We start from the raw sequence: 144,179 nt of genomic DNA, 5'->3' as shown, positions 1-144,179 counted from the left end.
TACCGTATTATTGTAATTCAACAAAAAGAAAACAACAACAAAAAAAAAGTCAATTCAATTTTGATTTTTTTTCTTAAGAAAAAAAAAACATTTCAGTCATTTTTGGAGTTTTTTATCTAAATAATCAATTGTCACTTTTGTAGTGTTTATATGAACTCTTTAAATTAATTTATAAATACTTGAACTTATTAAAAGCTTTACTTTTGTAACTGAATTAGATCATATCAACTTGTTGAATTGAAATTTGATTATAATGTCACTCTAAAAATGTATTAAACCGATTTATCCGAAAATAGATTGAACTCATTGAATTGAATAATCAAATCAATTAAACTAATTAAATTGATCAAATTAGAAATCGTTAATTTGATCGGTTTAGTCACCAACCAAGTTTTAAAAACCTTATGTAAAAGGTAATATCTTGCAACTAATAAGTTGAAAGTTGGAACCTTATATTCATTGCGAAGTTATTAAGCTATTAATTTAGATGCTCCAACAGGCCTTAACTACAGCGACTAGCTAGTTTAAGGGTTGTCCAATTGAGTCAGATATTGGAAATTGAATAACTTTTAGCCCAAAGTATACTCACAAAGGAAGATAAATAGGTTCATGTGGTGTAGTTATGATATTATATACTGTAAAATTTCTTTTAATTGACATAATAATGTTTAAAGTGCAACTATTGGCAAAGACTGAAGTTTTGGGACTTCAGATTAATTTAAGGTTAAGTTTTACTATATTTAAAGGGACCAATTTGTTTAATATCAAAATTGAAAGGGACTAGAAAAATGTTTTTACCAAATTATTCAGAGTTTTGGGCTTTACGCATAATAGGATTGATATTAGTCGATAAGAAATTTTGGGGCTTCAGGTGTGTAAAATTACACTTCAATGACTTGAAAACAATGAGGAGAGCAGGGCTGGCCCAAAACATAAGTCCACACTTATAATGAATTTGATAATTTTAAACCCAAATAGAAACATCTGACATAATATATTTTGATTGAATCACAAGTGAAGCCACAAATAACTTTATTCAAGTATTCGTTTATCGTTAAATCTAAATTTAATTTTTGAACAACTATCAAAAAAAAAAAATCATCATCATCCTCAAGCATGTGCTCACTATCATCACTTATACAACAAGTCAAAATTCAAAAAACAAGCACCAACATACCAGTTGTCGATTGAATTACAGGTAAAATGCTTAACTCTTTAGTTGACATTAATCTTGAATTGAGTCCTTACGTGTATCGATAACCAATTAGAAAACATTTTTTTTATGCAATAAAATTCTAATAGTTACTAACTTATTCTAATTCCTTTTTACATATTTACTCCATCAACTTTTAAGTATAAAATATTGGATAAATTACACATAAGGTCACTAAATTATTAGTAAGCTTATGTTTTGGTCATTCAACTTCAAAAAATTACAAAATGGTCATTGAACTATTTGAAGATTTCATTTAAGTTACTGAACTGTTCAAAAGTTTTTATTTAAGTCACTCTGTTTTTAAGCTTTTTTTTTCTTTTCCTAAAGTCCGGCTAGTAAGCTTCAAGAGACGATTTGACAATTAATACACTGGATCAATACTGGTCGACAAGTAGAAGAACATACCTTAGATCCAAGTCAACTTGACTATCAATGTCGAAGATCAGATGAAAAAAACTATTTGGATCTTAGTTCGCAGGTTCGTGATGTTCAAAGTTGTTTCATAAAAAAAAATTAAATTATAAAATAGAAGGAGAAAGAGAGCTTTCGACTGGTGTAGGCAGTGCAGACAAAGAAGGCCATACAACAACGATTTTAATAGTCTAATGTTCAAATCGTTCAATGACTATTTTATAATTTTTTAAGTTGAGTGACTAAAATATAAATTTACTAATAATTTAATGACGTTGAGTGTAATTGACCCTGAAATATTTAAACAAATGTGGAGATAAAAACACCTCAATAAATAATAATGATTAGGAATTAGTGTTACATGTGTATCATAACCAATCATTGATCTATAACACAAACCAATTACTTGGCAAAATGAACAATCCTAGTAATAGCAAAAGTGACCCAACTAATTTATTTTCTCCAACCACACCAACTCCCACATAGTAAAGACAAAATAGGTGGTTGGGTTGGTTGATGGTTTCAACTTCAAACACAACAAATTTAGCTGTGCATCACATGTAAAAAGCCCATCACTTTTGTTTTGTTTCCTTTGCAGGACATCATTCCACAGATCATTTCCATGGTCCTTTTTTTTTTTTTTTTTGCTTTTTGGGTATCATGTAATGTTTGGTCTCTCTTCACTTTAGATACTTGTGGAATTTTGATAAAAGCATTCATTACAATCCATGGTGTTAAAAAAACTAGCCCCACTTTTCTTAATTGGTTTGAGTATTCTTTAGAGGTATTTTGATGGGGAATGTTTGATTACTTTTATTTAGATTAATTAATATATTTATGTTATTCTGGTTTATTGGATTAAAATATAATATTTTAATATTTGATTAACGGAATATAAGATTATTTAAATATACGTTTTATTAAATTATTTTTAATTATAAACAAAGATTAGAAAAAGAAAATTATTAAATTATGATGAGAGTGAAACTTAGCTTTGGAAATAAAGGAAATTTTTAAAAATAATAATAATATGTAAAATGTTAAATTTTTAAACTAATGTATAATTAAATAATGAAAAAGCAATTATAGTAATATGAATTTATTAACATAGGAAAAAAAAGAGAGAAAAGATTTTCCTTTCCTTCCTTTTTTTCCTTTCACTCCCAATCTAAACATAGTCCAACAGTAATTATTTGATACAAAGATGGTGGAAAGTTTCTATTCTATAAGCAGGGTTGATATTTTGCCACAATGTCTTTAGGGTAGTGCTAGAGAAGGGTTGGCAACGGCCTCGATTCCCCTTAAAATGGAAAATTAGTTTTTGCTTTATAAATTTTGTAAAATTTTAAATTAGTACATAGTGAAATTGTATTTTGACCCCCTAAAAAAGATAAAATTTTGATTTAGTTCTTTAAAAATTATAAAAATATAAACCATTAAAATTGTGAAATTGCAATTTTAGCTCTCATAAAATATACAACTAAAATCCGTCCAAAAACTATTTATTAATTTAATTTAAAAATTTTAAATATAATTTAAAGACACATTACAAAATCTTAACCCACTTATGGAGTTAAAACTCTCCATTGCTAATGTAACAAATAAATATTTATTCATTAATACTAATTAATTAAAAAGATAACGTAATCTATAAAATATAATATAATAAAATAAACGTTGAGTTTCTTCAAACTAATAATAATAATAAACAAAACTTATTTACAATAAGTAAATAAATATGATTGAATTGTTACTTGAAAAATATATTGAAAAATAGAGAAATTAATTCATTAAATTATATTAATTTCTTGAATTTTTGTATTGATTTTACAGAAAATAGATCGAAGTCATTAAGAATAGTCACATTACCAACAAACATGTGGTGTTGAGGTCATCCCCACATTACTGAATCTCAGCATCGATAATAATATCATATAATTAAATCAAACGTAATTATATTTTAAGATTCTCATCGATAATTTTACATCCTAATAAAGTCATATGAAATTATAAACTTAACTTATCATAAAGTTGTTAAAGAATCCTTTAAAATCGCGTGGCTTAAAACCTTTAGAGGTGGGGAAATGAAACATTAATTAAACTTTGGCTATAATAGAACTTTTTCTTCATCATCTTAAGGAATTGTTGAATAACTTTGGGAGGATGCAACTTCCATTCCATTCACACTACTTTTTTTGCCCATCTTATATAAGATGCTTTAGATAGAATCTAAGGGAAAGTTATGAACTATTTCAAAAGCAAAAGATATCATTCATATATTTATATACCATTTTTATTGTGAAAAAGATAATAAAAAAAAAAGGTAGGGTTTGGGGTTTGGGAAGGTATTGTTCATAAAGCTTTATAAAGGGAATCCAAATGGTTGGAGAAGAGCATTTGAAAGTGAGTTTCTTTCTAATAATTCCATTTGTTTTGTTGTAGTGTGAACTTTGTTCTTGTATTCCTTAGAACAAAGAATAAGAATATTAGGAAGACTGATATTTTTTATAGGGTGGTGGCATTGAGATTCCTATCTTTAGACTGTTCTCTCTTACCTAAGTTCAACCTGAGTTTATTAGCTCAAGCTAATCCAATGACTTAAACTATTAAATAGTAATTTAAGTCAAGATGAATCAACTCAAATCTATAACATCTTTGTTCAAAATCTGATCTTCAGACCCAAGTATCTAAAGATTATATCATAAGTATGCTAATTTTGAATCCAAAATATGAAAATAATATCATACTATCGTATGTTTAATATATGACTACACTATTGATGAAAAGAAAAGAAAAAAAATCATAAGCAGGATTAAGATGATTACATGTGTCTATTTATTTTTATTTAGATTTTTAAATATAAATTTAAGGAAACTTGACTTCATTATTTTAGTTTAGATTACGCTTGTAATTTTGTTTAGAAATTAAAATTGGCGATGTTAACAATTTTTAAATTTATGTCAACATTTTAATCATAATAAATTATTTACACTAACTAATGGTATTGTAAACGCTGATATACCAAATTATGTAAAAATTAAAGTATAAAGATCAAATCTCAATTTTGAGCATAATATAGGGATCGGATTGAAATTTAACCATTTTCATATAATTAAAAAGTGAATGGACCAGAATTGAAATTAACCCGTTATTAATGATGGAAAAATGGTAGCAAATTAAGACGGGTTTATATATAATAATATAAATTTCCTCTAGTAATATTTTAATAATTCAATTGTTATATTCCATAATCCATTCATACATATTAAATTTGACATAAATTTAAACTTTTAACTATTTATTTTATGTCGAAAACTTTCAACCATTTAATGAATATTAATATATACAATATTTTAAATCGATATGATAAATATATCGATCGGTTTGGAAATTTATATGTATGAAAAATACAATTATATTAATAAATTCAATGGTTAAATCTGTAAAATATTATTCATGCAAAAATATATGAAAGGATACTAGTGTAAGTAGATCCCTCCCTTAACATCAAGCATTTTGCTATATATATTTTTTTAAATTAAGGCCCATTTAATCTTTTTAAGGTTTATAACTGTCCCTCCCAACAATATTATCTCAAAGATTCAAACCCGAATTCCTCCATCATCATTTCACTGCACACATGTTAGTATTTTATTGCAATTACCTAAATCTAAAATGATTAGCTTAGGTAAGTGATTAAAAATTTGAAAATTTATTCATGAGTTGTATTATGGTGGATTAAGGTGTTAATCAATAGATTAATATTTCAATTATTGAGTATTTATTCAATTCAATTAGACATTTGAAAAGAACATGGAGGCATGCAATTCAATTAGTGAAAAGGCATCACGCAAATTTCAACGTTGATGTAGATTACATAATTGAAACTTCTTCACATAAAAAAAATTAAATTAGAAACCTTCAATTATTTGCATCCCATTGGTCAACTCTTGAATTTTAATTTAATTGAAATCCCAATATTTTTTTATATTTTTATATATATAAAAAAAAAAGTTGGACATTGTTTTCAGTCGATTCATTGTGAGAATGGAAATATTGAAAAGCCAGAAATTATTGGTAGTGCAGTCAAAGGCAGTATAATCCTACATTTTGGTTTCACTATGAATTTCCTATTATCCTTTTTCAGTGTTGAATTTTGGTGCAGTTCCACCAATTGTGAGTTCTAAATTATCCCCAAAGATTGTGAGACTTTTATTTCACGTTTTTGTAAATAATTTACAAGTAGAACCGGAAATAATTTATTCTTATTATAAAATCTATTATAGAGTTGATATTACGGGTTAATTATGTATCAAGTTAATAAAGAAAAGATAAAAATACATTCACTTTATAAAGAAAAGTTTATTATTTTGAGGGTGTTTTTGTCATTTTATATCTTTTATATAGAAAAACATAATGATAAATCTAGCTCTCAACATTTACATCTTTTGTCAATTTGCCTCTTATTAATTTTTAGCAAAATTTGATCATTAACCTTTCAAAAAAAAGAAAAAGTAAATTGTATTTTTCACGAAAATGTTGACTAAAATATTAATTTTTAATGATGTTAGTGTGACAACCTATATGGTAATTCACTTATACTTTATCTTGACATGACATTATTATTATATGTCATGTCAATAAATAATTTAAAATTATAAATTATAATTATAAAAAGTTCATATAAATTCAAAAAATAACATGAAATATATGTGAATTGCCATATGGATTGTCATGTAGAAAAATTTAATATTTTAGTCAACATTTTTGCTAAAAAACTATAATTTGACTTTTGTAAAATGTTGAGGGTCAAATTTAGCTAAAAATAAAAAGAATAAGGGTCAAATTAACAAAAAGTATATAAGAGTTAGATTTTTCATTATGTCAATAGAAATATATATATATATATATATATATATATATATATATATATATATATATATATATACCTATTAAGAATCAAACCTCCGTCTATTTAGTTTTTTACATTTATATTTTATCATTCAACCAAAACCTCATTTATTTTTACAAATTTATTTGTTTAGATAATTTTATTTTTCACACACATTGTGGTTGTACCATAATCTAGTATATATTTGAATAATTATCATAATAATTAATTATTACAAAGCATGACCAGATTGATAATCGAATATATCCAAACCTAAGCATGTATAAATTTACCTAAATAAATTTAAAGTAGACTTGTCCAAGGGTTGGGTAGCCCACCCAACCTAACTTATACCGTGCTTAGGCAAGGATCTTTGCACTTTGGGTCGGGTAATAATAAAAAAATATTTTATAATTAAAATTTAATTATAAAATACATAAAATAACAACTAAATATATATTTTATTAATTTTAAATAGTAAAATGAACTTTTGGGTAGACGTGTCGGCCCAAAAACAAGCCTAAACTTGAAAAATATTTTGAAATTAGGCCTTGACTCGACTCGATCCATAAACACCTTTAATTTAAGATGAGAGTTAAATCAAAATAAAATCAAAATTAAAAAAATTACACATAATTTACCTAAAATAAAACTCCAACTTATAAATTAAAATATCAGTGATAGTAATTTTCTAATGATTTGATTTATAGCTTAATTCAAGTCTAATTAACCCGCATTTCAAGTTGTCTCAAATCCAAACTTGTTGATCCTTGCTTTGAGAAAATTAAAATAAAAAGTAGTGTAAACTTAAAATTAATGTCTTAATCACACTTTCAGAAAATCACAAAAATTATATAATTTCTACAATGACAGATGATGTAAAATATTTCTTTTTAACTAGCTTGATCCCTTCTGGCGTACTTAATCTTACATCAAAACCTGAGACAAGAACAAACATTTGTAAGTTCACACAAACTTAGTGAGTTTTAACCCAATTTACCTTAAAACCTTTCCAGTTGAACTTCTCATATTGAAGACTTTGGATTTTATCTTTGTCCTTGACGGATACTTTCCTATTTGACATACACATATTCATCAACTTCCTTACTTGACTAATCTATTCACGAATCATCCTTAGGATTAATTCCAGATTCCATTAATCAATACGGAACTCATTTCCTTCCCGACAAACGTATCTCTCCAAAAGAATATACATACAGAATCTATCATCAATAAGATATCCTTCAAATAGATATAGAATAATTTTCCCACAAGATGGTTACTCACTGACACTAATTTTGGTGGATAATTAAACTAATTGATCTTTCAAGAAGAACTCCATACTTACCTCAACTTTGGCGAATTCTCATACTAGTTCTAGTAATTATCAGAATACTAATCAGACTATATCTCAAATCAACCCAAAATCACAACTTATATTGATAATGAAACGTTCTAAATCATTTAAAAAAATTTCAGACAACTATGTTACAAATCACGAGAACACCCAATTTCACTAAACAACTTAGATTCTAGATGGCCTCTGTACATGACGTGAAAATCATTCAAATTTGGCAGTTACCAAATAACTTATATTACTTCCTTGAATAGCGCAGACAAACTCAGGCCCAACGAACACTTAAACCTTTCATAACTATGAATATACCAATTTCCTATACTGACAAACTAATATGACGGATTCACCCTTCAAATAACACTAGTAGAAACTCTTCCAGAAGTTTTACTTAGATCATATTCAAATTCTGCTATAAGACTAACCATGCAAATATATCATTAAACTTACTAATTCTCTATCATCACATTAGTTAACAGAGAAGTCTTGAAGTTTACCCAGATCACGACATCAAAATGTTCGACCAAACTTCGCCACAAAGGCATTACATATTATAAAATCTAAACAACACATAATAAGCTGCAGAGACTTTATCAAATACGCTATAAAGGCCTTATAGAACACGCCACAAAGGCGTCACAGAAAATTACGTGTTTACTGTCCCATCAGACTATCTTAAAGGTTGTCATGAGGTTTCTTTCACATGGTATGACAATTGTAACACTCCAAACTCAGCCCAGACGTTAGGCCTGAATTCATAATATTACATTGGTCACCGAAATGGCCCAATAGGCTATCGAAGTTTATAAAACAGTCATTTTAAAACATTTTTTTATTTTAGAAGAAAACTTAACCTATTTTCAGAAAACTCACGAGTAACAAAATTGATTAAGTAAAACTTTTTCCTTGTAACAGTAATTAATTTTGAAAACTTAGTTAATTTTCAATTTATTTATTCTTCCACAATTTATTTATAATCTAGCAGAGGAAAAGTGATATTCAACTTTAATTTTAATTAAGAAAAGTCAAAATTATTTTGAGCATAATTACTTCTAAGTCCATGTTCAATATTTTAACTTCAAATTAAATATAATGCATGCTAAATAAACCTTAATCTTAAGTTTCATGCCACAGTTTAAATAAAACATTTTCCAAAAGAACATAATTATAAAAAAAATATGTCTAAAATACTTTTAGCAAAAATGATTTCGGGCCTTCTGAATGTCACACCCTCGTTCTAATCTGGTATGTTATTTGTAAAGATGAAAAATAAGAAGGTGAGCTTAAGAAGCTCAATGTGCATCCAATCACAAGGAAATCAGTATGAAACAATAACCATAGTATACAATATAACAATTTTTAAAATAAACACATTTGTAGAGCAATTCACAATTCACAGTATCGGTTTATCAGAATAACACATCACTATAATATTTAATAATTCACAGTTGTATGCACATGATTATGATTGGCAATGCATATTCAGTTGATCAGGAAAGGTCCTACCCTACCGCTACACACCACGGTATGAGTTCCCCAGAACTCATTCAGCCTTTTAATTTCAAGTTGTGGATAAACCACCGTTAATTTGCAAATAAACTACCACTTGTTGTGGATACACTATCCACAACATAATTGCAAATTAAAATTGTCACTGGGTTTCTACAAATTGTGAGTAAGCCACTAGTATTTTTAGGTGAAAACATTTACAGACAAGTTGCCACTTGGTGTAACACCTTAAACTCGGCCTAGACGAAAATACTAAGTTCAAGACATTAAATGAACTAACCAAAAATAGATGCACTTAAAACCGATTTAATAGACACATAGATAAGTTCTTAAAATCATTAACCATTCTACACAATTCAATCTTAAATCTTAAAGTCGGAATACAATAACAACTTAAAGACATTTACATATATATATATATATATATAAAGATAATAACTATTAGGTGACCGAGTCCAACGTTTGTCAGCCGATCAGTTCTGGGAGGTTCCTGAAATTCATTCAGTCTAATTAGTACGTTACAACCAAATGTATAATATTAGTACTCAATGTGCATAAATTATCTCAAGTATTCTTGAGATTCAGGCAATAGATCATTTACAGAAACAAATTCATATACAAATACAAATAGAGATGTAGTTATCCTACCCCCCATCCGCTATATACCATCTCCGCCCAACTAACACACTAGTATGTATATAATATCTGTCCAGCCCTACACACCTCACGGTGTCGGTACGACACGTTGCAGTGTTCACAATCTCACTACTAGATCAGATATAATGACAGGTGATTTGACCACCAAATCAGTACAGAATACTTCCTTTAATTCATAACCCCTGCCTTATACAGATGCAGAGTAAAAATGACCAATTTGCACGTATAACTTCTTATGCAGATACAAACATACAATCCAGTATAACAGAGGGTAATTAAAGCCAATTTATAATATCAGTAAAGCAAAGCATACAGCTCAATTTGGTGATACCTAACTTACTGATAGTTTACACTCGCCTCATACAACAATTATGGCGTTAACAGAAATTGGCGACTTAGGCTCACATGCCCATGTAGCTGCTCATGTGACTCTATACGGTCGTATGGTTACTTGTGTGCCCATATTCATCAAGTCAATGAGTCACACGGCTTGGACACACACTCACATACTAGCCCGTGTCCCTCACATTGTCCAGCACATGCCAGTTTCTCCTGTATATGCCTCCCTATTTATCAATCAGTGAGTTACACAGTCTAAGCACACGCTCGTGTGTCAACACGTGTGACGACGGGTAATTAAAGCCAATTTATAATCTCAGTAAAGCAAATCATACAGCTCAATTTGGTGATACCTAGCTTACTGATAGTTTACACTCGCCTCATACAACAATTATGGCGTTAACAAAAATTGGCGACTCAGGCTCACATGCCCATGTGGCTGCTCATGTGACTCTATACGGTCGTATAGTTACTTGTGTGCCCATATTCATCAAGTCAATGAGTCACACGACTTGGGCACACGCTCACATACTAGCCCGTGTCCCTCACATTGTCCAGCACATGCCAGTTTCTCCTGTGTATGCCTCCCTATTTATCAATCAGTGAGTTACACAGTCTAAGCACACGCTCGTGTGTCAATACGTGTGACGACGGGTAATTAAAGCCAATTTATAATCTCAGTAAAGTAAATCATACAGCTCAATTTGGTGATACCTAACTTACTGATAGTTTACACTCGCCTCATACAACAATTATGGAGTTAACAGAAATTGGCGACTCAGGCTTACATGCCCAAGTGGCTGCTCATGTGACTCTATACAGTCGTATGGTTACTTGTTTGCCCATATTCATCAAGTCAATGAGTCACACGGCTTGGGCACACGCTCACGTACTAGCCCGTGTCCCTCACATTGTCCAGCACATGCCAGTTTCTCCTGTATATGCCTCCCTATTTATCAATCAGTGAGTTACACAGTCTAAGCACACGCTCGTGTGTCAACACGTGTGACAACTTCACCTTCATGTTTCACACACGGTTGGCCACACATCTGTATAGCTCGTCCATGTGTTTCAAATTCGAAATCAGTCAGTTACACGGTCTATCACATGGTCATGTGTCACACATGGCCTGCACATACGCCCGTATGATAGCTTGTGTGCCTTCAACTGTCTCGTTTTCAATGATAAAAACACAGAGAAAAAGGGGTTTCAATACCCTACTTGTAAGTAATGACGACCCTGAAGCAAAAATTGAGACTCCTAAAGCTTAAAAACCAAAATCCAACTACTCAATTAACAAAATTCAAAGAGACACGCCAAATCGCAACAACAATCAATGTCGGAACCTTCAACGTAAAAACTCAAAATGAACAAAACTTACTTACCAGAAGTTCAACAGCGTATACTCGAATTCAACAGCGTATACTCGAATTCTAGACAATGAGAGAAGCGTTAGGCATCTCTTGACCTTCCCCTACGCTTCCATAGCCACGAACAAACAAAGCAAAACAACAATCAACATTCTCACTTTGAAATTTCAAGAAACTTGCAATTCATACATAACGACTAGAGTTACTGCGATTAAATCTTAGCTTTAAGCACCAAAACAACTAACAGAGTGATACAATTTAATGATTAACTCAACAAAACATTATACGAAGCAAAATTCAAGAACAATGCCAAAAAGAAAAAGGAAGGAGAAAAGAAAAAGAAGAAAGTAAATAAAATAAAGAAGGAAAAAATGAGTTAACATAAGAAATTCATTTAAATTCCTAAAATCAGTATTATGGAGAAGTGAAAAAATAATATTCCTCAATGCACACGTAGATATTCAAACACAAGACTACTGACACACAAACAGATGTTTAACCATTGAATCAACAAGTTCATTCTTGAAACTTCAACGCACAGAATTTAACTTAAACGGTACATGCAAGTCTAAAAGTTCAATTAAAGAATACATAAAACCTCAAACGATGCGACTCAAACATCAAACCTTCGGTGAGCAACCAGAGCACATTATCATAGAAACACTCACATTTTTATTGACACAACCTAAAGAGAAATTTTAACATTTTAGGGTGTTACACTTGGTTTCTGATTGAGCCACATATTTGCAATTATTGTCACTTTTTGTGGGTACACAACATATTTGCTGGTAAAAAAAACTATCACCACACTATTTGCATATTATTAAATTTTCACTCTTCCTCCGTACATATCATCCCACCTCCATGCAATGCAGTATGACATGCTTTGTAATGGAATAAATCAACATTAGCAATAATCATGCTTAACATTTATTCAACTCATCACTAGCAATTAACATCCTTAATGTGTATCCAGTTCAACACAAGTAGTAAACATGCTTTAACAGGTATTCAATAGGGTGATGACAGTATTAACATAATAATTTATCTGTTTCACAATGACAGTAGCATGTAATGTACACTTCACATATGATATAATCATAACACTTCAATCACTAAAGCACAAATTCTAAAATAGCATAATATTAGGGACTTAATTGATAAAAAAAACTCTAAAAATAATTCAGGGCATATACAAGGACTAAACTGAACATTTATAAATTTCTGGGAAAAACTATAAAATAGGGGCACACAGTTGTATGGTCAGGCCGTGTAGGAGGCTATAGGCCTTGTGGAAAGGTTACACAATCGTGTGGAAGAGTTTTGGTCATGTGGTTCGTGAACAAGCCTAGGGTTTCCAGGGCACATAGCCGTATAGGAGACTATGTGACCCTAATCCTACACACGATCACCACTGAGTCGTTTACAAAAGAATACACACCTTTCACCGAGGGTCCAATTGATGCTCCTTACTCTCGATTCTGGTCTGGCGTACCTAAATCCAGTCCTGCAATGAAAAATTAGCATGAATTAACATTAGGTATTAAGATTTAACAAGACCGTAAGAGATTGTTTAATCAATCACAAAATTAGTGTTGGATAGTAATATTATGAAAATTTAGGATCTAAACTTTGGAAACGAGATGTACTTACAGATTCTTGGCAAGAATAGGGATGCTATCAACGAAAATTTCAAACTCGATAGAAAGAACGATTGAATGGGGGATGATTTGATTCGGGAAAGCAAAATAATTATCAACAATTAAGATAAAAATGTGGTGTAAAGAAAAGGGAAATAAAATAAAAAAAGAATAAATAGAAAGATGGAGAGCAAGTTCTATTAGGACTTGAAAAGGGTAATATGAAAATCTAATTAGGAAAAAAAGAGAAAAAGATGGTGGAATTCTAATTCTATTGGAATTTTGAGAAGGGCAATATATAAATTCTAATTAGGAAAGAATTCGTTGAATTCTTAAAGTTTGTAAACGCTAGGGGCTGCAAATGCAATTTTCCTACATTTTGCAAAAACTTGAAATTAAAATGAAGGGAGGAGGGAGATGGACGGCTCAAACTCGAGTCAATGGGGGAAAATACTAACACTTAACCTTTGGGCCTTACACCCATTTCTTGCTTAATTACGGTATTGAATTGTATATACGTTTAGAAGTGTGGTAATTAGATTGCTAAAAATAAGAAAATATAATAGGAAGGAGACTCAGACCTATAGGTTGGAGTACTAACGCTAAACCATTGAGCTTGTTGCTCATTTCTAGTTTATTTTAGACACTTAATCGTATATATGTGTTAAGGCATTTTTACCGAATATTTATGAAATTAAAAGGAGAAGGGCTCTAACTTAGGTTAAATGAAGGGGGAAGCTAGTTCTTAACCATTAGGCCAAAGCTTATTTCTTACTTAAGTTTTACTCCTAACCGTATATATTTTATTGTGGCTTTTATGCTAGATTGCTAAAATTAAAAGGACAAAAATGGGAAAAAGGTAGCTTGAACCTAGAACTTCTAGGATAATGCCCTAAACACTTAATCATTCAATCATATACATTTTCTTGGTTAATTATTTCAGCTAACCCCCTATTTTTTCGAGGTGTGACAAACATAATATATGAAAATAATATAATATTTTATATGATTAGGAAAAAGACCAAATCAAGTTCAAGCTTTAAATGTTGGAGTCCAAGCTGAACTTATATTTTAAATAGAATTAAATTTTTTTGTCTAAACTCATTTTTTTCGATATAATATTTCACTTTAAAAACTCCTAAATATCAAGTCAGATTTCAAAATTTAACAAATAATCTGACTTTTAAGCAGATCTAGTTCGAATTCTAACATTTGTAATATGTTCGAAACCCAAGAATTTTCTTAATTATACATTTGAAAATTTGTGCAAGAAATAATATAAAACTCATACCTTCCAACAAAACTAGACATGTTTTAAACAAAAAATAGAGATTCAATGCCAAGCACAAAAGTCTATAGAGGTTTAACATGAAAAATTGCCCCCATTTAGAACCCACAATGAGAGGGAATCAAATTGGATTGATTTGTTATGCTTTAATAAAACATGAAATTTCATAGATTACATCAAAATTTTGTTTAATGAACACTGTTCAAGAGACAAGGAGTGATGTTTTAACAGAAAATATTAAAAAGCCGTATAAAGGGCCAAATGGAAAATTAACATGTGAAGAACCGTACCGAATCAAACATCTACACATGCAAACCATATAAGTAGATTTTCTTTAAAATTGATTAAAAATTATATTTGGTTTGAAGAGAAATATTAATAATAATAATATACTGGTATTTTCTTTAATAATTACTGTTATTTTTATCTATTTCTATAAATACTAAGTTGATGATATTAACATGTGATTATAAATTTAAACAAAATATAGATAATAACAAATATTAATATAATATATATTAAAAATTATAATTCAATCTTTTTTATAAATAATGAAATTAAACTTTAATCTTTAAAATTAAAAGAATAATTATTTAATTATTTAAAATTATGAAATCTCTCACTAATTTATAACTCATGTCACGCGATATAAAACTAATTTTTATGCAAATAATTAAAATTTTATTAAGTTTTATGACATAAATTTTTTCTTTGTTATCTATTTTATATACAAGTTTTATGCAAATAATTCAAAACTTTTTTAATTTTAATTTTGTTTTGTTTTTACAGATTTTTTTTCTGAAACAACTTTCTGTCACATTTCTTTTTATATTTATTTAATAAATTTGATTTATTAAAATTAAATTAAAATATATTCAAATAAATTGTAGGAATATTTACTAGTTTTTTTTAACAATAATGGAACCAAACATAAACAGTTGAAGCACTCCAACGGCCATTGCTAGGATAATTAAAAAACAGTACCAGCAAGACCAGTGTCTTTAGAAAGGAGATACCTCTTGCGCTTACAAGATATATATTTTTTAACATGATACAAATTCTAAACTGATACCCCTAATTTAAAAACCTCCATTGATCTTCCACAAATGTCAAAAATCCCATTGTAGACAGACCACTAGAGACACTAAGGAAAAAAAAAAAAAAAGGCCTACATGACAAAGGTAAAAGATGCTTAGACCTAAGAAAATACAAGAAATTACATGATAGTTGTGTTTTTAGGGACTCAAATGGCTTCCCAATCGATTTCCAGTGATGGGAACTTATCTAAACTGAAGTTTTCAATTTCATTGTCTTCCCATTTGGAATCAGAGAAATCAAAGAAAGTGATATCAGATTCTGGTGAAGATAATGATCCTGCTAATGATGATTCATCAACTGATGATGATGATGATGATGATGAGTTGTCTTGTTTATGATCAAACTCCTCGGTTTTGATGGGGTAATGAAACTCAGCGGCCTTGGGGAGGGTCTTCGTCTTCACTGGATTGCCTTGTGCTTGTAAGCTTTGACAGATAGCCTGAAGCTTAGCATCAACCGAGGCATGGAGGGGTTTGTAGTCACCAAACTCGCCAAAAACATGAGCTCCTTGGTGCTTAAGGTGGGGAAAATTCAGCCTAGCGAACTCTCCTCTAAGCTTATAAGCAGCCTTGTCGTAAGCCAAGGCTGCTTCTTCAGCTGTGTCGAAAGTGCCAAGCCAAAGTCGTGTTCGGTTCTTAGGGAGTCTAATTTCAGCCACCCATTTGCCCCAATGCCTCTGTCTCACACCCCTATAAAGCTTCGCAGCTTTTGGTGGGGTGGAAGAGACATGTTTCATAGGAACAGGCTTTGGTGAAAGAAAGCCCACCCTTGGGTTCTCAAAGGTTGTTGTTGGTGGTGTTGCAACAGCCGCCATGGAAGCAACCTGTTGCTGCTGTTGTTGATGTAATATTTGGGATTGAATTTGAAGGATTTGAGAAGGGGTGAGTTCGTTAAGCCCAAGTGAACTACCTGTTTGCTCAAAACCCAACATGTTCTTGTCATAGTTAGAGAACCCATGGTTTGAAAACAAGTGGGTACTACCGTTCAATGGGGAGCAATATTCAGGGTACAAATTGGGCTGTGAGGGAGAAGAAGAAGAAGAAGAAGAAGAAGAAGAAGAAGAAGAAGCACTTTTCATAAAAGGTTCAAGTGCTTTCATTAACTCTTCTCTTAAAGGATCATAAAAAACTGAGTTTCTGCTACTATTATACATATCTATAACAGCTGCCATATCCAAAAAAACAGACCTGTTTCTTAATCAAAACCAAAGAACAGGCAAAACCCAACTTTGAGGGACCAAAAATAAACCCTCTTAGCTGATCAAAGTAAAGATTAAAACTTTATAATTTAAAAGAAAAACCCAAACCTGGATCTCTAATCTGAATCACCTGGCTTTCAAAAAGAACAGATTTTTTCCTTTTTTTTCAGCTTGAAAGACAGAAAGGGATTCAGAGAAGCTGGGAATTAAAGAAAAAAAGGGGGAATTAAGGAAAAAAAAAACTGAATGATTGGACACTGCAACAAGATCTGAATAATCTCTCTCTCTCTCCTTTTTTTTTTTTTTTTTGTGGCCTCACCTTGCTGTTTTACACTCTTGGATTTCAAGCGGTAAAGCTTATCACTACTTATATAACCTTCTAGCCCCCCATGTGCTTCTCTATTAATTTTCTTTACATTAAATTATTATTTTTGTTAATTATTAGTTTAATTATAAGATAATTTAAATTTAAATTTATCACCTTTCGTTCTTGTCAACTTCAAAGATGCTTTTTTTATTCGATTGGAAGGGGGTGACGATGGAGGGTACCTCATCGCCAATTTTGCTGCCATTTTTACTTTGAAGGGTTAACCGAGAAGTGTCGGTTTCTTAATGGTGCTTTACATGTGTGAAGTTTTGATTGGGAAAAAGATTTTGTTGACCTGGCATTCCTTTCCTTGCCACGTTGCCACTTCAATCAGTGTTATCATGAATACTTTGGCTGTGATTTTATGTTTCTTTGTAACCATCTTCGATCAAGATAATTAGTAAGCAACAACAGTCTAAAAATATTAAGGATTAGATTATATTTTATTAATTTTATTTAGAAAGGATGTAAAATAATTTTATATTATTTTTATTAAAAGTTTTATCAATTTTTATAATTAAATAATTATACATGGCGTAAATGAGATAAAATATAATTAACATAAAAATAATTTATTAATTTCATAAGTAAATGAGACAAAATATAATTTATCTCTTACTATAAAAATCGGCTCAAATGTCAGGGTTATGCTAATTAGATTTTTGTAAGTTATATGTGAATTTTAGTTTAAATTTTATTTGATTTAAATCTTTATTATGTATAGTTCTTGTATAGGTCATACTTTATAATTGTTTATTTTAGTAATAGTTACTCATATGTATATTATTTGTACTTATTGTACTCATAATTTTTTATTAAAAAATCAAAAAAGTTCTGGGTTTTAATTTTCTCTGTCTATTTTGTAAAAATAAAAATAAATTTTATAATTTTTTTAATTTTGATACTTGAGTAAATTGGTTCTTATTTTTTTAAAAAAATAGAGCAATTTAATCTTTATCAAATTTAAAAGTGAATAATTAAAACAATTAATCGCAACATTAAATTTTCATCAATTGTATAATTTTTATTGGTATAATAATAAACTTAACTCTCAAGTTTAAACATTATGTCAATTTGGTATTGATTTAATAAATTTGTTATTATACCAATAAAAATATGTTTAATTGATAGAAAATATTAATATTGTGATTAATTATACTTAATTTCTCATTTTCTAAATTAAAAAATTAATTTACTTCAATATTTTTAGAAATTAACCAATTTATTTAATATTAAAATGGAGAGAAATTAGAAAATTATATTTACCTCGATTTTGTATATAGAACTTTAATTGGAAAATCAATGTAACAAAACTTGAATATGTTTAAATAAATGATTTATATGTTAGAGCAAAAATATAACAAACAAAAAACTACAAATCCCAGAAATTAAAGTTGAAATATGAACAAGAAAAGAAAGAAACTAAGTGGAAATAATTATTAATAAAAACAAAATATTGAAATAAAACCAATGTGGATACAATGATGAAAAAGTTGAATTTTTTATTAATGATTCAAGGGATAATCTAACTTTTAACCCTTAAAATTTATAACTACCTCTATATTGGTTCCTAAATTTTTTATTATCTATTTTAGTTCTTGAATTTGAAAATTATTATTCATTTAAGTTCATTTTTAATGACCTTGAAAAAATGGGGAATAATATAACTTTTAGCCCATAAACTTTGTAAGTAAGTCTACATAGACTCTTGAATTTTTTTTTATCCATTTTTACCCCTGAACTTGAAAATTGTTATTCATTTAAGCTTATTTTGTTAATGACCGCAAAAAAAAAGGGGATAATGTAACTTTTGGCCTTTGAACTTGACAACTAGGTTCATTTTGATTCCTGAACTTAAAAATTTTAAAAGTGTGGTGATGTGGCACTTTGAGATTATGCCACATCAACACTTGAAAAAGAATATGATGATGTAGTACAATTTCAGAGTGTCATACTTAATATTTTAATAATTGAATCGATGGTTGAACATGTTAAACCACTGGTTCAATCGTCGGATCAACAATAATTAAATAAATAATTAAATTTTCATAAAAATCTAAAAAGCCAAGTAAAACCAATTTTTATTTATTTAACTTTTTTTTAGATTTTTATTATTTATTTAATTATTTTTGGTCCGACCATGGAACCGATCAAAATGATTAAATCTAAAACTAGTGGGCTAACTTGTTCAACCGTTGGTTCAATTATTAAAACATCAAATATGACATTCTAAGATTGTACCACATCATCTTTTTTCTTCTTTTTTTTAAAACTCAGAATGCCACATCATCAAAATTTTAGAAATTTCAAGGTCATGGATCAAAATAAATCTAATTGTCAAGTTCAGGTGCCAAAGTCAACTAAAAAAAATATAGGTACTAAAGTGAACCTAGTTATCAAATTCAAGTGCCAAAAATTCAAAAGCAAATGCAAACTATGATTAAGGTAATAACAGTAATATTAATATTATTAATTATATCAGATTAAATTTAATCAAGTAGCCACAGATGACAAAACCCAAGAGCTAATGAGAGGTCGACAATTTTCTTTTCATTAAATTCTCAAACGATAAAATTTAGATAATTATCGATTATAATATTATATGTGTTGAATGTAATTTTATGTATTTATAGTTTATAATTTAATAAATAATAAAATTATATTTTATATAATAAATATAAAATTATATTATTTAAAATAATAATTAAAAATATAATTAAAAATATAATTATTTTGATGTTTCAAATATAATAAAAATAAAAAATGAATATAATCATTTTTTCTTAATAGTAACTTCATTGATTATAATAGTTAATACTTAACAAATAGTTAATATAAACATATTATATTATATAAATATATTATTTAATACACCATAAATGGAATTATTTGACTGCACTTGTAGAATTAAAATAACTCTATTGTCTGTATATAAAACAATGTTAAAATTTTGATTAATTTAACCTATGCTAATGTAAAATAGGTAATTTTATTCTTGTTTTTTCACGTAACGCATTGATGGCTCCTCCTCCAAACAATGTTATCTCTAATGTTTAAAGTTGTATTTTCTCATTGAAAATGTAATATATTTTATACCAAATACTTATTGTTGTTTTTTTTGTTTACTTTAAGGGTGAATTTGAATAGACGATACATTTAACTGTGATTAGTATAAAAATAATAATAAAATTAAATTAAATACTATAATAATACTGTAACATTAAAAAAACAAACTAAACATATTGCAGCGCATCCAATCATCCATCAATACTCACAATAAATCTAAAATATATTCTAAATTTCATTCCCATTGAATATAAAGCCAGTAACCATGGTTAAATGGAAAAACAAAGTCAGAACTATGAGAAATGGAAGAAAAAGAAAGGGTGGGGTCAAATCAAAGATTGCGTAGGATAGAAGCGAGAAGGATCCCAAATTCCCCAATATTCCAATTCCAAACCATTAAATTTATATTAGATTCTACCATATACTAATTTAAAGATTACTTGCATAAACATCCATTTTTCTAAAATGGTGTTATTAATAAAAGTTTTTTACAAAACACTAAAAAAAATATTATTTAAAATCTGATAATTTGAGTACTTTTCGAAAATATTTAATTTTTTTTTAAAATTTAACCCTTAAGTGAGCAATTCTAAAAAGTTGAGCCCAATTTAAAAATTTACCCTAAAAAATTTTGATGGTGCTATAGATGGTCGTGGATATGCGTAAGGAGTTAGTGGCATGGGACCTACTTTGACGCGCATACACGTCGGTTCCTACGTGGACATCACTTTCAAGCCACGCAAAGTATCTTCATTTTCAAATCACTCCTTCCATTATTTTTCCTAAAGCTCAAATTAAACGTGTCATGTTCCATTCATTTCCTCTGGGTTTTGAGATTTAATCATGAATTTGAAATCCCAATTGCTTCACTTATTTTACAGTAATACTACCAAATCTTAATCATCAAGGTTTTTTTTTTTCTTCCTTTTTTACCAAATCTTTAATATTTGGTTGAATTTGAGTTTAGATAAATTCAATTTGACTAAATTCAAATTCAAGCTAAAAAGAACCCTAAATTGTAACTTTGATCGGAATGACTTGCGGACAAGTCTAATCTCAAGTTTAAATATTCACATTCATATTTTATTTATTTATTATTAATTACTTATTTTCTGAAAATTTTGATAATATATATATTCTTTTTAAATATTAATAATGTATTTTATCAATTAAATATTAATTTAATTGATATTAATATTATTATTAATATAAAAAGATATGAGTTAAAGTATGCCGAGGAGTCTCCTCATATTTAAGAGTTTTTATAAAAATGTGTTTCACAAATCAAGCATTTTCCATTTTTGTTTTCACCTTTAAACCAAACCTTCTTTCTTACTAGACACTCAAGTACTCAACCACATCAGCTAACATTAACTTCTTCTGATACACTTGCTTTATTTAAATTAAAAAAAGAAAAAAAAAAAACCTTCTTCCCAAATAAAATATATTTAATATGTATTTTCTTTCCTAGCTATTTGGAAGTTAGTGAAATGGATTTATTTACTAGAATGTTAATAAACCTTTCTTTCTTTTTCCTTTTTTTTTATGACAATGAATCTTATACGAGGTAATCTAGGTTTTTTAAAAATAATTTAGTATATTTTATTTGGAAAGAAGGTTCTCTTTTATTATTAAATTATTGGATAGTAAATCCCTAAGTAAATATATTAATAGTAAGGAAACTCGATATTTATAGGTGTTAATTTGTTTTTAAAGAAAATTATTTAAAAATTAAAATTTAGAGTAAATTATATTATTAATTATTCAATTATTAGTAATTTTTTAATTGTTTAATTATAAAAGTTGTAAAATAATTACTCAATTATTCTTTTTTTTCTTTTGGGTATCCAACCGCTAAATTATTAACGGAAAATTAACTTGGAAGTCGTTAAAATTGGCATAGTAGCAACTTTTAATATCGTGTCGATTTAATATTGATTCTAAAAAATTTAACCCTCAACATTTATATATTGTATAATTTAATATTTTTGTAGTTTTGCCAAAGAAGATTAAATTTAAAACAATGAGAAAAGATGAAAATTATTACATTGGATTTTTGGGTGTTTCTATTTTTGGTATTTTTATAAATTTAGATTATAATTTTTTCAGCTTTTTAGGTGAAAAAGGTCACGAAGAAAAGTAAAATTACAAAATAGACCAAATTATATAATGTGTAAATGTTGAGGGTTAATTTTTTAGAATCAATACATTGAGATAATGTATAAATTTTGAGGGTCAAAATTACTATTATGTCAATTTTAAAAGCTTTCAAGTTAATTTTATGTAATTTGACTGTTGATTACCCAAAAAGAAAAAAAAAAGAAAAAAGAGAACAGTTGAGTAACCATTTTGTGACTTTTCTTAATTAGATGATAAAAAAAATTTATCAATACTTGAGTGACTACTAGTGAATTTACCCTAAATTTTATTAGAAGTTATTGTACTAAATATATTTTCACAATATTATAATTTAAAAAACCCCATATATTTATATTGGGCAAAAGAAAAGTTGGCTTATTGGCTTTTGAGGGGACATAGTAATGTGCCCTTTGCAGTTCATAGCCTCGTTTGCCTTTGGGGCTAATAATTTTTTCAAAAATTATTATTTTATGTTTCTTTTTGGGGAATTTTTTTATGCATGATAATTTGAATTCCATGACCACCCACGTTCACTTGTTTGGGTCTATGCAACCACATTTTTGCTGTTTTTTTTTTAATTTACACAAGAAATCTGTTTGAACATCATTTATACTTTAATTTTATAAATAATTAATAAATATAGAATTGGAATAACATCCTATTTTTATTTTTATTTGAATATAAAAATCAGGTATTAATAAAAAAAAAAGAATGCAGTATGAGACTGGATTACCATTGAAGTAGTAAAGGTGAGTCTAATTATAAAATGACATACAATGGTGCTTTCTATTATGTTTTCAAATGTCATAAATTTGTACTTTAAAAGTTACAATTAATTGATGTTAGGCAATTTTTGAGTAGTTTCAAGAAGCTGTGCTCATTAGTATTTGACATTGCTCAGCTAAAAAAATTGTTATATTTTGTGTTAGCAAATTTTGAAAATAAAATCATTGAGCTTTGATTTTTACTAACATTAGGGACATGCGCAATCCTATTTGTGATATTCAAACATTTTATAGCAACATATCTTGAAGATCGGTGTAACAACCTGCCTGGCGAAGACTATATCAAGTTATCGTTTGTTGTGTAAGTCGATTAAGTTAAGGGTAGAAAATGAGTAAGCTAGTGAAGTATTTGTGTTTGACTAGGTAATTTTTATTCTATGGTATTCGTCATTTGGCAAACTCTAGGGTTTGGCAAACTCTTCTCTTAAGCTATCCGCCAACCTCAGATGTTTGGGCAAACTAGTTAGTTCGCAGCTTGATAGTTTTGTTTATGTGTTTAGTATATATTACAATGGCTCGGTTAGTAATGTTGGAGTTTAGTTGATTTCTAGTTAGAACTAAACTAGGGTACTGTAGATGACTAGATTCTTAATTAATTTCTTCTCAAAATTCTAGAGTGATCGTGGAATCCTTTCACATTCCACTAAGTTTTGTTCCTGGATGTCTCTATTATATAAGGATATCTAGCTAGTATGTTTTTACGTTTTTGCTTATGCATCTTCTTCTTCCTTGCGTTTTCGCTAAACATTTAGAAATTTCTAAGTTGGAATCATTAGCTAGGAGTTTCCAGTATCTAACTGACGTCATTTTTAGTACCAATTTATTGATAATTTCTGGTAAACCCTTAGGTTTTTATCGAAGGAATTTACATGTTTACTGTAATGCATGCATAGAATTTAGAACTGTTAGTGAGAAAGGAAACTACCTGATTCTAAGTTGCATACCATCGATTCATGCATGCATGTTAAATTCTAGTAGTTTAATGATCTAATAGATATAATTGTCTCTCTTTTTAGCTTAAGAAGCTAACGAAGGTCCAAGCAACAAAGGCAAAGGACCTGTTGAATAGATTAATATAGTAAACTTTTTGGTGAGTTCCTTCTTACTTTATTATGTTATAAAATCATTTTCCTATATAAATTATGTAAGGTAAGCGTTCCCTCTCAATGATGAAATGTGTGGTATCTGGTTATGGTGGCGTTAAACCAACGTTGTTAGCGTGAGTATGGTCAATTCATGTTTCAAGATAAAATTCCCTCATTTTCGTGCGAGCCAGTATCATTTATATGTGAAACGTGATATGTAATAAAAGGAGAATGAGATATGTTTGTGATGCCTCCGGTAAGGCAACTATATTGAAAACTGAACTTGCATATCATGAGAAAACGTGCTCAGCTACATAGAAATAATATGAGGAGTTACGGGGTGGAGCATATGTATATGAATACTACTGATTGATATGATTCCGATTTTAAACCTTGGGTCTAAATCTGGCACAAATATAAGTCATATGTTAAACGTTTGCATTGTATTAAGTTATGGATAAACGAGCAGATAGTGTCCGCCCATGAGTCTTGTTAAGTTGACAGATAGAGTTTGTCCTGTAAACGCCATTGGACGTAATATGTTTAGTATGCCTAAACCTCTCCTAGTTTGCTTCTCTAGTAAGGTCTTCCACTGCATAAAGATCCCAAAAACTTTATTCTTGTGCTTCATATAATAGAACCAGACCTACTTAAAATAATCATCAATAAGGTAAAGAGGTATCTACTGCCTCTTTTTGAGGTGACAAGAGCTGAACCTTATAAATCGGAGTGAATGTACTCAAGAGTGTTATTTGTCTTGTGCTTAACAGAATTAAAGCTAACGTGTGTTAGTTTTCCATAAGCACAATGTTCACAAAAATCTAATTTGCCAACCCTTGCTCCTAAAACAAAACCTCTTTTATCCAAAACAATCATACCTTTCTCGCTCATATGCCCAAGTCACATATGCCATAACCGAGTTGACTCCAACTCTGTAAAGGATGAAATTCGTTGCGACATCACAAGACTCCTCATGGCGACTATTTTAGTCACTGTTGAGCTCTGTAGGATATATAGATTGTTGATTTTCTGACATTTCATCAAAATGAGAGCTCTACGAGATACCTCAATGCCGCTTGACTCGATGACAGTCCTACAAATTTTCAAGTCTAAAATACATAAAGAGATGAGATCTTTCTTTAAATCAGACACATGTTTGACATTTGATAGTGTCCTGATGATCCTATTGTGCATCTTAATCTGAACGGTACTAATACTAATTATCTTACAGGGTGAATTTTCCCCATATGGTATGAATGGAGAACAAGTTTAGACCTTTCTGTCGTAGACACCAACAATAAATTATCACCATTGTCCTCGGCCACACTAGCATCGACTACCTCGATTTTTTGCTTTCCTTTCTTATTACTCTCAGCAGCCATCTTATATTTTTCAGTTTATAACACTGTCTTAAAGTGACCTAACTTCGTGCAGTAACCACAAGTCTTTTCTCGATTCCTCGACTTTGATTTTGACTTAGACCTACTTTGACTTGAATCCTTAGACTGTTGTTTGCCTCTTGCAACTAAAACCGAGGCATGTCCATTTGACTTGCTATTCGAACCTAATTCGCTGTCGAGTTTATCTTTGCACACCAAGTTTCCCTTTACATCCTCGAACGAAAGTTTATCTCTTTCATAAATCAGGGTCTCCCTAAAAGTTTTATACGAAAAGGGCAAAGAGCACACAATAGCATAATCTAATATTCAGCATCTATATTAGCCTCGACATTCTTCAGGTCATTCAAGAGAGTAATAAACTCACTAATGTGAGCCTTAATGGACGCACCTTTAGCCATACGGAGGATGTACATGCGATTTTTCAACACCAATCGATTTGCCAGAGACTTTTTCATGTAAAGGGCTTCTAACTTCTTCCATAAGACGGATGTCGTTTTCTCCATAAGCACCTCTTGCAACACATTGTTCATGAGGCACAACTAAATTGCAGATAAAGCCTTCTCATCAAGCTCATCTCATTCCGACTGATTCGAATTTGCGGGCTTTTGCCCTATAACAGTTTTCTTCAGATTGTTCTGAACCAAAATTATCGTCATCCGAACTTGCCATAAACTGAAATCTCTGATCCCATCGAACTTATTGATATCGAATCTCATTGTCGTCATCTTTGAATGGGTTGATTTTGAAAACCTAACTAAGCTCTGATATCATTTTATTGGGCATCGACCCGTATAAATAATGAGAAAGAAGGAATAGAGAAAATTGGGCACACAAATTTACGTGGAAAAACTTCTTCGATATAAAGGATAAAAAATCACTGGCAAAAGAAAACTTCACTAATAAACAAATAGTCAAAGAGCACAAGATGGAGAAATTCTAAAACAAGCCCTAACCTCAAAAAACAAAGCTCTCCAGCTAAAACAAAAAAAATTCCCTCAAAGCTCTCTAAAACTTTCTCTTAATGTTGTTCAAAGTTATGTTTTTTCTAAGGTTACTAAAGGCACTTTTTGTAGGCTAAAATTAGAGACCTAATCATATTAAAATATCTCTGGCATAATCAGAGTTTAATTGTGAAATGTAACCCTGCTGAAAGTCTAACAACAGCTGCTTTTATTGGGAAACCGTCGCGTCGTCACAACGTCAAGAGTCTTCTCATCGTGACGTCGCCTCTACTTTGTGTTTCTGATGGCTTCGTGTTGTTGCAACGTCGCATGAATCCTTGTCGCTACGTCACCCCTACTTTAACTCTATTTTGACCTGAAAATACGAGACACACTCCACATGGAAGAATAATAATTTAGTACAATAATAAAACTACACTTTGATATCAAAAATTTAAAATTAAATTATAACTCTAAAAATATTTTTGACTTCGTGTATAGATCAATGTGTTAAACAAAATAAAAATAACATTACATTACATATATACTTAATTTATTCGTAACTTTCTAACCCTAAAGCAAAAGATATTTTACAATTAAACGCGCTTTGAATTTATATTTTTAAATTATTACAAAAAATATATATATCAATTAAACTAAGACTTAAATGATAAATATTTGATTTTATTTTTAGATAAGAATAAAATTAAAGGAGCCCAAGAATTGACTTTGGTTGCTTGTAATAATTGTATGTTGTAAGCAAATATTAATCAAAATTAAATAATGAAATATATGAGATAACATCTAGCTTTATTTTTCCAAACAATTTTGTTGGAAAATTTTGCTAACAAGTATCACTTAAATAATTTAAAATATGAAATTAATCTTAAATAATATATTAATTAATTTTTAATATTAAAGAAATATTTTATAATACATCAAACCATTTCATGGGCACTAGTCCAGAAATGTGTTTAATTGGATGACTACTGTAATTTCTTTTAAAAGAAATAGTTGACTTTAAGAAATTGTCAACTCTCTTATGTGTTAAAAATAATGGGTGAGATGATGAAGCAACTATGCTTGGCTGGAAAAGCAATGTGGCACATAATTTATAATTTTATAATAACAAGATAAACTTGATAAGATTTTAAATTAGTTTATTGCTTCTAAAATTTGTTCACCTTTAGGGATTAAGTTTTGTTGAAAGCAATAGCAAAATTATTGTGAATTTGTCTATTTCAAGCTGATGCTAACTCATAAATCCATAATTAAATTGATGTGACATTTAAATAATATATTTAATTGAAATGCAAATGTTTAATATTTAATATTTAATATTTTAAATTTATATTAAATATGTATGTGTATTTGGGTTAATGTCTTAATGGTCTTAATAGGAGGTCAATTGTTAAAAAAATATTAATATATTATTTAGTACTCGAGTTTGATAGTTTTTCTAATGTGATATATGTTTTATTTTTTAGTGTAATGTAATACTTGTATTTGACAAATGTTATATATTTTAGTAATCGAAAGTAACAGTTTTTGTGTTTAATTGGATAAAAATTAACACAAGTACCACGTTAGAAAAAGTGTCACACTTATGTACTAAATTATGTATTAAGCCTTTTCAAATTATTGTTTTAGATAATTAGATTATAGCATAATCGCGATGTAAGTGAAAAATAGATTTATGTAATAAACATATTTATAAAAAACTATATAAATAATAAATGAGGTTTTGGTTAAAATAATAAAGTACTAATTTTGAATACTACAGAGGCTTGGGTTTAAATCTTTTATTTGTATATATTTTACATATAAAAGATATAAAATGATAAAAATACCCTCAAAATAGTACAATTTACTTCATAAAGCAAATGTATTTTAATCATTACGCAACTGAGTTGCTGCCCAATTGACTCGTGACACCAACTCAATCAAGTGATTAATAATAGCTAGAAATCTTATCACAAGCGTATGCGTGTCGAAACAATAAGTTTAGAACACAAATGCCTATTTAAACATAACATACATAAATAATGAAATATATGGTTTGAAACTAATTAATAATAACACTTAAAATATGTACGATGTTAAAAAGAAAAAATAAGTTTAAATTTATTTATCATGGTGTTGTCATCAATCTTAAGTTGATGTCAAATTAACTTATGACAACAACTCAATCAATTTATATATATATATATATATATATATATATTTATATATATATATATATATAGAGAGAGAGAGAGAGAGAAACACAATTGATGAAGGTATAAAATATGTATAATAAAATTGAAATGTATAAAAATATTAAAATAAATCTTTAGTTGAGTGGTAAATTAAATGTTTCATCAACGCAAATGGATTTAAATCTTATCATATATATATATATATTTATTGGTTTTTTAAATAAAAAATTAAATTACCATCAAAGAATATAACTTATTTTAATTACAAAAGATATTTTAGTAATTTTCTAACTGAGGTGGTGACCGGCTGAGGGTGACACCACTTAGCAAAACACTTAATAATAATAATTAATTAATAGGAATTATTTGGCTCTTCAACTTTACAAAAAAATTATTTTAGGCATCAATTTAATTTTTTGTCTCTTTTAGCCCTTAAACTTGCTTTATTTGTTAAATCACCTCAAAATGGATGAGTGACATACACTTGAATGCTACATCAATAATTAATTAATTTTTAAAATTTAAAATTGAAAAAATAAATTATTAAAATTTATAAAAATATTTTTAATTTTTTAAAATTAATTAATTCCTAACATGTCCTACACGTGAGTGCCATATTGACAAAGTTAGTCGACATTAACTTTTTCATTAATTGTGAGGTGATTTGACAAATAATACAAGTTGAAGGGATAAAAAAGATGAAAAATCAAATAAAAAACTAAAATGAGTTTTTGTAAAGTCGAAAATTATTAAAATAAATTCATGATTTATTTTATTAATATTTTAGATTTTTAATCCAATATGATATAAACATATTTTGGGGATAAAATTGTTCCAAGTGGCTCATCCCTTGTGTGAACAATACCAATTTCTTGCTACTTTGAACTTTGATTAAACTACAAATATTTTGATTATGGACAAATTTTGATTTAATTGATGTTACTTAACAATAATTTCAAGAGACTTCAACAATATTTTTTTGTCTTTTCTTTTAATTTTGGACCTTAAAATTCAATAATATATTGCCGACTCTATTCTTGAAATGATTTTTGATGACATAAACAATGATGTTTTATGCATTTATTTTATTTATTATTATTATTGTTAATAAAAATTATGATAAAAATTTATTAAAAACTATTGGCATAGAAATGTTACGAAAAAGAAAAGCTAATATTAAATAGGAAAACTTGTAGTTTAGACATGATCTTGGTTGAATGCAGTTTGATTTTAAAGTGTTGTCAAGACTTAATCTTGAAATTAGTTTGGAAAGATCTTGGTTGAATGTAATTTTATTGAACGGCTTATATGGGGTATGCTGAATGTATGGATGATATCTAGTTTATTATGAAAGATTATTGGAGATTGGATTGGATTAAATCAGATTTGGTCTGCCAAAAGTCTTTATTTGTATTTATCTTATTATATCTTTGTATTAGTTGATTGATATAGATCTTAATATTTAAGCAGGTCTTGAAATAAATTTATATAATTGAGATATTTGTATAAATTAATGTACTGAGAGAATTAAGCACTTAATCTATTTTTGTAAGGAATTATATTGTATGAATGCATTTTGACAGTAAAACCTTTATATTATGATTTTACTTATTGAATTCACAATAGATGAATTCACAATATATTAAGTCTTCAAGTTATAAAAGTGAGGAAAACTGTCACGGGATGTGATAAATTAAGATCACTTATTGTTATTGTTAAAAACAATGAATATTTCTGATTAAACTAGACTCTACAAACATAAAAAAATCGAATTACATAAACAATAGTGTATTTACTGCTTTTCATAGTGAAAGAGTGCCCACTTTTTTAGCACCACTTCACTGTGTAGTGTAATTCTAAACAAACTGTTTTGTTTCATCGAAAAGCAATCACAAATATCGAAAAATTTTCATATTCAAAGTTTAAGTCCTTATGGAATCTGGACCAGCCTCTACGTAGGGCAAAACCACCGCAATTAAAGCAGTCGTGTGCTACAAGAAAAGAAAAGGCTAAACCTCAACAGGCAATCCAGCATGCAATCTACAATTCGATGGCTGTACCGAGCTTTTAAGCCATAAGCAACTAAGACATTTTTTCTTTTATTCAATGCTAAAATTTGACAAACTACTCCAACTGATTGTTTCTTATCAACTACCGACAAGTGTTGGATAAAATAATACAGGGATAAAGTTAAATTTTTTCTTAAGAGATGGATTATGTTATATATTTATATGAAAGTTAAAATACAATTTAATCATTATATAGACTTATATTCTTTTACGGTTTTTGGTATTCAAATAAAATTTTATTATTTTTAGGGTCAAATTATAATTTTAACATATATATTAAAAATTTCAATTTTAGGGGATTAGGCCCCTACTTACCCCTCCCTTTGTCCCTGAGGACACGTTACGCTCCCAAAAGAAAACTTGGTTCAAACTTTAGAAATGAGGTTGTTGAGAGTTGCAGCTCTAAAGTATGAATCGTGAAAAGATTAATTTGTATATGCCATAAAATGGATATGTAAAATAAAGCTTAATTTTACAGAGGATAGCCTCATTTCAATTAGGATTGCTAGGGCATGCACGACTAGAAGTTATGTTATTTAGACTTAGGATAAGAGTTGCATAAACATAATGGCAGAGTAGCAAGAAATCCAGCAATACAAGTCATAGGCATTGTAGAGTTGACAATCAGGTAGCTCATGCCTCCGCAAATTTTAAAATTTCAGTCATCAAGTTTCTATCCATCAGAAGAGGTACAGCCTGCAGAACAAGTGGCTTAACAAATAAATCATAGGTAACAAGGCATGGAAACATGATAATAATGTCAAATGAGGCACCTCCAATGGTAAACGGAGAAGAAACAAAGGAAAAAATTGGTTTTGAACTAATAATGCAGATTATTGAGTCCTGCATGGTTTACTTGCAACTCCAATTTACAACCATCTATTTCCGAAACCTGAATATTAATAATGCTTATATTTTCATCATTACATGGCTTTACATTGAATCTAGTTGGCCTGCAATTTGAGGTATGCAATTCGAGCTGCATCACTTTTTTGTCTCACATCCTCGTACATTTTCACCGAGGCCTCAGAAAATTTGTTTAGTTTATCGAGAACCCGAGTCAAGCTTGCCTGTATGCAGCACAAGTTTGAAGATACGTCAGCAGTTGTGTCGCCGTTAGTTAACAAGTTAAGACCATCTTTGCTCTCTGATTCTCCGTTGTTTGCATCAACTGATTTGTCTTTCTTATGTTGTTGTTCTAGTTGTTGGTCCATTAAGTGACAAATATCGGATAAGAAGGCTTTGATGGCAGCACTAAGTTCCTCGGCTGGTAAGGCTTTTATTCCAGCTGACCATTCACGACACAGAACGAATATCGGTGGTCCAAATCCCAGATATCGATGAGGTGAGAATGGATACCGGTTCTTAGAACGTTCCTGAGGTTCTATGATGCAGTTTTGCAGCCAACCATTCAGAGCTTCTAAATAAGATGCATGGCTATTAACCCAGTCTGTAAAGCTTATGCCAAAGCACTCAATCTCTTGCTGAAGCTGCACCATAATCTGCCTGCGTGCATCTCCTTGTGGCGCATCCGTCGAGTCCCTTGCATGGTATGCCAGCGAGATGGTGATGTACTGTGAATGATGGCATTCAAGCATGGCCTTCCACATCCTAAGAAACCTACAAACACGAGCATAATTGTAGTCAAGATATGGATATCAATGATTCAGAAACCTCAGAGATTTTCAAGTACTTATGATTTAAAGGAGCTTACCCTTGAGTTAACTCTACAAGTTGTGGCTGCAACTCTTCATCTCTCATTTTTTCGATCCTCTTTGATATGGTATTAACAGAATGAAGTGCTACTCTAATTCGGGAATGTAGATCCTTAACGACTGCCCGCGTTTTATCAATCACTTGGGTGCTAATATCCTTAGCAAACTGGTGTCTGAGCTGATCACATCTTCGATCATACTCCTTCCTGATAGATTCGCTAGCCTAACGGGTGGAAAGAAGCAAGTCAAAAGCTTGAAGGGCAATCTACATATTAGATCGGTTAAAAGCAAAGCTACTAATACTAACATATACCGATTAAACTTAATTAATACTCCTAAACTTTGCTAATTTCTATTGAGGCATGAGCTAATGTGTTTGCTCACATGCACTTGTTTAAAAATTACCTAGAAGCATGTTTCTTACCGTGACATGAAAACGCCCCTTTCTACTTCTCGAGGAAAGAAAATGTTGAAATATAAAGCATATAACAAACAATTTGAACCTGATATTCTCAGAAATTAAATGAAAGAAGCATCAAGGAGTAATAGCACTTGCAGATAGAAGAAAATGAAACTAATATACACATTCAAAGATAGAAGCTAATCATATTAGCCACACACTATTTCGGAAATTAACAAACATTTCCTTCATTAGTTGCCAATAAGGCAATTAACTTATGGCAATGAAAACCGTCAATAAACTTAAAAGTTAAATTCACGAAACCAACATTGCCTCCAAATTTCAAGCATATGCACAATATTATATCAAGAAGATATTCAAAATTAAATATGTCAAAGTGATTTGAATAAGAAGTACCTTCACTTCATCATAGAGTTTTCTTTCCCATGCATAAAGTCTGTCCAAGGTGGATGAATGACTACCGGAAATCATGCAGAACTCTTCAACGAAATCACTTCCACTGTCATCAGCATCGTCTTTAGAGGCCGTGGCTAGTGGATTCCTTGATGAAGAAGACCTTGAAGATGCTGACCTCTTCCAATGTATGACTTTGGTTACATGTTGCACCGGCTCTACAAGATCATGGCATGAGAAAAGAATGATACATTTCCATGGCACAAGTTAATGCCATAATCAGTAAAATGAAAAAAACAAGTAAAAGTTCCACAAGTTGAATAAGAAAGACCTTCAATTGACTGTACGTAATAAAGAGCCATGTAAAGCGAGAGCTTACCATGAGAAACCAGACCAGTCTTTCCACGGCAGCAAACAGGTTGCAAAGCTGCCAGCAATGCCGAGGATCCCCCTACAATAGTTGATTTTGACATAAGATGTTCGCAGATGAGGACTCAGTAGTGTATGCGGCACAAGCATTGAATAGACAATAAAAGAAATCGAATCCAAATTTGAAAGTTAAATGAGGATTACCTTCGGCTTCAGAATATCCAACCCTGATTTTGTTAGACTCAAGCATCCGGGAGACTTCCCTACCTGCTTCTGATGCTCGGAAGAATCGATGTTCGATATCCTTTATGCTTGAAAGAAAATCCTTGGCTCTATGGGTTATAAACTCAGAGGGATCTTCCCTTTCAGTAGATAAATCTTTATCTGCCATTGCTTTTCCTTTCTTCGAACTCGATTGTTCGAGCCCACTTTTGCCCATCAAAGTTTCACTTGGACCACTGACATTATGATCCACCTCCTTGTCATTTATCTGCCTAGTACCACCATTTTCTCCCCCTAATCCAAACAAAAATGTATCATCCTCCATTGATCTACCACGGCTATACTTCCGAGTTGCGGAACCATTCGACATTTCAACAGCTTTTCTCTCTGATTCCGGCCCTTCATTCAACTCATTGTTTTCGTCCAAACCACCATGATCAAACCCTTTATTCCTAAACTCTCCCCACCCCCTCAAATCCTCAAAATCCAAATCAACCCCATTATTCCCCATAAATCTAAAGCTCTCACTATCATCAACAGGATCAAAAAAATCCCAAGAACCAGACTCAAAAGGAGGAGGTGGGGGCGGTGGCATTGCCATTGCCATTGCCATTGCCAATGACTCATCCTCTAAACAACCACCACCATTATTAGGATTAACCTTAACAGTCAAAGCAGCACTATTCCCTGCTCTCATGTAACTCAAATTCGTGGTTACCGGAGAAATGGGACTTTCATTCTCCAATGGTGAATCAGAAACATCAGCTCCTAAATGAGAAGGAGACGGTGAAGGGTATGAAGAATGTGAAGGGGTTTTATCAAGCTCGGTAGCCGAGGTTAATAAAGAAGACTCTATCAAAACCTCAGCTTCAGCAAATCTTCTTAAAGCTATACCAATATTTCTAAGAGATTGAACATAAGAAACATGAGCAGCCGCAAGTGCATACCTTGAATCAATAGCTTGCTTTATGAATCTCCTCCTCTCTTTACATAAACGCAAGGCTTCATTTTTATCAGCTTTTGAGCTTCCACTACCCATTTTTTCCCCTTTTCACCAACAACAAAACGATCTAGTTCATGAAATTAATATCTACTTGGAGCAAGAACAAAAAAGAACCCAACTTCGGGTTAAGCTTGATGAAACCATTTTAGTAAAGAAAACCCATTTCTTGGAGCAAGTGGAAGATATAGCCAATGAGAAAGTTTGCAGAGATTGCTGCTAACCCAGTGATGAAATTGAAAACTTTTTTTTGTTGTTGCAGAGATTTGTGAAGAAGGGAAATGAGAGATGAATGAAATGACAGAAACAAATGAAAGAAAAAAACACTAAAACAGTGAAAAAAAAAGGAATCTAAATATTTAGTGGATACAGAGAGAAGGGGAGCTTTTGCCTCGTTTTGTGTGTTTTAATTTCTTGTTTCATTGCTGCTAATACTAATTCTGTTCATCCATGTGAATTAGAGAGGTATGGATGGTAAAACTACTACTGAGTTCCTTGTATAATGAATTAAATTATATTTTATCTTTTTATTTAAAAAATAGATTATTAAAGAGTAAATTTAATTAAAAATTTTATTTATTTTTATAGTTAAAAATTAGTATTATTGATAGAATAATTAGATAGTTACACCTCATGTGCTAGGTGTACCTTATGTCAACAATGGAAAGACCAATTTATAATTTGATCTAACATAGATGACTCATAGTACAAGGACCTTCATGATACTTTTATCATTTATATAAGTCGAGTTAAAGGCTAGTTTTAATATTTTAATCAAAATTTATTTTGTTTACATCAATTGAAATAGTTTATTTTATTGTTTAGAAAATATTTAAATTTAATCATAAAAATAAATAAATATTAAAATAAAATAATTTTATTATTTTTAAATAGTAAAACGAATTAAACCCAATCAATTCAAGTTAAAAATATAAATTTAAACTCAACCCTCTAATATGAAATTAAGGGTTTCATTAGGAAATATAGTAAAGATAAGGATTTAGTTAGGGAATAGTAAATTTCTTCTTCATTTAATTTTTAAAAAAATAAATTAAATAAATTTAACTATTTAATTTTTTAAAATAAACTGAAATTGAATTAAATAGTTCATCTCATATTTAAAATGTAAGTAGTATGGAATGTAATTATTTTAATTGATGAAACTAAATATATATATTTTTATTTTATTTCTTATATTTATATTATTTAGATAATTCTTTATAATGGCTAAATATGGTAGTAGGATAAAAGTTATAGTTAATTAAATAATCCAACATTTTATTTATAACGATAAGCTCATTAAGGTGTTTAATTTTAATTTTAATAAATAAATTTTGAATAAAAATGTCGTTATCTACAACTTTTATTACTGTTAAATTTCCTGTATTATAGTGTTTAAGATAAAATTAGCATTTTATTAAAAATAATTAGAGAAAAATATTAGTATTATTTGGTGTAGTGTTGTAATAAATGTGTCAATCAGAAGAATTCCTGTGCTTTTTACATTGAGAAATGTGCAGGTTGACAGATTTGCCCTTTTATGTTTCCCGAGGGACCCGTCTAACGGCTCCTTAAAATCCGGGTTTTTTGGGGAACTGCCTTCACCTTTTTTCCTCTTCAGCTCTACATAAATGAAAATGTATAGGTTTATTATACTAGGGTTTCGTATTCATTTTTTTAATTAACTAATAAAAGATTAATTCATTTATCCGTGGAATTTTAAATTTGATTTTTATATTTTTAAAATTTTTGCTACCTTAAGTAACGTATATCTCATACTTTAAACTATGGTATAAAATTTTTAGATAAGATCGAAGTTAAATTAATTCAATAAAATTAATTAAAAATAAGATCGATAGATTGTTATTAAAGGTTAAAATTAAATTAATTATATATGAAAAATCAATCAAACCAATCATTTGTCCATACTTGTCCTTTAGAAAAACATTACCTTTTATTAAACATTGGTTAATCCTTTTCATAACAATATTAATATATTAACTTATTGCGTTATAATAGTTGATTAAGTCTTATCTCGATTAGTATGAGTATTATTGTCAATGCATGAAGACGTGAGTTCGAGTACATTGAAGCGTATTATCCTCCTATTTATAGATTATGAACCTCGAAAATGAATCATGAAACGGATATAAAGAATACCGAAAAATAATTAATTTAATTATATTTAATAAAATAATATCTCAAAACTTATATTTTAAAAGTGTTTTTTTATTGTTTAACAAAATTATATTTAAAAATTATAATTCTATTTGAAGAAATATTTTGTTTGAAGTTAAATTATAAATTAAAAACAAATTTTATATTTTCTCAACAACAAACGTTAATTTTATTTCATGATAATATTTAATTTTCTATTTAATATTATAAAAGTTAAACTGATCCAATCCTTATAACAAATCAACTTCGTAAATATTTTTACGTAAACAAAACAGTCATAATTAAAAATAATAAAAATAAAAATAAAAGAAAATGATTGAGTATGGGTTTTGGATTTGTATAGAAAAGAGTAATTATGGTGGTGGAAATGGGCCACTGTCAGAATTTTATTAATAATTAATTAATTATTGTAATGATTGTCTTAAATCACATATTAATTCTATCTTAATAGTCACTGAGGGACTTCTTTTGGGGGAGGGATGGGTCAATAAAGAGGGATATTGAATACCAACTTTAAACATTTGCCAAAAGGGCCGAAAGGAGGGAAATTAAAAATAATAAAAAAAAAACATAACTTTAATAAAAGAGACAAAAATAGATTAAATAATTTTAGAAATTTTTGTTAAAAGTGGAAAGGAAACAGTGGAACACATGTTCTGCCGTGCACCATCTGGTGTACAAATTTAAGGCCATTCATCTATTTTATCTTATAGAAATTTGAGAAATTTGTTTAGTTTTAGGTTTTGCATAATGTCAAAAATAGTCCCTAACATTTGGTTGTTTGGTCACTTTAGTCTTTTTTTTTAAGCACTTTAACACCTAACGTTTTTTTTTTTGTCAAATTGGTTTGTTTGTTTAGCAATACATGTACGGGAATCCATACAAAAGATAGCGAAAACTCTATACGGTTGATCTTTTGAGCATGCTTCAAGCTAGATTGACTAATCAATCCATCTTGGGGTAAAGACTTATTCCACTTACGTTTTCTTCCACTATATATATACAGTCACATTGAAATAAAAAGAAGAAAACTAAACACCACCGTTGAAATCAAGAATTCTTAGCCCTTATTCAAAACATTTCATATCATATAGTATTCAAGTCAAAATCAATCAAACTCATATATATTGTCCCTTATTAGAGTCCTCGAGGCCCAAAATACGTGTTAGAAACAAATTGGGACTAATTCAGAAACTCAGAGAATTTTTCAGAAAATATTAAAAATTTTCAAAGCCACAGGGTTCACACGGTCAGGAGACACACCTGTGTCTCAGGCCATGTGGGTATTCAAAATAGGGACACACGGTTGTGTCTTAGCCCATGTCTATACCCGTGTAACTCTCTGACTTGGGTCACACGGCCAAGCCACACGCTCGTGTGCCAGACCGTGTGTCCTTTCAAAATGGCCTCGCACGCCCGTGTGTCTGGCCGTGTGGACTCAAAATGAACCTTAAACATAAACACATATTTATATGTATATAACCAACCAATATTAACTTATAATCTTATTTACAATCAATCCACAAAACAATTAATAGTTAGACACCCTAGGTATGTGCCGACCCAAAAGAATAAACATCACCACGTTTGAGATCGGGATTGTTGTTGGAAGCTGAATCGGAAATCAAAATTAAGTACCTAACCTGCGCACGGAAAACAAAACTGTACGCTGAGTAAAGCTCAGCGGTATTTCTATAATCCGAATATCAAAAGATATGAAATCACAAATATACAATCTAAATATTACAACAACCATATCACATTTCATTTGTTTCACAATATCTCAATTCTCACATTTGCTATATAAATAGCTTTTCATAATATAATATACATATCATTTAAACAATAATTTTGTTCATTTCATATCCAATTCATGAATACACAATTCATGTGTCTCAATCCATATTTCAATTTACTGTCCCATTTTCATTTCACATACAATATCATCTAACATCAATCATAATACAATTTCAATTAATTACCCCTATTAACACGACTCGGACTCGGACAGATACACGGATCCAACCAAACACACCAATTTGGCACCTAGCGCCTTATCGGATAATTCGAAGTAATAATTTGACACCCAATGTCTCATCGGCTAAACTGGAGTAAATTGGCACCCAGTGCCTCATTGAATATATCCGAAGTAATAATTTGACACCCAATGTCTCATCAACTTGAAGTCAAAGAAATCCCCAAATTCTTCCTATCCTATGGCATGCCATCTATATCCGACTCAACCTGATACAGTTAATAGGGTTCCAATTCACTTTTCAAATACAACCAATATTCATTTCAATTCAAATAATCAATATATTCAATATATATATACCAATTCAATCCATTTAATTAACTTTAATTCAATTCAATGGCAAAGTGTCAAATACTCACCTCAACGCTTACCTTATGCATTAAATAAAAAAACACAACAATTAATAACTAAGTTCGGATTAGAAATACAAACCATAAATTCTGAGCTATTTCTCGTTGACTTTATTTTTTCCCTTTTTAGTCGAAGGTTCCGGTACGACATTAGCTACGGAATTAAAACAATTAAAAATCATCAATACAACACAATTCAATTTCATATTGAATATTTCAATTTTTTACTCAAATATTTCCTAATTTCCAATTTAGTCCCTAAACCGAGACTAACTTTTATTCTTCACATTTAATTCTTTATTTTCATGCAAGTTCCACTTTAGACTAAATTTAAAATTTTAAATTTTTCACGATTTAGTCCCTATTACACAAAATTTACTATTTGTTCTACAATTTAATTTTTTTCATTTCTAATTTAAAATCTATCAATTTAATCCCTAATACTAAAATTATTCAACATTAACAACATTTAAAAACTCAATAATTTTTAAAATTTTGACAAGGTCGGGTAGTATTTAATATCGGGATTCTAAAAACATAAAAAATTACAAGAAAAAAGATTAAATTGACTAACCAATTGAACTTGGAACTTTGAAACCCTAATTTTCTCCTTTCTTTCTTTTTTCTTCCTGCTTCGTTTGTTCTTTGTTTCTTTTTCTATTTCTATTTCTTTTATTTCTTTATTTTATATTATAATATAATATATAATATATATACTTAAACATTAAGTTTTAATAGTATATAATATTATAATATATATTTACTTTAAATTTTATAATAATATACTTATGCCGCCTCATTTATGAGCAATGACATAATTGCGTCTTTAGTCCTTTTAGTTTTTCTTTAATCTATAATTCAGCTTTCACCCTTTATACAATTTAGTCTTTTTACCTAATTACTCTTAATTTATGTAAATTCGCCTAACCAAAATCTAATTAACCATACAAATAACTTCCTAAATATTTTTAATAAATATTTACGAGTCTAATTTACGGAAACAGAGTCTCGAAAATACATTTTTCGACACCCGTGACTATCGGGTCGTTACACGACAACACATCACACATGGTCGTGTGGTAAGTCGTGTGGTGGACCTTGTAACTAACTGATTCCGAATTTTAGACACATGGGCAGGAGACATGAGCGTGTGGTCGACCGTGTGTGAGACATAAAGATGCAATGGTCACACAGGCTGGCACACGGGCATGTGCCCAAATCGTGTAACTTACAGATTTGAAAAATAAGGGGCATGGGCAACCACAAGGTGGTGTGCCAAGCCGTGTGGAACCACAAGGGTGTGTGAGCCTAAATCGCCAATTTCTGTTAACGTCATATTTGTTGTACGATGCAAGTGTAAGCTATCAGTAAGATAGGTATCACCAAATTGAGTTGTATGATCTACTTTATTGTGATTATGAATTAGCTCTATTTACTCTCTATTATATTGGACTATATGATTGTATCTGCATAAGAAGTTATACATACAAATTGGTCATCTATATTTTGCATCTGCATAGGGCAAGGGTTATGAATTGAAGAAAGTGTTCTGTACTAAATTGGTGGTCAAATCACCTATCATTATATTTGATCCGATAGTGAGACTGTAAACACTGTAACATGTCGTACTGATACCGTGAGGTGTGTAGTGTTGGACAGGTATTATATACTTACTGGTATGTTGGGTTGGACAGAGATAGTGTGTAGCTAATGGGGGTAGGATAATTTAGTCCTTGTATTTGGCAGGAGTTATAGATTTAGTCTCTATACTATAATTTAATCACTTTTAGTTTATATATTTTGACCTAAAACGAAAACAATCAAATTCGTTAGATCAAATTCTATTATTAGTCCTATATTATGTATAAGTTGTAGATTTTATTATTCTCTAATTGATCATTTTAGCCTTTATATTTTTTGAATTTTAAAATTTCAGTCATGACTCAAACAATAGTTGTTAAATCAAATAACTAAAATAACATGACTTTTTTTGTATATATTTTACGTAGATAGAAAGCGCATTACACATGCGATAATACATTTACATCATAATATTTTAGAAATATCATAATCTAACTTAACAACTTTAACAACAGTCATTTTAGATCAAACCTAAAATATTAAAATTTGAACAATATTTACATATAATACATGAACTAATAGTAGAAATCGACCTAAACCAAGTTGTACAGTATACTACAAAAATAGCCTATGTAACGACCCCAAATTCTCGAGTTAACATTCGAGTGCTGACCTAAGTTGGCGATGGATAAATTTATTTTGGAATTGGGTTTTGTTGGAATTAATTTGGGTGAATTTTGGACCTTTTTATAATAAATTAAGGATGTTGGGAAGCTTGTGTGAAGTAGGGGGAAGATGGATGGCTAATATGGTGATTTTATAATAAATCACGTATTCAGAGTATAGTACCTTATCTATTAGTGGCCATTATATTCTTAAGGCATTGTATTTTTTTTGTAGGTCTGTAACTCATTTATCATTTTTGTTATTTTGACTATTTTAATATACGATGATATTGAAGCTCCACATATTTTGTATAACTATTTTTATTACTATTTTCAGTATAATTATGTATGATATTTTTTCTTATATAAATTTTACTGAGTTACTTTGATGACCTAATGTAGTGGTTTAATAATCAAGTAATTCGTATTCGGAATTAGGACGATACAGGCTAAGATTTTTGAAGATACGAAAAGATAGAGATCGTCAACTTTATTAACAAAGTGGGCAAAATTGGATTCATCAGCTTTAAAAGGATAATGTTTGGATATAAGTTTTAACTTCATAAATTCACATGATACCCTGCTCTGTCATGTAGGTATTATTAAGGTACTTTTATTTTATTTTATAAAGGACAAAGAACTATGGGAACTTTCAACTTTCTTTTTAGTCCTCATCTACCTTTTTTTTTTTTTTTTTTTTTTAAGGGAAATGAAGTATATCCATCACACTTTGCAAGGCTGGATAATGTTTGTGTTTTTCATCTTATTTTTCTTAGCATTATATATATCCATCAACCAAGTTTGATGAATAAAACAACTAATGGTGGTAAAAACCAGCAAGAATCAAAGTAAAAATGATCACCGAAGCCACTTTATTTATTTTCTTCACCAAATTCTTTTTCTTTATCACATCTTTAAATCTGTATAATGATTACTTTTGGAACTTCCACTTCTGCATTTGCATCTTAGGACAACCCTTTTTTCTTTTTCTTTTGCAAACTTCAACGATTTTAATTTTTCATTAAATATTTCTATGTGTTTTATTAACCATTTTATTAAATTGGTATAATTTAATTCGATATTTTATTTTATAAATTAAATTATATTAATTTAAAATTGTTTTAATAAATTTATTTTTATATAGAAAATTAAAAAAAATGTTAAAATAAAGAATGTTGAAATATATTATATCTAATAATTTAAAATGTTAGCAAATAAAAAGGGGATTGGCAAACATGTAAACTGTTGGGCCGGATCAATCTTCATCCACACATATGAAGGTATAGGCCAGCAAGTTCTTAATGTTCAGCAAAATCTTTTTCGGGTTACAGCCCGACCCGTTTACAACGAAAGGAATTTGAACTGTTTTTGGCCCGACCCGGACATAATATCAATTATAAGTATTGGGTGCAGTGATGCTTTAATAATGTACAAGTTAATCATACATACAAATTAACCATGCGCATATGTTACATTATTGGGTATAAATTATATCCAAATTATATATATTTAGTTTATGTAAAAATTAAAAAGGATGAAAGGAACTTTGATATGTTATTTTGAGATTACCCTATATAGAAATAATGTAAAAGTTAAAAATATCATTGATTTATTTAAAATTTTTATTTAAGTCATTAAATTATTTAAAATTTTTGCTTGAGTCATTGGACTATTCGAAAGTTTTTTATTTAAGTCACTCTGTTGTTAATTTGTTTTTTAGAAAAAATATCATTTTCTTTTATAATTCGAAAGTTTTTATTTAAGTCACTCGGTTGTTAAATTGATCTCCCGTATCTATTGTTGAACCTAAAGTACTTTTTTTTGAAAAACAAATTAACAATCAAGTGACTTAAGTAAAAACTTTCGAATAGTCCAATAACTCAAACAAATAAAAACTTAAATATACGGGAGATCAATTTGTTTTTCGAATTATAAAAACTTAAATAAAAACTTTCAAATTTACTAGCTGTCAAAATTTTTGTTTAAGTCATTGGACTAGTAAATTCTAAGCAATGATTCAACAACAGATACGGGAGATCAATACCCATCGATGAGTAGAAGAATATACTTTAGGTTCAAGTCATTTTGACAGCTAGTGTCAGAGATCGAAGAAAAAAACTGTTTGGATTTTGGTTTATAGATTCATGTCGTTTAAAGTATTTCATGAAAAAATTAAATTATAAAAGAAAATGAAAATAAGAGTTTTTGATTATTAAAGGTAATATTATTTAAAAATTACATTTAAGGTGCTAACGAATATTTAATTTAATGAAAATGTCGTCTAATGTAAATCCTATTCTATACGATTATAGATTGTAATATTGATTTGGGTGGTAATTTTTTTGAAACATGTATGGATCCAAAAACCACAATTTCCAAGAAACTAAAACCCATAGTTTCTTAGGGTAGCAATGGTGTTGCATCTAAAAGAGTGAAAATGGTAGCATGTCGGCATAGATTCAAGTCTATCTCGCAATAATTGATGGAGTTTGTTGTGCCTACAATTTCCCGATTCACAAAATCCAGCCGCAAGGAACAGAGAATAATTTGGCCCACACCGTCACAAACTGGCTTATTGCCGGTGCCGCTACTATATGTACTTATACCTACCATGGACCTGCCTCAATCCCCCACTAAATTTTCAATTCAAGGTTCACAATCCTGGGCTTTAAAATATCTTTCCCACAATTAGGCCTACTAGAATTTTCCAAGTTTTTATTGTTGTGTTAAAATTTGTTTTAACGTGAATTTGGATGAACGGTGCGATACGTTTAATTTATTTTAGGTATTTGTATTCTTTTTATGTTTAAAATTTATTTTTTTAAATTTTCAAATTTCAGTATTTATGTTAAAATATATAAATAAAAAAACTCAAGCAGTAACTATATAATAAATAATTGTAAATTGTTAATGAACTCGCTTCGATTTGCTCGAACTTGCAATCTCTAAGAGTCTAGAATATCATCTGTGTCAATTGAGTTAATAAGGGTTTTTATTGGTGTGGGGTGATTAGACATTGTTAATGAACTTGAATTTAATAAAAGAATTTCAATAGTGCTAACATTTGGATTTGCTTTTTAAACCCAAAAGATGAAAATATTAAATTCCTAACAATAAAAGTTGAATATGTAAAGAGTACAATGATTTAAAGTATATTTCAACCTTTTAAATATATTTCCCCAAATTTATAGTTTTTTTATATGTTTCAATTTACTTCAACTTTCAACCTCTAAAAGTCTAGAATTATTGGTGTAAATTAAATTAATGGAGAATTATTAGGGATTAAAATGTTAATTGTATTCAATTAGCCTAAAATTATTATACCAAAACAATTAATGGGTTTAGTTCTAAACTCTAATAATAGAGGAGAGGGAATTGAGTGTAAACTAGGCTAGGTGACTAGTTTTAGCATACTCTCTTTAGATTTGCATATATAATTTTTTCCCAATATCATCCTTTCTATTTGTGTATACAAACAAACATCAATTGTTTGGCTGAATTTGGTTGTTTTATTATTATTATTTTATTATTTTAAACCAAAAAAAGATGAAACAAATGGATTAAACCTTAAATTCAATTGTTTTATATATAAATAAATGTATTAACTTATGAAATTTGAATCTCATATGATGACTTGGTAATTAAGATGACTTAATAATTAAAAATATTTATTATTTTAAGTGTAGCTTAGATTCAAGTTGTGTTAGTCTGTGTTTATTGTTTAGACCTGTAATTTACCAAAAAAAAAAGTTATGAAATTTAATTTGATAGGTTCCCCCTTAAAAACCAAAGTGCTAATGAAGTTGACTTGTTTGTTTAACTTTTTTATTTTTATGGAATTCCTTTTTCATAGTGCTATTGAAATCTTATCCTTTTGTCCTTTTCCTATTATACTACCCATTAATGCATTATTCAATGTTTTTAACAATTTTGAGATATTAAAATGTGGGATTTTCATTTTTAGATTTTTATGATATTGTACCAAAACTTGAATGGATTCAACATGAGTTAGTTTTTATTGAGCTCATGCATTGATCTTGTAGACCAAACTCAAAAAAATTAAGTATTTATATTTTCATTCGAAATCACGCAAGAGACTACATAAATACGTATTAAGTTTAAGGTAAGATACGCGTTGATGTACATGAAACTTACCTAACATGTCAAATCAATGAACATTACTCATATCATATAAATAGATAAATACCACCATCTAAGAGAGATAAGGAAAACACTCAACAAGATTAAAATGATATAAATTAAGAAATTATAGATTTATAAAGAAAATTAATTGTATTTTATTTATGTAAAATAAATATATAAATTTGAGATTAAAGATGAACAAAAAGAAAATGTATATGAAAGAAATTAAGCACAAATTTGGTTTGGTGAAGTGGAATATAAATTGGGTGACATAAGAAGGAAATAGAATACCTTTACCTTACTAAGAAGTCATGTTGTTGTGGAATTGGATTTCCACCATGGAAACGAATTTCCAGCTGTAGGAATGGGATGCGTTTAATTCTCTGCCTTTGGAAGGTACCTTTTTTTGAGTGTTCAATCAAAGCAAAGTATTCAATATTTACTCGTACCATTAGGGATAGCAATGTAGGGTGTTGGATTTATTTTTTCTTAATCCATTTTATTTAAAATATTTATTTCGATTTTAATTTTAAATTGATTTCTTCGATTTTACCTTAGTTTAATACAGTTGGAGTATTTTATTTATTATTGAAAATATTAAAATTAAAATAAATCATCAAAATCTTGAAAATGAAAACCACCAACTTTCCTAAAAAAAAATTATTTTTACCTCGATTTTATTAATGGATTCTGTCATCTAAAACGACAAAACATTCATTTCCTTTCACTAAAGCATAACTTTTATTTATGCTTCGAAACCCAATTAAAAAGATATCTTATCACCCTAATTGCTTCAATTTATCCTATAAATGGTACCTTTTATATATAAAGAGAGAAATTTATGCTTAAAACCTAAAATATGGAACCATCTAAATTTTAATAAATTCCTAAATTTGTTACTGTATTTTTTAAAATTACTTTTTGACATATGAAAATAAAAAATTTTGTTCCTACAAAAATATAATCTTTTATTTTTAAATGTTTAAAATATAAAATTTTAATAATATGAGTTAATTGTATACTTAACTCAATTCTATTTTATAATTAAAAATGTCATGATTTTGATAGGATAAGAAAGGTAATAAATAAAGGTTCCATTTTGAAAGCATGATAAAAGAATATATATATAAAAATAATATTATTTTATAATTATAATGTTTAAAATATGCTTTTATATATATATATATATAATAGTATGAGTTTGAATTTATTTTATTTGAATTAATGAGAATATTTTTATTTCTTTCATATTATTAAATTAATATTTAAAAATAATTATAATTCAATTACATTTATTATTAAAATATTTTATTTAAAATAATTATAATTAAAGTAAAAGTTGCAATTACAATCATTTTAAAAAGTTTTTAAAAATATTTTGCGTATTAATAATTTATTAAAATATGCTATTAAAACTAATATTCCTAAATGAATTAGTTAATAGAGAAAGGGAATGAATCTGGCACTTTTATCAACAAAGTTTTTCTTTTTAATTATTAATCATAATTTTAAAAAATATAAAAATATTAATTAAAAAAAGCTCCATATTTATGAGTTATGACCATTAAACCCCACCCCACCCCCCCCCCCCCAAAAAAAAAAAACAGATATCCTTACATCAAGCTGTAATGAAAAAGTTGGACTAAATTTCACCCTATTTGGAACCTTAAATTAATGACCTTTTTCCTTGGATTTTAGAAGATCAAATTATATTATTAGACCCTGTATTTTGTGTAGATTATGAATTTAGTACCTATATATTAATCTGACTATTTTGGTCATTATACTTTAGATTTTGAAATTGGTCAATTATAATTTTTATACATTTTAGATTTTGAAATTTTAGTCCTGATCAAATAATAGTAGTTAAATATGTTTGATTAAATTTTACTATTAGTCTTGTATTATGTGTAAAGTTGTAGATTTAGTCTACATTCTTAGGGGTGAAGCCAAAAATCTTTTGAGGGGCTAAATTTAAGTTACATATTTTATAAGAGCTAAAATGTATTTTTACCATTTTATTAGCTTATAGCTAAAAGGATTAAATTAAAAAAAACTGTCATTCTTTGAAGGGCTAAAGTACAATTTTATCATACACTACCTTATAATTTTATAAAACTTAAAGGCTAAACATGTTTAGCTCATCAGCCCATATATGTTCTCCAACTAGATCATTTTAGTTGATATATTTTTAAATTTCAAATTTAAATCTTAAAATCTATAAACTTTTTTTGTAACATGAGAAAATAATAAACCGCATGACATTATACACACAATAATATATTTATCGCATTAAATTTTAAAAATAACAGAATTTAGATTATTGACTTTGATAGCTACCATTTAGTTCAGACCAAAATTTTAATCTCTAAAAACATAGGTATTAAAGTTGACTAAATTAAAGTATAAGGACTAAAACGACAATTTACACATAGTTCATAGACTAATAGACGGATTTAACCATTTTAGACAAAACTAAAAAATATATATATATATTAAGAAACATTGGGGTGCTCATTTCATGATATCACAGCTCCCATCCATAATCATACATAAACTTTAAAGGCTTCAACAGTTTCAAATTTCAGTGTCGGTGGTCTAATTTTTATAATCACAGGTTTAAATAAAAAAAAAGATGAAAACTTTAATCTAAAAACTTTAACAAAAAAAGCCCATCATCTTACCTTACTGTTTAATTTTTTTTCACAACCCTTTAAACCAAAAAAAATTATGAAAAAAATGGTTTTAAAGATTCTAAATTTATCATTAGTCATGTCCAAAAAATAAATTTACCTTCTTTTTTTTCATGCACAAGCATAAAAAGCTTTAAGCTTTTCTTTTTTTTAATCTATTGTTTGTTTTTTCTGAAAGGGACCCTTTATAAAAGACACAGTTTTCCATAATCAAAGCTATACAGGTGTCCAGAAAATGAAAGAAAGTTAAGAGAGAAAAAGAAAAAAAGAACAGAAAAAGAAGAGGGAATTCATGTGATGTTGGGGGTGCTTTGATTTGAGCTTTTTATTGGTTGTTGATTAGATTTTGTTTGTGTTGCTTGTTTTAGTGGTGTTATCACTATCAAGCAAGCTATATCAACATAGAATAAATCCAAAAAAAAAAACTGAGGGAAAGTGATCATCTTGGAGATCTGGGTTTTTTTTTTTCAGCTTTTAATGGAAAAAATGATGAGGTTTCAGTATAAGCCTGTTAGAAGACAAGAAGCCATTGTTGGGTTGTTTGTGTTGCTTTTCCCAGTTCTTTTGCCTTGTTTTTTTGCTTCATTCAGCCATGCTTCCCCTTCAACATTCTTGGTACGTTCCTCTATACATATATATATATATGTGTGTGTGTGTGTGTGTGTGTGTGTGTGTGTGTATAGCTTACTAGAATTTCTTTTTTTGTATGGAAAAGTGGGTTCCTGGTTCTCAGTTTCTTCGTGGAAAATTTCATGGAAATGAGAAATAAAAAGTTTGCAGTTCATTAAAAATGTAAAGTTAAGGGTTTGTTTTGAGTTTCTTTTGCCGACAATGGTTTAAGTGTGTCTGGAAATTATATTGCTTTAATGAAAATTATGCCAAAACTAGATTTTTTTTTTTGTCTTGGTAGGTAATATATTAGTTAATTTGCTTGAACTGGAAAAAAAATTGAAAAATAATGGCCACCAATTCAGCTTTTCTTCATTTCTTGTAAATTTTTCTTTAGCCTTTGCAAGTTTTTTTCAGTTAAATTAAGCATCTTCTCCCACAAAATTCACAAATTTAATCTATATATGTGTGTATGTGTGTATATATAAAAGTTAATAGTTTTACCAGCTCTTTATGCAGAGTTCTCCCATTAGTTTATTGATAATATAGTGATAGTGTTCGTAATTTTCTCTTTGGGGAGGAAATGGAACTTTAAATTTATCTGGTTTGTTGAATTATTGCTTTGGCTATGAAAGGAAATTAATCGATTGTGCTGCCCTTTGATGTTTGTTGCAGGAGTGGAATGTTCCGAAACCTCGACATTTACGGTTACTCACGAGTGCCTTACAACGTGAAAGTGTGAGTATGTTCGCGTGCCTGCGTACCTGCATATGTTGTGATTTTCCTTTTATGACTGTATGTTGACTGGTGATTTTGACGTTTGATTTACTTTTGTGTTTGTATTCAGTCTAATGGAGAACCGACTGATCTTTGGGCTCCTTTGGCTGACCAAGGTTGGAGACCATGTCTTGGTGGATCTGTAAACGCCCCACGTGAGTGGCAAACGATGAGATTTTTGAGTTTTGGTTTGTTTTTTATTGTTGGTATTCTGTGTTACGAGACTTGAGTTTGCGGTGTTAATGATACTTACATTTTCTTGGATTTTTGGTCTTTGATTACTTTGAGCAGCGTTGCCCCAGAAATCTGAAGGATATCTTCAGGTCTTTCTTGATGGAGGACTTAACCAGCAAAGAATGGGGGTAGGTCCTCATTTCAGGTACTTTACAATTATGAAACATTCGATGATTCTAGTTTTACTAAACATTTCCTTTTTGTTTCTAGATATGTGATGCGGTTGCCGTTGCTAAAATATTGAATGCAACACTTGTGATCCCGTATCTCGAAGTAAATCCGGTTTGGCAAGATTCAAGGTGCTTTTATATGGAAGGGAATCATCCTTTCAAGTTCTTATTCTAAGTGGAAATTTTCTAGTCTTCTCCCCGGTTTAAGTAAAATATTTTCCCTGCAGCTCATTCATGGATATATTTGATGTGGATCACTTTATTAATGTAATGAAGGATGACATATCGATTGTCAAAGAACTACCTGATGATTTCTCTTGGAGCACAAGAGAGTATTATGCCACCGCTATTCGACCAACCCGAATTAAACGAGCACCTGTTCATGCATCTGCAAACTGGTACCTCGAGAATGTCTTGCCTGTACTTCAGAGGTTAGTTAGCAACTCGAACCATTTGATTCGAACAGATATTTTAGTCGCTTTCAACAGTTTCCGGACATATCATAGTTCTCCCTCATGTTCTGATTTTTTAACAGCAATGGGATTGCTGCAATTTCTCCGTTTTCTCACCGTTTGTCTTTTGACAACTTGCCGAGTGAAATCCAGAAGCTACGTTGTAAAGTCAACTTTAAAGCACTTGTTTTTGTTCCGCACATTCGAGCACTTGGAGATGCCCTTGTCCATCGCCTAAGGTATCCTCCTACTGAAAGTCAACCACTTATTACCGATGATCTCACTGGGACCACTGATCGAAATGTCAAACAAATGCCACAGAAATTTGTAGTGGTACACCTTCGGTTTGATAAGGTATATATCCTGCTTATACCATAGATTAAGGTCCTTGTATTTTAACTATGACATTGTTCATATATATAGGATTTAGTTTGAATGATCATCGTTTTAATGCAGGATATGGCGGCTCATTCAGCCTGTGATTTCGGTGGGGGTAAAGCTGAAAAGTTGGCTTTGGCCAAGTACCGACAAAGGATTTGGGGAGGGAGGGTTCTCAATTCTCAGTTTACCGATGAAGAGTTGAGGAGTCAAGGTCGTTGTCCATTGACTCCTGAAGAAATTGGATTGTTGCTAGCAGCTTTGGGTTTTGATAATAGTACCCGTCTTTATCTTGCTTCCCACAAGGTCCTTTGTCTTAAGAATTTTGGTTTTGCAAACTTTTCCAAATATATTGTTTCTCGACGATGTATTCATTGTCGAATATTTCAGGTATATGGCGGGGAAGCTAGGATTTCCACCTTACGCGAGCTATTCCCGAAGATGGAAAACAAAAAGAGCCTTGCCTCTTCAGAGGAAAGGGTCCTTATAAAAGGAAAAGCTTCATTGTTAGCAGCAGTTGATTACTATGTTGGTATGCATAGTGATATCTTTGTCTCGGCCTCTCCTGGGAATATGCACAATGCGTTGGTGAGTATTACCGGTTTTAGTGCAGTCTACATGATAGTGTACCTAAACCCGGACATACTTATAATATACAGTTCCAATGATACAAACAGGTTGGACACCGAACTTTCGAGAACATGAAGACCATAAGACCAAACATGCCATTATTAGGGCAACTCTTCCTTAACAAAAACATTACTTGGTCGGAATTCCGTCAAGCAGTGGTGGAAGGTCATCAAAACAGACAAGGTCAACTCCGGTTAAGGAAACCGAAACAATCCATATATACATATCCGGCTCCGGATTGTATGTGCCAAGCTTAAATCCCTAAACCTCATTTTATAGGTATGCCAAGTTTACGCTTACTATATTTTATTGATTTCATTACTGCAACTATTAATTGTGGCTTGTATTATTGGTATAATAAATAAGAAGCAATCCCATTTCTCTCATCAATAAAAAGTATAACATCCTACTGTTCTTAGTCGGTATCGTGTAGCGTATCGAGTCGGCTGTGGTATCGAGAATGGTGTTGTTTAACGTTAAACTTTTGTGGATTGTATGGAGTATGGACCGCAGAGTGGGGGTATGCAACGTATAAATCATCTCGGTTTTGTTAGTTGCATAGGTCAGCCGGTGAAGCCGTCTGTACAACTCATTTTCGTGTTGATTATTAGGAGAAACATTGATGTGTTGTGGAAGAGATTTTGAGTGTTTACTTTGTAGTTTGCGACATTATATTTGATTTTCTTTTTTTGAAATAATATATTTGGTTTCGGTATAGAAGTAATTGAGTGTAAATCTAAAGATGGTCTTGTTGTCATACAATGGAAAAAAGCGTTCATGCTGAAGAAAGGAAGTTTGCTGGGTGTAAATGAAGTACTTGTACTTGCAGGTTACTTGAATTCAATGCTAAAAAACATCATCATCCATCCAAGCTTTTATTGAATCCAATTCAGAATTATTGGGTATCAAGCGATTCGTTTCGAAGTAGATCATTATCTGGATTTATTTGATTTATCTAATTTTGGATTCCTATACTTATCTATAAGTTTAAATATGTTTAATCAAGATTGAATTATTTATTATTATCAGTTGGATATTTAAAATTTCTAATCATTTTTCGAATATCAAAATAAAAAATTAAAATTATAAGATGGATTTGATATCTGAATTCGAAATGAAAAATAATCTTAAAATATAATTCTAAATATTTGCACCCCGCAGAAAATAGATTGAATACCTACGTATATTCAAATTTGCAATCTTGACTGCAGTGAATCAGTTGGACCCTAAAATTTAAGTGAAAATCGTAAATTTTGAGTTTGATTTAAAAAAATTAATTCAATAAATACGGAATCAAGCCCAAATAGCTTGACTTATAGTTCGAACTAGTTCAAGCTTAATAATGCTCAACTTGAACGATTTGCAAGCCTTACTAAATTTTTCAAACTTAATTATCGAACCTAGCTTAAACTTGAACTGGAATACACCTTAAGCCGAACCCGAATTTTGGATTCCTATACTTATCTATAAGTTTGAATATGTTTAATCAAGACTGAATTATTTATTATTATCAGTTGAATATTTAAAATTTCTAATCATTTTTCGAATATCAAAATAAAAATTAAAATTATAAGATGGATTTGATATCTGAATTCGAAATGAAAAATAATCTTAAAATATAATTCTAAATATTTGCACCCCGCAGAAAATAGATTGAATACCTACGTATATTCAAATTTGCAATCTTGACTGCCGTGAATCAGTTGGAACCTAAAATTTAAGTGAAAATCGTAAATTTTGAGTTTGATTTAAAAAAATTAATTCAATAAATACGAAATCAAGCCCAAATAGCTTGACCTATAGTTCGAACTAGTTCAAGCTTAATAATGCTCAACTTGAACGATTTGCAAGCCTTACTAAATTTTTCAAATTTAATTATCGAACCTAGCTTAAACTTGAACTGGAATACACCTTAAGCCGAACCCGAATTTAAATATAAATAATCAATCAAACTTGAATTAAATATTGACTTTTTCAAGCTCGGCTCGAGTTGATTACACCTCCCAATTTAACAATTCTAATCATATTATATGCATTAAGTTACATAATTTTTTACATAAATAACTTGGAGCAAATGACATATTTAACCATAACTTTCAAGATAAAACATGCTACATTTTAATACATTTTAAGAGTAATAATAAAAGAGTGAAGATATACATGTATGGGGGCAGCTTAATGAAAGAAAGCCTCAGTGGAAGTGTCAAGTGTCCATCAAATGCAAGTTGTGAGCTCTGGGGATTAGTAGTTAGCTTTCAATATATCACTGATCATCGGGGTTACCAGATGTGGGCCAGATCTGACCGCCTTTCTTGTCTTCAGCACTTGATCCGGTTCCATTTCGGCTTGTGGAAGCCAACTCTTTTGCTTCTGATGTGCGCGGAGTCATCTCATCATCGATAGGTAGTGTTCTCTTCGAGCCCTCTAATGCAACACCGAGAACTATGTTTTCCTCTAAGGCAGAGACTGGCAACTTCTCGCCTTCCGGTTTTGATTGAAACGGTTCTCGTAATCCACCTGCTTTGTCAATCCCACTTTCCGTTGTGGAAACAGAAGGCCTAGCAACTTTCTGTTGCTTGTCGGAAACTCTTTTGTTATCCAGAACCTTTTGGTCGGGACTAGATGTTTCTGCAGCATTAGAACTCGTCTTCTGGGTTGATTTTGATGGTGGTTTAACTTTATCATCTGTCTTGGGATGTGATGTTGGTTCAAAAGAAGCATTAGAGGCTTTGGTTTCAGAATTTGGGCTTTCTCCAACCTTGGCATCTGCTTTGGATTTGGAATCAGGCTTTGGTGTTGCTCCGGCCTTGTTGTCTGCAGCAGGCCGTACTGTGGTTTTACTGTCTTGTTCTCCGGTTGGTTGTGCAGACCGGCCTTTTGTTCTATCCTCACCATTGATCTTGTAAGCAGGTTCGATCAGTAACAGAGGCCTGTTAGATGACACTCCACCATGGTTATAGATTGAGTCTGCGAATGGTACATTTTCCAACTCAGAATCACCAACTACTTTCTGCACAGTTCGAATTGGTGTGGCAAGTCGGGCACGGTGATGGCTGATGACTCTAAGGAGATCTAAAAGTATAGCTTCCTGCATCATCGACCATAAAATCTAGTTACATATCCAGTATCAAACTTAATGGAAACCACTTTCACAAACAGGGAATATAAATTGAACATAATTGAAAGGCTTCATTTTCATAAGACAACAACATAAGTTCATTCTACCAAGTTACAAGTAACTTTTCTTAGCATGCTTTACTACAGTTTGTCGCTTCATTTTCATAAGATAAGTTCATGTGAACGGTGAATATGGTATAGATTCATTTCACTTCTACCAAGTTACAAGCAACTTTTCTTAGCACGCTTTACTACAGTTTGTCATTTATGCACTAAAACACCCTAAAATCGACTTGCAGAGGTCACATTCATCATTGAAAGGCATAAATCTTAATAGAGATATGCTCTTACCTTGACACATAGGTATTCTTCAAGGTGGGAAGTCTTCACAAAACAGGACACCAATATCTGTCAAACGAGAAAGGAGGAAAAATAAATTGGCAAATATTAGATAACAAACAACATACACGCGCAAAAAAAATAGGATGAGGCAAATTCTTTTACTGTTCCTTTTTGTTATTGCTTATAGAAAATCTATCAAAGATATGACTGAAAAACAACGCAAGTAGTAATACGAAGAAGAATGATTTCATAAGGTTAGACGTTGAACACAAACCAAAAGAGCCTGATTTTCGGGGCTGACATTCTCCAGAAATACTCTTCTGTGTAATCTCTGCTGCTCAACCTGAGGATTCTTAGCCAATACCTTGCGCATGTCGGCAACAATATTCTGCACAAACAAAAGGGATCCAAAAGGAATTTTAAAAATTTGAAAATGACAATTTAATTATGCAAATCTGAAATAGAGCTTTTGACAGTTCTGGAGAACTCCTTACATTAATCTTATGGACATCCAAGTGACTGATGGCCAGGTGAGTTTTAATGCGCCAATGAGTTTTCTGACTGAGATTTCTCACAACATTTACTGTAAATTTGTGGTTTGGAATGTGAACTGCTTCACGATCCTCCCCTCTTATTATTGTTGGTGACCACCAACCAACATGCTGTATATGTAAAAAAATCAAGACCCATATAAGAAAACCCGCAGATGAAGAAAGTTGTTGTCCCAGTTTACTAAGGGAACCACATCATTAGAAACCATTTGAAGTCTAATACAAACACAGCTTCGCCTTTTACTCTGAAACAGAGACGGGGCTCAAATACAAACCTCAACAGTACCAGAAACTTCATATCCCTCTATCTTTGTTTGAATCCATTCATTCACGACAAAAGGTCGAGTCGCATGAATCATTGCACTTGAGAGAAAATTTGTGAATATCTACAACAAATAACAAACTGTCAAACTCTGAGAAAGTGCATACGCGGGTTCAGATAAAAAATGGTTCAAGAAAAGTCCTGATAGAACAAGAAAAGTTTAGGATTTGATTTAGGAGAAATAAGCATCAACTTTACGTTCCCTTAGGGTTTCTTCTAGGGTTCCCTTCTTATTAAGAGATAAAAATTTCCAGTGTCCCAACTCATTCAAGGATGTTATTGATGCATGATCAGCTTATATTACCTTTTGATTGCATGAAGCAATTGTTAACTGTAGTTGTGAACTGTCATTTTATCTTCTTCCTCTACCTGTTTCTAGCATTTTCAGATTTACAGCCAGCTCTAGATCAGTCTCTCAAATCTATCAAACCTTAACCAAAGTCAACACCAAAGAAACCTCCAAGCTTCAATTGCAACCATAAATCATTGCTCCCTTTTATTAGTTTTTCCCCTCAAAGCTGAGTTCCTTTCTAAACAAACCTGTAGGCCTAACCATTTTCTTTCATTCAATTAAATCCTATAATCACATGTTCTAGCCTATAACATAACAAAATTTTCAAAAATTCATAGAACCCTATATATATGTCCTATATCATCGATATATTCTTGATGAACTGCAACTTTTTTTTTTTTTTTTTGGCCAGAGATAACTGCAGTTAACATGAAGTATTTTTACTTAGAGAAAGCATCGTCCACTGCCACCAAGTAATGCAACAGAGAATGTGCATCATAGGAAAGCTATAAATTGAAATGAACCAGTATGAAAATGATCTTTAGGTGTACCTCACGGCCAGCAAGAGTCAGCAAAACTGTCCCTAGACCTCCAGCAGTGAGCCACCTCTGAGTAGAGAAGCCCAACAACTCCATGAACAATGACACAGCAGCAACCCAAACTGCAGAATATAGTGCTTTCCCTGCAAACTGGAAACCCATCTGCCAGAAACACAAGTTTAAGAATTAGTAAAAAGGATCACAACTGCAAATCTGACTGTTTGAATAACAACAAGAAAATCATGTAAATGAAATTTAATGAAAGAGAACCAATCACTGATTTGTGTTACAGGTCTCTCAGCCTCTTTCATTAGAGTGACAATTCATATGCACTTCTGGCTTTAGTAATAAACAATAGCAATCACATGACTATTAGTAATTAATATCATTGCTTTATGATAGAGCAACCAAACCAACATTTCTCGTATCGCTGATCTCACTTGTCTCCATGAAGAATTTCTGCGTTTGCTGAATCGTGCTGCATAGAAGTATTTTAACCATGTTTAGTACCATGGAAACAACAGTCATGGAGCATAACAATGAGGAAAAATTATTAACATAAAAAAAATCAGTTTCAGAAGAAAAATGTTCTGAAATATTATAAATACAATACATTTCCTGTTCATACTAGCCATAGATATGTGCTACATGTCTTCTAGCTTCTAAGAGATTATTTCGTTTTTCATTAGATTATTTTGGATACCACATTTAAAGTGAACAAGCTGGGACCAGATTTCAGTAATAAAATTGCTGATGAGCTCACCAGCAACAATGCAATGCTAGCCTGTTTATATTACATCATATTATAAGCCAGTGAACATACTCATCAAGCATTTTATTTAGGAAATAAAAAGGAGAATGTATGCTTACCTCGATAAGCAATATGCAAAGGCCAGCACAGTCGACAATGATTGTACAAAATTCAAAAGCCGTTGCTTAACCAATTGGCTGGCTTCTGTAGGGAGAACCAATGGATCCAATGTTCTGCAAGAATTTCAGCAATAACATGCATGCAAATTGAACAGTTGGAGACTAGATTTTGCATTTTATAACAGAAAAATATAGAGATCCTTTTGCACTTAAACGAGACATGATTTTGACACCTGCATATGAGGATTGCACCAGTCCACAGCAGCAAAGGTTGAATATAAGAAGTTGTAACGTAATGGGTTCTGCTCTTCTTCCAGCTATTATCACTCCTCTGCAGGTACTCATAAAGCATTAGTTAATGCATTGATCCAACTCACATGTATTGAACCATGGTAAATAACAGAATAGAGAGGAACCTAGAGATGTGAACTTACATGAAGAAGTAAGCTTCTACCATGTTGCATAAGTGGCACAACACCACATACGGCAAAAATAATAATGCCAACTGCTGGAGCCAACTTAAATACAAGAGGACTATCTTGTAAAATATTATATGACCTGCATAATACAAAGGGCTTAATCTTAAATGCATAAAAATCATACAGTTAATAAAAATAGAGACAACACCCAAAAGCAGCAGCACTGTTTTAAGGACAATATGTTCCTAATATGAACATGAGGCCCCAGGAAAAATAAATAAAATAGCTAAAGAAGGAAAACATAAAGTACTCTTAGCTAATAGTTTGAGACACATGTCAGAACTTAAACCCAAATAAAAATTAATACTATGTTTGCTGAACTAATAAGAGAACAAATTTATCTGTACGGAAAAGATAACCACTCTAACAATCCTGAAGTTCAGTATAACAAATATGGCAAGCAGATCACCAAAGAAGGGAAAAAAGAACCTTTTCAATGCAATAGAGGCAGCTTTTACCACAGGAAGTTCAAATACTTTGCCTGGTACTTGAAAAGCATGACTCTTAAAGGCATTGTTTCTGTATGGAACTGAATGTATTGGCCTGTACAAACTGTTGGAGAGCCGAATTCTCCAAGAATCCTGCTGCTGGAACTATGGCAAGAAAGATAAGACGAATAATAAAGATTACTTGAACATCATAAAGAAATTTAAATTGTTGCTCATGCTATTAAATTGAAAGAATTAACTCCAGGCCACCTTCTGAAAGGCCACAAAGCAGTTCATAACAACACTTCGTTATTAAGTTCAGGGTATTCTGGTGACATGGTACAATACTGCAACAATAAATGTTTGAGTGATTGGGAGATTGAAAATCGATCTATTATCTGTTAGTATGGATGAAAAATAGCATACAAACAACACTTCGTGAGACAGTTTCTTTGCAGTTTAAGACAATGATATTGACAAGAAAAAGCTATCATATGATGTCCATGTGCAAAAGTAATGCATTCATAATAAACTTGGCTTAATCAAATTCCAGACAAACCAAAATAGGAAGACAATAATGCTAAGAAAATTAAAGCAAAAAACCCTGGCATGATATTGTAAATAAGCATGCACTTATCAAGGTGATCCATACATAATCACAGTTAAGTAATAGCAGAGAAAGGTTAAAATATAATCCAAATCCCTGCACTCTTCACAAAATTGAAATTTAATCCCTCTACTTTTATTTCCAAGAATTTAGTCTCTATACTTTCATATTTCAAAATTTAGGTCCAATTGTTAATTACATTAAAATTTTTCTGTTAAATTCGCTGGTGTAACATTTTGAAATTAAAAAAAATACTCAATAGCCATGTAAAAAAAGATGACGGGTAACAAACCTGGGCTAAATTCATTGAAATAAAAGTAGGAGACTAAATTCTAAATATATGAAGAGTAAAAGGACTTGAAGCATATTTTAACAGTAGAGAAATACTATCCTAAACAAAGAAGATGTCTTAGAACTTGAAGTTATACCGAAGTGCTAGATGAGAGGGTGTCGCTCAATAAATTCAACCGCTGCCTTCCCAATACACCCTGGAAAAAGAAAAAGTGAGAAAGACACCAATATATAGAACAAAATCTTCTCTTAGAAGTGAAGGAACAAATCGTGTACCTTAAACTTTTTATTACATCCCTGGTTCCTGCAAAGTCCCAAATCATGGGACAATTGCAAAGAACCAGAAAGATACATTGTGGGAGTGAAGTCAATAGCTTGCAGGGCGTCACTAGTAGCATAAGATCATACTTTATTCCAACAACAGCTAATCTTAAAACTCAAAATTGGATATTAATAAAGCGAAACACTTATCCAAAATCCCAAAACTAAAGAAACCTGCCAGAGAAAAAAGAATTAAAAATTTTGATGCCGCAACAGAAAAGATAAGAACATAACTAATAACAACAACAAAATTTGGCCTGAAAGGCTGAAACCTAGAAAGAGTTTTATTTCGAAATTTTCAAGTTTCCAAAATTATAAGAATCCGATATTACATACAATCAATCAAAAAAGTTTCAACAGTAAAACTTATTCCGATGAAAATAAACCAATAAATAATTAAGAAAAACCAAATTTCTACTCACAGGCAAAGTATCGTAGCCGCCGAATTAACACGATTTTCTTTTTGAGAAAAAATTTCAAAAAAAAAAAGATTCCAAGTGGAGAATTGAAACGAACATAAATCGAAAGGCTATGGAAATTGAAATGACACTTACCTTGAAGAGAAAGAAACTACGACGGAACGGAGAATTTCAGGCCTCGAAAAAACAGAAAAACAAAAAAGCTGTTCACAGAAATTTCGAGACTGGAAAATAATTTGCACGCGCGGAATTTTATTATTATATTATTATATTGTTATTTTTATTAAAGTGGTTAATATTTATCCACGTGGATTGCCACGCGGGCTTCTGTGGCGGCTCGTTAGTTTTCCAACCCTTTTGGAGAAGAGATAAAATCAATCAATCAACCATTGTATTTTTTTAGTTTTAAAAAATTACGCAACGTTTGGGTATCAAAACGGCGGTGGAAGGTTGCGTTTTGGTAATTTCTAGCGATCGAGAAGGACTAATTCTGCCCTAAGTCTCTATATTCTTAAGACATTTGAACTTTAATCCTTCTACTTTTGGCTTCAAGAATTTGATATTTCTACTTGTTTGATTTAAAAATTAATATCTAGTTATTTTTTAAATTTAAATATGTGACATTTTAATGATTTAAAATTGCTGAGGATAATTTATTAATTATTTTAAAATAATTCAGTTGGTTTATTAATGATATGTATTAATATGATTTATTGATAGTATGTATGTACATTAAATACAAATTTTAACTTAATGATTATATATTTAAAATGTTATTAACATGGCTCTAATTCTTAAATAAGATAAGTGGAAGACAAAATTTCTGAAGTTAAAAGTAGAGGAACAGAACTTTAAAAATTCGAAGAGTGTAGGGATTCAAGACACTATTAAACCAATGGAGGAACATGCGAATATTTATTCCAAGATTCTTAAAATGCCGGAGTTTTAGGGGTAAAGCAATTTTAGTCCCTAAATTTGATAAATTTTCCCAATTTGATACTTGGAATGTTTTTGTCTACATTAATTTTGGAATGTGACTACTTTTTCTAATTTCCTATTTGATCTTGAGTTTGCATTTTGTTAAGGTGTGATTATGTGACTTTTTGAAAATAAATTTTAAATAAATTTATAGGTGATGACAAGGCATAAACTGAGTCTTACATTCGCACACCTTAATGAAATCCAAGCTTAGAGGTCAAATTGAAAAATTTTGCCAAGTTTCGGAAGGACCAAGGTGGGCAAAACCATCAAGTATCGGAGGAATTTCAGAATTATCGCTAAAAACCTGAATCATATGTGGTAAATTGTTAGTCTTGTACAAATGCTATAATAATTCATGCATGAATCTGTCACAAGTGGATTGTTCCAGAAAACATAGCGAATAGGAAGAAATGGAAAAGAAAACCAATACCTTCTTACTTAAGCTGCAGTTAGTTGAGCTGTGTTAATGGTGATCTTTCTTCAATAACCAAATGTTGTTTATTGGTTGCTGGAGAAAAAAGAAGACTATTCTTGTTCTCTTTTAGAGAATCAAAGAGTTCGTCACTGTCAAGTGAATGCACTATCCTTCCCAAGAGTCTCACCATCTCTGCATCTTCAGCGGAGAACTTGCTGATCCTATCGCATAGACCCTCAATGTAAAATTTCCCTATCCGTTGTCAACTTCATGATGTCTTCAAGCATATTTATCTTTTCACTCTTAAACTCATCAATCAAAGCAATCAAGTTCTTCATTTCCAGTTGCTTTGCTTCCATTTCATCTTCAACAATCAATGCTAGATGTTTTGAATCAGACAGGAACTTTTCTTGTGATAGCAGTTTCTCCTGTATATTCTGATTTGCACAGCTAACTGCTTCTACTTCTCTTGTTTTGTGCTCTTCTTCTTCTAATGAAAGAAGAAGACTAGTCTTGTTCGCTTTTAGTGAGTCAAAGAGTTCATCACTGCCTTTAAAATCTGAATGGTTATTGTCAAAAGCCTGCACTATCCTTTCCAAGAATCCCATTAGCTGTGCTTCTCCCCTGAATAACTCAGTGATCCTGTCACCTATGCCCCCAACGAATCTAATCAAAATTTCCCTATCCATTGACAACTTCATGATATCTTCAAGCAAATTCGTCTTTTCACTCTTGAGATCATTAACCAAATCCTCTGATTTTCTCAGCCTCGCCTCCATCTGATCAATTAAATTCTTCATTTCTATATTCTTTGCTTTAAGTTCAGCTTCAACAGTCAATACTAGCTTGTTACAACCAGAGAGGGACTTTTCTTGCAATAACAGTTTCTCCTGGATACTAGGAATGTCATCCTCCAACTCCTCAATCATTAATTTTTTTCTCTTCAATTTCTAGCTCTGAGGAAAAGGAATTCAATGAGCTATTAAAATTTTCTTCCATTAACGATTCCTTGGTTCCCAATAAATGTCTCTGAGTCGCAACTTCGTTTTCCCTTTGCAAATTCAAGCAGTCTAATCGTGACTTTGCGTCCTGGAATTCAGAAAAAATATTTCCAAACCGCATTTTGAGCTCTGAAATTTCAGCTTCCAGGTACTTTCTTCGAGTTTCTTCATGAGCCAAAACTTGGTTGCACATTTTCAAACGGTTTTCAAGATCTTCCGTAAGCCAGATCTGAGAATCCAATCTTGTTTTCAGCAAAGAAACCTCATCAAGCAATGCAGATTTTTCTTGCTCCCACTCAAGCTTACTCACCTTGAACTGGTCTAAAAGCTTTTCATGAGCTTCTTCTAGGTATTTGAACTGTTCCTTCTTCCATTTTAACTCATCTTCAACCTTCCTCCTGCCTTTTTCTACCTCATCCAACAAATCATCTCTTTCTCTCATCTCCTTCGTGTTTTCGGCCTTTTTCATTGCTTCCAAACACTTATTCTGTGACACCGAGAGGTGAGCTTTTATACCTTTAATCTCTGCCCTTAGCACATTAATTGTCTTCTCTAGATCTACATTCTTCTCATTTGCTTCATCTAAAGCTAATACCATCAGTCCATTTTCCTGCTCCCATTTCTGATTCTTCTCATCGCGCTCAACTCTTAGCTTATTATTTGCACCATTCAAATGCTTGACAATCATTTCTTTGTCATACAGACTGTGTTTAAGATCTTCAATCGCTCGCTTCGCCACCGAGATTTCTTCTTCTTTTTCGAGAATTCGTTCCGCCTGCTTCCCAATTTTTGAACTCGCTTCTTGGATATTTGTTAACAGCTCATTCTGGATTTTCTTCAAATGTTCACATAACTCGGATTTGCTTTTCAAATCTGCCTTTAGCTTCTCGTTCTCAACTTTTACTTCATCTAACTCTTCGTAGACCGTCTCCATTGCCATATTTTTTTCTGAAAATATGGTCCAAATCACATCCGTTTTGTAAAAAAACACAAATATTTTAGCATTAAATAACTAAATTCTAAAAGGCACATAATACAAAATTAAGAAAAATTTTCTTAAATTTGCAATGCAAAAATTAGTGATTAACCGCAAACAGCCAAAAAAAACATGACTAAATATCAGTTTTCTCAGAAAACAAACAGTAAAATAACGAGAAGGAGAAGAAAGATCCAGAAAAGTACCTGATTTTGTGCTTATAGATTCACCATCAGAAGATTATGAAAGGGAGAGAGCAAAAATAGAAAAACGAGAGAGTTCGCCAAAAAAAAAAAAAGGCCGTTAAGAGAGAGCAGAGCGGGGTAGTGGGAATTTTCAAAAAATTATGCAGGAGATTTGACGGCGTTAGCATGGACTCATTTTCCGTTTTAGCTCTTTCCTTTGGGATGGGGTCCCAATGGAAAATTTCTAATGAGAGTTGCCGTAAGTAATGGAAATCAAGCCCAATTGGGCTGGAAGCATTTTAACTGTTTTCTTTTGGGCCAAAACCATTTAGTTGTTTTATACCATCACTTTCAAAAATAATTAAAAATAATCAATAGATTTAAAATTAAAATAATTTTATTTAAAAATAAAAAATTTGCTCTTACTTCACAATAGCTCCTGAGCTAGGCTTCATCGTGCTTATACATGATATCAATATCATATATAGTTCACTAAATTCGACTTTAAATTTTATTAATCTCATTCGTATTTATAAATGACTAATCCAAATTTATTTAAATTTGTCTATATTATTTTGTTTAATATTTACTAATTATATATATTTAGTACCATTATATGTATATATATTCTTTTTATCAAATTTTAACATAAAAATTTTACAGTTACTATAATATATTTAATTTTCATATAATATAAATTACATGATATATAAAATAAATAAATAAACATGTTACAAACTTAAAAATGGGTCAAATCTGATCAAACAAGGACTTTGATATTGGAGTCTTGATCAAATTTGTATTTTAAATGTACTTAATTTTTACCTAAACTCATTTTTGAACCTAATATTTTATCCAATTTCTCTTCAATTTTAAACAATTATTTAAGCCTGGATAAATAACTCAACCTTTAAATTGAAACAAAATTACTATGTGTGCGTAAATAATATATAGAAGTCTACATTGCATGTTAAGTGAATTATATATCGTGTTACCCTTATTCCCCACATTTAATATTGTGTAAAAAATGAATTTTGGTTGAGGGAGAAATGTAAGTGTAATAAGTTAAAAAGGCATGAAAGTCTTATTATGTGTATATATATAATTTTAAAATAATATAATTTATTATGTAAAATAAAAATATTTTATTTTTTTAACTAAATTAATCCTTAATTAATAAGTGATATTAACTTAATCAAATAATTTATAAAAACAATTCAAAATAAATAATTTATTTATTTTATGATTTGACGTGATTAAATTAAGTGTATGAAATGTAAAGTCACCACTTGAATTGTTGGGCTGAATCTCCCATCAATAATGAGAGCACAGCTAAGAAGCGCAAGCTTCTGAAATTCCCATATGGTACATCTTATGTTGATGAAGACAAGAAGTGGAAGGGGAGACCGCAAGTTTTGGCGAGGGACCCCTCCAGGGTTCAACCATATAATAAAGACAAGTTTAGATGACTCAACCCCCAGCCTTGTACGTTTAAATCAGACCTCAACAACACCCAAGTCAAGTAAAAATTATTAGGTACAATCCAAACCAAAATTTATCCTTACTTTGATATGTATATGTTGCTTCAAGTGATAAAATTTCGAGTTTAATATATATTTATTAAATTTTGTTATTAATTTTTATATTTTATAAAAATTGTGGATTTAATTTTTGTACTTTAATTTAGTTAGTTTAGTTTCTATGTTGTATGAATTTTAAAATTTCGGTTCTCACCAAACGATAACTGTTAAGTTCATTAACTGAAGTTTTGTTATCTTCAAAATCTGATATGGCAAACTTATCATTATACGTGTAATACCATGTTAGTTTACTAATTTCACATATTATTAACTAAAAAAATAAGTTAATGGATTAATAATTTTCATTTACGTTCAAGATTCTAAATTCAAAAAATATAAGGACTTAGAATGATTCAATTAGAGAACATGGATTAAATTTACAATTGAGCACACGACATAGGCTAGTAATTAATCTAACTAAACTAATTTAATAACTACTATTTGAGTTTGAACTAAATTTCAAATTTTAAAAAGTAAAAGGACTAAAATTGATCAAATTAAAGTAAATGAACCAAATCCACAATTTTTGCAAACTGTAGGAACTAGTAACGGAATTTATTTTTTTATAAAAGCCAAGGTAATCACCATCGACAACGATGACTAATTCTTTTCGTTGTGTTTATTCTCCAAAAAAAGATATCTAATCACGAAATATGTTTCATTTTTATAAATAATGATTATCGAGATACTATGTAGTCGCATCAAATCATTTGGATAAGAAGACCATTGGGGGGGGGGGCTACGGCTGGATTTTGTCCATGTGCCTACACATGATGTAGGAATAGTGTTAAACCACATGCTTTGGTGTTTGAAAATGAAATGGTTTGCTTGTTGCTTGTTTGGTTGATTTTTATGCGATCATTTCATCAAACATATGATGGACAATGTATCTAGTTATAGATTACCACATGTGTATGTACATGTTTGTCTTTTGTCTATATGCCGTTTAACTTAGGTGGTTTCATGTGCTAATGCTTCGTCCATGTGGGAAATGGAAATGGCCCGCCCGGTTAGTCTCTTTACTTGTCACATTAACTCATAACAATGGAATTAAATTGACCGGTTGAAATAATATCGAGTGGTGTAAAAATTTAATTATATAAGTTGAAATGCAGAATTAGAGAATTGATTACAATTGAAAACTCAAATTGATACTGCCACACTAATTTTAATTAAGAATAGATTTTCAAAAATTAATAAACATTAATAAAATGATGGTATTTTTAATTATCTTTTATATAAAATTTTAAAACAAAACAATTAAAAACTCTAATTAAAATGACTAAGAATTCACTAATCAAATTTGAGATTATAAAATTGATCAATAACATTCATACCACTTAATCCCTCTTATTAATAGTATAAATTACATAAAAAAATTAAAAATCCCACTTATTATGAAAGATCTTTTCAATTTAGTATAATTAAAGAGTTAATATTTACATATAATAGAGAATTGTCTTTAAATTAAATTTTTAATCGCCTTAGAAGACTAAAACTCGAGTGAACTATATAAGATGAATATTTTTATCACCTGATCATTAATGAGATTTTAGATTTAACTTCTACATTGTAATTAATGTTCATGGACAAGACAAAAGGACTAAAATTGGTAAAATAACATAAATTATGTGGGATTTGAACATGATAATTTTTGTTATATTTATATAAAATAACAAAAGGGACATTAAATAAATAATAATGATGGGTGAGAATACAAGGAAAATCCCCTCACAAAAGAGCCAATGGCACTAAATTAAAGAACACAATAAAGCCTTATCATCAATTTCATCACTTTAAACTTTAGGGGTCTCTTTCACATCAATTTTATAAAATAAAAAACTAAAAGACAAATATCTTATGGCAAAACTATGGGTTCAAACATAAGAGATAATGGTCATATAATTACATTAAAAAACATTATAATAAGACAAATGTCTTTCCTTTTTCAAAGAATTCATGTTCTTAGCATTTTCATATATATAATTTTAATTTTCAAAAAGCTAACAACAAAATATGAAATTAAACCTTAAATAATTATTATTGCAAAGGAAAATTCTTGGCCAAGATTGTTGTGTGTAGTGACAACTTTTCCTAGTAAAAAGCTTATTCGAAGATGAAGATAAAGTTATTTTTTTATATTATTTTTAAATAGGAAATTGGTAAGAATATTAAGGAAATTTAAAAGAGGAAAAAACGAAAGCAGATTCCTTGCTCAATGACTTTTTTTTACACCTTCAAATATTTTCTGCATAAATTTCAACTCGTCCATTTTTCTATTCCCCTCATTTCTCTCCACTTTCTCTTACTTTTTTTTTTCCCCTTTTTCACCTAAATCAATGATCCTATTGAAATATATAAAAAAAAGTAAAGTAAAGAAAGTAATAATAATAGCTGATTGAGTCTTAACTCGATTGGTCTGAATATTATTATCAATGTAGGAGGACGAAAGTTTGAATGTGTTGAAATGTATTATCCTTCTATTTATGGGTTGAGGAGGGGCTATGAATAATTCTAGACATTGTGTTAAAAAAGAGCAGATATGATCAAAAATTATAATGAGATTATTTAAAAAAACTTGTGGAATTGAATTATAGTGATAGGTAGAAGGATCGAATTATTTGTTTGGTTTGATAAATTTATATTATACTAATGGAGTTTTGGGTAAGATGTTTTAAGTAGTAGTATTTTCATTTAAAAGTATCCAATACGTTTTAAGGTAAACATATATGGTTTATTTTATTAGGTAGCCTACAATATGTTTTTTTATATGTAAGCTTATCATCTTTTTATGTTATTTGTTTAGGCACTCAAGCTTTCAATAAAGATGAGATATAAAATCCCCCACCAAATATAATACTTAATGTGTTGAGGGTTCGACCCTATCCGATTTTAAACACAAAAAGAGCTAGGTGGTAGCATTTCCACTTGCCTTAATATTTTAGGCATGAGGTGAGTACAACCATATGCAATGCGAATGGTTTGCCTTATTTAAGCGCTTTTACGAGCAATGGTGAAGCAAAAAATTTGGTAATAGAGGGACCAAAATAAAATTATAGTAGTTTTAAGGGAAAAGTTAAAATTTTCATTTTAAAAGGATTCAAATTAAATCATTTTCAATTAAGAGGATAAGGGCGCCAAGGCATTTACTTGTCGCCTCTAACTACACCTCTATCGATGAAGTATTTTCACTCTTTGAACTTGTAATTTCATCAAGCTACCTTTTTACGTACTCAAGCGATTTCAATAAAGATAGGAGACAGAATCTCCACTATAGATAATACCTAATGTGTTGCGAGTTAAGGCACGCGTTTGATTCTAACATGTGTAGCATGGATGGTTCACCTTTTACTCAATGAAAATGTCACCTTTTCAAACACCCAAGTTCTCAATAGAGATAAGAAAAAAATCCCTCACTGTGACAATACTTCACATGTCAAGAATTTGACCCGTTTGGTCCTCAATAAATTCACTATTTTAAAATACAATATATTATGTTATTAAAAAATAATTAACGCGTTTTTGAAAAATCATATGAATAATATAATCAAAATTTTCTTAATAAAAGTAGATGGTAGTAAAACAAAATTTAAAAAAAACTTTTAAAAACAAAAAGAGTGTAAATCAATAGTTAATATATATATCAAGGTACCTGAATTTGGTAAATAGTATTTAAATTTTTTTACTTAACTAGTATCTAAATTTGAAATTGTTAATCAATTTAATAGTTTCTTAGGTACTTAGGGTTAGTTTAGCGTTGTTTTTAAAAAGTACTTTTAAAAAGTACAATGAAAAATACTTTTAAAAAGTACTTTTGAAAAATTTTGTTTAAAATTTAAGTGTTTAGCATAGCTGTTAAAAAGTACATTTAAGAAAGAAAATATTCATTTTAGGCATGATATTACAAAATAACAAAAATACATTTAAATAATGTTCAAATTAGTTAATATTATGATATTTTAGCAAGAATATAAAAATAATTTATTATAACTTATTGATAATATTTTAATATAAGAAATATTAATTTTAAATATTTCTAAGTAATTAATATTGATTATTTATAAAATGTAATTAGAATATATAAATTATATTTTAAATATTTAAATATTATCATTAAATGAAAGATATTGAAGAAAATGGAAGGAAATTAAAAAAGAACCAGAGAGAAGAACTGAAGAAGAAATGAAGAAGAAATTGTTACCGTGAAAAATGATGAGGACAAAAAGGTAATTAACTAGCCAAAAGCATTTTTGGCCTAGAGAAAGTTAAAAATTTCAACTTTTTCAACAGAAGAAAAATGATTTTTTAAACGGACTTTTTAAGTTGAACAGAAATTTATTCAGTAAATAATTTAAAAGAAAATTTTTTGAATGAAAAGTATTTTTGAAGACATTGATAAACAAGCCCTTAATCAATATCGTTAAAATATACTGATATTATACTAGCATGAAAAAATTATCATTTTCATAAATTTGTAATGTGCACAAGTTGACATAGCACTAACAAGACAAAGAGGAAAAGAAATTGATGAAATGACAATTATTTTCTTTACATTTTGTGATATATTTCTTTACATTTTGTGATATATAATATCAAGAATTGGTGTTGCTTCACTTGTTTAAAGGCAACAACCAGGATTTTTTTCCTTTGAATCTACAATATGAAAATGATTGAAAAAAAACACTTATTTTTATTTTTTGTTGAAAAGTAGTATAAACTATAAAGTTCAAACTTTTATTTTAACTAAATAAGATAAAAGTATTATTCTTGATAAAAATTGTACTTTTGCATGTGTTTTTTTTTCCTTTTTGCTTTAATATTTTGAGCTATTTTAGGTAAGATTATTTATTAGAATGTAAATTTATTACATTCAATTCAATTTTAGTTAAAATATTTTTTTAAGAATTTAATTTTATCATTTTACCTAAATATAGTTGTTGTTTTTTATATAAAGAAAATAATTAAATCATAACTTAAACCATTCGTGATCAAATCACTCTAAAATAATCATCATGTAATGGTAATAGGACTTTATCCAATAATTATATAAAAAATACCTACTTACCGATCTTAAAAATATCATTAATGCTAACCCATCAACTACCCTTTAAAAAAGTACTTACACAAAATTAGTTTGTTATACTATTCATAATTTGAAACCCCAAAATAGTAATATCAATTCATATTTATTAATTGTTAATTGACTTACAAAAGAACTTATCTTTTGGCCTAATACTGTTTTTAGTCCCTGTACTCTTATTATATATAAAATTTATCCTCATACTTTGATTCCAACAGTTTAGTCTTTAATAATTAAAGTTTGACTGATAATTTCCATTAAATCGGATTAAGGGCCTTTTAAAATTAAAAAATAATTGTTCATGTAAGCAAATAGAAATATGGAATCTGTAAGGTTTTCAATTATAAATCTAGACTTGTAATGTAAGGTTTTTAAGCTCTATTTTATAAAAGTAGAGTGAACGTTGATAATATTATTTATTTACATTGTTTCCATGTGAATTTAAATTGATCATATGAGGAAAAATCATTTTAAAAATGCAACATGATCCTACTGGACTTCAATTATTAAATAAAAACTAGAGATACTATCAATTCTTGTCATTAAAATAAAGATATTAAATTTTAAATCTTCAATGAATAAAGGGACTAAATACAAAATTAAACCTTCGCTTAGTATTAAATAAACCCCAAGGCTGAGCTGTTTACACGTGTTAGAAGCTTAAATACTCTGTGTTCGCTAGCACGCAATGATTGGATCTTATCATACCACGTAAGCAAATATGGACGGTATATGATCCTCCACTTTTCGTTATATCAACGGTTAAAAACATAGTTTTACCCAATTACTAAAATATATATTTAGAAAAAAAACTGTTTAATCCACTAACTTACGCCGTTGCATCTAGACCGTCGGATTTATTTTACATTAAAAGAATTGGCTCTATAAATTTTAGAAGAAGACGAAGGTATCAGTTCATCATCGTCACAGTTGAAAGAGAAAATCTTGAGAGAGAAAGTAAAGCAAAAATCATAAAAAGAAAAAAAATGGAGATGAGTGAGAGATCGTAAAATTTTAGGGTTTTCGATTTTCCCTTTTGAAGTTTTTTTTCATTGGTTAAAAGACTTTCTCTCTTCGTCTCCGATTTGTTGAATTTTACCCCTTTTTATCAGTGAATTCAACGTGCTTCTTTTTTTAAAAGCTTCGATTTTTTTTTCCGGTGAATTTCTTTTCTCCGACCGCTTGTTTTGTCGGTAATAGCGGCTGAAAATCAACGGTTGGTCCTTTTCCGATCATGGGTTATCCCAATTTTTACCAGAAGGTCATTTTTTGAATCAAAATCGGATTTTTTCCGATTATAAAATTTTTTGAGCTTTTTAGCTGTTTATTTAATTTAAAAAATGGGTTTTCTTTTTTGAAGTAGAAAATTTTGCAATTTTTGAGCTAAGAGAAAAAGGGTCATAAACAGTGGACTTTAAGGGGGGAAAGAACAGTGATATTAGAAAAAGGCTTGTTTGATTGGATAAATTTCTCTCTTTTTTTTCCCCTTTTTTCAAAAAAGGAAGAATCTGAAGAGAAAGACAATTTGTTTGAGCTTAATTTACAAGCTTTTGACTTTAATTATGATTGAAAAAATTGTTGGATTCATTTAATATCTTTCCAAAATTTTGTTCTAATTTTTGAAACTCAATTGACCATTTCCTAATTGAGTGTCTAACTGCAAAACAATGGCGTTCTAAGTTGCTCAACATGGCAGTTTCCTTCCCTGGTTTTCCATGGTGGTTTTGGGGTAATAGTGGAAATAAGGAGAAACAGCTTGTTTCAAATGGATCTTCCTTAAATTCTTCTGATTGGGGTTTAGGTTTACGAGAGCATGAAACTGTTAAATTCCCAACAAAAATAGCCTCAACTAAAGGAAAACCAAATTGGCAAGGTAATGAAGAAAGGAGAGTGGTTGATAAAGAATATGACCTTGTGATGGTTCCATCAGATGGTGTGCATTTATCTGGATATGAATCAGATGGTCCAGAATGGTCCATTGGGTGGGAAGAACCACATGGTCCTGGTTTTCATGGTGAAGATGATGATGATGGGTTTGCTGTGTTGGTTCCATGTTATAGACCTGGTTGCAAAGAACTTGTTGAAAGCCCTAATAACCAGCTCTTGAGTGCCATCAAGAACCTCCCAACTGGGTTCTCTTCTGGTAAAAGCTTTGTTTTTCCTATATGGATCTTTTTCATTTCTGATATTTAGTTTGTTTGAATGTGGATTGACACTTAGAATCACCTTAGTGGTGGAACTAATAAAAATTTATCTTATTTTTGTGGCATCTTTATCTGCACCATAGACTTTGAAGCCTACATGTCAAAACCCATTTTACTAGGGAACATAATGGAACAAGTGTTTATGGAGCTTGTATAGCTGCTTGAATGGTCACTGCACATAATTTGTTGCAGCACAAGTGTTTCGATAAAAGTACCATGGAGGAGGTATATTGCATTTTGCCTTTTCTACTCAAAAATGAAAATTGGACCTTCTAAATTGGAAAAAAGAAAAGTAATCCTTTTTATAAAGAAAAAATTATTCATTTCTGTCATCAAAAACTGTCATGACTAATGAAATACCTAGATAGTTACACGAGCTGTGTCACTTGTGTCTTGTGTCTCGTGCTAAACTATAAGGATCAATTTTCTCTTTGATCTAATATATAGGGATTAATTTGTTCATTTTCTTTAGTAGATGGGAAAAAATACAATCCGGCTCATAGTACAAGGGCCTTACACGTGCACTTGTTGACAATGTTGCTTTGAACTTGGCTGAAAACGGTAGAGATCAACCTCTAGGGTTAAAGTACCTTTAAATATATGAAAAGTATTTCGCAGAAACTGTTATATCCTTTTTCCCTTCTTATTTCATGGTGGATATTGTCCTCTTTGTTTGCATATGTTAAGGTGAGATTTCCAGTCACATGTAATGCCATTCCAAGATAATTTGGTTGGTAAATCATCGATGAACATGTCCAAATGTCTCGGTGAACTTTACAGGATCAGTTTTGTTGCCATTATGTATTGGGTGCTAGCTTCTTCTACCTTAGTGAACTTTTATAGTTTTAGGTATCAATTAATGTCGAGACCTTAGTCTTATATGTATTCGCTGCTTCGTACATTATCAATCTATGTCATTGATTGAGGCTTTGAGTTAACTCTCATGGATTCCATCATATCGGAGTTCTTGTGGGTGCTTCCGAGCTTTTAAACGATGTTAATACATGTACTTTTTGCTGCCCTTTGACATGGAACTAAGGTTTTTAATTTTATACAAACTTTTTCTCTGCAATTTGGCTTAAAACATGCAGAGGGAAGCAACTCGGTGCAGCAATGGTTATCTTCCTTCCCGAACTACTGAACTGACCAAGTCACACTAGTCCGTAGGCGAAGTTTCCTATTATAGTATCGGTGAATAATGTGTATATATATAAAAGAAGTGGCCGGTTTGAGTAGAGATGAGGATCTGTATTGGCTTCTGGTTCATCATCCTCCCTTCTTGCTTACGTGCAGTCTCGAAATGATCTCCGCGGAATTGCAAAAACACGGCGGAGAACTTTTGTTGTTCTTTTTTCTGTAAATAATATTAATGTGAATATGCAAGAAATGAAGAATCCTTGCTTCCAGCACACTGCTACTCTGTATAATTTTGATCTTTACCACGCCCCCCCCCCCCAACAAAGTATATCTATCATCATATCAATTTTGTAAATACTATGTTCTATGAGAGTGAGGACCAAAATTCTTAGTTCTTACATTGTTGATTTCTTAAGTCTCAAACAGTTAAAATTACCCAAGTACTCGCCATATACGATTGCCATCTCCATCTAAGCCTGTCGTCATTTTACAATGTCGTATCAAAACAGTGAAATCTCAATCTAAGTTAATAGATTAGTACTCATTAATAAGATCATATTTCAAATTTAAGTCAACTTGACGTTTAGTATCGAATATCAAATGAGAAAGTTGTTTGTATTTTAGTTCTCGGATTCATGATATGCAAAGTTATTTCATTAAAAAGATAGAACTGTAAAAGAGAAGAGAAATGTGAGCTCTCGATTCATGTAGGTGGTGTGAACAAAGAAGGCCATATAATATCGATTTAATAGTTCGGCGACTTGAATGAAAATTTTAAGTAGTTCAGTGACTATTTTGTAATTTTTTTAAATTGAGTGACCAAAGCATAAATTTACTAATAATTTAATGACATTTGGTGTAATTTATTCTAATAATTAAATAAAAAATATTCAAGAATTGTAATAATGTTAAAAAATTATAAACTAAATGGTCATATTAAACTACTAATTTTATCTTCACCCACCAAACCAATCAAATCACTCCCAATTTAAAATAAAAACAATTTGATAGATTTCTTCTATAAAAAATGTAAAAATAATAAGTAGATAAGAGATATTTATTATTTAATTATGATTTATTTATCTTAATATTATATAAAACCTTATATAATAAGATGAAATCTTTAAGATTTAAAGATAAAACCTTACATTTAAAAGTTGATTTTATTTATAATAAGATGAAATCTTTAAGATTTAAAGATAAAATATAGATTTTTTATAATTTAAAATCTATATTTATCAAATAATTTAATTATATTCCATAATTAATTTTAAATAATATATCAAGTAATTTTATAATTTAAATTCATTTTCAACACTTATTTTTTTATCACGCAATTTTTTAGTTTATCATTAAAATTTCAAAGCAAATACAATTTCCAACATGTTTTACATAAAAAAAAATCAGATAAAGCATAACAAAAATATTAGGGTAAGTAAAACTCGATTTAATTTTAAAAAATAAAAAAATTGAATTTGGAGTTAATTGAATTGAGTTATTCGAGTTCGAATCGAGTTGAATTTTATAATTTGAATAACTTAAATCATTCGAATAACATATTTGTATAAATACTCTTTTGATCTTTGTCAATTTTGAAAATAAGCAAATTGATCTCTCTCAACAAAAAATTCAAAAAAATTTAAATTCAAATATTTACAAAACTTCAAATTTTATATTTAAAAAATTATAATAACTTTAAAAGTTCTAAAGAATATATAAAGAAAGTTAAAATTTTAAAAATTTTCTAAAATAATAATTTGAGAGCTAAATATGTTAATTAATATTTAAACATCTTTTTTTTTTTTTGCTTTGAAAAGTTTTTCAAATGTCTATGGTTTCAAATTTATATGTTCTAACATGAAATTAGTTATACTATAACAAAATTTTAATTTGATATATTTAATTCTTTAATTTAACAAAAATTATTTCACTCGACTCAATTCGAAAAAAATTTAAATCGAATGAGGATAATAAAATAAGGCTCATCAACTCGATTAACTCAAAATTTTTTAAACTCGATTTGATTCAATGCTGAGTCGTAGTAAACATTGTTACCCATTGTGATTATCAACTGAACTTTTTAGTAGATGCAATGAACCGAATTTTTAATATAATTCTAAAATATCTTCATACTGCTTTTTATTTGAAGTGGTTAATCTAACTTAAATATTTGGTTAAAATCCAACCATCCCAGTTAACTACAAATGCTGAATTTTTTTTTTCTAAAAATAACATTTAAATACCTGACTTTGCTTCATAACTTAGATTTATTTCTTAGCTTTATGTGCAAGTATTTGGTAGGCCTGAAATTGATTTTAAAAAGAAAAAACTAAATCAGTTCAAATTATTATTTTAATAAAAAATATGAAAAATACTGAAAATCAATTAATCAAATTGAATTAGTTCAATTTTAAGTAAAACAATATTTTTATAACTAGACCCGTAAATAGGTCTAGTTAGCTTAAACAACTTATGCTTGTAATAAAATTTATTGTTTTTCCACACTTTTTGATAAGTGTATATTATAAATCAAATAATTCAATGCAAAATAGAAATAAGATAAAATAAAAAGCAAGTGTTTTATATGTTACAAAGATGTTGCAGAGAGCTGCTAGCAATGCATATTCATGGTGGTGGGCTAGCCATATCAGAACAAAGCAGTCAAAATGGTTGGAACATAATCTTGAAGGTATTTTATATGTTTTTATATTCAATTTCATGCTTAATGCATAATAATTTCTGGGTTTTTTTTTAAAAAATGAAATTTGGGTATGAACATATGTATGTATGTATGTATGTATGTATGTATGCTGTAAAAACTGTAAGAAAATACAATGGAATTTGCAGATATGGAGGAGAAGGTGACATCAGTGCTTAAACTCATAGAAGAAGATGGAGATTCATTTGCCAAAAGAGCTGAAATGTACTACAAAAAGAGGCCAGAATTGATTCATTTTGTCGAAGAATCGTACAGGGCTTACCGTGCCTTAGCTGAACGATACGATCACATATCGACTGAGCTGCAAAATGCCAACAACACCATCGCTTCCGTTTTTCCGGATCGAGTCCAGTTTGCTATGGACGATGAAGACGAATATGACTCCCTGAGTTTCTTGAACAAGGCTACGGAGAACTCGAAAGGCAGTAGCCCTATGGTTCCGAAGCTACCTGTTAAAGAGTTGAAGAGCTTAATAACATCAGCTACTAAGGATATGCAGCGTAAGAAATCAACGAAGGCTATTACCAATGCAGTTGCTAAATCCGGGTTGACGAAGACCGAGGGGATCGAAGAGATCGATAGGCTCTGTAAACGAATCCTGGCAATGCAAACCGAAAAAGAGTTTGCAAAGAGTAGTTACGAAAGTGGATTGGCCAAGTACTGGGAAATAGATAATGAGATCAAACAAATGCAAGAAAAAATTTGTAGCTTGGAAGACGAATTCGGTGTAGGTAGGGTCATCGAAGACGATGAGGCTCGAAATGTGATGGCTGCAACGGCTTTAAAATCGTGCGAAGAAACGTTGGTTCAACTGCAGGAGAAACAAGAGAGATCAGTCGTGGAAGCCGGAGTGGAGCAGAAAAGGATCAAGGATGCCAGGGAGAAGTTGATCGCTTTAAAGAACAAGTTCCGCTCGGAAAAGCCATCGGCCAGGGAAGATAAAGCGTGCGACAGTACCAAAAAGAGAGAGGACATGGAGTCCTTAATGGAGACGCTGAAGGAGAAGTTTGAAGTTGGCATCGGTGAATCATTGAGTGTGCCAGACATGGAGGACAAGATTGATGAACTTGTGAACAAGGTGATAAACTTAGAAACGGCAGTCTCCTCGCAATCGGCTCTTATCGAGAGACTTAGTGCAGAGACCGATGAGCTTCAAGCCCAGATTCGAGCTTTGGAAGTTGATAAATGCACATTGATTGATGGAAGAAATTATTTGATGAACAAGGTAAAGGAAATGGAGGAGAAGTTGCATCGGATTCAGGACTTGAACTGGACTGTTGAAGATCGAAACAATGATCTCCGAACTCATTTTATCGAAGCACATTGTAATATCAATCACCTTTCAGGGAGACTGTGTAATGTGAAGCCAGATGAGATCGAATCGTCAAAAGTGAATGCAGGCAAGGAGATTGAGGTTGCTGATGCATCAGCCGATGTGAAATCCGAATTAGGGTCTGAAGAAAAGGAGAGCCGGAATCTGTATGCAAGTGATGGCTGCGGAATTCGGAGTGCGAAAACAGAGATGGTTGCTGTTGGTTCAGTACAAAAAGAAGACTCCCTTGCTTTTACAAATGAAGGTGGTGTTAGCCGGGGAATAACAGAGAACAAAGTTGATTCGAAGAAATCCGAAGACCGAATAACAGAGAGCAAAGTTGATTCGCGAGCTTCTTCGATGTTAGTAGACACTCATTCCGTAGCTAAATCGAAAGGACACAAGAGAGTACCCGAAGGCGAACCGGATTGGAAGCAGTTGTTCATGAAAGGTATGGAAAACAGAGAGAAGAACTTATTGATGGAAAACAGTACAATGCTTAGTAACCACAAGGATACCAAGCAGCAGCTCGTGGAAGTAGAGACGAATAACCAGAATAGCCTGTTCGAGATAACGTTGCAGCTAAAGGAGCTGAAAAGCAGCAATGCCACAAAAGATGAAGAGATCCAATCCTTACGTCGGGAACTAAACCTTTGTCGAACAGGTCCCAATGACAACAACAATACCGATCAATATGCGGGACCTAGACCAAGTTCTGATATGCCGATAGTGACTGAAACCTCATTGAACTCGCCATCCAGAAAGGAACAAAATGAAGACATTGGGGTGATGCTGAGCGATCAGCCTCAACCTATTTCAGAAATTGAAGAAAATTTCCGAATAAACATCGATGAACTGCTGAATGAGAACTTGGAGTTCTGGTACAGATTCAGCACTGTATTCCAAGAGTTACCTAAGTTCAATACCGGAGTGAAAGATTTACAGGCTGAGATATCGAAACTCGATGAACGACTAAAGCAAGATGGAAATAGCACTGGGAAATCTCTGCTAATATCAGATGTGCGACCCTTGTACAAACACCTAGGAGAAGTTCAGACAGAACTGAACAGTTGGGTCGAGAGAAGCTTATTACTGAAAGATGAACTGAAGAGCCGGTTTTCGTCTTTGTGTGACATTGAAGAAGAGATTACACAGGCATTAAAAGCAAGTGCAGCAGACGATGAGATCAGGTTCACGAGTTACCAAGCAGCAAAGTTCCAAGGCGAGATTTTGAACATGAAACAAGAGAATAACAAAGTTGGTAAGGAACTGGAAGCCGGTTTAGATAATGCAAGAACCCTGCAGCTCGAAATCGAGAGGACCCTGGAAATTTTGATAGATGACTGGGAACTTTCAAGATCCAAGGCCAATCGAAGCGGCCAACTACCCCACTCAGATAGTCGTAGTAGAATTCCTTTGAGATCATTTATCTTCGGTGTCAAACCAAAGAAGCAAAAGACATCCATATTTTCTTGTGTACACCCTGCAATGTATTGGAAGTATAAATTCGGGATGTAGTAGCAGTAGGTAAAACATTTCATTGTCTGTGTTACCTTCAAAGTTGCTCTTCTTTGCTTCCATTGACACTCTCACAGAGGTCAACACTTTTTCCTTTTTCTCGTTTTCATTAGGAATTGGAAGAGGCATGTTTTCTGTTGGCTTATAACCTGTAATTATAATCACCATGAATGGAATAGTTGTTTCTTTCTATTCTTATTTTTTGCTGCATTTCCCTCTTATCATAAGGACCTATCAAGTACAAAACAGCTCGTGCTTGTTTTTTGCAGTGTAATGGCCTACGTGACGAGCCCTAAAACAGCTCGTATATGAGTTAAAATTCACATATAATACACAATTCTGGCAATCTTACATGCCATATGAACATGGGGTCTTATAAAGTAGCTACTGAGACCTCAGATACAATCCTTGCTCCCCTACCTTTGGCCATGTATAGACCAATGTGATCCATCAGATCCTGCCAAAGAACAAAATTCTCGAAGAGTTTCTATCGATAAACAAACAAGCAGACCGAGTTTTCTTTTACGTTTCATTCAGAAGTTTAAATGAGAAAAATCATTGTGGTTGATGAAAGACCTCCGAGCAAATCATTTGAATTCATTTTAGACTAGGAACTTTAAAACATCTTCATAGTAATACGACGTCACGGTTATCGTGTCTCCATCTAGGCATCGCCTCTGCATTTTTAAGGTTCTTACGGAACTCTATCTGTTTGCGCTACATTATAATTCTCTACCTTACTCTACTTAAAAATGCTGAAGGTGACAGTTAACGACTACGAGGCATATCTATGTATATGTAAGTGAATCTGAAATGCATGTAAGTTGCTTTAACTTTTCCCCCACTATATGTTTTCTTCAATATCAGGTTTTCATACTTCTTTGCATAAGTATGTGCATCTATGATTTGAAGTACATGGGGATGAACCAAAGCACCACTGATATTTCTGGCCACATGAACCGGAAGATCGAAAGTTGCACAAGCACCAGAGTACGCATTAACATCCTCAAGTGGGGTCAGAATCCTACGATTCAAAGCAGAAGATACGAAATCCCGTACACATATCGGTCCAGAAAAGGTAAGTAAGAGTGAACCGAAAATCCAATCAAGAATTATGTGTAGTCTTTCCATATATAACAATACAAAGAACAATAGGAAACTGAACTCTGTTTGTGATCATTGGAAAAAATATTTACAGTTTTGATCTGATTTTTCTTAACCCAATCTACAAACAAATTGGAATCATCTTCCTGAATTGAACCAATGAAACCATCAATGCAATCTTTGCATCTAAGTCTAGCATTAGGCTCATTTTCCAGCCATTGGAGAGCTAGAATACACAAACATACATGTCATTGACTTCATATAATGGAAAGGAACAAATGAATAAATAAGAATCATAAGTATAGTCATATCAAGTACAAGGAACCAATCTGGTTTCATCAGTTCCAGCAATGCAATGGGGAGGAAACGAAGGCTCAGGAATATCGGGAAGATGGGAATCAAGGAAAGCAAAAACAGGCCATTTTCTCTCACATAATAGCCTCGCTAGCCTTGCAGATTCTTCAACCATATCAGATATCTGTTTATCAGGTTTCATTGAAGCCTGCATAAGCAAGAAAAAAAGAACAGAATAACCCAGATTGCCATTTGTCCAAAATAATTAATACAGTTCCTTAAAAAAACATGCAAAATCTAAAAATTTTAGTTTTTCCAGATTTCCAGCTCCAACGGTGCAGAATCCATTAACAACATCAACAAGAATAAGATCAGTCTTAATATCTTGAGAAAGAACCAGAGTCTTCTTCCAAAGGAAGCTCTTTCTTCATGAGATCATTGGCTGTTGGCACCACTTCTTCTGTATTGTTCTTTGCTTAACGAACCCAAAAGAGACAGAATTGGAACAGAGAAGAGACAATGTAAAAGGCAATAACGATTATTGGTAAAATGAACGTGTTCACCACTGATTCGATGAGTGCCATTCGATCAGACATGAACCTGTTTCTAGATTTTTTATTATACAAGTACCCTTACGATAAAATTTGGATTCCTTGGAGTTGGAGTTACCAGTGGTGGTTGGTGATTACAGAATCTCAAATGCTTGGTGCGGGTCCATGTTTTGAAAGAATAAAACATAGAGATGAGCGCAAAATATTATTAATCATGCAAATGAAAAGACTCCCAGGTCTCCTTATAATCCTCACTTTAGAAAGCAGTAACACAAAATCCCAGATTCATGTAATATGCAGAGCATTGGAACTTTTGTCAAATTATAAGACAAGATATGAAGACAGTAATTGTAAGACCTGTAATCATGGTACTCGGTGTCATTCCTGTGCCACCCATACCGATCGAAACGTTCCATGTATATTCCGTTCAATACTGGTCGTACCAGTTGAATTCCGATCCATACCAATCATACTAGTGGCATAAGTATTTTTTTGTATTTTAAAATTTACATATGACAAAATTTGAATCTATATCAGCAACATTTTTAAAATATTTTTTTTCATCAAAATTTTATTTTTTATGACTATTTTATATTTGAGATTTATTTAATTTCATTATTTGATATTTGTAATACTTTTATATACATATCTCACATGTATAATGATACCGTCCACAGTACGGTGATGACTACTTTGACGGAAATACAACTTGTAGTTTTCTATTGATTCTAGATAGTATTAAATTGATTCTCAAAGCAATTTGCTACCTTAAGTTACAAGAAGGATGCAGCAGCTACACGTAAATTACAATGAATTCCTATTATTTCCCTGGTACAAACTCATTTGCCCTTATTGTCATCCTTAGGAAGATTAACACCCATCAGCCCAAGCAAATTGGAAGTTGGACCAGGAAGTCCTTGTTGACAAGCAAAGGAGTCAAGAAGGTTTTTAACAAGGTTGACATCCACATCCACTGGACTAAACTCTTCATCCATATCCTCTGTTGCATTCGATGTTCCCTGCAAAGCTATCTCCACGCATTAACGACCATTGGTAAAATCACATAAACAAAGACCGAAATACATTGGTAGCTAACTTAGGACATGAGCTAGTCTAGATTTACAATGTTCTACATGTTTTCATGCCCTATCTAAAGCAAGGCAGGATAGCAAATGCCAGAAATTCAATTAGATTCTCGACCAGCAGAATGCATGGCAGGGATTATAAAATATTGGCATATCACGTTTAAGTCCACTAGAGTATCCCAATGCAAAAGACAAAAACATACCTCATTTTTAACGGAGGTCTGCTCGTTTGCATGAACGAAGCTCTTCTTGAGGGTAGTACTCTTCAGTTCATTGTTCATAACATCCGAATAAGAATGCATGAACGAATCCTCTCCATCCTCATGATCAGACATGTCACTTCCATCCTCAGACTCATCTGCAGCTTTCAGTAATAAATTTGAATCAGCCCCTACATTAATTAGATAGGGACATTTCATTCCCTGATCATATGCTAATGCACCTGCTTAGTATTGTTACGTATATGCAATAGGGAAAGGGGCAGTTTTGTTGCGCTACCGACAAATAAAAAAGGCAACTTCCTTTTTGACAATTGTGTTTTAAAGGAAGAGGTGAAACGGTCGAATGAGAGGGCATTAAATTTGCAGAAAAAATGCCTTAAACTATGAACTACAAAAGATAAACCGTCAGCAAAATTTCACTCATTCCCAAAAATAATATCCTAGAAACACGTAGAGAAATATGTCTCTCAGGTGTTAAATCATATAGATTTAGACATATATTGAGATATTAAGGTGTTTTGGTAGACATGAAATTTACCATATCTAAATTACAAATAATCCATGAAGTTTCAGGCCAAAAAATAAAGTATACCATACATATATGTTCCACAAAGATCATGAAGAAAGCAATCATGTATGTATCCTGTTTGCACTAGAGATATAATGGCTTTTCTGTGTGAGATATCTAGTTAGCTCGTATACGTTTCTATGACTAGCTAACATTGTCTGCTCAAAAAATTGCAATTAGGCAAATCCTATAAAAATATGAACTGTAACTTGAAAGTGATAAAAGGTTCATACCAAAATCCATGTCCGAAGAACCTCCATCGTCATCCATATCACGAGTCACATTTTCATCACCTTGGTATTTCATCACCGACTCCACATCTTTCATAAAGCGCTCCACATCAAGTTCCACCTCTTTAGGATCCCTGCATAAGGAGGTAAAATGTTATTTTAACTTGACAGAATTAGCAGTGGATCATAACATATCCCTACATTTAAAAATCAAATTAGGAACAAATCATAGCAGAATTAGCTTTGATTAAAAGCTCCACCAACCTGTCATTATGAACCTCAGCTCCCTCATAGCTTGACATCTTATGCATGAAGCCTTGCATGGTTTTCACAAGCTCACTAAGATCAAAATCTTCGCCTTTCAAGCTTGATGACGCACCAGTATCCTTTTGCTCCTTCGACTTCTTCTTTTCACGTTTAAGCTCGTAAAGTTCCATCTCCTTTTGTCTATCCTGTAGAGCAGAGTTCAACTCATCTTCTCCACTGTAAAGCCAAGAATCGTCATCTGAAGGTGGAGCATCCTCGTTCTTGAATTCATCAGCTGAATATGGTAATGAAAGAATCTCATCTATTTGTCTCACAGGAGCATTCAACATTTCACTGCAAGAATAACCACAAGCTCAGGCTCAATAAAAGAACTAATAAACATCAAATTCAATTTGATTAAGGTAAGAAACTAAATGACATACCGGGTCTTGGAAAACAAAGAACTGTTCTTGTAATACTCTTCAGCATTCTCCATTAACCTTGTATACTCATTAGACCCAGGAACCAAGCCCTTGAAATACCCACTCTTCTCCAAACTCTCTTTGTACTTTTTCCAGCCACTCCCTTTCCCTTCTTCCCCTTCTTTCTTCTTTTCTTGATACATCATCTCAAGCCCACAAGCTATCTTCATCCCCAGCTCCGCCTCCAAGTCACCCTTCTTCGCCGGCATAGGATAACACTTCGGCGCCTGAAACCTCTGCTGCATCAGCTGCGCGTACATTGCCCTCGACATCTTAACTGTCACTGTAACCATCTCCTCTTCTCCTCCTTTCCGTCCCTTCAAAAACCGTTCCATCTTCGCCGCATGTTTCATCGAATCCATGTCCCGGTCGTAGAACCCTTCCACCGCTAACGAAATCAAAGACGGAGCGTGTTTAAACACGCGTGCTACCGAAACCGGGACCCGAACTCTCACGGAATGGGTATTCAGTTTCGCCTTCTCCGGATAACCAGCGATTCGATTCTGGATGACATATTGCACGGAATCCGGCGCCACCGCTGCTTGTTCATTTTCTATTAAGAAATTTAGGGATTCGGTTAGAGTCGGGTTAGGGAGGGCGCTTTGGGGGATGATATGGAGCTTCCCGCGTCGGATAAACGCGCGATTTTGAGAGTTCTCGGGGTTTAGCCAACGGGGGAGATGGTAAGCCGCTTCAATCAAAAGAAACTCGCCATCAGAATCGTGAACTTGGATGGAAACAGAAGGGAAAGCGACGGAGACTCGAAAGAGGAGGAAAACAGTGAACCATTCGTCGTTTAAATTGTCACCGAAACGGAGGTGACCTTTGAGGTGAGGGAAAGGGTGTAAGGCAATGGAGAGGGTGAAAGGCTCGTGCTGCCAAATGTAAGAGGTAGTGAAAGGGGAAACGGCGTTGAGGATTTGGAGGTGGAGCGATTGAAGGGCGTCCTGGGAAAGGGGATTGTCTGGGTATATGGAGTAGATCACGGTGTCCTCCGGAAGGCGTGAGGAGGCTTGAGTTAAGGGATTGGGGTTGTTTGAGTTCAAGAATGGTGGCGGAGTCGCCATGGACGGCGGTGTATGCGGTGGTTGAAACGGCCGAGTTGTTTTGGTTATTACACTTCGAGAACCCGCTGAATGTTCTTGAAGAGTGCTTGTGAAGTAGGGAGTTCGAGTTAGCAATATATTTATACTACGCGGGCTAAAGCCCATTTTTCAGGTTTTCTGAATAAAAATAGGTTAAATTATAAAAATAATCACTTTTGTTTGTTTCAAATTATATTTTAGTCACTTATGTTGAAATGTTACGTTTTAGTCACTTACGTTATCATTTTGTTACGAGTGTGTCACTCTATCGTTAATCTCCATTACCTCCCTAATAGCGATCTTACGTGGCAGTCTAAATGGGTTTTAAATGTCAACTTGGATGTCCTATATGGTAGTTAAATTAAATTTATTTAATTAAAAACCTAATTTCATCCTAGTAACTGAATATTCAAGTTGGCAATTAAAACTCATTTGAACTGTCACATAGGATTGCCATTAGGGAGATAACAGATTTTAAAGGTAGAGTGACCACTTCGTAACAAAATGATAACGTAAGTGACTAAAACGTAACATTTCAAACATAAGTGATTAAAATGTAATCTAAGACAAACAAAATGATTATTTTATAATTTACCCATAAAAATATTATTAAATAATTAAAATTATTTTTTACCTAAATAATAAAAATTAATTATGAAAATAAGATATATTATAAATAATATAGAAAATGATATATTTTTAAGATAAAATTAAATATCAGGCACAAATCGAAAGCCATCCCATTCTTATCAAATAATTTAGTAATAAAATTTTCCAAATAATCATCGTAATATTAATATAGTTACATAGAAGGTGTAATACGAAGTATAAAATAATGTTAAATTGCAAATACATTAAGCATTTCTCATGGTGAAATACGTATAATAGTAAGTGTAGATTTAGATGTGTATAAATAGAAATAGAAATATTATTTTATTTGTTCAAAGATATTAATATTAAAATAAATAAAAACACTTCATATATAATAAACAGAAATAGATAATTGGTAAATAATAAAGACATTAATTGCTTTAAAAATAACATAAAATTTTAAATAAAAAAATCTATTCTATTTAATGGAAAGAAATTACAAATACTTAATATGTATTAAGTAAACTCCTTAAAGCTAACTTAATTGTATTGTTCTCCATGGCTTGCTCTTTCCATCTGCTTGTTGCTTTTATGCATTTTTGTATGCATTACACTTGATTATGGTACAAATCCTTAATTAATGGAAAAATAATATATTATATATTGGAAGAATTTTAGAAAAATATATTTTGATTTTCTTCCGAGTTCCAACAATAATTATACTTTCATTTATTTAAATAGGTTGTCCTCTGGGACTTTAAAACATTAGCTAATACGTAATACTTTGGTTATTCTTATCGTGTCAATGAATGCATTTGGTAATTAATTTGTAATGAAGTGAATCATCAAGTTAATATTATTTTCTACGATGATATAGATAATGATAATTCATTCTAAGTAATTATTTCATCCACCTAGTATTATTTCTCCCTTTGATGTTAAGAAAACATGTCAAATCAAAATAGTAATAAATTCATGTCATAATTGAACTTTAATTTGTTTAAAACATCCAATAATACAAGGAAAATCATAATTAATATACATTCTCAATTTTCTTTAAATACCCATTTTGTGCATTGTGGTGAAGTGACTTAAATATATACTGTACATTCACAAAATTCTAAAATGGGTTGTATTTGGCTATTGGCTAAATCCAATTATAATGAAGAGTATTTGTTATAACTCATTAACATGATGTGTGCAAATGTATATTCATATAAAATATCGTATCCTTATACAAAAAGTTTTGTCTCAACAGTAATGGTCTAACTATTAACTGGAGGCATTGAATTATTAATTTTAAACCATTTTATATACATAAACATCAAGCTTTGTGATATTTACTTGCGTTGACAATCTAACATACAATTATCATTAAAAACTTGATAAATAAATTTACCAACATTAGTAATAATTGTCTCGATTGCATAATCTAAGGTTTTTTTCTTAAACACATTAGTAAACAAGTAATCTTACAAACTACAGGTTATGATTTGATAACTCACATATAATTATCTTGTAGATGCATCTACTAAAATCATATCAAAATATCCACTTGTTGGATAAATAAGCTCATATTTCTTTCAAAAATGCAAGAGATTCGATCTCAACTTTTGCTAGTAGGTTTAATAAATCTTCATTGAGAATAAGCAACACTTGATAAATGAAGAATCTTTTTGTTCTTTAATAAATATACATATAAATTTTTATATTGTCGCATCATATTGATCGGGATGGTTAACCAGTCATTTCAACTATTTTGTATATGTGGACTAGTAAACTTCTTGTTTATTATGCATGTTATTCAACATTACTAATGTAAACTTTTGGTCTACCATCTCGTGTGATTTAACCATGCTAATATATACACAATTCAAACTAGAGCAAATACGATAATTTTCAATACAAAATTCTTACCCAATGTAATAGATTTAATATATGGAAATTAATCACCTCCTCATCCATAGTCTCAATATTGTATCCGTTACAACGTATGCCCTTTTAAAAGATAATAATTTCTTTGAGACTGACTAAGACATTATACATTAATTATCGTTTTGTTTCTTCAGATAACAATGTAGTAGCTCTTCTGAAGCCTTAAATTAATTTTGTACTATGAAATATTAACATGTTTCATTACCACATTGAATATAAGTTAATAATATATCAGCTCTTTTGGAGCCTTAAATTAATGTATCACCAAAGGTTAGTTTGTTTCTTTACCAAACAAGAAAAATGCCTTTTATCCCTAATGATAGTATGCACTATTGTATTATCTATTGGATACAAGTGTAAGATAGGAGTGGTACATAACCAACAACTTTCCATAAATTGTCTCTCTTCTTTGAAAGGTTATATTGAGAATTTTTGTTGTTATCTTATTTATCTTTATATTTTCACTTCTTGTGGTAAGAAGAATTATTACTAATAAAATATTCAAGAACCAAATAATAAGTTTTACAATTCATAAAAATGATGCAACTCACGCTTTTAGAAATTTTGTTTTTACAAAAAAACATACAACCCTAAGTAATATAGCAGTAAGATTTTATATAAATATTAAAATAAAATAATATACTTAAGCTAGTAATGAATAGCAAATAGATTACAACAAGAAATTCCTCAATATAGATTATAGAAATCCTAAAATTAACAAGCTAACATCTAAAATGATCTCCATCATAAAGACAGTGCCAATATCCCTTTATTATTTAATTTTATCACGATCATCAATCTAGCATGCTAAATTTGATTTAATATCATTTTTATTATTCGTTTCTGCATTGTCTCCCTTCCGTTTGATGGAATCTTGATAGAATTTAACTAAATATTTAGGCGTACAATAGGTACATAACCAATGACCTTCAATAACATAAGTTATCTTAATTGCTGCAGAGTTATACTCACTTACGATTTTAAAATCTTACAACTTCATGTGCATTTGATCACAATGAGTTTTAGATAGGTGATCTTGCAACTTTAGGTGCATAAAATTATCATATTCTAATGGTCATATCTTTCAAAGTTAAACATCTGCATGAATAAAACTCACATATCTTAAACATGAATGAATTTCAATTCAAAATCTATCCGTTCATATTATTGTCATGGTTAGTCTCCAATTATAATACATATGCTACAATAAAAAATCATATTAAAATATACATGAAATTTATTAACATCATGGTTATCACCACGGTTATTATCCTAAGCACTATTACAAGTACTAAAACAATTTTGCTTTCACAATAACATCTATAAATTAATAGTAAAACTATTTATAAAACAATCTTTTTTTCATACGATGCTTAAAAGTTATCCGATATACATTGTACCAAATTTCAATACTAAATATATGTTGTGGAATAGTATAACAATAAATTAGTTAAAATTTGTAATTCAAAACATATAATCCAAGCGTTCAACAATAATAAGTTAATAAGACTCGATAATCAGCAACAATAAATTAATAACACTTTCTATCACTATTTTAATCAAATTTCAAACATATTAAATAACACTAATCTTTAATCATTTAAATATCATTCATAACAAAAACCCATTTCAAAAGAAAAGAATAATAAATAATAATTTTACTTTCATAAAGAAACATAAAGAATGGAGGAGAAACATACAATACGGATGTTTATTTGTGTAGGGATGTTGGTTCAAGCCCAAAGTTAATTGCACTATAGTTCCCCCAAACTACAACCTCATTCTAAATTGGTCCATAAATTTGAAAACATTCTATCTACATCATAAACTATCGAGATTATATCAATTACATCATTTTGTTATTAAAACTATTAATTTTAATTATTAAGTAACATGACAGCTCTTATATGACATAATTTTAAATGATTTTCTTTAAGAAAAATAAAATATTTTAATAAAAAGATAAATGAATGATTAAAAAAATTAAAAACATTCTAGCATAACTTTTTCCTTCTTTTAATTTTCATTTTAAAATTTCCATCTTTTCCATTTGGTATTTTTCTTTAAATTTTTATAAAATTTATTGTTTCATTTAATAGTTAAATAAATGATTTTAATAGCGAAAAATTTTATTAATATAACCTCAATAATTTGAAAATATAATCAAAATATTTTAAAGTCTCGAGACTAGCTTAAAATGGAAATATTAATTTAGACACATATATAGTAATTAACTCATATTTATATCATACTACTAAATAACCTATAACATATCTTAAAGTAGAATACATCAAGAGCTTGACCTTCAAAAATTGACAGCGGCCTTTCTTTTTATTTTCGCGTTATTTTTACATATTTAAAGTATTATTATAAATTTATTATTACAAATTTATATGAATTTTTGTAACTTAATAATTTGTTTTATGTTTATTTTGATATATTTATTTCTACTTAGTGCATTTTTTGTATATTTATTTTCTTATATTGTGTTCTTGTAATGGATCAATTCATTTAATATTTAATATTTAGCATAATTTATGTACATTTAAATTCAAAAAGTAAAATTTACATTTATTATATACCTCACAATTCGATTAATGATAGTTACACTATTAAATATTAAATTATAGTTAAGTTTTGATTTTGGTCATTTAATTAAAAAAGTTAAAATTTAATTATTAATTTTTGAAAGTTTTCATTTAAGTCATTATACTATTCAAAAAATTTTATCTAAATCACTATACTGTTAAATTTTTTTTTAAATAAAAAGTTCCACCAGTGAACTCAAAATGACAATTTGGTGATCGATATAATAGATCAGTAACCATCGACAAGTAAAAAAACATACTTTAAATCCAAGTCAATTTAATAGTCAGTGTCGGAGATCGAAGAAAAAAGTTGTTTGAATTTTGGTTCACAGATTCATGACGTCCAAAGTTGTTTCATGAAAAATAATTGGACTGTACAAGAGAAAGGGAAAAATAGCTTTTGATTAGTGCAGATAGTGTAAATAGAGTAAGTCATATAGCATCAATTTTAATAATTTAATGACTTAAATAAAAACTTTTAAATAGTTCAGTGACTAAATTGTAATTTGTTTTAGTTAAATGAGATAAACGAAAACTTATCATAGATTAGTCTGTAGTTTACCCTTTTAAAAACTACATTTACGATTATTCTAAGATTTGATCGGCCCACCACATATGCTTTCTTCAAGCCGTTCGATTCAATCAATCCAACATTGTTCCGGTCAACCCGACCCATCAAAAGACGACACCAATTCCAGTAATCTCAGCCAACGGTCCAGATCAAACGATGAGCACATCCATCATTGATCTCAAACGTGCTGTAACCAAACCTCTTTCGCTCGCAATAACTCTGCAACCAAAACTTTCTTTTCCTTCATTCTTCCATCCTTCGAAACGACAAACGTTTCAATCTCCACACACAAAAAAAATTCTCTGAAGAGAAAATGTGTTACGGTCATCACCGACGATCTCTCTCACCGGACCGTCCGCCGCGGAACAACAACAACAACGCATTGGTGGTGGATACGCTCCGAGTCCGGTTAGCCGAGACGGAGGCTCGACTCGAACGAGCCAGGGCTCGAGAAGCCGAACTCACTCGCCGACTCGAGGAAATGAAGCGTTTCGTTTCCGTCATGGAGATCCTCGAATCTTACCTCAAACAACGGTTCCGCGAGCAGCAAGAATACGTGGCGCGCTTCTTCTCTTCGCTTCCTGCTAAATGAAAAACAAAAGAAACAGCTTTTCCTTCGGCGATTTTAACAAAAATACCTTTTTGTTAATATTTCCTTTTAGAATATTTTGTTGTTGGTGGTGATGATGTTGTTTTGTGAGTGTTGATCATGTTTGATAGATAGAAGGAATTACATTTTAACTGATTTGAAATTGTAAAAGGTTTCTGTTTCTAGCTCTTAGGGTTTGGGGAGCTCAAAAATTTGTTGGTATTTTACGGAAAATAGTTATATTACTCCTTTCTTGTGTTAAATTGTTTAAGTAGGTGTTAATTATGTTTGTTTGTGGTTAAATTGAAGGCTTAAAATTAAACTCTCTTTGGAGCTGCTTAGTTGATTGAGTTTTACAAATTGCTCTTTTTTCATCGCGATTAATCCTTTTTAATCTCAATTAATTTCTTAATTGATATTGATTTGAGAATCCTCATATTAGGTGGAAGTTTCTGGCATTAGAGGGCTAAATTATGTTTTTCTGATTATGTGTTTAAGTTGTGCAAATTTAGGCATTAGCTAAGTGAGAAGAAAACAGAGAAAGGGAAAGTGGATAGGGCGGCAAGGTGTTTGTTGCATTTCAGTTTCAGGTTGTATCAAGTTGAACGGAGTCTTTGAAGGCTTAAGAGGCGGAGATCTAAGTATAATACTCTTTGGAGTTGCTTAGTTGAATGAGTTCTAGAAATTGATGTTTTGTCTTTGTGATTCCTTTTTAATCTCATTTATATTGATTTGAGAAGCCTCATATCAAGTGGAAGTTTTCTGTCATTGGAGGGCTATATCATATTCTTTGATTACTACTTAATTTGTGATCATTTAGGCCTTTTAGCAGAGCTAGAATGGAAAAAGAGCAAGCGTGGCAATATTTTTTCTGCATTCTAGTTTTCGGGTTGTATTGAGTTGAATGGGGTCATTGTTGAATGGGTTCATTGAAGGCATAAGAGTTGCATGCTAAAAGATCCCAGTATAATTGCAGTATTTGTTGTGTTCTAGTTTCAGGTTGTATTGAGTTGAATGGAATTGTTGAAGGCGTCACAGTAACACGGCAAAGTTCTCCAAATAATTGCAAGAAGATACCCAGGTGTTCTCTAAGAGGTAATGGTCGTATTTTCATGAGCAAATATGATGAAATTATTTGTTTTCCTTTGCTGTCTTGTGCTGAAACGTCGAATAATTACTTCCTATATTATGTACTGATTGGGATGAACATGATTGTACTGTATGCTAGCAAAATGGTAAAAATGAAAAGCATGCGTATTTGTTATATCAATAGCAATGACTGATCCAAAGAGCTGCACAAGAGAAACATATCAAACAGCTTGAACTCTATATATATATTTGATATTGTTTACATTGATTTATTATACAAAGGAGTTCGCCGCTCGGGATTGCGAGATTCAAACATCAAACTTATTGGATAACGAGGCTAGGCTATGTGATGATTTCACTGGTATGCTTTGGGTAGCACTGTTATTGGGTCATAGACAAAAGCAATAAATAACCTATGAAGAAACTCAAATGCCAAATCCTTAAATCTTCACAAGGAAATATCTTTAATTCAACAAGGCAAATTTGCTCCTTTGTTCTGCCATTCATGGATGAGGGAACGAAGGGTGTGATTTGGGGTCAGGAATTTGTGCTTAAGACACAAATTTGTCATGGGAGAAGTATCATGCCCCATCTTCAGCCATTCTTCTATGGCTTCCAATTCATATGAAAACCCATCAGCTGCCACATGTGGATTTTTCATCACTTCCTGCACCCACAAATACCATTCAAACATGTCAAAACAATAACCAAAATCTCATTGTAATTGGACTTGTCGATTGGATGTGGGTTGGGTGAATCTAGGTTGAGTCAATTTGTGTTTTAAAATTTCCATTCAATTTTTGTTTGGGTGAATTTCAGGTTTGTATCGTTTTGGGTTTGGTCAATTTCGAGTTCGGTTATTTTAGGTATGCATCATTTTAAATTACTTTCGAATTGTTTTTGGGTTTGGATTGGTTTTAAGTTCAAGTTAACTTGGTCGAATTGTTTTTAGGTTCGAATTGGTTTTAAGTTCAAGTCAACTTGGGTATGGGTTGAATGTACTTGGGTTAGCTTTTCTATGGTCAAATTGTGTTGGGTAGGATTGAAATGTCTAATTGCAATGAATAGAGTTTTTTTTTTTTTTAGGGATTTGCCATTAAAATCAAACCTGGAATATGGGGCAGAGGAAAACACTTGGTGCCTCATTTGAGTCTTCACTGTTTACGTTCTCATTGCTTACCACTTCAAATCCCCCTCTAGCCCTCAGTTCATCAGCTTTCTTTTTCAGCTCATGTAGTTCTTCCATTACTGTTGCAATCTGCAAATCTGGGTTCGCCCTTCGGCACACCGACATGCATTTCATAGATATTTTTGCAAGTTCTACTGCCAAGTCCGAAGGCCATTTCCCTGCTTTCTCATCCAAGACCTTAATGAGTGCTGCCTGGTCCTCCACTGTCGCATCTTCGATCAGGCCCGCCCAATTCCTCCCAGTTATCATATGCATCAATAAAACCCCAAAAGCTCGAATATCCAATCTTATATCATAGTGATCATGGTGCTGTCTCAAGCCAAAGCCGCTAATCTTTGCAACTAGGTCACGGTCTAGGAGAATGTTGGATGTGGTTAGATGACCGTGAACTATGGGCCTTGGCTTTGCCGAGTGCAAGTAGCTCAAGCCCGAGCAAACCTCGCAAGCTATTCTGATCCGATCATACCAACAAAGGACTCGGTTTCTATTTATTTTCCTACAGCTCCTTTGGGGGGTAAATAAAATGTCTCTCAAGCTACCATTGTGCATGTATTCATAGATTATGCATGTCAGCTCCGAGCAGAATCCCATTAGAGCAACCAAATGTGGATGTCTTAAGTCATTAAGAAGCCTCACCTACAAATATTCACGTTCGACATTTATTCAGATATATGTGACTATCTGTCTGATTAGATACAACTAATTTAACTAAAACAAGTAGTCATTTCTCGTTCATACCTTAGCTTGAAAGTCTTCTTGAGACATTCCATTAACAGAATTGAGCATCTTGATCGCAACCGTTGAATGATTGATTCGTCCTCGATAAACATTCGACCAATCTCCACTCACTTTTAATCGCAAACGCTCCGAAAAATCATCAGTCGCCAATCTAATATCCTCGGCCATATACTCTCTGTAACCACATCTTAACTCGTTTGATCGTGCAACCATTCTGAGTGCATCTTTCTCTCTACAAAACTCAATCCTGCGTTGAAAAACATCCCTTTGTCGCCTCAGTTCCTCGATTTCCATTACCATCTTAGCTCTTGTAACTGCAGCCATTTCCAACTGAGCCACAGCATTTGCTCTTGCTTGACTTGATTTCTGAAGTTTATTTGATAGTTCAACTTGAAGATCCTTAAATGAATTAAGCCTATTTTTGCTCTCTTCAACTTCTCTTTTAACTTCAAATAGTTTCTCTTTTTCAATGTCCAATACGTTCTTAATTTCTAACCGTTGGGTGACCTCTTCTTTTATCTGAGTTTCGAGATCCTCAGCCTAAAAGAAAATGAATGAATTTATGGCTCCAAACACACACGAAACAAAATCAAAAGAGCTTGAAAAAATACCTTGGCATTGCATAAATCTATAGCCGATTTAGCTTTTGCATGTCTTTCAACATCAGCCTTAGTTTCTTTCTTCTTCAAAATAATAGCCTCATGTGCTTCATCTATCTTACATTGCACAGCTTCCATTTTTTCTTCATCATTCTGTCAATAAGACAATGCTTTGTCCAATTACTCATCAACATAATTGTCAGAAAATCACTGTCTTAAATGCATGTTTAGTTCAGTTGATTCATGCAGACATTTAGCAGCTTTGGGTTGGAATCCTACCACATGCAACCATTTTCCTTATGGCATGGAAATGGAATGATGGATGCTCAATAATTATAGAATTAGGTAAAAGACAAGACATTCAAATCTAGACAAGGGACCAAACATAATTAAACATCCTGTCCCTGTCATGTGCCTCTAGAGTCAAGAAATGAACATAGATAATTGTTGGCAAAACAGGATTTAGTTAGGCATAAACAACAAAAATTTTCTACCTGCTGCAAACATTGAAAAATGGTTCTTATCTCACCATGTTAGAATTGATGCTTTCTGGTGTATCTGACTCCATGGGATTAGCTTGTAACATATCAATCTCTTCATCCAAATTCAAGGACAACAATTGCTGGAAATAGTTTTCAAGCTCTTCCACATTATTGTCCCACCGATCCTTCACCGAATCTTGGTTTGTTGACGGAAGGGACGAACATTTTCGGCGTTCACAGAAAATTCTTCCTAACAAGCTTTTAATGCTTGGTTTTTCTTTTATTTTTGCAACCATGATCCCTCCTCCATCATCTTCCGTCAACCCTTCATTGATGTTCCCATTGAGGACCACCAGTTTTCCCCCACATATAATGTATAGCTCACTAAAATCAGGTTTATATTGATGAACATAGAATGCTCCACTAATTGCACTCTTTGATCTCCTATGAAAGGAATAAATTAATTCGAAACATCAGAATTCTTAAATTTAATCGTAGAAAGATTCAACTTGAATATAAGATCTATATAATTGCATACCATGATGAGGATTTCATGAATGTGATTCCCATTACAAGTTTGCCAATTTCAAGACCTGACATCAAATCTACTATGAGCTTGTGGATAGGTTGATCATATTTCTCAACTTTTAATATCTCAGCTTTTACCTATGAAAAAAAAACTATTATAATCATCAATGGCAACAAAGTAAAAAAAAAAAAAAAAAACTAATCTCATCAACCACCATAGCCATTAAAAAAAAAGAAAAAAGAAAAAAACCTTTCCACAAAAAGCTATGTACTTGGACAGTAACTTTTCAGTCTTTTCTTGCTCATATTTCTTCAATATTTCCAGCTTCTCTTCACTCACTGCACTTGCTGGAAGCTTTCCAACTATATAGAAGGTGAAAAAAAAATGTTAGGGTCGAGTCAGACCATGAACAAGCTCTTAGGTTTATCATGGTTCTGCATGTTCAAGCACTCCGAGATGCTTTCATGCTGTGAATCCGTTAAAGTTCTCGGTAGAGAGATAAAACCGAAAATATATACATGAACCCTAAGTTTGATGATTGAACTTACATGGGGTATAAACAAAATCAGTGGAAATGTTGTAAGTAACATGAAGGAGGACTATGGTGAATGGTTGAAAACTCCATCTTCTTAGCGTCCAAGCCAACGTTTTATATCCATCTCTTACATCGTTCCCAACTGCAACATAGACCTTCTCCACTTGTGTTTCCATTGGTGATCTTAGCTTTCAAACAGTAGTTTTTTTTTTTTTTAATACTCAGTGAACATCCATGGAGATATAAAGCTATAAAGGGGTGTCAAAGGATTAATTTGAAAAAAATAAATAAAATGATTGGAAATGGAATTGAAGGAAATTGGATTAAGTTGAATTTTGTGAAAAACACTGAAAGGGGTTGTTGTCAAGTTATAGATGTTTTCAAAGAAGAAAAGAAAATTAGGCTCGTTGAATGAGAATGTAGGACGGCTAGTTTGGAGCTTGTTGTATGGATTTATTGAAAATTTTAATTGCTGTCTAATTAAGCACCAATTCTATGCAAACAATTTATAAAATATATTTTTTAAATAATATTTTAATTATACTTCAATCAATATTAAACACGAAATCTATATAATAATCAAACATTTATTCATCAATTTAAAACAACACGAAATGAGATTGGAAATTTGTTGGAACAACTTATCCCCAGTAAGTGCTCATGTGCTGGGATTTTATTTTTATTTTTATTTTTTATTCTGGATTCGTCTTTGTTCGAAAATAGTTTATTCTTTTATCCAAATTTAGTATGATTTGAAAAAGTAAACTTGAATCCAACTTAATTTATCTATATTTGATTTTTTATATTACTTTTATTAAAAATTATTTTAAAAATATAATACATTAAATGCACTAAAATAAAAGTTTTCTAACATATTAAAAATATTTATATTAAAAACACTATTATAAATATAACGAATGTTTTATTATATTAAAAACACAAATAAATATAATAAATGTTTTATTGTATTAAATATAATTTTTAAAATTTTATATTTTGGGTTGGGTTATTTAGTTGGGTAAGTTTTTATTAGGTCTTGGCCGATGAGTTTAATTGTTATTGGATTAGTGATTTAATATAAATATAAATATAAATTATTATTATTATTATTTAACATATATAATTAATATGATATTATTTTATAACATATTATTCATGCTGGGCTGGGTTCGGGTCAAAAATATTTTCCCAAGACTCGGCCCATGTAGAAAATGGACCTTAAATTTTACTTAAGCCCATTTTTTGGATTTCGTATTTTGTCCAAACCCTCCCATTTTTCATGTAGGCCTTTGGGCCTGGACAAGTGGCTTAACCCATGAGCAGGTTTAATCTCATATCACTTAGCTAAATTAATATTTATTATTTAGGCATAATGATTTATTTGGACTTCCAACTTTATAAAAAAAAATCATTTTAGCCCTCCGTTTATTTTTTTGCTTTTTTTAACCCTTAAACATGTTTTTTTTATCAAATTACCTCAAAATGGATGAAAAATTTGTAACGTCCCCTAACCCTATACCGTCACTAGAACAGGGTTACGAGACATTACCAGTCAGTACAGTCCAATTTCGGTCATTAATTAAAATAAATATTCACACACATCCTAGTTTTAAGATGTCGTCCCTTTAATGGGCCCTCGCGGTCCAATATGAACAGTAATTTCAATTCGGGACTAATTTAGAATCACTATGAATTTTTAGTAAATTTCAAAATTCATATTACATACCGTTGCCAACCATAATTTACTCATTTCATCAATACTTTTACAACCTAAATGACTCTCATTAAACATCCTGGTACATGCCATTATCAATACTCAACATACTTTACCTTAATGAATTCGGGATCGTCACGGGATCTTGATTCAATGTACTATCTTTACTTAACTGCATGACGAAACAAACCGTGCAGCTGAGTATGGTATACTCAATGGTATTTCTATAATCCGAACATTTAATAATATAACAAATACTTAAGATCATAATAACAATTATCGTTATGCAATTATTTATTCATAGATAAATTTCAACTACTTACCATATAAATTTTATACAGTTCATATAATAAACACAATAACATAATTGTTCAATTCTTAAATAAATCCATTACTATTTACTCCGTTCTTTCACTTACTATTCGGTATAGCTTTCCTCAATTTATTCACAATTCAATATCATTAAACTATATTCAACTATACACTTATTAATCATATTCCATTTTAATTCATTTCAATAACAGTCAATTTCATTTATATTGTGACATTAAAATTGACCCTAGTCGAATGTGGTTTGGGACCACAAAACCGAGGCATAAAAATAATTAAAATTTATTTTGATGCCTATGATATGTGTTAATTTGTGTGTGACATTTTGATGTTTCGATTTAGTGTTATAAATGCGAATTTCACTAGAAAGGACCTAGTAGTGAACTTTGAAAGTATGATGGGAAATGTGTGATGACTAGTTGCTCATGCATGCAAAAATAAGGATTTGCATGTCAAATTTCCCCCAACATGAAGTGGCCGCCATGGCAAGAGAGGATGGGCAAAACATGTCATGAAACATGTTTTGTTGGTGCATTAGGAGAACTAATAAACTGTACCAATTGGCCCGACCAAAAATTCTAGAAATAAATCCATGGATGGATATATGAGTCTAAATTGTGGAAAATTTACTGAAACCAGTTTCCGAGTTTTGAAACTCGAGATATGATTTTTAAGGCGACGGTGACGCAGTTTTCCAGCCTGACCGAAATGTCAAATTGGTGGGCAAATATGTGGACTTGGCTTGTTAACCCTCGTGTCCGACAATCGCAACGGGTCTCGGGTTCAGTGTTACAATTTTATTGGCCAATTGGTACAGTTTATTAGTTCTCCTAATGCACCAACAAAACATGTTTCATGACATGTTTTGCCCATCCTCTCTTGCCATGGCCGGCCACTTCATGTTGGGGAAATTTGACATGCAAATCCTTTATTTTTGCATGCATGAGCAACTAGTCATCACACATTTCCCATCATACTTTCAAAGTTCACTACTAGGTCCTTTCTAGTGAAATTCGATTTATAACACTAAATCAAAACATCAAAATGTCACACACAAATTAACAAATATCATAGGCATCAAAATAAATTTTTAATTATTTTTATGCCTCGATTTTGTGGTCCCGAAACCACATTCCGACTAGGGTCAATTTTAGGCTGTCACATATATCATATCAACTTACTATCCCTGATAGCTTTCAGTATATACATACAATTCATATATCTCAAATCACATTTCAATTCATCAAGTGGCATCATATATCATCAATTCGAACTCCAATCATTTCATGAACCTTTGGTTCATATTTTCAATTTCATATCTAAATTTTCAATTCTCAATTCAATTTCTCGTTTCATTTCAATAGCTTCATCAATCAAATTTATTCCATTTATCTTTCACTTATTTACCCCTATTAACAAACCTAAACTTTGACGGATACACGGATTCCAACCCAAACACACCAGTACGGCACATTGTGCCTAAAACGCTACATAGTACTTGATCAGTATACGACACATAAAGTGCCTAAAACGACACACGAGGTGCCTGAAATACGACACATAAAGTGCCTGGTCGATAAATCCGGCAAATCCCGTACACTTCCAGATCCTATGGCATGCCAATTATATCTGACTCAGCCCGACTAGTTAATAGGGTATTTCATTCACTTTCTCGATTTAATAATTCTTTCATCAATATACCATTCTGATAATCACATATATTCACCCATTTTCACAATTCATACAATTTCATTCAATTCAACAATATATTTCAATTATTCACATTAATTCATAATTCAATACAATTCAATTCACTTTTCAATAAATATTCAAATATCATAATCTCATATATTCATATCAATTTCCTCATATTTCCAATCAATATATTTTTCAATATAACATTCATTCAATATTCAAATTTCTACATAAATCATGTATATTATATAATTCAATCAATATAAATTCAATCAAAATAATTTCAATCAATATAAATTCAATAAATTCATTGCATACCAAAATCAATCCATTCCAATTGTAAAACATCATAATTCTAACACTAACAATTGCCATATGTATATAAATATAACAAATAATAACTAAGTTCGGATTATAGAAATACAAACCGTAATTTTCGAGCTAACTCCCATTGACTTTGTCTTGTCCTTTCTTAGCCGAGATTTCCGGTACCACATTGACTACGAAATTAATACAATTCATAATCATTAATACATTACTAATTCATATCTTGAGTTACAGAATTCTAAATTAAGATCCGCTAATTTTTCCTGGAACTAGACTCACAAATCTTCTTACAATGAAATTTTCAGAATTTTTAGTTTAGCCATTAAGTACAGTTTATTCTTTAAATTCACCCCTATTCTGCTGTCTGACAGTTTCGTCCCTTCTTCACTAAAAATTAATTATCTCACAGTACAGAACTCGGATAATATTCCCATTGATTTCTCCTGAAAATAGACTCATTAGGGATTCTAAACATATAACTTTAAGCCTCTAATTATTTTTCTTCAATTTTTTTGTGATTTTCCAAAATCAGAATAGGGGAACCCGAATTCATTCTGACCTTGTCTCACAAAATTCATTATATATCATAATTTACAATTCAATTGTTTATATCGTTTCTTCTATAAGAAACTAGACTCAATAATATTTAATTCCATATTTTATTTATCCTCTAATTCAATTTCTACAATTTTTGGTGATTTTTCAAACTTAGACTACTGCTGCTGTCCAAAATAGTCTTAGTACAAAATGTTGATTTACTTTAATTTCAATTTAATTCTAACTAAATTCACTTATTTTTCTATCTTAATTCATACTTTATTTCTACTCAATTTTTAACCAAACTTAGACATAATTATCTATTTTTCATCATAAAACCATAATTTTGAAATTCTTTCAATTTAGTCCTTAAAGCATAAAACTTATGAATCACTTTACAATTCAATCCTTGTATCATTTTTAACTTGAATTTCTATCAATTTAGCCCTTAATTCATCATTTTATTTAACATAGACAATATCTAGAAATCTAATAACTATCAAAATATCAACTTAATTTCATCAAAACTTTGTTCTAAAACTTCTAAAACATCAAAATTAAGTAAAAAGGGCTTGATTGACTTACCTATTAAAGCTTAAAGCTTCAAACCTTTAATTTTCCCTTTTCTCCCCTTCTTTCTTTTTCTCCCCTGCTCTCTGTTTTGTTTCATTCTGTTTCTATTTCCTTTCATTTGCTTCTTTAGTTTATATATAATATAATATAATATAATATAATATAATATAATATAATTAAAACATTAAATATCTTTATTATATAATAATATAATAATATAATAATATAATAATATACTAAACATAAAAAAATCTTAGATTTTCTTCACGATAAACCGCCTCAATTTATACTTTTGTATAATTACCATTTTAGTCCTTTTATTTTCTTTTAATATATAATTCAACTTTCACACTTTATTCAATTTGGTCCTTTTACTTAATTACTCTTAATTAAATTAAATTCACTTAATTAAACTCTAATTAATTACTCATTTTACTTTACTGAATCAATTTTTCAGAAACGGAGACCCAAAAAAACATTTTTCGGTAACGGTAAAATTCGAGTCGTTACAAAATTTAACTTTTTTTTACTTTGTTAATAAGATATACAGTGGGTTGCCACGCCATCATTTAATTTATGTTTTAAAATTTTAAAAATTCAAAAATATAAAATTTATTTTTATAAATTAAAAAACATTAAATTTATTAATAAGTACAAAATTATAAAAATATATATATATTTTATAATTTAAAAAAAATTAATTAAATGTTGATGTGTCATCCACATGGCAATCCATGTATGACTTTTTAACCAAAAAAAAGTCAAATAAGTCAAGGGCTAAAAGAGGAGGTTAAAATGATTTTTTTTATAAAGTTAGAGGGTTAAATAAGTCATTATGTCTATTATTTATAACATGGTAGTCAGTATCCTTTTGGTACAACCCATATCGACCGAAGCGCTCTGTTTCGGTAATAAATCGGAACAATAAACTTTAAGTTTCATTCTGGTGCAAATTTTAATCGGTACCGGTTGTACTAGTTGATTTCACTCGTCCGACGGAATATGGTGTATCGGTACTAAAAATTTTGTTTAAAATTTATTATTTATTCGTAAAAATAATTTTAATTTTAAATTTACTTTTTATTATTTATTTTTATAAAAATATCAATTTAAAATTTATTTTGAAATTTAAATTTTATTATTTACTTGAATTTGTTGAATTATTTATGGAATATATTTTTTGGTTGTTTATTTAGAGTTTATTTAATGATGGATTGCATTTGCGAATTTTATTAAAGAATATTTTATATAATTAATGAGTTCTTTTATCTTAAAATTTATGTATGGTGATATTTGAACCTATGCTACTAACATTTTTAAAATCTTTTCTTTACCAATTCAACAAAAATTTTATTTTTAAAATTTATTTAACCTCATTATTTGATATTTGTAAATATTTTTATACACATATATAAAATAGCGATAAACTTGAAACGGTACAATAGAATGATCGATACAGTGCGTATCGATCTTGGTAGAAAAAAGGTCTTAGCTACCTTGATTTATAAACTATAATAATTTATAAAAATATTATTTAATACACTATGAGTGGAGTTAAATAGAAGTGAAATATCATAATATATGTTTAAATAATATTAATAAATTAAAACAAACACCTCGAACAAACTTAAATTTTATAATAAACTTTATTCTTAACAAATATTTGAATCAAATATTTAATAATAAATTTTAATTGATAATTTTAAAATTTTAAAATTATTTCAAATAATAATGCACATATAAAATCTTGTATATATAAAACTTGTTTTTGACTAATTGTTTTAAAAAAATGTATATATAATCATGTATATACTCCTGGGCCAGGCCACTCGTCCAGGTCCAATAGACCGCTTAAAAAATGAGTTTGGATAAAATTTAAGATCCGTTTTATACATGAGTTGAACCTTAGGCAAGATTTTTTAGCTCAACTCCGACCTAAATATATTATGTTATAAGAAATATAATAATTATATATATTTATATTAAATTACTAACTCTATAACAATTAAACTCATTACCCAAAAACATAAAAAAAAAGAAGAAGAAAATCTTACCCAACTAAATAACACAACCCAAAATATAAAATTTTAACAAATATATTTAATACAATAAAATATTTATTATATTTATTTGTGTTTTAATATAATAAAATATTTATTATATTTATGGTAGTGTTTTTAATATAAATATTTTTAATGTGTTAGAAAACCTTTATTTTAGTTTTTTAGTGCATTTGGTGTATTATATTTTTAAAATATATTTTTAAATAAAACTAATCTAAAAAATCAAATATAGTTGACACGGGTCTAGAATTACCTTTCTTAAATTAGGTCAGACATGGGCAAAAAAGAAAGCCCATTTTTCGAGTCGGGCTGGGCTTGAGCTTGGAAAATTAGTTTGGATACCTTGTATAGACATGGCTTGAACCCGTCCATGAACACCTCTAGGAAGAAGGCAATAGCTTCTTTTTTTATGTTCATTAATAGACTAATACCCTAAACCAAAATAAAATAAAGCTAATTTTGTCTTAATACTTTTAAGGATAAACTACACCAATTGTCTTTAACCATTGATTGAAATTACATTTCAGTCACCTAATTTTCAAAAGTTATATAATTGTCACTTAAGTTATAGAAATATTACATTTTGGTCACTCATCCGTTAACGTCCGTTCATAGGATGATGCAGCATGTTAATTTAAAGGTTAATAACCAAAATATCAAATTGATACTTTTAAATTTTTTCTTAATAATAATTCTAAAAAAATTTAAAGGTTAAACTACTTAGAAAGTTACTAAGTTTTAATGCATTCCTATTTTGGCCGACAATTTTGTTTTTGTTAATTTAGTCACTTCCATTAGATTAATTGTCATTTTTAATCACTCCATCGTTAAAATGCCTTGGTCACTAAACGAAATGTTGATGTGGCAGTTTTTTTATTGGTATAATAATAAATTTAGCTATTAACACTTTACACATTCTGTCAGGTTGGTCCTAATTTTAAAAATATTTAACAAATTTAATCCTCAATGTTTGCATATTTTGTCAATTTAGTCCAAATTCAAAAATTCAAAATTTTTAAAATTTTTATATTTAAATGTCTTTTATATATTTTTGAGTTTTTAAAATTATGATTTTTTTTGAATTTGAATCAAATAATAAGAGTTAGTATTTGGTACATTGACAATGTATTTTTTATTCTTCAAATGTCTCATTTTTTAAAAATATTTAACTATACTCCTTATAGAATACTTGTCAATCCTTAACTTTATTTGTTAAATATATTTCTTTAAAATAAAGTATTTGAAAGAATTTTTCTTATTAAATTATATTTTAAATCATCAAAATTAATAGTAGTAAATTTTAATTTAAAAATCAAAGTTGATGATAAGATTTAATAAAATTCAAAATTTAGTTGTAAAATCCAACCATGAATGAGAATTTATTATTTTTTTGAAAATATAATAAAAATCAATAAAAGTAAAGTATAAGGAAATTTCCAATATTCATGCAAATTTAGACTTTAAACCTTAGAGAGAGAGAGAGAGAGAGAGAGAGAGAATGGCTTAGTTGAGTCAAATTGTGTCGTCATGCATGACCATTATTTGCTATTTTATTCATAAATTAATATAATAATATTATATGTAACATCTATTTTTTGTTTTTCTTTTGGAAAACAATGACATTTTGCATCATCCAAATATATATATATATATATATATATATTTAGTTCTGTTAATTGATTTTATTTTTCGGCTACAAATAATTTTCTTCAAATATTAAACTATTAATATTTATTCTTGTTAGAGCATTAAAATTCATATATATATATATATATATATATATATTTAAAAACATAGTTATAAAAATGGAAGTAGCTGTTGAATATATTGAAGGTAGAAAAGAAGTGTTATTTGGAAGATTCGGAAATGGACATAGGATTTTTCTATTATTTTCATCTAAGAATATTTCTTATAACATCTTTTATGAATATAGTGGCAGAGTTAGACAATTTTTTGGGCTTGAAATTAAATTGTAAATTTTACGATAGTAAAATATAATTTTATTATTTTAATAGTCTATATTTTTATAATTTTAAAGAATTAAATCAAAATTTTATTATTTTTAGGGAGTTAAATTACAATTTTACTATTACTAATTTAAAATTTTATAAATTATAAAGAGTTTAAATAGAAATATTTGTATTTTATAGGAGACTGGGGCCCTTGCCAACCCCCTACCTCTGCCACTGTATGAATATATATATATATATAAGGGTTGGTTTGGATATTTTAGAGTTTTTTGAAAATCATTGTTTTAAAATATTGTAATTATTTTGTATAAATTGATAAAATAAGAATAATGATATTAAATAAAATAATATAAAAACATTATATATTAAAATATATTAAAATTAGTTAAATATAATATTTTGTAGTTTTAGATTTTGTATAGTGCGAGATTATTAACATATTAAAAATATTATATTTAAATAAATGCCGTTGTCCCGGGATGTAGCTCATATGGTAGAGCGCTCGCTTCGCATGCGAGAGGCACGGGGTTCGATTCCCCGCATCTCCAATACTTAATAAATTATTTTTATTATTTTATGGGCTCTCAAACAAGCCCAACTAAAGAACTTGTCTGATTTATTTTTAGAGGTTCGGCCCAAATCTGCAATGTAATTTCGTCCATTAACTCACTTTTAAACGATTTAAGAAAAAAGTAGCCCACTTCAATCTTTTGCTTAAAAAACCAACCTGTTAATGAATATAAATAAAATGAAGACACTTAAATTTAATTATTTTTCATTATTTTGTTAATTGCATAAATTTATCCACCATGAATACATTGTGTAAATTACAAGGACATCAAATATAAATCTATTTAACATAAATAACACCAATTATTATACCCAATTAATCTAATAAAAACTTTGGAATAATTGATAACCACGGATACCTCAAATATTAAAAGCTCGAATTTGAGTCTAAATTTATTCTGATTTAAAACTGATCGGTATAATTTTTTTACGCACTATATTTTTATTATTGTGATCAATATGATTGTAATTGTAATAACAAACTATAAATTATCATTAATCTCTTGAAATCTCACGTGATATAACAATTTTAAATTACAGAATGCTCCAAAACCGACAAAAGGATTTGCAAAATTCAAACTTGACATCAAAATTGTTTGATTTAGAGAGTACAATCCTTATACAAATGCATACAACAAGCATGGTCAAATGGTAAAAGCTTTAGCTTTTTTTATTTATTAAAAATGCAATGAAAACTTTAGATCAAAGTCTATGCCTCCAACTTGCTTTGGATACTTCACAAGAAAGGGAGAAAAAGAATCACTTTTTTTGCCCCCCAGTTTAGATCCATTTTTACAGCTAACTAGTAAAAAAAACAAAATTTATTCTAATTATAGTTTTAGTCCTTCTAGATTTGTTTTTCCTACCCTAATCATATAACTTAGCTATTATTCTTGAAGTACGTTTTAATTAAGTTGATGTTATGAGTTAATCGAATATCAACTCAGTTGAGAAAAATATAAATATTATATTATTTTGTTATTTTATATAGAAAAATATAAATATATACATATATAATAAGAAATGTGTAATTAAATATTAGTATTACATTATAGAGGATTAAAAAGGGTTAAACAATAAACATGGAAGACATGATTATTATAAATTGTCGGGGACAGAGAATGCACGTGCGTCACCGAAATCGTCGACCGAAAACATTTGAATTAAAAGATGCAGCGCACGTGCTTTTCAGTCAATGGTCAGAGGCAGTGATTACGCCATCAGTCTTTTAATCTTATCATATAAAATTTAATTATTACTATATTAAAGTACTAATTACCATTTTTTTATTAAAAAGGAAAAGATATCCCAAGATGAAGCCAAGATAAGAACGATGATTAGGATCTCTTCTATGGAATCTAAGCCCTACATCATCACCACTTGATTTTTTTCAAATTATTTAATGCATTTTATTTTTACTTTACCTATAATGCATGATGTGATTTTTTATACCTATTTTGATATTTAAATATTTTAAATTGTTGTTTTGAGGGTTTTGTCTTAATAATGGAACTTTATGCGAATAATTGAAGATATTATTTTCATGATGAAATTTTTTTATATAAAGATTGTCTTAAAAGGTTTGATGTAAGTTTGAATTTATGAAATTGAGAGTGTTTTAATTAGTGAAGATAAAGAGATGTGATGTGTTACCATAGTACGTAATGTTAATTGTATAAGTCACCAATACATATAGGCTACATACTTGCAAGTATAATAATACTTGAGCTACGCTTAAACTTTTTTACAGAATCAAGTATAAAACTCCTTCATAGGAATAATATCTTATATTATTGGAAATCTAACTAATTTTCAGTTGAATGATATTTTGAAGAGTTTTTTTATATTTCGAGAACAAAATCGGACGTGAATGGGGATTTATACATATATTAAACATACTAGAAATAAAATCTCAATGTGGGACGTGACTTAATTAAAGCAGTCAACTTGTGCCACGTGTATAACAAAAAATTATCAAATTATTGATAATATTATTTGAAAAGAAAAATGAGAAAACAAATATTCTTAGGGTTGATATTTTTATTTAAATAAAATTGCTAAACTCGTATATATATACATTGCAGATGACGTGTAAAGATATTGATAATGATCGAAATCAAGTTTAAGTCGTCAAGATTTCATGATGCAAAGTTGCCAACATGTTACTATTTTAAAAGAAGACATCGTGGGGTGCCACGTATTCTCCACGTGTCTTGTGATATATGGATGAATAGTAGGATATTTCTCATCAGCCGCTTATTTATTTTTTCATGATGTATTTATAGGTAGAAAAAAGGATACTTAAAATATAATATTGTAATTCCGTTTTGCATGGGTTAGTCATTATCACGTGTGATGTCACATGCCGTTAAATGATGCATATATTATCAATTCAAAAGTCAGCAAAAGATGCAAAGTGTGAACCTAAAGCCATTTAAATCATGTTGGAGTCTTAAAATATGTTATTATAAATATTAAAATTTCTATTATTTGGCATGAGTTTAGAAAAACCCTAAATTCTTTTTTTTAAGTCGTTTGTTTTTATCTTTTGTATTATAAAGTGATAGTATTAGTCTTCGAGTTGATTATTATTCACCTTTTTTCTCTCTTATCAATATTTTATTTCTTTATTTTTTTCATTCATTACACATGTCTTTACAAGTTATAATGGATAGATGACGGTACCCGTTATTCGCTAAAACTCTATCAACTACCAGTAATTTTTTTGAAAAGTAGGTGATTTTTCGTCAACTTCTTAATCTGTTTTTGTTTTGAAAGTATTTTAGAATAATAAATAATTTCACGTGTCGATTTAGACACGTGTTATCTTAAATTTTATATTTTTTTTATTTATTTTTCCATTTTTAATAAGTCTTCAAATTTAAAAGTTTTTGTTCATTCTTGTACTACATTTTTTAGTCTTGTTTATTTTGCATATAATAATAGTTTTACTGACGATTTTAAGAAATAATATAAAGTAAATTGAAGTTCAATCGGTATATTTAATTTTAATTTAATTATATACATAAAATTAGTTTTAACATTAAACTTCTTATATTTATGTAATTTTGTCAAATATCCGTACTATATCCATTTGAAAATTTTCCGTCAAAAGGAAAAGGAAATTTTTTGTTTAATTATAGTATTATTGCTAACTTGACAACATTAGAGTCTAAAGATGGCTAAATGTTAGACTTAGGGTGAGTTTGGATAAGCGATAGGATGCAGTCTAGTACATTTAACTTATTTTTTGTTTCACGCTACAGTATCATTATAGTATCTAATCTCACTGTGGCTACTATTTTTATACTAACTGTAAGTAAATATAATGTCCATCTAAACTTTTATACTAACTGTAAGTAAACGTAATGTCCATCTAAACCTATTCTTATTATTTTTCTCAGATTACCTTTCACCTGTGGGTGATAACAAAATTTTATATTTTATATTTAATATTTAAACATAATTATATTTTAAGTATAAATATTTTTAAACAATAAATATTAATTTTATTCTCAAATTAATTTAGTTATATCTCTAAAAAAAAGGAGTTGTTGGATACATTCACCGAAAGCATTGAGTAATTGGGATTTTACTATCCCTGATGGTGGAGTAGGAAACAAAGAAAGAAGAAAAAGAAAGGCGTCCAAATGAACCAAACCTACTACTGGTGTTGCGGTTGCGTAGCAGCCGCTGTTGCTGCTATACAGTCTGTTGGGCACCGAAGCTTTCAACAAATGGCTTTACAGCAACGTGTCTTATGACTATATAATTATACCTTACAATAAAAATTATTTTACAAACTCGACGCTGCTGCCTGCTTTCAAATCTACATATTCGTGTTGAATCAATCAATGATCGGTCCAAACTTTCAATTTTTATACATTTCAGATCGTTTCAGACTCCCAACATTAATTATTCTACGCACACTGTCGGAATATTCATGGAAAAGATAATTCAAACGCTCAATTTCCTTTAATTTCAACTCTGAAATCAATTTCATATGCATGCATAGGGTAAATTCTACAAAATTTTATTAAATAATTTGTAATTATGATTTATGTAGCATATATATTGATACTCTATTAAATTACATTATTATCTTATAATATATTATTACATGAACTTAATGGAACCCGAATATAAAAATTGATAAATAGGATTAATTAATAAATTTAAATTTAATAAATAAAAATGTTAAATAACCAAATATCAAACTCCGTTACACTCCTAAATCAGCAGTAAAATACGTTGGATTTTCACTCGCCGGGATTACAAATTACGGAAAACATGCATGAGTTAGAGGTTAGAGGCTATAGAGGGTATAGCTTAACTTAGCTCATATAGGGTACGCAAATTATGGCAAAAATCAAACATTGCCTTAAATTGATGGGGTTGTTTGTTTCGATTTAACTGAGGAAACAAATACAAATTAAAAGGGTCGAAGGTGAATGATGATGGGGGGCCGCCTCACTGTTTCCTGGTTTTCTAGCTTTTTGGTCTCGCACTTCATTGGTTTCCTCTACCCCAATCCTTACTTTTTTTTTTTTTTTGGCTTCTTCTTTCTGCACTTTCAAAGCAAAAAATAAAAGCAAATTTTTTTTTTACCTACGCATTCACTATTCCTTTGACCGAATCTCATGTAAATCTAAGTGTCCAACTTAGTGTTTTCATTTTCTATTCTTCCCCACTTTTACTTTTACTTTCTCAGTTTTGGCTTTTCTTAGTGCTTACTATGTTATTTACTGCATCCTTATGTATATAATTACCTTTCTTTGTAATATTGTAACTGTAACGGTTAATTTTATTGTAAATTTGATTTATTTTTTATATGAAATTTTCTTATCAATCATATTTTATTAAATTAAAAAACAAATTAAATTGTTTCCATCTAAATTAATATAATAGTCAGATTAGATAATTAAATATAATCTAGATAGAAATAATTTATTGAAAAATTATCTAGATATTAGTAATTAATGTTATTGATATATTATAATTTTCAAACTTGAAAATGGAAAAAAAATCAAATATAATCTAAAATTCCAATAGTGTTATAAATATATAATCATCATCTCTCTATAATATCCATAATTTTAAGTGTTATTATAAAAGAGTTGAGTGTATCATATTTACTAATCATATAAAAAAATATGATTTTAATAACTTCCTATTTCCTTGACAAATTACTTAAATATAATAAGCAAAATATTTATTTCAAAACAATTTTGAACCATTTTATTTTAAATTTCATCTCCATATTGCGTGGTGCAACATCTCTTCGATTTATCTTCTACGTTCAAGCTTTCGTCATTTTCACCTTTAACTTTATCCTTTACTTTTTTTTTTCTTTTTCCATTTGTTGGGTATTTTATGATTTGATTAAATTCTTTTGTTAATTCTTCTTTCTTTTGCCAATTGGGACGTAAAAAGACTTGGAAAAAGAGTCATAGTTTTGGGCGCGCCATGGCACGAGAGACAAACTTTTTTTCTTTTTCCAATCAAAAGCTTTAGAGTGGAAGAAAAATTGTAAATAAATAAAGAAATGAAGAAATAATGTTTTTTATACATTCCAACTTAGCTTAATAATATTAATTTTAACTAATTATAGAAAAATTTCCCCAAAATTTAATTCAAATAACATGAATGTAGACATGTTTGTCTTACACATTCTTTTGTTATAAATATTTTAATTTAGGGTAAAATTTATGTTTGAATATTTTAATTATAATTAAAATGGATTTTATTTTAGTGGATAATAGTTTTAGATTTATTTTATGGAACTAAATATTAGAAAAAAGAAATGAAGGAGAATAAATACATAAACCTAACCGACCCTTTAAGAAACAGCCAATGGGTAATAAAAGGCTGGGAAACAAAGCTGCATGTCGGACAAGTGTGTAAAATCGAGAACATTACATTACATTAAATAAACCCCTCACTTCCCTTTTATTTATTAATTAATTAAAATATATAATCTCTTTACAAATAATACAAACGAAATAAATTAAAAAAAAATATTAACCCTAAAAAATTCTAACCCACCTAGCCCGGATCTTTCGCGACGCTGTTCCAGACAAATTTTCTTCACCGCGCAGAGCTAAAAGTCACCCCTCACATTGCCTCTTATTTTTTTTTCAATTTTTTAATTTTTGGGTATAATTTTGTTGTGAATCCTTATAATTTTTAATTTTTTATATTTAATCTACTTGTTAAATTTTAAAATTAAAGTTGGATCGATAATACTGTTAACTGACTTCTTTATATTTGAATGTGTATTATCAACTGAATTTTAATTTTTTAATTCATTTTTGGAATATTAAAATACCACATATTTTAATTTAACAGAAATTTATTAAAATTTTTAATAATTAAGACTTTAATTTTTACATAAGACAAGTAAAATAATTAGTTAAGTTTAGTCGGTTAGTTTAGTTTAAGTTATTCAATTTAGTGTTTGTAATAATTAACTTCAGTCGACAAAGAACTAAATTAAAAAAATCCAAAGAGTACAAGGTCTTTTGGAAAATTAAACCTATATTTCTATTTTGAAAAATCACTCAAACAAGTTCCTTTTGAATGCGGCTTCTCTCTGGTTGGCATTAATAGTTTTGCCCTTTATTCTCTCTTTCTCGATCCCTTTAAAAACCCAAACACCTCTTCTGTCTATTTTCCTTTTTCCTAGTTTCCTTTCTCTCTTAACCAAAAGGCTAAACCAATTTCAAAGAAATCCCAGACCGGTTCTGCATGCATTTAACCCTCTTTTTAAGCTTTTGGAAAATATTTTTTTACCCATTTTTCTTAGTTTTAAGCTTCGTGATTATCGTAAAGGGGGGCAGTTTTTAAGTAACGATTAAGTACATGATCAGTTTTATTTACTCAGCTTATGATTCGAGTTTAAAAAAGTTTGAGATAGTTTTTTTTTGTTTGTTTCCTGAGAAAAAAAAACAGTTTTGGTTTTTAGTGTTGGTTTTTTACAAGTATTAAATGGCACCAGCAACAGTGAGTAACTGGCTTTCATTTTCACTATCCCCGATGGAGATGTTGAGGTCTTCATCTGAGCCTCAGTTTGTGTCATATGAAGGATCCTCAGCTGCTACTGCTTCTGCTGCTTCTCCTCATTACTTGATCGATAACTTCTATGCCAATGGTAATATTTTCTTTCTTTCTTTTCTTTTCATGGTTTCTGTTTGGTTGCCGAGAAAATATAGGGTGTTGTATACTGTTACATATAAAATAAACCCAGAAAGACATACTGAGTTGACTTGTTTTATGTGCATTTTTGGTTTTTTTTAATAGACTGGACGAATCCAAAACATCAAACTCAACAACCGGCCATGGCGGCCGATGAGTCACCCATTCTCTCAAGCTTTCACCATCATCAAGTTCCGAAACTCGAAGATTTCCTCGGAGATTCCTCGTCAATCGTTAGATATTCAGATAATAGCCAAACCGAAACCCAGGACTCGTCCTTAACTCATTTAACTCAAATCTACGATCACCACAACGTCGGTGCTGCTGCTTACTTCAACGACCACCAAGATCTCAAAGCCATTACTGGGTTTCAAGCGTTTTCGACTAACTCGGGGTCTGAAGTTGATGACTCAGCTTCAATGGGACGAACTCAGTTAGCTGCTGTTGAGTTTCCTGGCCACTCAAATTGTCCCACCGCCGGTTCCTTATCCCTAGGTGTTAACCAAACCTCCGAAATCAACACCACCACCACCAATAAAGCCGTCGTTTCAGTTGACTCCGATTGTTCAAAGAAAATCGTTGATACTTTTGGTCAGCGAACTTCAATTTACAGGGGTGTCACCAGGTATACAACATCATTTTACTATTTTTTCCCGAGAAATTTTTAATTTTTTTTTAATGGGGGTTACTTACATGGCAATGGTAAATACAGACACCGATGGACGGGTAGATACGAAGCTCATCTATGGGATAACAGCTGTAGGAGAGAAGGTCAAGCTCGGAAAGGGCGTCAAGGTACATAAATACATACATATATGGTTATATATACACTGTTTGACAGTGAAAAGAAACTTGCATGCATTCAAATGATAGCCATTTGTTGTCAGCCTTTTTTTTTTATGATTGAATGACTGATGTTATATATAATGTATAAATGTTACTTTTTCTTTACAGCCAAACAAAACACATTTTTATTTTTTATTTTTTTCTTCTTTGATTGATTTGATCAGATATGCCGCCACTTTTAGCACCCTGTGTTTGAAACGTCCCACACCCACACACCCACTGGTTCAGTCCCCAGGGTCTGTGAGAGAGAAGGTCTGGGTTTGACCAAACCACCCATTGGGTTTATTTTATATGAAAGATAAAAAAAAAAAAGTATGTGTGAAACCCCCACTTTTATAGCCTAAACTTATTGACAGTGCCTCTTGGCTAAAAAAGCTGATAATGTGGGCTATGTTCTGGTTCGCACTCAAGCTTAATAATCTAGCCATAGTTGTAATTTTATTTTAATATTTAACCTAATGTAATTTTTGAAGTTTAATTAAAGGGTAAAATAATAGTGAAGTGCAAGGATTGAACAGTATAAAAAATGATTGTTATATTTTGGCTTTGCATTGCTTTGTATGAATGATTGGAAGCAGAAAATTTTGACTAAATTTATTGCCTGATATTGACAATTTTTTGCAACTTTTTTGCATGAAAATGCGGGATCGTGGCCGATGTTTGTTTTCAACAGTGTACTTGGGTAAGAAAACTCAATACAGTTTCATGTTTTGTTGTATTTAGTTTTAAGTTTGTAGGCTGATAATGTGAGATTTTGTAATTTTCCTCAGGTGGATATGATAAAGAAGAAAAGGCAGCTCGGGCTTACGATTTAGCTGCGCTGAAATACTGGGGTCCTACTGCAACCACCAACTTTCCGGTATATATGATTTCAAGGTCCTTTTTGTTGCTGAATGATATTTTGTGTTAACTCGTTTAATTGTTCGATCTTATGCTTGGTTTAGATTACAAACTATTCGAAAGAGTTGGAGGAGATGAAACATGTGACAAAGCAAGAATTTATTGCTTCTTTAAGGAGGTAAAAGCATAGTATTCTTAATCAGTTTGTGATTCCTTATTTTCTTGGTTAATTGTGGTGATTTAATGTATCCTTTGTCTCGATTGAAATTTAATAGGAAGAGCAGCGGATTTTCGAGGGGAGCATCAATTTACAGAGGTGTCACGAGGTTAGATTTTGAATTATGCGCTCCGGATTGTTTTCGATTATTACAAACCAAGACTAATGCTTGAATTATCAACTTAATTTTGGCAGGCATCATCAACAAGGTCGATGGCAAGCAAGGATTGGTCGTGTTGCTGGAAACAAGGACCTTTACCTGGGCACTTTTGGTAAGGCTGCAAATGCGTGTGATGATGATCCGATGCCTTATTGTAAGTGTAACTATAGATACCTAATAATAATCGTCTTATGTATGATGACAGCTACCGAAGAGGAGGCAGCAGAGGCCTACGATATTGCGGCCATCAAGTTTAGGGGCATAAATGCAGTGACCAACTTCGAGATGAGCCGCTACGACGTCGAAGCAATTGCCAAGAGTTCTCTCCCCATCGGTGGAGCAGCTAAGCGGCTAAAGATCTCACTCGAGTCGGAGCAAAAACCAGTAGTAGTAAACCACGAACAACCACCCCAGTGCAGCTCTAACAGCAACATAAGTTTTGCTCCCATACAGCAGTCGATATCTACTATCCCTTGCGGAATCCCGTTTGATGCAGCGGCATTTTATCAGCAGAATCTCTACCACCACCTTCAGGCTTCCAATATCAGCATCTCCGATCTCCCCGGTTCTTCCTCAACGATGACCACAACTCCAACGACCTTTATGTCGCAACCAACAGCGGATCAGTTTTTCTTATGGCCTCACCAGTCTTACTGAAATGACCCTTAAATCAGGTTTTTTTTTATTTATTTATTTAACAAGGAGTAGTTTTGCAATTCAGCTAACATTAGGAGCAAGAAGCAACCATGTTTCCCAGCTGACCCCATAATCTAACCATCACCAATCTGATCTACCTTTTGGGTTGAGGGTTTTATTTTTTTCTGGTTTTGAAGGCTGGATTTTGTAAAGTATCTTATCTTCATATGTTAGAGATGAGAGACATGCTGAAATAGGCAAAATCAATTCCATTTTCTTGCGAAAAAGTGTTTTCCAATGTTTTCATTAAAGTCCAACCACTGGCTCCAAGGTTCAAATTTTGCGGATGAGGAGTCATGGAAGTCCTCATATACGGGGAAGAAATGGATATGAAGGATATTTTAATCATAAAAATTTACAGGCCATTCGAGGACTCAAAAAAAAATGAAGAATGCCACATTAAATATCAAATGAAATTTAGTAGTTTAACGTTTAGGGATGGCAATGGAGGAGACTAGGATGGGTGTTGTGAAATCTTTCTGTGCTTCACAACGAGCCTGTTTTTTTCTCCATCTCCTGTCTTGTTTCACTATTTTTATTGACGCTTCACATTATTCCAGTATTATTTTTTATTTTTTAAAAATAGGTGAATATTTAAATATAATTTTTAAAAGATTTGAACATAAAACTGTGATTTTTATAATATTTTCTTACATTATTAATTTTAATTATAACAATTATCACAATTATTTTCAATTTTGGATGCAATTACTTTATATTTATTATCCAAAAGTAATCCATTTTGCTCCTCTCGGTAAAAATTCTCTCCAACCAAAATAACTAGATTCAATTTCTGATATCCCTATCATGAAGTAAAAATCTCAGTTGCTCAAGCCATAATCTTTTTCGTTCATTACTTGGTCTCTAATGGGAACATGGATATTTGATTTTGTACCTAATCATCTAAACTTGGAGCCGGTAAGCTGAAGAGGAGGATTAATTAATCTTTGTTTAAACATATATTGATTAATTAATTGGCTTTTTGGTTGTAGGCTTATAGCAAAAGTGAGTGAGGACCAAAGGGATTTAAAGACATGACAAGTCTGAAAAGAATGGGGCTAAAAAGCAGCAGAAGGTGCACATTTCCAACTTTTCTGCCCCTTTCAATTTTGACTATTTGTACCCTTGTGTCCTTAATCCTTTTGTTCTTTTTGAGATTCTATATTTTAAATTTTGGTATTTGAATCCAACACTTACCAAGTATTAAAACTTTATTTTAGAAATGCAGATAGATTTTATGTTATGGAGCCTTTTGAGTCTTAGGCACAGTTGTTTAGATAGGATCTGCTGGGCGACTCTTTTTATAGAACAGTATAATCTGTCTTTTACAGGGTTGGGCTGGACCCAGAACTTATTTATACGCTTATGGTGTCAATGGTGACGCCGCTTGAATCTTTAACTCAGTTTAAGCTTATAAGCTTGTGCACGAACTTGTCACTAAAACTGTACTCCAATGGATTGAGGAAGATTATGAAAACAACTTGATTGCTAAAAAAAAATTATGAAATGACTGTTAAGGTTGATTTTGAGATGACTACGATTGGTTTTGCTTTTGTCTATCTCCTTTAGCTTCGCCCTTGAAGGTATCTCACATGAATATTAGTGTCGATTATGCAAAAACAAGTTTACATGCCATGAGGGATTGTCAAATAGCTCTGTCTTTTTGGATTTGTGTAATGACATTATTAGGTAGACCTTTCCTATTATATAAGCAATGGTTTTATTTAATAATCTGATACCATATCAAATTATTTTTCCATGTCATTGTGAAGTGTGAACTAATATTTTTTTCTTAAAAAAAAATAAAATCTTCTTCCCCCACCCTTCACGTCTCTCCATTATACCAATTCCATTCATTCATATTGTGTTGTGAGAAAAAATGATCCTTTATGAATTTTAATCTAATATATAATGTTATAGTTTATATATTAATTTAATTTAATTTAATTTTATAAATTATTAATATAACAATCGATATAATATCATGAAACAATATCGATTTATTATTACAATTTCTTATTTATCGTTCAGTAGTTAAAAATAGTCCACTGTTCTACTATTTCAATATTTAAAATTAGTATATTGGCTTAAAATGGACAATTTTTATTTAAATCTTTTATAATTTATGAAATTTTAAATTAGCAATGCTAAAATTATATTTTACGTTCGAAAATGATAGAAATTTAATTTAATCTTTTAAAATTTATAAAGATATAAACTATTAAAATGGTGATAAAATTATATTTTACTATCATAAAATATACAATTTAATTCCGACCCTCACAAAAATTTTCTAGCTCCGTCACTGTACACTGCCCTACAACTCAACCAAATTAATCATCATTCTAATTTTTTTTTATAAACAAATTGTAGTACTAATAAATAATATTTATAAATAAATTAATAAACATATGACATAATTATAATAAAAAATGAAATTCGTACCCGATTCGAGTTTGACCCAGACAAAATATGATAACGATACGAATTACATTTTTTTGTTGTTGTTGCTGCGACAATCTTATATGCTAGGTGTTACATTCTTTGAGAAACAAGAACTAATTATTTTTTTTTAGAAAAAGAAAAATGAGTACAATATGACCTCATTGCATATTGATTTTTCTGATATAATTTTCTTCTGAGATTATTGCAGGTTTCTCAAATGGTTGTTTTTGAAGAATTAAAAGCCAGTTTTATAGTAAAAGCCTTAAAAAAAATTTATCCTGAAGAACACTGTTTTTTATCGACGAGGCCGACAGTATACTCTCTACGGCTCGGAAAATTTTCTCACACAAACAACTAACAAAAAAATTAGTAGCAGCAGCAACATCAATCATTGCTTACTCCATAACCAGCTGCATATGACGATTTAAGTCATTTTGGTAGCTGGTTCGATTATAAGCTTGGGAGTCACAGTTGTCTATGATCATCGCTTTTTCTCCGAATGACTTAGGTTGATACTCTAAAAGACCTTGTTCTCCGTTTTTAAGCATATCTACGACCTGAAAAAAAAGAAGAAGAAGGTAATCGGCGTGAATTTCCGGGTGGGAGATATCGAACAACTTGTTAGTATCGATGTTATGTTTACCTTCATCATGCTCGGTCGCATGGTGGATAAGTGGCTAATGCAGAGGGAAGCTGTTAGCATTGCTCTTTTTAGTTCAGTTGGATTATAATTGTCTCCAAGTCTAGGATCTACTAATTCTTCGACATTATTTGATTCAAGAAGTGGTTTTGCCTGTTACAAGACAATGAGATTAAGTTCGTTTGTTTATGTATCGTGTTTTGATGATATTTTAAGTGGAGAAGGTGTACCCAAATGACAAGACTTTGTCTCGACGATGAATCGACGGCACGGCGACCTGTTAATATCTCCAATAATAAAACTCCAAACGCGAATACATCGGTTTTTTCATCAACAATTCCGTGCATGAAATACTCTGGAGCTAAATACCTGAAGGCAACGTTATGAGTATGATGACCAAAGTTAACTCCAGAATTTAAAAGAAGATGGATGGTATTACCCGAATGTTCCTTCGATGGGGTGGACAACATGGTGTTCCCAGTTCTCCGGGAGCCATTTCGCAAGACCGAAATCGGATATCTATAAATGAAATGCCAATGTGAGCCAATTGAATGAAAAAGAATCATCAAGTGGATGTCGGAAGTACCTGAGCTTGGTAATCTTCGGTGAGCAATATGTTGGACGCTTTAATGTCTCGATGAATAATCCGTCTCGGACATTCATGATGCAGGTATTTCAATCCTTCGGCTATCCCCAGAACAACCTTAAACCTTCTCTTCCAATCAAGGGACTGCTCAATTGAACCTGCAAATGCATCAACAATATCCTCATTAGTCTCCAACAGAGCTTGGCAATGGCAATGGTAATCACAGATAGTTACCAAAAAGCACAGAAGCGAGGCTGCCATGAGGCGAAAACTCGAGGACTAAAATCAAGCCGCGATCGATGCTATAACCGATCAAATGAGCGGCATTCGGATGATTAATATGCGTAATAATCCCGAGTTCCGATAATAAATCACCGGCCCTCTCTTCAGTTTCCTTGTCATTTTTAATAAACTTCTTCACTGCCACAACTTTACCATCAGGTAATATCCCTTTATACACTTCAGCACTTCCACCTTCTCCAAGCAAATTCTCTATAATACAAAAAACAAAAACAGGGATTAATCATTAATTAATTGATGTAAATTAATTAAAATAGCTTACTTTGACTGAAATTATCAGTAGCAGCAGCCAGGTCAGCGTAAGAAAAATTCTTCCATGAAGGTTTAACTTGTGGGATACAATCATCATCGTCCTCAGAACCATAAAGTTTAGCAATTTTCTTCATAAAATTCTTCCTAGAAATCTCATAACTAGTAACCAAAGGGAAGATTGAGAAACTTATGGGGGATTTTTTCTTGATAGTCCCAAATATACTCTTCCATTGTAAACCATTGAAATCCAGGTTGTTCTTATTGGATGTAGAAGAAGAAGAAGATAAAGAAGGAACTGGTTTCTCTTGTAAACTCAAGCTTGAACTGCTGCTGCTGCAAGTGCTGCTATCTGAATCTGATCCAACCCCAGGGTTTTCCAATACACCCCTTGGAGATTCCTTGTCTGATTTTATCCCTGCATTTAGAAAAAGAAAAATAAAATCTTTATCCAAAAAGAACCCATTTTTTTTTATTAAAAAAAGAGCAAACTTGAATACCTTCAGCAGCCATTATTGTTATTATTATCCAAGGCTTTTCAAGTTCCTAAAAGAAAGAAGAAAAAAGTATGGGTTTTTTTTATGAATTTTTTTGGGTTTTGATTGTTTTTTTTTCAATTCCTCTTCAACATTGAACTTGAAAAGTTCTTGGATAATTAAAAAAAAAAGGTTACAAAATTATTCCACCTCCCCACAATAGAATGAATCAACTAAAGTTCTTCCATATTCATGTTTTGAGGGTGGAGATTTACAAATCCCAATCCCCAATTTTTTTTACAAAAGAATGATTATTAACCAATGGAATTTTAGATATACAGAGTGGATTTGAAGAAAAATAATGGTTTATCTTTGGAAATTGGTTATTCTTAGGGAAGATCAAAGCAATTGATAACAACCAGGTTCATGAAATTGTTTTGGAATTTCTCCTATATTTATACACTCTCTTTTCTTTTCCTTCTAAATTTCCATTAAATTAAAAATTACTAAATTTGATTCTTGTTTTAACTAAAATAATTAATAATTTTAGATGTTTGTACTAACGATATTAGAAACAGAAGTAAAATGATTAAACTATGTTAAATTAAAGTATAAACACTAAATAATTAACCATATTCTAATGCGGCATGTGTTGATGAAATCTTGACCGTTGGTTTTTGGCGCTCGAGATTTATACGCAACTAACGCTGTACGCTTATGAATAGCAGAGTAACGAACCCACCAACGGTTGGTAATTTGTAAACTTATTTGAGGGTAATTTAGGTATTATGGAATTTAGGAATTTTTTAATTTGCTGAGGATTCCATATCCCGTAAAAAATGGTTAAAATTGATATTTTTGTTAATTTCTTTTTTTATGGTTAAAATTTAAAGTAGTTAATAAAATAATTAAATGGGTAAATTACATCAACAGTCACTCAACTTTAGGATAACTGACAAAACAGTCACCTAAGTTTTATTTCAGTCACTTAACTTTCGAAAAGTTACAAAACAGTCCTGTTAATCATTTTCCCTTACCTGACGGAAAGATGACATGGCATTTAACAGCTATCATTTTAACAGTCATTTTTAACCCTAAACACCCTTAGGCAATAGAAGAAGAAGAGAAAAAAAGAACAAGAGAAGAAACAGAGAAGAAAAAGAACAGGAGAAGAAGAAGAAGAAGAAGAAGAAGAAGAAGAAGAAGAAGAAGAAGAAGAAGAAGAGGAGGAGAATGAGAAGAAGAAGAAGAGAAAATGGAAGGAGATGAGACTAGTGCTCAATTGGTTGAGTCTGCTGCACCAAGGGTTCAAAGAAGTTTTGCTGATTTTAGAGGCTCTCATGCCGATTTAAAAACAGTTGGCTCTCATGCTAATTTTAGAACTCAAGTTACAACGAGCTAGCATTACCACTTGCAAACAATGTCTCTTGTTTTGCTTCTTTCTCCTTTCATTTTATTTTCAAAGGAAAGGGAGAAGCCAGAGTTATTGGCCGAGTCTCCTGACAGGAGGAGAAGAATTGCTAAAGATTCTGGTAAAACAGAACAGCATGTATGGATTGCCGCTACTTGTAGGATTTTTAAAATTTTAACTTGTGAATGAGATATAATTTATGGGATCAATAATAGGTGAGTCAACTTGTTGCTCAACTCTTCCAAATGCGAGTTCGCATGAAGAATTTGATGGGTATCATGGAGAGTGGTTCTATTCCTACATTGAGCAATCTCGAGGATGCAATGAAAGCAGAACAAACGGTACCTTGTCCGCAACTCTACACATGCACACTTACGCAGAAAGTTTCATTCATATGACTATAAAGTGGTTCATGATTGATGGAATCCTATCAAGACTCATAATGCGAATTCAATGATTTTTGGCAAGCTAGATTCTGTAATAATTGATGTTTGCATTTTTCTCCGATGTATTAGGCTCCTCCTGGTACAGCTAGAAGAAAGAGGAGATCAGAGTCGAGAAGGCAGTTTGCAGACACGGCATCAACAAGGCCAAGCCCTCGTGGTTTTGGTGCAAAGAACTAGGAAGAACTCGAGTTTGAGGACCATAGGACTGTCTAGTTATCTGCTTGCAGTGAAAACAGTTGGCTCTCATGCCGATTTAAAAAAAATTGTCACCTTTTCCTTCTTCATTTGTAGCTCCTCCTTCTGTTGCTTCATCATCATCTTCCTCCTCTGCTTCTTTTCCTCTGGTTTTTGGTGAGCATCAACAATTGGACGTTTTCAGGCAGCCGTCTAAACAAAGTCAGGCAAGTGGGTCAGATTTTCCAGTGCCTTCATGGTCTCATCCTAGTCATTATCCTTCATCCACTGGTTCATAGTAATCCCAAGGTTTTTGGGAGATGCGAGTGGCTTGGGGTTGTTCAGCAACTGTTGTTGTGGCTCCTGATTTGTAGCCATTGTTTTTGTTGTGGGTGAAAGAAGATGAAGAGAAAAGAGAGAAGAACAAGAAAAAATAAAAGAAGCAAAAAGAGGAAGAGGTTGAGGGAGAAGAAGAAGAAGAGAAAGATGAGAAGAAAAAGAAGAGAAATCATTCTGACCAATCATATTTTCTTTTCTTGTTTGACCTTTGACTACTCATCCAAGATGGCAAGTTAACTTGCCACATCAGCTAGTTAACTTGCCACGTCAACAATTCTGTTAACCCTCTAACGGTAACTGTTAATCAGTGGCTATTTTGTCACTTTTTTATAACGTTAGTGACTGTTTTGTAACTTTTCGAAAGTTGAGTGACTGAAATGAAACTTAGGTGACTGTTTTGTTAGCTGCCCCAAAGTTGGGTGACTGTTGGTATAATTTACCCTAATTAAATAATTACATGTTGTGTATTATGTGTATTTCATTTTGACCTTTTTAATATTAAAATAGATAATTTTTAATAAAATGATCAATTTAATTTTGTTTTAAAATATAATGACTAATTTACTTATTTTTAATAAAAAACAAATTATAATTCATTTCGAGTATAATAGTTTTAGCCAAACTCAATTCATACGTAGAGAATAATATTTTTGCACTAAAATAATCACACTATAGAATGAATCTCAGTTTTTTGAGCCTATGTAATTTCCTTCTGACTTTCTCTTTATTGTTAAATTTAAGTTTAAAGAAAAAAGTCAGAGATTTACAGTTAAGTATTGGTAGTAGTCTAAAGTTCTCAAGAGGCGCTTGTAGCTCAGTGGATAGAGCGTCTGTTTCCTAAGCAGAAGGCATTAGGTTCGACCCCTACCTGGCGCGGCAACTTTTGGATTTTGGATATGATTAAAAAAAAAATTAAATTTTGAGTTAATTGCACCAAAGTTAAATTATGATTTTTATTTTTAAAAGTAAAAATTAAAAAGTAAAATTAATATTTATTTTTTAATTTTTATTTTAAATTATGACACAAAATGTATCATTTAATAGTTAATAACAAAATAATCTTTGCTACATATACAATTAAAATGATTCAAAGTTATTGAACCAACTTAAAATGATGTCATTGTTGAGGGACGTTTAGAGTAATTAACTCTATACTTTTGGAACATTCCAGCTTGATCATACGCAGAAATGCAACTGCTTGATCATTTTAAAGTTATGATTGAGTTGGTGGTGAGTGAATCCGATATTAATTTAATTAGTAAAAATATAAAATATCTTTTACATATAAAATAAGTCATATTATTTAAAAGTATTTTAATCTCTTTATTTAAAAATAACAAAGATTTATTTCAATTTTACTTTCATTTAAATAATGTTATTATTAATATTAATATTTAATATATTGGTAGTGCACGATTTTTATTTCACAAACAATATTAAAAATTATTTTTTTATTATTTTAAATATTTTACCATATCCTTATAAGGTACTGTCAAACCTGTCAACATATTGACTATGCTTGTAGAACCTAAAAACTCTACTGACAATGTATCAAACATTTTTCCTTTTATTAATGGGTAATTATACCATCCATAACAAGTAAAAAAAGACTCCATAAGCCAATCTAAAATGATGCCAAGTTTCTTTTTAATTATTTAATTATTATTTTATAATAAAAATATTTAATACACTAATAGTAGAGTTTTAAACTCCACAAATAAAATTAGAGGTTAAAAATACCCTATCAGAGTATAAAAGATATTAAAATATATTTTAAAAATCATATTAATTTTTAAAGTTACTCGTGGAATAAAAAATACACATCATACCAAATATTCGCCCTAAAACAAAAGATATCAATCCAACCCCACAATTTCTAATATATATAAAGCAACTGAAAATTATTCTTATAATATTCGAATTTTAAAATAATGAATGCCATCTAATAAATGTTTCACGATTAAGATAAAACAACCAAAACAAAACACACACTATATGACAAAAATGAACACATAAACATAGACAAGAATACACAATTGTGTCAAAACCTATTTAACAAAAATCATTCATGTCAATATTTTCTATAATGAACACTTTAAATATGATGATGATAAAAAAGCATCACAAACATGAAATATGACATAAATTGCCAGATATAATCCATAACCATAGACATCACTATTTTTTGGCCATTAACCTAAAAAATCATAATTAAATTTGAGTTATACATGCGTTTGAATAACATTGTTTACAAAACCAAATCGATTTTCATCATGTCTGCATATAATGTGAAGCAGTCTGTACTAAAATGCAAAAGAGTAATCGGAAGAATAAACAAATAGTTGATCTTTGGGACTTAATAATTTTGAGCAGTATGCACATAAAATACAAACTTTTGGTTGTTAGAAAATAGAAATCAACCTCTGAACATATATAAAAGTGAAGAAGAACTTACATTAACTAAATAAATCAACAAAATTTTAGTATTTGATTACGTGGTGGCGCAACCAAAGTTCATAAATAACCATGTGGAATGCATCGAACTTTACCGGCGGTGTATTCCATTGGAAATGCTTTTGAACCTGGTAAAAGAAGAAAAATAGCATCAGAAATTCTCATCAATGAGTACTGCTGCAAATTGTTATTTACATGAACTTCGATTTTAGTGAGGAAAAAAAAGAACTAGTATTGCAGAAAGGACGACTACCTTAACCAAGTTGTTATGTAGTGAAACAAATTCCTCATGGGATATGCTCTTCAGGATCTGCTTCAGCTGGTAAACATCACTCTCTTTAAGGATGACAGCAAATTTTTGCCAATCGAGAATGTCATTGAATGGCAGGTCATAATAGTTGGATAATATTACTGCAACAAAAGCAGCAAAATAGGTTAAGGGAAACATTTTTAATCATTTCTCTCTCTGTGGTTCAGCTGTTGACATGGAAAATAAAAATGCACAGCAGTGTGCAAAAACTTGTGCCTCAAAATGAGGATCCGTAGAAAATACTAAAGCCCTTACTCCAAACTAATTCTTAAGTTTCACAAATCTTCCCAGAATAAATTATTGATAACAGACGATGCATCTCGTGTTCTGATAGATATGATACAGTCAAGGTATAGTTATGGATAAAATCTTATGTCCAAATCTTAAGAAAATTAAAATCCAGGAGATATTAAAGCTGCTGAAAACTAGGTAAGATTGAATCTGACTCATACTTTGTGACAGCCTACAGAATCATCAGACTTGGATTATGCTGGGAAGCTACCAAGTTTCACACTATCTCTGAAAGTAACAGACATATTCCCAGGTTTTTATGCGAATAAAAATGTAATGCTTTTCTGCACTCCAAAGGGGTGCCTAAAAGAAGCACACCTTCTTACATATGTCCAGCCTTTAAGAGCAATCCTGTCACCAGTACATCTGGAATCTATGTCATGAAATTGGAGTCTCATAGCCCCCTCTAAAGCATAGCTAACAGCCAATTTGATAAGCTTATTCAGTTTGTGTATTTTGTTTAAAAACAATCACTCCTATTTTTATTTGTAGTTCTAGCATTGTCCTTTCTATTATTGCTAGCATATCCTATAACTTAGCAGTCCACATAAACCACTAACCAAACAAAAGAAACAAATGAAATAGAAATTCTTAAAACGTTGTTCATTGTATCAATCACAAGAAGTCGACAATTGAGAATGCTTACCAGGAACACATCCATAATGGATTGAATCAGTTATGCGAGCACTGTTGACCTGGGAGCCACCAGGGCATATGCAGAATTTAGTTCTATAAAACCTCTTCTGGTACACTAAATGTCCAGTAGCCCTGCTTATTCTATTATTTGAAATGTCAAGCTCAGTATCATTCTCCCACACACGAGCCAGTATCACCCTAATCTTCGAGTTCCTATGACCAGCCCAAAAACCAAGCGACGTCCTACAAAAACATGCCTCTTAGTCATCATGAAGCTACAAACTTATATTCCCAACAATTAAAACAGAAGGGTTTCCCTAACAAGTGCGTATTTATAACCACTGAATACAAGCTATTCTACAAAATAACAACGCATTGAATCTAACATCCATATATAAAAACAGAGGATTTCAGTTCTACCTATTTTCAACATCATTTCCACCAGCAGGAAGAGCAAAGGGCTGCAAAACTTGAGGGAGAGCAACATCTTTATGTGGAATAAACCCAACATCATAGCTCGGAGAACAAACAACACGAATGGCGTTCTTTACAAGAAATGGAACCCCTTCCGTTGCACGAACACCGACATCATGACAAGTAACGAAGAAATGATCGGCACCTAGTGTTCTATTCCAATAAGGATATTTAGCTATCAAACCATCTAGATAATTCTGAACAATTATTGTCATATTCTCATACGGCGTTCCCTGCATTAATAATTTCAATGAAAATAAGTTTCTGATTTGTGTAGATCTAATTTAAAAAAAAAAAGAAAAGAAAAGAGGAAGATAATGTATACCTTGCCGCGCATTTTGTGACAAGAGATTGGGATAAAGAAGAGGTGAGCTTGATCTGGATCTTCCGTACGAAACCGACTCTCTCGAATATTCTGGAAAAAGTAACCTTCGCTGGCGTATTTACCGGTCAGTTTCCGGGGAGTTTGGTAGAAAGTTTTCGGATCGCCGTCGGGGTAAATGTAGATCTTGAATTTCTTCTCCATTTCTTCGAAATTCATCTTGAAAAGCTTCGGAGAGTGATAAATATCGGTAAAAAAATCGTCGTCGTTGTCTTCTTGTTCTTCGCCGACATTGCCTTCTTTTTTCTCGGCGACGATACGAGGCTGAGAAGGAGTTGTGGTGTTGGTGCCCGTGGCGGTGGCGGTGGCGGTGGCGGTGGCGGAGGAAGGGAGGAGAGTGATCTGAGGAGTGGGTGGGGAGAAAGGAAGAGGAGGACGAAGGGATTTGAAGGAGAAGTAAGTGAATGAAATTAGGGTCAGAATAGAGAGAGTGAGAACGGATCCCTTCAAAGAAAACAGCTGAGATTGCTGTAACGGTGGCTTTCCGGCTATCATCGCCGGTGACTTGCGGTGGATTCCGGCGACGCGAATTTTTTCTTTACCTTTCTTTCTTTTTTTTCTAGCGTGACGATGACGGTACGGTGGAGGTGGCGGACTTGAGTGAATCAGCTATTATGGAAGGGGGAAAAAATTATGACCTGAAAAAACTGTACTCTGTACCGACCATAAAACTAAAAATTATTATTTTCTTATACTAATATTCTATGTAGTGTTTTTTTTTTTTTCTTTTGAGTGTTTTATAAAACTAAAAATTTATTACATATGCAGGTAAAAATTAGGCATTTAAAATATAAAGTTTTTTTAAATAATATACCATAAATAATAAAAATATAATTTAAAATTAATTAATAGTAACACATAAAATATATACGGCATTAAAATGAAAGTAAACCTATTAAATTGTGAGTAAAATAAAATTTAAATCTAAAACATATCAAATTAAGAATATTTAAGGTAGTGTTTGAAAAGTCATCTAGTAATTAGATTTAGGAGTAATCGTTTGTAATTACACAAATGGTATATTTAGGTAAGGCAGGTTATCTTGAATTGACACTCAAAGCCAAATTTAAAAAAAATATTTTATACTAAAAATTATATTATAAATATAAACGTGTATAAGTGTTCGAGATCATTATGACAAAAATTTTCTTGTATTATAATCCTAAAATTATATTATTTAAATTTTAAAAAATTTTAAGGTTATGGTTAAAAAGTTTATTATAAAAATAATTTATATATTATAAAAATATTATAATATATTTATTTATAAAATTTATGGGTTAAGGAGTATAAATATAATTTAATTATGTGTCCATATTATACATTATAAAAATAATATAATTATTTATAAAAAAAATTATGATTTTTATCATAATTTATCTATAAAAAGTGTTATGAAAGTTATTATACAATTTATAATTTTTATAAAGTTTATATATTATAAAATTTATATTATTTTTATTTAATTTACTTATTATAAAATATAAATTTATTTATAAATCAATAATGGTCTTGAATGGATTTCTCAAATTTCAACTCAAATGGTAACGTTGTTGTTACACAACAATCTATAAATCATGAGCTAAAACACAATTAAGCACGAGATACCTTTTATGTTAAGAATTGGAAAATTATAAATAATTTAGAAATTGTGTAAAAGGAATTACCGTCTTAAAAAGTTATTACAAATAATTTAAATTTTGTATAAAAATAATGCACATTTTTTTAAATATTTTCAGATTAATTATGCTGTTAGTTCATTTATTTTATTGATTCGATCAGTTCATTCAATTTCATTAAATAAATTATTAAAAAATTCATAAAAATAAAAATATTAAAATGTGATTCAATTAATCTATAACAACTGATTTAATACATTTTTCTAAACTGATACCCGAATCAATTTTACCGATTCAATCAACCTTATTTTTTTTAAAAGAATGCTCACTATTTTTTATACCAATTATATTGAGGAGAGTGAATGGGCAATGCTGGTGTTGGCTGATCATCAAGTTAAAAGGCGATAGAAGATCACCATGTACGGATTTGGAGAAAGTCGAAGGTACGTAGGGATCTTAGTGTTGAGTTATAACTAGTGCTTATGTTGGAGAAGCCTATTGTCAGTCATGTTTCACTTCAGGTTCTACTCTTGATACTATCGGTACTGATGGTAATTCTTTTAAGTTTCTTTATTTGAAACATGCCTACTCTTTTTGGATTACCTTTAATTTGAACCCTTTTCTGATTAAGTTTTTTTCAATAATTTTAGTAATTACTTGATTAATATAAAACATCAGTATTGTCAAATTTTCAATCCATTTAATCAGATGTTCAGACTGTAATTTTAAGTAACAATCTCATGAATGTAAAGGCTCCACTAAATGTGTGGGCTTGTAAAAGGAAAAAGGTATTGAAATAGGCAAATTTGGTTGAGTTTTTGAAATTCAAAACTAAAAACTTTGAATCTCAACAAATTCCCACAAGTTAAAAGAAACATTTTTTTCGATAATAAAAGTAAATGAAACTTTAGGAGGAAATTTTTTTTTCACAGTGTTAACATAAAAATAAAACATAAAGTTAATCTTACAAGTGAATCACTAATATTAGTGGGGTACAAATCGGACCAAGTATAAGTAGGGGTGTTCAATCGGTTAATTGAACTGAACTAGTATTAACTAAATTAATCGAATTTTTAAACCTTTAACCGTTAATCGAATTGAATTATTTCGATTAATTTAGTCGGTTAACTGAATTAATCGAAGTTTTTATGTTTTTTAGATCACTTAATATTTAATCACCAAACAATATATCACTTTGAAAAAATAAACAAAACCCAGAAAAATAAATAGAAAAAGGGACCAAAGTCTGGAAAGAAGCAAAGCAAGGGGGTGTCATTAGAGAGATAAAAGTGTGTTTTGTTTGTAGAAAAATGCAAACAAGCAAGATGAAATAAAATATAAAATAAAAGGGAAACTGAGAGAGATAACGGTGTATGAATGATGATGGGTTGTTGTTTATATTAGATACATCAAACTAGTTTTGTTTATATAATGAAAGATCTTCCTCTCTCTTTTGCTCAAAGAAACAAATCTCCATGAATTGACGATGAAGAATGAAGATAAATGGGAATGAGTTTCAATTTATAGATTTAGGGTTATAGGATTAGGGATTTTTGTATTATTTTTTATTTTTGGTTAGGGATTTTCAGGTTGGGTTAAGGTTATTGGATTAGGGTTAGTAGGTTATGGATATTTAATATTGGATTGGGTTTATTGGGTGGGCTGGTGGTTGGGGCTTGGGTGCGCTAGCTAAGCCTAATATATATAATATTTTAATATTGGTTTTTTGAAAGTTCGGTTAATTCTATTAATTGTCTGATTCTGAACCGAATTAATCGATAATCCCACTTTCAAAAAATCACTAACCAACCTCCAACCGAATTAGATCGATTAACTGAATTAGTTCAATTTGATTGGTTAATTCGATTTTAATCGAAATTTGAACACCCTAAATAAAAGGGGTAGAAATTTTTGTTCTCATTTGATGATTATTATAATAAGATATAATAACATGATATGTTTATTTAATATGTCAAATATAGTAATAATAATAATTGTTATGAATGCTATTAAGTGGATGTTCATTATAATAAATCTTTCACCTTTTATCTTTCATCTTTCTTAACTCTTCATCTTTCATCTCTTTGTAACCCCTTTCCTATTTATGTATTAGAAAATGAGGAGTCTAATATATATAGGAATATACTGTTGCTGCTGATGATTTAAAATAATAGAATGCAATAGAAATCCCTCTATTCTGATATCTATCTTTTATATATTATTCTTGTTTTATAATACATTATGAGCACGAACACTTAAATCCAACAGTCTTGCAATTTTTGTTAGTTTGGATCAATGTATGTTTGCATTGTTAAAAGTTCCACTAACCCATAATTTGTTAAAACTTCTAACATAGCCAAATTACTTATAATTTATTTTGTGACTAAATTGTTGTAATCGCCTGAGTACTCTTTTGTTATGTTATGCTTGAAAGTTTGTTAAGGGACTACTTGTGCTTATATTAAATTTGTGTTGTAGTTGTATCATCAATGTCAAACCTTGCAAAACTTAAATTTGTGGCTCTTGATATTACTAGAAAGAATTATTTATCCTGGATATTTGTAACAGCCTGATTTTGGGCCCAGTTAGAACAGTGGTTTTGGGACCACAAATCCGACATAGTAAAACTTATTTTTATTATATTTTTATGGTCTACAGTTTTATGAAATGATTCTTTGAAAAATTCGTTCGAAAATTTTAACGTTTGAGCACTCAATTTAGTTAAAAGGCCTAAATTGCAAAGAGTGCAAAACTTGAGTTCTATATGTTATAGGTGTCTAATTGCTATGAAATTTTAAATTGAAGGTCCTTGGATGGTAATTAGACCATTTTTTAAGTTAGTGGACAAAAATGGACATAAGGTAAGAGAAATTTTATGGTTTAAGTTGGGGGCATTTTGGTCATTTAGTAATTAAATGAATAAAAAGCCAAAATCTTGTCCATCTTCTCTCCCTTGTGCCGAAATTTAGAAGGATGATATATCTATGGTTTTTCCAACTTTCAAGCTCAATTGTAAGTTCGTTCTTATTCCGTTTTTAATACTCTTTACGTTTTTGAAGTCGTTATCACTCGATCTACCTATTTCTACCACTAATTTGAGAAATGATTAAGGTCTAGGGTTTGAACCATGTTAAACATGTGTGTATTTTGATGTTTAATGGTAGATTATGCAAGTTTTATGTTTATTAAACGACTTTTACTAAGTGATTTTCGATGAAAATGCTTAAAAGGACCTATTTGTAAAAAGTTATAAAATGAGTAGTAAAAATGTGAAAGAATGGAAAATTTGGGCTGTTATAAGCATGAAAGAGGTTCAGCTAGGCTTGGGAATTGAAGAAATTGAATCCATTTCATTTTACAAGCCTAGGGACCAAAGTGTAAAAATGTCAAAGTTTAGGGGTAAAAATGTAATTTTTGAAATAGTGTAATTTTTGGGCTGAATTGAAAAATATGAATATTAAATGAGTTAAATTTGTTATTATACATCAAGAGAAACGAGGTTCGGACTTAGATCGAGGGAAAAACAAAGTGTTTAACGATTAGGTCCCATTTATACTATTTTTGTACCGAGATAAGTTCGTATGTAAATAATGCATTGTTTTAATTATGTTTTAAATGCTTTATTATTATATGAATTATGATTGACCCTTGGACGTATTCGATAAAGTTTCGACAAGCGTGAAATTTCGGTTGAACCTTAGGAATAGTTAGGATACAAATGTCATGACATTAAGGTTACTGAGATTACGTGTAAGACCATATATGGGATATGGCATCGATATGAGACTTCGTGTAAGACCATAGCTGGGCTATTGGTATCGATACGAGATTACATGTAAGACCATATTTGGGATATGGCATTAGTTTGGTACCATATGTACGGGACTCCGGAGTATCCTTTAGTATTCCAAGTGGTTCAATGGGTAATTTAACGAGTATGTCAAAAATGAATTGTATGCAAATCCAATTCGAGATGACTCAGATATGTACGTAAAACTCATACGCAATGAGTTCGTTATGTGATGAACCCTCGATAAGGTTATGATTGAGTAAGTTATGATTATAAGATCTTAATAATATTTATGCCAATTATTATCATGTTAATTGTATGTTAAATGTTTCGTTATGATGATTATTATTTGCATAGGAACTTACTAAGCTATTTAGCTTATTCTCCTTTCTTTTCCCTTGTCTTATAGTGTCACCAAGTTAGCTCGAGGATCGGAGACTGTCGGAGATCCACTCACACTATCAACTTATTATTTTGGGTACCAATGAATTTAAGTTATGGCATGTATAGGAACTTGGTCATTTTGTTATGTGTCATGATTGAATTGGCCTAATGTGTTGGCCTATATTGGTTAGTAATTCATCTTGTAAATGGCCAATTTGAAATTGGCTAATATTGGTGTATGTATATATGATGATGCTTTTCATGGATGTGGGGATTTGCATGTTTTGAATTGATATGTGTGTAAATTTTGTGTATGATAAATGTTAATATGTGAATGAGGGGTTGATGTTTTGGTTATGGCTGATTTAGTTGTATGTGCTTGGATTGGTGTTGTATGTTGTTGCGTAGGTATGTGCACGGAAGGGTGACAAAATGACTTCGTAAATAGCCTTATTTTTGTCCACACGGGTAGACACACAGGCGTGTGTCTAGGCTGTGTGTGACACACGGCTTGCCCCATGGGCTTGTGTTCCGGCCGTGTGTCTCCTGCACCTTAATTGTTGCAAAACAAAATGCTCAGAATTGAGCGCATGAGTAGAGACACGAGCGTATGTCTCAGCCGTGTGGACGACACAGCCTTGAACTCAGGCATGTGCCCTAGCCATGTGAAGTCTGCACCTATTTTATGAAAATTAATTTTCCACACTGCCTAGCACACGGACGTGTGACTTGGCTGTGTGAGCTCAATTTGGTCATGAGTTACAAGGGTTCGGGACAGGAACATGTGTGACCATACGACCTGCCCATACGGGTGTGTGACCCCTATTTAGTGAAAAATTTTCTAAGTGTTGTTAAATTTTTTGAAATTCTCAGTTTAGTCCCGAACCGCTCCCAATGTATGTTTTGGGCCTTGTAAGTTCATTTTAGGGATGATATAAATGTATGTGAAAAGTTTTAAATTTGGATGGAAATTTACGTCTCGGTTTCTTATGATTGCTTGTATATAAGTCCGGTAATGCCTCGACCCTGTTCCAGGGTCGAATATAGGTAAGGAGTGTTACATTTAGTGGTATCAGAGCTACGGTTTAGTCGATTCTCGGACTAACGTAACGTGTGTTAGAGTCTAACTATACATGCCATAAATGAACTGTGATAGTGTGATGACTCCTGACAATTTTAAATTGTGTTTTTATATAGTAAATAGATCCCAATCGAGCTGAAATTGATGACATTGAAAGTAATGCGCCGACTCCCGCTCAAGGGGCAGCGCTGTTTGATAGTAGACCTCCAACGGTTGGTCAGGGAGAAGGGGCTAGGGAAGCCTTTCTCCACATGATGAACGAGTGGTATACGGAGTTTGTTCGAACAAATTCGAATGCCCAACCTCGTCCACCCCCACCTATTCCTCGACTAGTTCCCGTAGCTCCACAAGGTATGGAATTTGCAAGAATGAACAAGCCCCTAGTAGATAAGATCCGAAAGTACGGTGTTAAAGATTTCAGAGCTAATGTGGATGATGATCCCGAGAGAGCCGAGTTTTGGCTTGAAAACTCCATTAGGGTATTTGATGAGCTGTCTTGCACACTGGATGAGTGTTTAAAGTTAATAAAGATAACCATTATTGTTTAAATGTTATTTATTGTTTGCTAAAAATAATATTTTTTAAAGCTTTTATGGTTTTATTAATCAAACACTTTTTTGGAGTTGAACTATATTTTTAAAAAATCATATTATTTTTAATTAATAAATATATACTCTATTAAAAATTTATCTTATTTTATTTTTTACTCATATAGAGATTTAAATTGATCCATTTAATAGTAAAGAAATTAATTTGAATCAATCCCGTAACAAGAGAAACTAACAAGTACCTCAATATTTGGACCGATTGATCATTCTTGTCCACTATTAATGAATCCAATTACTTAATTAATTATTCAATTCTATACTTTTAATAATGAATTATAATTCAAGTTATTTAAAATATTAAAAAAAATCAACCTTCCTTCTCCAATTTCTACCTCAATACTTTAAACTTATAGTTCCTTTCTGTACAATAAGAAATTAGATTGTGATATGTTGTTATTGCATGTAACATGTTCTATTGTTTAATACAATTGAGTCTATACCTTTCTCAACCACGTAACCATTGCCACTTATATATTATCTATCAAAATTTTGCGAACTAAGTATTATACATCTATAATAGTATGTTATCATATAGGGATAATTATAATAAACCTACAATAAATTTTATATCATGATTTTTCATCAAATAAAGAAAGTGAAAATTGTATTAAAAATATAGGAATTAAATCAACAAAATTATTGTTTTTATACATATTTTATTTTATATTCTTTCACATGATTAAAAATAAAATTCATAAATATGATAAATTCAATTAATCGGACGAGTTATTAAATTAAACTAATTAATTTATTATGAGTTATTAAATTCAAGTAATCAATTTATAAATTTATAATCTTTTAAATTCATAGCAAAATATTTAATAAGGAACTTAATAGTTTATTGCATTGATATTTTTAATTTCACTCATTGAAGATTATTTTCATTTAATAAAAATGATTAATAATTTTTCATGTGAAATATAAATCTTTTATTAAATAATATTTTAATTAAGATCATTTTATTTAATAAATAAAATATTTCATAACTATTGTTGTTACTGTTATAAGCGAATAACTGTTATAAATATTTAAATAAAACATAAAAATTATATCTACAAAAAATTTAACTGTTGTAATGAAATGATGTTATATAGACGGGGCAAATTATATATATATAATTGTTAATAGTGGGCCATATATTATTGTGTTTTTGACATTCAGCATTGTAGTTCAGGAACTCAAAGTTGGCACATTTACTAGAGGATATGTCCAAAGAGTTTAGTGTTTGTGAAAATTGGCCCTAAACTCCGACACTTGTTTCTATGTGCATTATAACTGTTAGACCCAATGGACTTATAAACCCAACCAATAGCAAACCTCAACTTACTTAATTCAACTATCAGGCCCATATATTAAAACTATCCCATGGATTGATTATTTTTTATACATAAACTAAAACGAAATTGTGGATACCCAATTTTGTTTGAATTAGATTGGATTATTTGATCAGATTGATTAGATTGGAAATAGATTGAGGTATTGTTATGAAGAAAGCTATTAGATCGGTTGATTTGAAAACCAGTATGGATTTGACAAAAATCCAATTGAAACAAGTAGTTGAACATGATTTATTATTTTTTTAAATGTGTTTTCATTTTTTTTAATTTATAAAAATTTATTTAATCAAACCAAATAGATTTTTCAAACCGATTAGATCGACGAATCGATGACTTGATTGATTCAACCACAAAATTGATTTTGAATAGGTATGGCAACGGAGCGTGGTAAGGCAAATTTTCTCCTGTTCTAACCCTGACCCAAAGCTTGACCAATTCACCCTGGCCTCAATTTTTAAGAAAAAAATCAACCTCGAACTCGGAATTTAATAGGAGATCTGACTCCAACCCAAATTTAGTTTAATTGTTTTAATTTTTTATTGGCTTGAGAGTGTAAAAAGCCCTCAAACTTTTTCAATAATGGTAATTAAGCCCCTATTTTTTTGTTGCACTCAATTAGGTATTTGAACTTTCAAAATGTTTAAAAAAAGACCCTAAAACTTTTTCCGAAAAAAAAAGTAATTAAACCCTACTTTTTTCCACTCAATTAGGTACTTGAACTACCAAAATGCATCAAAAATACCCTCAAACTTTAAAAAAAAAAAACAATTAAGCCTCTTTTTTTTTTTTTTTTTGCACTCAATTGGATACTTGAATTACCAAAATGCATCAAAAAGGCTATGGGTGGATCTAGGGGGCTGGCGGGGACCTCAACCCATCCTAAAATAAGAAATTTTCCATTTAGGCCCTTTATAATTTATAAAATTTTAAATTAGCAAAGGTAAAATTACACTTTGGCCCCCCAAATGATAAAAGTTTGATTTAATCTTCTAAAAGTTATAAAGATATAGACTATTAAAATGATGAAATTGCATTTTTACTATAATAAAAATATATAATTTAATTCCACCCCCAAAATATTTCTGACTTTGCCCTTGCCCCTAAGTTGTATTTCGGATCCGCCACTAAAAGAGCAATTTGATCTTTTAGAAAAATTATAAAATGCTTTTTTGGTATGATAAGTTTTATAATTTTTATGAATTTTGTATTTCTTTTCATTTTTCTAATTTTCTTATGACTTTATAAAATTTTATAATTTTTTCTACATTTCTATATATTTTATATTTTTACGATTTTTATAAAATTTTACAATTTTTATAACTTTTGTACAATTTTATTAAAATTTTAATAAAACTTATATTTTATTAAAATATAATAATTTTATTGATTTTACTTTTTTATCATTTTTTGCCACATGTCACTTCATGATTGTGACACTTGGTGGCTTTAATTGAAAAAATTAGGGGCAGCTAACTTTAATTGTCAACCGTTAAAGTTAATGGTCAAAGGACCTTTTTCAAAGCGAGATCCAAAAATGTGAGTTAGGGGGGTCAAGGGTGAAGTTAGAAAAATTTTTTTGGGGTAGAATTAAATTATATATTTTATGATAGTAAAAATACAATTTTGGCATTCTAATAGCCTATATCTTTATAATTTTTAGAAGATTAAATCAAATTTTTATGAGTTTTGGGGGGGCAAAGTGTAATTTTACCATTACTAATTTAAAATTTTATAAATTATAAATAGCCTAAATGAAAAATTTTCCATTGTAGGGGGGCCAGGGCTCTTGTCAACCCCTCTAGATTCGCCCCAGGCCTTTTTGATGCATTGGGATGTCCAAGTACCCAATTATTGCAAAAAAGGAGTAGGGGCTTAATTGCATTTTTTGAAAAAGTTTGAGGGTCCTTTTAATGCATTTTGATAGTCCAAATACCCAATTGAGTGCAAAAAGAAGAAGAAGAAGAAGAAGAAGAAGAAGAAGAAGAAGAAGAAGAAGAAGAAGAAGAAGAAACAGGGGCTTAATTGCTTTTTTGAGAAAGTTTGAGGGCCTTTTTGATGCATTTTAAAAGTTCAAGTACCTAATTGAGTGCAAAAAAAAAGGAGGGGCTTAATTGATTTTTTTTGAAAAAATTTGAGGGCTTTTTACACCCTTAAGCCATTTTTATTTGAAGGAAATAATATTATTAATTTTAGTTTAGATATATATATATATTGAAAGCAAAAACATTAAATATATTAGGAACATTTTTGTAAATGTCTTGGAACGGTTGAGACAAATTCACCTAAACTCGATTATTCCAAAAATTCAACCTTAAAAAATTAGGTCAAATTGAAACCTATCCCTATCTCAAGGGCTATTCAATGGTTGAAAGTTGAAACCCTCTTTATGATGGCTTTGCCAAATTTTTTTATATTTCTCTTACCCTCCCCAATTTAAGGATCCAAATGGGCACCAAAAATCAAACTATAGATGATTTCTCTTTTAAGCTCAGGTTATATATCTAAATTTAATGATTAGTTTGATATTTAAGTGGTTTTAGATAAAATATTAAATTTAAAAAATGAATATTTAAAAAATATATATTTAAATTATGGTCAGTTTAGATTTTAAAATTCAAAGCATAAGTCCTACTCAACACCTTTTTCAATTTCATAATTTATTATTTTTTTATTTTATATATAATGTAATTTATATTATATATTAAATATAAAATATTATAATGTAAATTTTAATATTGTGCAAATAAAATTGGATTGTTCAGACAATTCGATCGAATCAGGAGCTGATCAATATACGAGCCCAAACAAAAGGAATAGACTAAATTTAGAGCAAATCGCTCATAATTAGGATTGAATCGTAAACTGTGAACTGTTTTAAAAAAAATATTTTTAGTGGAAATTGATGGCCCAATTCAGAAAAAAAAACACAACCGGTCCAACCCATACAAATACTAAAAAATTATTGAAAATAAGAAAAAAAAAGAAAAAAAAACTTAAATCAAAGTGAATAATTGACATTTATGTCATTATTGTCATTTATTTGTGTTTATAATTTTTTATTTTTTAAATTTTCCTATTTTTTTTTGGATCAATCAGGCAAAGAATTGATGACTTGACTGATATGATCATCAATTTGATTCTAAAAATATTACTAAATATATATAAAAAACTTAAATAATTTATATTTAAAAATTAGAATCTACATCTTCCTATATTGGCAAAAATATTCATATCAATCGAGTTAAATCTCAATTGGAAAAAACAGAACAATCTAAATGAATTTGAATTAGCCTTTACAAATATAAATATGTTTTGACAAATTTTGATAACCATATTTTAAACTAAACTAAATTTAAGTAATTATGCACGACGTGAATGCGATATATAAACTCAACTTATGTTTAATACTTATTGGTTTCTTTTTTTTTTGACAAAATATCTATTTTTAATCATTACTCATCATTAATCCTTGAAATGAAAAAAATTTATATATAAACACACTCAAATTTATATTCTTTTAATTGCTACCATAACAATCAGACTGAATAATACTAATTGAGCATTATTTAACTGCAATGAAAAATCTTTTAGTACCTCCTCACCTTAAATTCCTCATTCGTCAAAAGTAGTCATCAATTAATGGATTCCATCAATGTTTCCGGGGAATATTTATCTCTGAATGACAAACAATTTGTACGTTAATATTCTTTCAAAAAAGAGTAGGAATATGAATATGAAACATATCTGGTTTTACTTTTTCTTTGATTATGGCAATCAACACCTAATTTGTTTTATTATTATTATTTTATGTTCTGGGTACAAGACAAAACAGCTGGTTTATAATCATTACTTACGACAACAAAAATACTTTCCTTCCCCTTTTTGGTGGACTGTCAATTTCAACATGGCATATCAGTAAGACTGAGCAAGAATTTTTTAAAAAAGAAAAGAAAAAGGAAATTGCACCCATATTAGTTAAATTATAGTAAATTTAGGTCTTAGCAGTTTAATTTTAAAAATTACAATATTTAAAAATTTTTATTTAAGTTATTGAACTGTTAAAATAATAGTTATATGGTTTTCTCTATTTGTATTATTTGCACCGATTAAAAACTTTTCTTTCTTTTCTCTTGTATAATTTTAATTTTTTTTACGAAAAAGTTTTGAATGTCACGAATATGTGAACTAAAATCCATACAACATTTTTCTTCAATTTCTGACATTGACTGTTAGATTAATTTGGATCTAATGTATGTTCTACTTGTTGATAGGTATTAATCCATCTTACTAGTCATCAAATCATTACTTGGAAATCCCTAACTAGGTTTAAAAAAAAAAACTTAATAACTTAGTGAGTTAAATGAAAACTTTTGTATAGTTTAGTGATCATTTTGTAACTTTTTGAAGTTGAATGACCAAAACATAAACTTACTAATAGTTAAGTGACCTTGAGTACAATTTACCCAAAAAATATTGATAATTGATTTGAAGCATAATGTTTAATTTGATTTTGATTTGATTTTTGTTAAATTTAGTTTGGTTATTACTGAAATATAGTTGGCTAATTTGTGTTTCATAAGTTTAAAACTGTATTTTTAAAAAAATTATAATTATTTTATAATATAAAATTAAATATTTTATATTTAAATTAATGAAAAACTTCAAAATAATATAATAATATATTTGTTTTTAGAAATAAAATAATTATATCCAAAATGCTATAAATTTTATCGCTCTACATATCATTACAACATCGACAAATGTTTTGGTTATGAATAGAAGAGGCAATATATATACACATTACTAATAGAATCTTTGATTAAGTTGGTGTTATGATTTAACTGAACATCATCTAGTTTGAAATAATTGAAAAATCAATATATTCTTTTAAATGTTGACCTAAACCTGATGATAATGGTAAGAAACAAAATATGAGCAGAAGTGACAACAAAAGTTGACATTTTTGCAATAACTGCAACAACCACAATGAAAACAGGGAACAACAAAGTTGTTTACGCAATTTGATTTTCTGCGTTTGTGGAGATCAGCTCAGTGAGATGAATATACTATCTTTGAAACATACAAATAGTGTTCCTAGTTCTAACACACACTAACGAAGAACCCTCACTTTTGTATTTCAAAAACTAAACCTCTCACCACTAAATTCTCCCATTGAGAATTTAGTTGTAAAACCAATAACAAAAGGTTTTACCAACACAAATACACTCTCACAAATAATGTTCCTCAATAAAATCCTCACTATCTACTTCTAACTTACACAAGCCTCTAATATCTAAGATTTTAAGGCTTGCTAAGAAAAAGGTAAAGAACAATAAAGATCTCACTAAAATAGCCTTATAGAAAGGCTTTACAAATATACTCATAGAGTCTAGAATAAATCAAAGATTTTTAAAATAAATATTCAAATTAGGCTTGGTTCAATCTCCATACTTTACAAGATTCGAATCTTCAAAGATTTGTTGTTCCACAAGATGGATCTTCAAATATGAGTCAACACACATCTACAAAATCGTTTAAGTCATTGCCCAACTGTTTTGGTTGAAAAGATTTCTAACTCCAAATAAGACAACTTATATTGTTCGTTCATGTGCTAGTGGAAGTGACCACTTCCATTGACACATCAACGACAACTTGAAAAAAAACTTGCCCTAACAATAAAACCTTTTCAACATTGAACAAGCCTTCCAAATTTTTAATATGAATCCATCTTCATAAGGTAACCTTTAATCTATTTTGATTTGCCCAAATCTAGTCAAATCAATTATCCTTAATATAAGGATACAAAAGATCATAAAGTCAACTTATATTTTCATGGATTGCATATCTCAATATATAAGATAAGCAGACCATATTAGAATTAATGGAAAATAATCTTACTTGATTCAATCTCTTCTCCGATGATAAACATGAGATTGACTATACAAGATCCTAAAAAGAATGCAAGCAAATCATCAAAATATTTTGGTCAAACATGCCAACAACTAAGACAAGTTATGTGTCTAGCGCAATGATAGTGAAAGTGGCAACTTTTATTGACATATAGACCACCACTTTAAAACTAGGAAAATAAAAAATATTATAAAAGTATTAATGTCTTTTGATAATTTTATAAATTTTTAAATTAAAACTTAAACTACAACCTTCAAAAAAAAATCTTAAACTACAATTTTAAAAAGTAATGTTAAAATAATGAATAGTTAAATTGAGAGATTTTAAAATTCTTTGAGTGGATTTAAAATATATATTTTATATAATTATCTTTTTCATTTTGAATGCTTTTATTGTTGATTTTAAGTTAGATTTTAAGGTTAATACATATAATAATTTCTTGATTTAATATATTAAATTTATGAGTAAAATGATAAATTGTTATAAAATATTTGTTACATCCTATCTTAAATCCCTTTACCATATCGTTTGATGGTTATATAAATTCGACAAAGTGTAGCTTTATACATGGCGAAGCTTAGCCGCATACCCTCTCCATTAAAGCAACATACCTTCTCTAAGCATCCTTCTAAATCAAGTGAGTCCACATAATTCTCAGAAAATATATTGGGAAGAGTTCACCTATCAATATGGGAGAAGGGTGGAAGACCTTAGCTTGGCTAAGGCAACCAAATGAGTTAGACAGTAAACGTGCGCAAATAGTCCACCAGGACGTTAAACATAGGGATTATGTCAAGTCAGACCATGGTGGCATGTCGTTAAGATATTAAGGAAAGTCCACCGAGACAGTAAATGCATAAAGGTCTGCCAATAATGATACAAAATGGGCCAACATCACGTCAAGTGAGTTCGCCAGAGAGGCGACGTATCTTATGAGGTTAAGCAGACACAGACCAAACTCTATTGGCCTAACGTCATCAGTCTTAGGTTGATGGAAGGTCCGTTGGAAATTTGTAGGTAAAAGAGGCCGAAAAAGGTTGGCTGTTTGGAATAGTTTATTAGCAAATATGGGAAATCGAGGT

At 30.5% G+C, this 144,179-nt stretch overlaps 13 protein-coding genes, 1 long non-coding RNA gene, 1 other non-coding gene and 1 pseudogene across 24 annotated transcripts; 7 read left to right on the top strand and 9 right to left on the bottom strand.

Annotated features, from left to right (window-relative positions):
- Window positions 1–15,559: 15,559 nt before the first annotated feature.
- LOC108460675 (ethylene-responsive transcription factor ERF060) lies at window positions 15,560–17,342 on the bottom strand. The gene has a single exon (XM_017760266.2). It carries the CDS (start codon window positions 16,942–16,944, stop codon window positions 15,919–15,921), a length of 1,026 nt encoding a protein of 341 aa, XP_017615755.1. The 5' UTR covers window positions 16,945–17,342; the 3' UTR covers window positions 15,560–15,918.
- A 14,488-nt stretch (window positions 17,343–31,830) lies between these two features.
- On the bottom strand, window positions 31,831–35,637 carry LOC108467251 (protein ALTERED PHOSPHATE STARVATION RESPONSE 1). 2 transcript variants are annotated; one of them, XM_053023863.1, is made up of 6 exons: window positions 35,089–35,626; window positions 34,124–34,909; window positions 33,930–34,001; window positions 33,554–33,768; window positions 32,736–32,959; window positions 31,831–32,641 (listed from the first exon to the last, which is right to left on the bottom strand). In XM_053023863.1, exons 2-6 carry the CDS (start codon window positions 34,836–34,838, stop codon window positions 31,966–31,968), a joined length of 1,902 nt encoding a protein of 633 aa, XP_052879823.1. In that variant the 5' UTR covers window positions 34,839–34,909; window positions 35,089–35,626; the 3' UTR covers window positions 31,831–31,965. The 2 variants fall into 2 exon arrangements, with proteins under 2 accessions (XP_052879823.1, XP_017623331.1); XM_017767842.2 differs by having other exon boundaries at window positions 34,124–35,637.
- A 13,003-nt stretch (window positions 35,638–48,640) lies between these two features.
- LOC108467122 (O-fucosyltransferase 39) lies at window positions 48,641–52,756 on the top strand. Of its 3 annotated transcripts, none has more exons than XM_017767641.2 (10): window positions 48,641–49,401; window positions 50,071–50,133; window positions 50,243–50,360; window positions 50,464–50,534; window positions 50,617–50,705; window positions 50,804–51,007; window positions 51,112–51,382; window positions 51,485–51,712; window positions 51,797–51,994; window positions 52,084–52,756. In XM_017767641.2, the coding sequence occupies exons 1-10, from the start codon at window positions 49,264–49,266 to the stop codon at window positions 52,291–52,293; spliced, it is 1,590 nt and encodes a 529-aa protein (XP_017623130.1). In that variant the 5' UTR covers window positions 48,641–49,263; the 3' UTR covers window positions 52,294–52,756. The 3 variants fall into 3 exon arrangements, with proteins under 3 accessions (XP_017623130.1, XP_017623131.1, XP_052879821.1); XM_017767642.2 differs by having other exon boundaries at window positions 48,644–49,401; window positions 50,243–50,327; XM_053023861.1 differs by lacking the exon at window positions 48,641–49,401 and adding an exon at window positions 49,440–49,578.
- Window positions 52,757–54,043: 1,287 nt separating this feature from the next.
- Window positions 54,044–60,893, bottom strand: LOC108467260 (mechanosensitive ion channel protein 2, chloroplastic). Its single transcript, XM_017767854.2, has 14 exons — window positions 60,750–60,893; window positions 60,151–60,369; window positions 60,012–60,071; window positions 58,978–59,141; window positions 58,504–58,627; window positions 58,303–58,400; window positions 58,070–58,183; window positions 57,617–57,677; window positions 57,212–57,361; window positions 56,322–56,432; window positions 55,990–56,157; window positions 55,770–55,883; window positions 55,505–55,561; window positions 54,044–55,124 (listed from the first exon to the last, which is right to left on the bottom strand). Exons 2-14 carry the CDS (start codon window positions 60,226–60,228, stop codon window positions 54,300–54,302), a joined length of 2,124 nt encoding a protein of 707 aa, XP_017623343.1. The 5' UTR covers window positions 60,229–60,369; window positions 60,750–60,893; the 3' UTR covers window positions 54,044–54,299.
- Window positions 60,894–61,909: 1,016 nt separating this feature from the next.
- Window positions 61,910–64,401, bottom strand: LOC128289434 (uncharacterized protein At4g38062-like). The gene is made up of 2 exons (XM_053025288.1): window positions 64,194–64,401; window positions 61,910–63,959 (listed from the first exon to the last, which is right to left on the bottom strand). Exon 2 carries the CDS (start codon window positions 63,949–63,951, stop codon window positions 62,932–62,934), a length of 1,020 nt encoding a protein of 339 aa, XP_052881248.1. The 5' UTR covers window positions 63,952–63,959; window positions 64,194–64,401; the 3' UTR covers window positions 61,910–62,931.
- Window positions 64,402–71,713: 7,312 nt separating this feature from the next.
- LOC108467297 (uncharacterized) lies at window positions 71,714–74,528 on the top strand. 2 transcript variants are annotated; one of them, XR_001868802.2, is made up of 3 exons: window positions 71,714–72,975; window positions 73,120–73,261; window positions 74,128–74,528. XR_001868802.2 is itself a non-coding variant. In XM_017767908.2 (2 exons), exons 1-2 carry the CDS (start codon window positions 72,522–72,524, stop codon window positions 74,175–74,177), a joined length of 504 nt encoding a protein of 167 aa, XP_017623397.1. In that variant the 5' UTR covers window positions 71,714–72,521; the 3' UTR covers window positions 74,178–74,528. The 2 variants fall into 2 exon arrangements, 1 of the variants encoding a protein (XP_017623397.1); XM_017767908.2 differs by lacking the exon at window positions 73,120–73,261.
- A 2,200-nt stretch (window positions 74,529–76,728) lies between these two features.
- Window positions 76,729–79,907, top strand: LOC108466382 (protein NETWORKED 2D-like). Of its 2 annotated transcripts, XM_017766706.2 has the most exons (3): window positions 76,729–76,862; window positions 77,021–78,916; window positions 78,983–79,901. In XM_017766706.2, the coding sequence occupies exons 1-3, from the start codon at window positions 76,769–76,771 to the stop codon at window positions 79,720–79,722; spliced, it is 2,730 nt and encodes a 909-aa protein (XP_017622195.1). In that variant the 5' UTR covers window positions 76,729–76,768; the 3' UTR covers window positions 79,723–79,901. The 2 variants fall into 2 exon arrangements, with proteins under 2 accessions (XP_017622195.1, XP_052879806.1); XM_053023846.1 differs by having other exon boundaries at window positions 77,021–79,907.
- Window positions 79,908–80,095: 188 nt separating this feature from the next.
- LOC108466383 (nicotinamidase 1-like) lies at window positions 80,096–82,053 on the bottom strand (annotated as a pseudogene).
- Window positions 82,054–82,272: 219 nt separating this feature from the next.
- LOC108461700 (protein ecdysoneless homolog) lies at window positions 82,273–85,660 on the bottom strand. Of its 5 annotated transcripts, none has more exons than XM_053023839.1 (5): window positions 84,465–85,660; window positions 84,040–84,375; window positions 83,779–83,909; window positions 82,960–83,147; window positions 82,273–82,698 (listed from the first exon to the last, which is right to left on the bottom strand). In XM_053023839.1, exons 1-5 carry the CDS (start codon window positions 85,568–85,570, stop codon window positions 82,552–82,554), a joined length of 1,908 nt encoding a protein of 635 aa, XP_052879799.1. In that variant the 5' UTR covers window positions 85,571–85,660; the 3' UTR covers window positions 82,273–82,551. The 5 variants fall into 5 exon arrangements, with proteins under 5 accessions (XP_052879799.1, XP_052879796.1, XP_017617126.1 ...); XM_053023836.1 differs by having other exon boundaries at window positions 82,273–82,690; XM_017761637.2 differs by having other exon boundaries at window positions 82,960–83,120.
- A 5,754-nt stretch (window positions 85,661–91,414) lies between these two features.
- Window positions 91,415–92,125, top strand: LOC108463986 (protein SKIP34). The gene has a single exon (XM_017764032.2). It carries the CDS (start codon window positions 91,587–91,589, stop codon window positions 91,863–91,865), a length of 279 nt encoding a protein of 92 aa, XP_017619521.1. The 5' UTR covers window positions 91,415–91,586; the 3' UTR covers window positions 91,866–92,125.
- Window positions 92,126–93,170: 1,045 nt separating this feature from the next.
- Window positions 93,171–97,501, bottom strand: LOC108466384 (putative U-box domain-containing protein 50). Its single transcript, XM_017766708.2, has 8 exons — window positions 97,037–97,501; window positions 96,738–96,850; window positions 96,498–96,625; window positions 96,007–96,403; window positions 95,490–95,630; window positions 94,879–95,418; window positions 94,060–94,776; window positions 93,171–93,618 (listed from the first exon to the last, which is right to left on the bottom strand). Exons 1-8 carry the CDS (start codon window positions 97,197–97,199, stop codon window positions 93,421–93,423), a joined length of 2,397 nt encoding a protein of 798 aa, XP_017622197.2. The 5' UTR covers window positions 97,200–97,501; the 3' UTR covers window positions 93,171–93,420.
- Window positions 97,502–113,410: 15,909 nt separating this feature from the next.
- Window positions 113,411–116,982, top strand: LOC108461184 (AP2-like ethylene-responsive transcription factor AIL6). Its single transcript, XM_017760924.2, has 9 exons — window positions 113,411–113,952; window positions 114,102–114,621; window positions 114,709–114,791; window positions 115,516–115,524; window positions 115,613–115,701; window positions 115,787–115,860; window positions 115,958–116,008; window positions 116,095–116,171; window positions 116,265–116,982. The coding sequence occupies exons 1-9, from the start codon at window positions 113,790–113,792 to the stop codon at window positions 116,714–116,716; spliced, it is 1,518 nt and encodes a 505-aa protein (XP_017616413.1). The 5' UTR covers window positions 113,411–113,789; the 3' UTR covers window positions 116,717–116,982.
- Window positions 116,983–117,550: 568 nt separating this feature from the next.
- LOC128286499 (uncharacterized) lies at window positions 117,551–118,289 on the top strand. The gene is made up of 2 exons (XR_008277081.1): window positions 117,551–117,830; window positions 118,087–118,289. It is a non-coding gene; the product is annotated as an uncharacterized LOC128286499 (long non-coding RNA).
- Window positions 118,290–119,472: 1,183 nt separating this feature from the next.
- On the bottom strand, window positions 119,473–121,908 carry LOC108466385 (receptor-like cytosolic serine/threonine-protein kinase RBK1). The gene is made up of 8 exons (XM_017766709.2): window positions 121,476–121,908; window positions 120,989–121,393; window positions 120,661–120,918; window positions 120,427–120,584; window positions 120,280–120,359; window positions 120,071–120,209; window positions 119,844–119,993; window positions 119,473–119,757 (listed from the first exon to the last, which is right to left on the bottom strand). Exons 1-8 carry the CDS (start codon window positions 121,486–121,488, stop codon window positions 119,596–119,598), a joined length of 1,365 nt encoding a protein of 454 aa, XP_017622198.1. The 5' UTR covers window positions 121,489–121,908; the 3' UTR covers window positions 119,473–119,595.
- A 2,716-nt stretch (window positions 121,909–124,624) lies between these two features.
- On the top strand, window positions 124,625–124,697 carry TRNAR-CCU (transfer RNA arginine (anticodon CCU)). The gene has a single exon. It is a non-coding gene; the product is annotated as a tRNA-Arg (tRNA).
- A 1,455-nt stretch (window positions 124,698–126,152) lies between these two features.
- Window positions 126,153–129,098, bottom strand: LOC108461961 (probable glycosyltransferase At5g03795). The gene is made up of 5 exons (XM_017761958.2): window positions 128,312–129,098; window positions 127,933–128,219; window positions 127,523–127,755; window positions 126,529–126,686; window positions 126,153–126,403 (listed from the first exon to the last, which is right to left on the bottom strand). Exons 1-5 carry the CDS (start codon window positions 128,861–128,863, stop codon window positions 126,302–126,304), a joined length of 1,332 nt encoding a protein of 443 aa, XP_017617447.1. The 5' UTR covers window positions 128,864–129,098; the 3' UTR covers window positions 126,153–126,301.
- Window positions 129,099–144,179: the final 15,081 nt, after the last annotated feature.

Source organism: Gossypium arboreum, chromosome 2, assembly GCF_025698485.1.
Source record: "Gossypium arboreum isolate Shixiya-1 chromosome 2, ASM2569848v2, whole genome shotgun sequence".
Taxonomy (NCBI): Eukaryota; Viridiplantae; Streptophyta; class Magnoliopsida; order Malvales; family Malvaceae; genus Gossypium; species Gossypium arboreum.
Note: the sequence above shows the minus strand (reverse complement) of the source record. Positions and strands in the feature narration are given on the sequence as shown.

What these genes read in the sequence shown, in the direction of transcription:
- LOC108461184 (XM_017760924.2), top strand. Translation starts at nt 113,790, where the DNA reads ATGGCACCAGCAACAGTGAGTAACTGGCTTTCATTTTCACTATCCCCG. An exon ending in CTGCAACCACCAACTTTCCG is followed by an intron (nt 115,702 to 115,786) that starts GTATATATGATT and finishes TGCTTGGTTTAG; the next exon opens with ATTACAAACTATTCGAAAGA. An exon ending in CCTTTACCTGGGCACTTTTG is followed by an intron (nt 116,172 to 116,264) that starts GTAAGGCTGCAA and finishes GTATGATGACAG; the next exon opens with CTACCGAAGAGGAGGCAGCA.
- LOC108466384 (XM_017766708.2), bottom strand. Translation starts at nt 97,199, where the DNA reads ATGGAAACACAAGTGGAGAAGGTCTATGTTGCAGTTGGGAACGATGTA. An exon ending in TTCATGAAATCCTCATCATG is followed by an intron (nt 96,404 to 96,497) that starts GTATGCAATTAT and finishes TTCCTTTCATAG; the next exon opens with GAGATCAAAGAGTGCAATTA. An exon ending in TAGATTTATGCAATGCCAAG is followed by an intron (nt 95,419 to 95,489) that starts GTATTTTTTCAA and finishes ATTTTCTTTTAG; the next exon opens with GCTGAGGATCTCGAAACTCA.
- LOC128289434 (XM_053025288.1), bottom strand. Translation starts at nt 63,951, where the DNA reads ATGGCAATGGAGACGGTCTACGAAGAGTTAGATGAAGTAAAAGTTGAG.
- LOC108467297 (XM_017767908.2), top strand. Translation starts at nt 72,522, where the DNA reads ATGGCAGTTTCCTTCCCTGGTTTTCCATGGTGGTTTTGGGGTAATAGT. An exon ending in CCCAACTGGGTTCTCTTCTG is followed by an intron (nt 72,976 to 74,127) that starts GTAAAAGCTTTG and finishes TAAAACATGCAG; the next exon opens with AGGGAAGCAACTCGGTGCAG.
- LOC108467260 (XM_017767854.2), bottom strand. Translation starts at nt 60,228, where the DNA reads ATGTATCTTTCTGGTTCTTTGCAATTGTCCCATGATTTGGGACTTTGC. An exon ending in GCCTCTATTGCATTGAAAAG is followed by an intron (nt 58,628 to 58,977) that starts GTTCTTTTTTCC and finishes TGTATTATGCAG; the next exon opens with GTCATATAATATTTTACAAG. An exon ending in GTAGAAGCTTACTTCTTCAT is followed by an intron (nt 58,401 to 58,503) that starts GTAAGTTCACAT and finishes GAGTACCTGCAG; the next exon opens with AGGAGTGATAATAGCTGGAA.
- LOC108460675 (XM_017760266.2), bottom strand. Translation starts at nt 16,944, where the DNA reads ATGGCAGCTGTTATAGATATGTATAATAGTAGCAGAAACTCAGTTTTT.
- LOC108466382 (XM_053023846.1), top strand. Translation starts at nt 76,769, where the DNA reads ATGTTGCAGAGAGCTGCTAGCAATGCATATTCATGGTGGTGGGCTAGC. An exon ending in GTTGGAACATAATCTTGAAG is followed by an intron (nt 76,863 to 77,020) that starts GTATTTTATATG and finishes TGGAATTTGCAG; the next exon opens with ATATGGAGGAGAAGGTGACA.
- LOC108466385 (XM_017766709.2), bottom strand. An exon ending in TACTGATAATTTCAGTCAAA is followed by an intron (nt 120,919 to 120,988) that starts GTAAGCTATTTT and finishes TTTGTATTATAG; the next exon opens with AGAATTTGCTTGGAGAAGGT. An exon ending in GACAAAGTCTTGTCATTTGG is followed by an intron (nt 119,994 to 120,070) that starts GTACACCTTCTC and finishes GTCTTGTAACAG; the next exon opens with GCAAAACCACTTCTTGAATC.
- LOC108461700 (XM_053023836.1), bottom strand. Translation starts at nt 85,570, where the DNA reads ATGGCGACTCCGCCACCATTCTTGAACTCAAACAACCCCAATCCCTTA. An exon ending in TCTTTGTTTTCCAAGACCCG is followed by an intron (nt 84,376 to 84,464) that starts GTATGTCATTTA and finishes TTATTCTTGCAG; the next exon opens with TGAAATGTTGAATGCTCCTG. An exon ending in TTCTTCGGACATGGATTTTG is followed by an intron (nt 83,148 to 83,778) that starts GTATGAACCTTT and finishes TAATTAATGTAG; the next exon opens with GGGCTGATTCAAATTTATTA.
- LOC108461961 (XM_017761958.2), bottom strand. Translation starts at nt 128,863, where the DNA reads ATGATAGCCGGAAAGCCACCGTTACAGCAATCTCAGCTGTTTTCTTTG. An exon ending in GTCACAAAATGCGCGGCAAG is followed by an intron (nt 128,220 to 128,311) that starts GTATACATTATC and finishes TTATTAATGCAG; the next exon opens with GGAACGCCGTATGAGAATAT. An exon ending in CCATTATGGATGTGTTCCTG is followed by an intron (nt 126,687 to 127,522) that starts GTAAGCATTCTC and finishes CTTTTGTTGCAG; the next exon opens with TAATATTATCCAACTATTAT.
- LOC108463986 (XM_017764032.2), top strand. Translation starts at nt 91,587, where the DNA reads ATGTGTTACGGTCATCACCGACGATCTCTCTCACCGGACCGTCCGCCG.
- LOC108467122 (XM_017767641.2), top strand. Translation starts at nt 49,264, where the DNA reads ATGGAAAAAATGATGAGGTTTCAGTATAAGCCTGTTAGAAGACAAGAA. An exon ending in TTAACCAGCAAAGAATGGGG is followed by an intron (nt 50,535 to 50,616) that starts GTAGGTCCTCAT and finishes TTTTGTTTCTAG; the next exon opens with ATATGTGATGCGGTTGCCGT. An exon ending in GGAATATGCACAATGCGTTG is followed by an intron (nt 51,995 to 52,083) that starts GTGAGTATTACC and finishes TGATACAAACAG; the next exon opens with GTTGGACACCGAACTTTCGA.
- LOC108467251 (XM_017767842.2), bottom strand. Translation starts at nt 35,180, where the DNA reads ATGGGTAGTGGAAGCTCAAAAGCTGATAAAAATGAAGCCTTGCGTTTA. An exon ending in AACTCTATGATGAAGTGAAG is followed by an intron (nt 32,960 to 33,553) that starts GTACTTCTTATT and finishes TCCACCCGTTAG; the next exon opens with GCTAGCGAATCTATCAGGAA. An exon ending in CTTGTAGAGTTAACTCAAGG is followed by an intron (nt 32,642 to 32,735) that starts GTAAGCTCCTTT and finishes TCGTGTTTGTAG; the next exon opens with GTTTCTTAGGATGTGGAAGG.